A 132,491-nucleotide genomic window follows, 5' to 3' on the forward strand; every position below is an offset into this window, starting at 1 on the left:
TTCTTGATTTACCAAAATGCAGGGTTTTAGTAAGTAAAATTTTCAGGGATCATTTTCTTTGTTAAAAGTTCTCCCCCTCAATTCAGGGCCAGGCAGCATTTTTGAAAGAAAGGCTCTATTTAAACCCTTTGAACGCAGTGATAGAAACATTGCGAGAGGAGTGTCACTCACACTGGTGGCAACGCTGCTGGCAGCTCCACTTGGAGAACTCAAAGCCTGGATGCTTTTCCAACACCTTGTGGTTATTGCCGAGAAGTTTCTGCTTAGTGCAATGGCTGAAGTTTCTTCATGATGACTTTTTTCCCAGGGATGGTGATTATGTATTTGCTGAGCTTGAGGCATGAACTGCTTGCATGCTGGTTTCCAAATCCCTTCCCATCGTAACCACCTGCCATGCCACAAGAAGCGGTCTCTCCATCTCTTCCGAGACATGTGGAGCCTCTCGCAGCTTTATTTGTCGTCTAGCCAGGGCAGGGGTCTCCATCCCTGCTGAGACACCTGTTGAAGTAGAAAGTTTAATTTAAGACTTGACTTGTCCTTTCCCTGGAAGCCATTAATTAATTAGCCCTGTCTTTGGGCGGGAGGCAGAAGCAGAGGTGGTGGGTGCTGCTGCTCTTCTGGGCATGGGAGGCACGTGGGTAGGCAGCGATTGCTCCTATTTGAGGTGTGCATGGGGCAAGCAACACTGCTGCAGCAGGAGAAGTCTTTGGAGAGGGCTTTTCTATGGCCGAGGTTGGTGTCAGAGGTAGATCTAACCCAGGTTTCTTCTGTGACTGCAGAGAAGTTGCTCAAGGAGATATTGTGGAGAAGTGGGGAGGCGAGGCATTCTCCATCCTCAGACAGTGAGCCCAGGCCAAAAAAGCTGCTTTGCATTGCCACGTTGTCTCCCCATTCCTCCCTGGATTTTGAAGACCTTATGCATGATATATTGCAGGGGCTAATCATGCAGAACTTCCCAAACACTGGTTTTTGTTTGGTTGGTTTGGTTTTTTAGGGGAAAATGATGATTGTACACAATTAGAATACACATGTTTATGTGATACCAGCTCTTCCCTTCCCAGGAACCTTTTAAAGCAAACATTACCACTATTTTCACTGCCTTTTTTCCCTGTCCAGCTGTGGATCGGCATTTCGGGGCGAATCCAGCGCTACTCTATAACATGAGCAGTGTAGTTACTCTGCAACACCATGCATTTTGCTTTAAACTTTCTTTTTCCCCTGCATCTCCTCCACCTGTTGGCAAGGTTAAACCAGGGTGTCCGATAAGGTCCATGTGCATGGTGATAACTCAGGGACACCCCAGTCACGCTGTGGCTTTTGCAACGCCCTAAGTGACTCCAGGCACTGTTAGGGGACAGTGAGAGCCATGCTGCTGCCAAGCCTGTGCCAGCAGCCGGGAAAGGTTAGCAGCGTGGTCCCCAGCCCTGGGGAGAGCAAATTTCCTGCCCTAAGCTGTGCATGATGCCTCGAAAACCCCTGTAGCCCCATAAGCAGGAGGGCAGGATGAGAAGCTTATGGAGAGAGAATGGAATAAATCCCAAGGGTATTAAAAATGGGAACTGGGGGTGTGTGAACCAAATCTCTCCCGAGAAGGCCAAATTCAGGCAGGGAACACAACGAGGTGATCTGCAAGGGGGTTTGCATGGGGTCAGCATTGCTTTTTCAGTTATTTACTAAAGGACTTGAAATCTGGCCATTCCCCCTTGCTCTTCCCCAAGCTCCAGTGCCATAGGCATTTTTTAGCCTGCTTCCTGAGGAAATGCAGCATTATATGTCTGACTGTTTGTCTGTCTACCTGTCAGTGCATCCCCAGCAATAATTGCGTCCCATGATTGATTTCAGCCAGGCTGCACCGAGTGACAGAGAGACAAAAAAATGCCAAGTCTGTAGAAATTTTGGGGCAGGGGCAGCTGGAAGGAGCGAGGGAGAGATGCCACGGGGTGAGCTGAACCCCATATTAGACACCAGAGAAGCCCCTCCCTGGCACAGATCGCTCTCCCCCTGGGGCTCATGGCTGCTCTCACCCCAAAATGTGGGCTTGTCTTGCCATCTACTGGTAAGAGCCTGTCAGAGGAGCAGGAGCAGGGGCAGAGGACAGCCAGGAGAAGGAGATTGGAAGGGCTGAGCCCTGCGCTGCTGCTGGCATCCCCACGGAGGACCAGCCTGATCAGGATGGAACCAAGCACAGCCTTACAAGTTAATTTCTTGCTTTCCAGAAGGCTTTTCTTCCTCCCGTGGTCTACTAATATCTGCTTAAACATGATCATCCTTGCGATAGCATCGTCCCTCTCCTAAACCGCCCTCAGGGATACCTCCCTGTTCGGTCCCCCAGGTTTGGCTCAAGGATGCTCGCTTCTCTGGCTTGTCTCTGCTGCTCTTCTCCTTGTTTCCCCTTCCTCAACCCAGATGTCCCAAGGATAAGCTGCAGGTGGCCTGGCCCACGGCATGGATTTTAATGGGTTAAGGGGCTGTAAAAGCTACCCTGGGAGAGAGCTCTGGCCAACGGGGCTTAGAGAAGCAAGAGGGCAAACCCCAATGCACTGGAAAGAGATGGACATGGGGGAAGCTCACTGCAGGGCTGGGGGAGAGATGTGTACCTGATATGCATGGCCGTGCTTGGCACGGTGCTGGCGGTGCTTTGATTTGGTTCAGAATGCTTACTATGGTTTTCTGGAAGATGCTTTGCTGAAGCACATTGCACCCAATTATTCCTTCAGAGATTTCTGTGGGTGAATCATCACCAAAACTGGATCTTGAGGGATGCCTGAGCCACTTGGTGGTTTTGTTCATGCCTGTGGCCCAGACCTGATGGGCGATAAGCAAGCCCAGTGCCTTCCCCACCAACTTTTGGGAGGATGTTTGGACCAGTAAAAGGTGTCAGGAGAGGGAGCCAGAGCCTCAGCTGAGAGCTGCCGGGAAGGGCTGCTCACCGCTATAGGGGCTTCCCAGACTACACAACCACCCTGCCTTTGGAGCTGGTCCCAGCCACGTTTGAGGATGCTCAGAGCAAGTCAGGTCCTTCAGGGCTCTGCTTTTTGGAGACACATCCTGGTGTAGTCATCACAAGGGACCAGTGCCCTGTGGGACAGCAGGTTTAAGCCCTGTGAGAGTTTTACCTTGAATTTTAATTGCATTGAGTGCTATGTGCCTTGGGTGGGATTTCTCATTGTCCCCTCTTCTGTGGTGTTAGGAACCTGAATTCAGCTGCTTCTAAATACTTTCTGCGTATTTGAACATGTTGGGTGTACACCTGTGTGTGTCAGCACACGGTGGTGTGTCCGTGGGGCCAGGCTGTGCGTGCACTGGTACATGCGTGTGGCCGTGGCGCTGGACATAGGTGTGCACTAACCTGGGCATGTTTGAGAGCTCATCCAGGTGGGCATGTGTGGTGCCTGCGTAAGACAGGCAGGAGATACTTTTAGGCTGTGTTTTCAGGGTGTGCTGACATCAAAATTGCTTGGATTTAGCTGTCTTAGCAAATGCAATCCCTCTGTTTTGCTGAAGATAAGACAGGGTGGGCATGTGTCCTTCCAAAAGCTGAGCTGATAAGAAATGTACCCAAGGATGGAGTGAATTCCCAATTTAGCCCCCTGAGCTGTTGTGTTAACTTCAGCTTCAGTCTTTCACCTTGCAGTTTTCCTTCTCCCTACTCTTTCTGAATTTAAGGCATGCTCAGGAAGATGTGACAGCCTCATCCCAATGTCTCAAGGATGTTTAGAGTGGAGCATTTCTACAAAAATGCACAGTGCTGTATGGATACCCTAACACCAACCTTACAAATAAAATCCTGCTCCAGCAAGCTCAAAACCTTACTCAGGGTAGAGAAAAGCACAGAGCTGAGTGTGGGACGAGGTGATAAATGAGACTTGTGTCTGTCTTGGGAGGGAGAGCCTAGCAGCAAGCTGGAGCCTGGTGGCTTGAAGCCTGGAGAGAAGCAGGATCCGACCATCTTCATTTGTTGGTGAAGCAGGAGAAAGGATGGGGAGCCTGAATTTGGTGTCTGCCCCTTGAAATGCACAGGTGATAATGCTGCATCCCATGTGTTCACCCATGGCTTTGCCACCCTGACCCCAGGGGCAGAGTGGTGTTGGGTGCTTCAGGGGCTGAGCAAGCACTGTCCTGCATCTCGTCTCCAGCTCAGTTTCAGAGCTTCCTGAATTATTGATGGCTCTGATGCATCAGTCTATAATTAGCTCCCCAGACCTTTTCCCCGTGGGCTGGAGCTGGGAACATATTTTCTTTCTCTTTCTGTGGTTTTGCTCTGACTTGAGTGGATTGGGGAGGGAAGAGGGGAGCAAGGCATAGCCAGGGAAACTTGGGGAACATCAAGGGAGGACCAGGATGGCTTCAAATGCATGGGGTGGTTTAACAGTGTGGCCACCCTCATTACAGTCCATCAGGGAAAGGGGCCTGAGGAGAGCCTGGTCTGTCTGAGGGGTCTTAAACCCAGCTTGTATGGGGTGGAGGCCATGCCAGGAGCCAGCAGAAAGTGAAGGGTCTTCTTCATGTCACCCTTTGGGGTCTCCTCAGCCACAGTGCTGGTGGGTCTACAGGTCAGGGGAGAAAAACACTGAGCCCTGTTTGCTAAAAGAAAGCCAGATTTCATCTCAAGGGGACAAAAGGCTGCATCTGTAAGTGCTTTGATATAGAAAACGATGGGTTAGAGGCACACTTAGGCAGCAAAGGCGGGTCTCCCACTAGCAGAGAGCAGTTCAGTATTAGAGTGGGTAAGAACTATTCATAGTCTAAAAATGGCTTCAGTGATTTCCAGGATGTCTGGGTGCATTAATGCTCATTCCTCGAAACTGTAAGTCCCAATCAAAACAGGAGCACAAATTCTCTATGGTTTTGAGGTCAGGGGCACTCATCCTCAAGTTTAACTCTATTTATTGCTTTCTGAAAAACAGGCAGTTTGAGCTACAGCAAATAGTGATACCTGCACACTGTCTCAGTTCCCCTGGCTTTAATTCAGGGGCTCTGTAGTTATGCTGGAGAAGTTTTGTTTATAAAAAGAGGCAGAGCCAGAGGCAGGACAGCCCTGCTGCTCTCCTCTGCTTTGCTCTCCCTTCTGAGCTATGGAGAGAACCCTTCACGTGAGTGCCACCGACCCAGTGCCCCGTGCCGTCAGCTGGGTGGGCAGGAGATGCGAGTCTGCATGGAGGGCAAGGGGACTCCCGCCGTGGGATGCAAACCAGAAGTAGGGGTGCTGTTAAACAATCCATGTGCAGCTCATGGCTGGCTTTATAGGGAGGGATTGCTGCAGTAGCTTGGCTTGGTAAGAAACCCTTTCCCAATCTGTAGTCCTCCTTCAAGGGACGTGCTGTTTCAACAGGACTCACATCCCAGGGAGATGCAGTAGGTCGAAGGGAGGCACAGCAAGGAACCGGCTCATTGACAGGGAGGAGGTGAGTTGTCTTCAACAACTTCAGCACCAAGACCTGGCTCAGGCCCTTAAAAACAGCAACAAACATGCTCCAGCAGGAAACTGCACCTACTTATAGCATATTTGCATAGTTTACGGCAGGGCCCAACCCATGTCTGTCCCTTGTACCCCTTCCAGGAGGCAGGCTGAGCACGGGGCGGATCGCCTTCCCCCCAGCATCACCGAGGCCCCATCCTGCCCCGGTCCCATGCCCTTGGACATCCCTTGTTCAGCACTGGGAGATTTCTCTGTCCCCACCACACAGCCTGCCTTGCTGCAAGTGCTTGCTTCAAGATGTACATTAAACATATATTTAAGCACATTCCCTAGAAAATTGTCCCTTTTTTGAGAATTCTGGCATAATTAAAGAGTTGACTTAGTTTCAGCTGCGTGGGAAGGGCAGTACCGGTGTGAGTATAAAGCTGCAAGCAGGCTCAGAGCTGTGTTTCTGTTCTGTACCCACTCACCCACTTGGCTGTGGGCATAGGTTTGGCCAGGAGGAGTCCCACTGACCCAAACAACCCCTGTATATGTGCATGTGGGGGTGGTGGACTAAAAAAAAAATGGGCTTTTTTGGAGAAAGGAGGATTTTCCAGAAGACACCACCAGCACTTTGATGGAGATGAAGAATCCTGCTACTGTCCTCTCTATGTTGTGGGCATCATCCTGGGCTGAAAAGACAAAGCTAAGGGATGGACTGGGGTCACTGGGAGTCCATGGGACGAAGCAGGGACAAAGGGGATCATTCAGTCTATGGCAGAGAAAACCTGGGGCAGGTGGGACACAAGGTGATGTACATGATCTCGGTGTGATATTTGATGAGACTGTCAGATAGATGCCACCAGCACTGATTTACATGTAGTTTCTCCTCCCACAGGGCAGGAAATGATCTGAACAACCTCTCAAGGCACTCTCCAGATCTATTAATCTGCGTTTCCTAAGGGAGCAGAGCTTGCTCCTGAGCTTGCTAACCAAAAGACCAACCTTCCCTTTCACCCAGCGATGTGAAAACCCAGAGATGAGTGGATAAGAGAGCAAAGGGGGAGGTTTAAGTTCAGGGCACAGGTCATGGGAGCCTGTTATAAGTAAACAGGACTCATTTAAAAGATGATATATGCTGCGCTAATATTGTTCCCAGTCTCCCACTCATCACTGCAAGCTAATTATACTTCCTGGAGCCATCAAACTTTCCTTTGCATCTTGTATGCACTGTGCAAGGAATGGACACGACCCAGTAGCTTGGGGCTGGCCCTTCTGTTTAGGTTTCTTTTAGCTTTTCTGCTGTAATTGTTCATGCAATTACACACTAATGAACTGTGTCCTGGCCTCTGAGGAACTCTGGGTTCCTGCCACGTTTCCTTGAAAGAACACGGGGTTAATATGAGGTGAAGTCCCATATAAATCTCATATACAGCTTTGCGCAAGTGGATGTGGGTTTAATTAGCTGCATTTGTGCCAGCAAACAGGGTCCCTGCGGGCTGGGAGATGGACCCAGTCACTGGACCGTGGCCATCTCCACTGGCTTTTCGTACTCACTCGCACGGTTTTGGCCCACTGCTTACAAAATGAAGGATTTCTACCTCATATCTGGAAGGGAAAGGGTTAGTGGTAGGATGGTGGAGAGACTGGGAACAGTGACTTCTTCCCCACTGTTTGTCTGTATGATCTCTGAGAGATGGCGGTCCTTCTGCCAGGGGTCCGTGTGCTCGCCAAGCCAGGACCTCATAGGATCATAGAATCAAAGAATAGTTTGGGTTGGAAGGGACCTTTAAAGGACAGCTAGTCCAACTGCCTTGCAATGAGCAGGGACAGCTTCAACTAGATCAGGAACTGATCTAGGACACGTCTTCTTGCAACGGAGAACAGCAATCCTCGCTCTTTGCTTTCTTTACCATTTAACTTGGTCAAAGTCTGAGGATTCTTGGTCCCACCTTTGCTGTGTGGTGTCATGGTGGGGAAAGTGTGTCCCTGAGCAGGTGAGTATCTGCTTCATGCCGGACTTAGGTCAAACTGGGATCGATGGGCCAAGCTGTCCCCCAAAATTAGTCCCTTTGAAAGGGGTGCCCTCTTCTGACCTTAACACCACCCCATAGCTCCTGAGAGGGGGCTTTCAAACACATCCTTGAGGACTGCAGGTCCTCAAGACCAGTTCAGAGGTCCCTTGGCTTTGGGTGGTAGGTGCTGTGAAGAGTCCCTTGGCCCTCACCCAGGGTTCAGGACAGCTGCTGGGATGTGTGTAGTCTTTAGGATGCTGCATGCATCCCTCAGCTTCAGTGGCATCCTACAAAAAGCTGAGTAGATGCCCAGCAAAGCAAGGGATGGCTGAATTAGGGATAACTCCTCCTCTGAGAGGAGTGGAAGGTGCTGCCAACTAATTTACCAAAGGACGAGCCCCAAGCCAGGGCTGGCCCCGAGGGTGCCCCTGCCCGCAGCAGGTTTCCTATGTGATGTTGGGGCTCAGCCCACCCTGCTGCTCTGCATCTCCTCGTGAAATGCCCGAGTGGCTCATACTGCAAACCCCATAGGTCTTTTTTTCCTCCTCCTTCTCAGTCTTGCCTGCATAATTGATCAGCGATGCTAATTCTGTCACCCCAAAACCGTCTCCAGGCAAAAAGTGAGCTGGGGGGCACTTAATAAATCTGCCACTGCTCTGATCCACAGCATCAATGATGTTTTGAAAACCATCTTGCTGTGTAGGAAGTAGGTTGCATGAGCTGAGCACAGATGGCTTAATTTCCACCTGAGCCCCCTTCACTCCTTCATGTTTCCAGTGCCAAAGACTCCTGAAAGCCCATAGGAAACACTTGATGCAAGGATTTTGGGGTGTCTGCATCTGAAAGGGATGCCCGGGGTTGCTTTGCTTGATGCTGGAGGCTGAGCAGCAGCCCTGACCCACATCACTGACTTTGCTGCAAGGTCTGACTGGAGGAGAGACAGTCTGCACCTATCTGAGTGCAGAGAGCATCCTTATTAAGTCACAGGGATTTAGCCATTAGTAGAGGACATTTTGGGGGTGTAAATATAATCCCAACCTCAGTTTAGCTCCAGTGCAAATGTCTATTTAGGGCAGAATATAGCCATATGGACATCAGGTATATGGAGGCATGGATGGGGTTGGTTTCCAGGAGCTGACCTGGGAGTCTCTGGAGTTGCATGCACTGACCCCACCACTCCCACCTCTTCTCCGGAGAAAGCTGGAGCCAAGCACAGTTGAGGCTAATTCAGATGTCTTGTGTGGGAAAAGTTACCCCTCTAAAGCCAAACCCCAAGCCCTCTTAATAAGAACAGACCAGACAAGGCACAAAGAGCTGGAGTCTGAATTGCACGAGTTCAGAGACCAAAGAGGCAAACATCTTTGTAGGGTTGGGACATACAAAACGAGGTGGGTCAGACATGCAGAACTGTTTTTTCAAACATCAGCCCTCATGGGTTAGGTGTATCTTCCTAACATCTCTGCTACCGTGTCCAGAAGCTGATGCCATTCAAGACTACCATGAGGATGAGGCAAACCTAAAATATCCTTCCCCAGGGTACTCTTTCAAATTCAGCTGTGCCTCAAGGTATTCCTGAATTTGTCTGGGGTTTCTGTTTGCTCATTTACCAACACTGAATTTCACTGTCACAAACTAATCTGGTCTCCCATCAACTTCACGTCAACTTTTAGCAGCAACAACATCTTGCAGCAAGGAGTTCCACAGTTCTGGTAACTGAATCTGTTTTTAAGCACTTTCCAAATTGAATTGAACCTGGGTGGAAAACAGGGTAACAGTCGGTCTCTGAGAAATACAGACACCTCCTCCAGCTTCTGGGCGCAGGCATTGGCTTCTGTCCCTTGAAAATGCTGATGCCTTTGAAGCAAATATGGGGACAACAGATCCTTTCATACCTCAGCAGAGAAAGGAGCAAGGCCACAAAACACCCAGATTTTCCACATTTCTGGGCCAGACAGGTGGAAAACAGGACTGCCAGCAAAGAAAAGACAGAAACGCAAACACCTTAGGTGAAGTGTTTCATGGTGCTCCAGCCAAATCTGAAATTCTTCCCCCTCAAGGTTTTAAAATTGCTCTTCCTGAGGCTGAAGATTGATGGGTTCATTCCTTCCTTTCCCAAGTGTCATTTCTCTTATTCTGACCTTATTCTAACAGCTCCAAGTGTTTAATGTCTGGGATATTTTCCAGATAGTTTAAAGACCAGCTTCAGGGCTGACTTGATAGTTTCCTGCTTTAGTATATGCTGCAGTTTGATGTCATACTGGATGCAGGTGACTTCTGGTCATCTTTCTCCTTAGACCAGCAGCTTTTCATGAGTCGATGTCGGTTTGCCCCTCCTCGGAGCCTAGCTTACCCTTTCCACACATAACACCTGCTTTGCTTTTTGAAAATTGCTCCAATATGCTGAATCTGAACAGCGCCCAAGAGATCCCCATTCCTACCTTTGAAGAGCCTCCTGCAAGGCTCTGCTGGGAAGTTTCTGGATGAGTGGTTCACATCTATTTCAGGTATTGGTGTCACCAACGTTCAAAAACTATCATCTGGAAAAGTTCATTTTAAAAAAAAAACCCACCAGATGTAGCCCCCAGGGTGAAACTTATTCCTGGCCTGGTGACTGGTAGTAGTTAGTTTATTAGTGCAGACCACAGCAGCAATTTAAAATCATGGAATAATTCAGGTTGGAAGGGACTTCTGGAGCTCATCTTGTCCTATGTCCTGCTCAGTGCAGGTCTAATTAAACCAGGTCACTCAGGGCCAGGTCCAGTTGAGTCTTGAATACCTCCAAGGATGAAGATCCCACAACCTCTCTGGGACACCAACAGGGAACTTGTTTCTACTCCTTTTCCAGAAGCTATTGCCCAGTAGCAAAGCCAATACAGTTTCCCATTGCAGGCTGGCATAGCAGCACCAACCTGCCTACCTGCCAGCTTGGGGCAGGGGTTGGCAGAGATGTGCACGTGTCCTCTGCTTTGGGAGGGGTTTTGCTAGTGGCATCCACACTGTGGCTGTTTCAGCTTAGCAACTTATCCTGGGTGGGTGGGCGTGATGTGAGATGATTGCCCCAGAGCTGTGAGCGTTATTTACACCATGCTCAGCATAAAAGAGATCGTCAAGCACCCACCCTGGGTCACTTCCCAGTCTTGCCAACACTGAACATGAAAACAACAACCTACTGTAACATCTGCCTTCCCTTTTTGGTCTAGGCACAGTGTTTGTGGCTTTAGCTGTAATCTTTGCATGGGGTACTGAGCAGGTAGCAATGTGCAGGGACTGAGTTATCAAAGCCCATGTGAGGTGCCATGCTTTGGTGTTTGGAGGCCAAGAAGGGCCTGGACATGCTGCATAAAGCTTTAGGAAGGATGAGAGCCTTTTTTCCCTTGTCTGACATAGTGTCCCTGGTCTAACATAGCTCTGTGGAGGCAGGCAGGGAGAGGTGATGAATGCGTGCAGCCCTGGTACACCTAGATTTGCACGGGGAAACTGTTTGCCATGACCTTCATAGGCCTGGGGTCTGGAAACTTGTGCCTTCCTTGGTCCAAACCACATGGAGGGCTCATCTGGCACTGTGACAGACTTCTGCAATCACTTCATCTCCCAGAGATGAGCCTGAGCTGCGTTAGGCACCATGACCTGGTGTGAGTCTGCCTGCAGGAACCACCATGGCCATGGCTGGAGCCATAGGTGCGAAGAGTGCCTTGAAGCTTAGCCAGATTTAGAAATCAGTTAAATGAATAATGAGTCTGCACAGGGGCACTGGAAAGATAAAACAGAGCCTTGCACTCACACCCATCCCAGTTTTGCTGTAGCTGCTCAGAGTGGTCCTGCGCTAGCTGGAAACGTGGCAGCAGAGCAGGACAGAGCACTGCCAGTCTCTGGGACATCTCACGTTGGAGTCAGACCCCAAGGTGCTTATATTCTCCAAGAAAAGGGAAATATCCCCTAGTGTTTAGCCAGCCAGGAACCCTGGGGCTGGACAACCTGGCCCAGAGCTCTCTCCCAAGAACAGAGATTTCCAAGGGCTATGGGAGAGGAAGGGGTGTGAGTCGCAAGTGTTGGATGGGAGCTACTGACCTCCAGCCAAAGGACACTTTCTGCTCTACCAGTCTGTTCCCTGTTTTTCCTTATTAATGCTACTTCCATGCTCGACAGTTGTGATTTGAATAATTTGGACTGATTAGTGTTTACATAGCAACATTTGGAGGAAATGAAACCACACTACAGCCAACTCAAGGCTCTGAAATGTTGTTTTGTTGGATTTCCTAAAGAAAGGGGCTTACATGACCATGCAGATCTATGTCTCTTGCTTGTCTGCAAGGTTAGTTATCTTGAAATACGTGACAAATCACAGCCATGTCTGATCTAGGGGTACACGTCTCAATGATATTTGGTTCTTGCATGTTTTTAGTAAAACTGGTTGCTGGCTGGAGGACAGGAGATGCATTACTGTTGGAACTGAAGGGACGGCAGGGGTGGCAGTGCCTCAGACTGTTTTATATCCACTAGAGCAGAGACACAGCAGGCAAGCAGTGCCTCTGCCCTCTTGCTCAGCACCTGCATAGCTCCAACAAGGCCAAAACATGGTGTATCCACAGCCAGAGAGCTGAGGATGGTTAGGAGATGGGGGGATCGAGGAGAGAAAGGAGTGGAAGTATTGCACCTGGGAGATCAAGGGGACTTAGAAGCAGAAATGAGGGTTATGAGATTATCTGGGAGTCTTGTGCAAGTGGGTGAAAGAAGCCTAGGACCTGTGGGACACAAACCTGTTGTGAATGAATTCTTTGTTTTGCGCGTGATTTTTGCTTTACCTTTTACACTGCTTTTATTTCAACCCATCGGTTGTTTTCTCACTTTTACCCTTCTGATTCTCTCCCCCATCCCACTGAGGGGGAGCAAGCGAGCAGCTGTGTGGTGCTTAGTTGCCAGTTGGGGTTAAACCACAGCAGCTGTAAAGATTTGTCCATTGCATGGAGCTTCTTTGCCTTTTTTCCTGATCAAATACCATTTTTTCAAAGGTTGCTGAGGATGCAGAAACCTGTTTTAGTGAATCCTCTCCCTTTCTTCATCTCTGCAGGCAGAGAGGCCTTATCTGATCTTTTTCTGGGAATGGATGTCCTGCCCGCTTTCTTCAAAGGTCCTGGTGGGAACTGTGATCCTTGAAAAGCCAGGAAGGTTCCTCCTCCCCTGTCTACTTCAATTCCCATCTCTGCTTTTTACTCATCTCCTTGAGGCTCAGCAGTTTGCCTGAGCTGGCTCAGATGACCCCGGGAATGTCCTGGCACCTCCAAATTCCCTGGAGGAACAGTTGCAGGGGGATACCTGAATGCAGGGGTAGATCCGAACGACTTCAATGGAGCTTTCGAGTTCTCCCAGTTAGCAGTGGAGCTCTGAGTGCAGCAAAGCTGGTGGGACATGGGACGCCCCAGCACAGAGGGACGGGGACGGGACTAGCATGAAGCTTCAGGGATCCTTTCATATTTCGGTCCCTGTAGTATTTACCCCTCTCTTCCAAATCCAGCTTGCAACTCCCCCCACTAACATTCACCCAATGGGGCCATTTCCCACCACCTTCCTTCTCCCGTAAGCCCCAAGCAACCAGGAGAAGAAGGAGAAGATTGAACAGAAACTGAAATAATCAAATCCCAAAGCCCTTCTCCAAAGCTAATCTTTTATCTGAGGAAGGGAGCAACTCCCGAGCCCCTTTGAATGCCTGCCGGGAGTTTGAGCCGAGTACTGATATTATTCAGGAGATGCTCTGATCTCCAGCAGCGAGCTGAGAGTAAAAGCCTAGGAGAACTAAAGCAACCTTCCTGTACTTATTTATTTGACACTGTGTGCATGGGCATGTTTGTTTGTATGTATAGGGATTTCTAAATGAACACAGGCTTGTATTTCCTTGCTGGTTGGTTTTGTTTTGTTTTGTTTTTTCCCTGAAAAGGCTAAAATGCACCCCTCTAATTTAGGTAGATCTGAGTGTTGGCAGTGACCACACGCACCCCAGGTGCTTTCTCAGTGTCTCTGTGGATGGTTGAGAAGAGCCTGGCTCTGGCTGGGTGTCCTTGTGCTCTCTAAATGCGGGAGGAGCTGACATTTCTGCCTTTTTGTTTCCTGCCAGCACATGATACTGCCAAGGAAATGTGAATGCATCCCCTCCTGGCTGCAAGAATTAATAACCAGTCTACTGAGACAAATGACCACCAGCCTCTCCGTGTTCACGGCTCAGCAAACACCGACGCTTATCTCTCGGGTTCTCCCAGCTCTGCTCTGCACGTGACGCAGATAGAGATGGAGAGCTGCTCCCGGGGGAAAATTATGTCCCCCCGAGACTCCAGTTTCCTCTGTTTTCTAAGGTCTCTATCCCTGCAGGACTTCTGGGCTCTGTGATGCACGTCTCTGCCTTCCCCCATCTGCCACCCTGCTTCCCAGCCAGGCCGTGGGCTCCCTCAGGATGTGTTTGCACAGCCCTTTGGGTGGAGGAGCATCAGTCCCAAGAGGAACTGTGAGGATCCGTGTGGTACAAGCAGGTGTGGACATAGGAAACATCTCCAGGAGTCACAGCATGGTCCCTTGAGCCCACGCTGGCCAAAGAGATGCTTTTTAGGGAGAGCTCGTGAACCCAGCACCTCTCCATGGACCAGTCCTCAAGTGCTTGCTCAGCATCCTCATCCCCAGGGTTAGGGACACTAGGGAGGATATCCCAGCCTAGTCTTTAACATCCACCTATGGCCCTGCTGCCCACAACTATTTCTCGCTCTTTTCCCAGCATCCTTATACTTTCTGATGCCTATTGTGCCAAGAGCTAATTTGTATTACCTGTTTTAATTCCTGATTTGATTTAATGCCTGTTTTGATTCCCTAATTGTTTCATCACTTGCTCCCTAGGACTTGGTGAAAAGTGGGTCTGCAGTTATCATATCCACCTCCTTCATGGCCACTTGATATGGCCAGGGGTGCCTCGGGACAGAAGACAAGTCCAGACGCTGGTTTGTTCACTGGGATGTACGTAGTTAGTCTCAAGCATGTCCTTTGCTGGATAAATACACTCATGGAAAAGCGCCTGAGAAACATTTGTGGGAATGTGACATCTCTGAGGTTCACTGCTCTGTCAAATCTGGCAGGGACCAGGAGGTTCAATAGTTGTTTGGAAGGAAGAGGGGGTGGATGACAGAGGGATACACAATCAGCGTCATTCATAAGTGTTGTAGGAAAAAAAACCACTCCAAAACCAGCTTGTGCATCAACAATTAGAACTGATACCAAGAGAAGGAAGATCAGGATGAACAGGGAAATTTTACAAGGCATAATTGATCAGATCCACCAAATAAATCACAGCTTTGCCTCTCAGGAAGCCAGAGAAGCAGAGAGGCAGAAAATGAGGCTGAGCCTCTCTCTCTCTCCCCACACCCAACATGCAAATCCATCCTGAGCAATTTCTGGAGCAGCAGAAGGTCAGTAATTGATTTGGAGACCTGAGTTTCTCACTACATCACGATGCAGATGTGCTTCCCAGCCCGGCTGGTGGCCGCACAGCTCCCACTGCAGCAAATGAGCTCAGAATATGAATAGAGAGGGGAAGGGGAAGGAATACACTCATCCCCTGGCAAGCAAGCAACGGGGAGACAAAAAAAACCCCTTCCACGCTGAATTAACCCAGTTTTGTCTCAAGTTGCAACCCCCTCCCTGCCTTCCTTTGCTCCCCAGAGCAAAAAGCCTGGTCAAGGTTGCCTTGCTGGGGTAAAATGAAGCTGGAGGAGGAGGAGGGGATTTGCCCGAAGTTATTTTTTGCTTGAGCTGCTTGCTTTGGAAATGATGCTGCAGTTTCAATAGCCAGAGCGGCTCTGGTCCCCCCCACATCTCATCCCGCCAGCTCAGGCACCTTTTGGGAAGGACTGAGGGTGCGATGAACCTCATACCAGGGCTGAAACCATGATGGTGTAGTGGGGAGTGGCTGCTCTTGGCTGTGTTGTCTGAGCACTGGCCCAGGCATGTGCAACAGGGACATCTCCCAGCCTGGACCCGAGCATAAGCCTTCAGGAGCCCTCAAAAACCTCCTGACTCCTGTGCTACTGCATCCTTCCCTGTGGAGCCCAGGGGGTATGGAGATTCAAGGAGAAGATAAGAGAAATCTACGGAGGGTTGGTCTATATCTGTAGCAACTGAACAGAGTCTTGCTCAGGAAGACCTTACACTGATGGCAGAAGATTAAAAGCAGGGCCCAGGACGAAGCTGCACCCTCAAAATGAGATCCTGAGGAGGGCAGGGTGCCTTCATCCTTTCCCAATGAAATTCTGTGCCCACTTGGCTCTTGCTGTGACAAGGATAGCCACTGCCATTGCCAGGACTGATGGGCCAGTAAAGACTCTTGGGGTGATGACACCTATCCTTCAGGACCTGGATGGAGAACCATGGCTTTGTGCAGGGGATCTTGCAGATCCAAACCAGTTACACCTCTGGTTTATGGGCTTTGGTACCTGAACAGCACAACCTCGCAGTATAAAGAAGCTGCCCGCAGAAGTGACTGTGCTGGGAGCTTTTGCTGTGGTTTTGAAAAGTTCAGAGGTCCTCTAAGCTCAGGTTTGTAGGTCTTAAGCCCAACACGCATGCTTACCACCTCTGGATTTTGCAGCAGTGGAGTTGAATGAGTATCTCAAGAGTCACTATGAAAAACCCAAGAAAAAAAGGAAGGTGGTGCCCAGAAGAGTATGAGTGCACTTGTGGGTGCAGCCCCAGCTTGGCAGACCTCCTGAGGCAGTGGTGAACCAGCTCCATCCAGAAAGGGACATACCATCAAAAAGGCAGCTGGGGCTCCATTCCTTGTCATCCTTGAGGAGCAGTACAAAGATCAGCTCCTGCCTGCTGCAGATTTGAAGTTTGCTGGTATATAGTGCCACAAAACCCACAGCAGTCAAGAGGATGGATACCCTTGGGTACAGCCAGTGCAGGATGAGCACTAACAACTGAGCAGAGAAATATCTGGGATCATGACTAAACACTAAAGCAGGACCAGCACAGTTTTTATTTATTTCCTCTTTAATTACATCCTCTGTTTTAATGAGATCTACAGTGATACAGAGGACAGATGGGCTGGGTGAGCTGAGACCATTTTCTTCACCCCCCCCTCCCCCCTTTATTTCTATGAAGACATGCTACAAGGAAAGGCAAATATTTGACTGTTTGGGATGCGGAGGAAGGAGAAACCGAAATGTGAGCCAGTGAGCAGCTCCTCAATCAAGCAGGGCTTTCTGCAGCACCAACACTATCCTCCGTCTATTGTAGGGGCTGGAGTAGGAGTTTCTGGCAGCCAGCTGGAAAGCAAGACTGAATGAAGAACATCTGCATCCTTTTCAAGCATGTGCCCTTATCTCAGTCCCACAGCTGAGGGTATTTCAGAGAAAAAAGGGTGTTGGAAGGGATGCTGGGAAGGGATTGGAGCTGGAGTGATGCAAGGAATGGGCTTGGGACACTGGTATAGAGGAGGAGACAGGGATTTGGGAATGAAATGTGCCATGAGGATCCACCCTCTGACAATGGCTCTCATTCAGGGATGTGCTACTTTGGTACCAAAGAGATACAGTTCACCTCCTGTCCCCAAGGACAGCCAACAGCTCTTCTCCACCCTCCAACCTGCCTGCGCTGGTGAGGGCTACTGGGAGCAGCGGGGTTGTCCCCTGTCCCTGTGCATCCGCTGCGGTCACCGGAGGACCACGCAGTCAGGGACAAGGTGGCTGGAGGTCACAGACACGTTTGGCCCATCTGACAGCCCACACGGTGACACGTCCCCAGGGCTGGTTTGCCACCCCACCCCAGAGCATCGGCATGTTCATTCCTGGAGGCTGGCTCTGCCCCTCATGGCTCTTCAAGGAAACATCCTGAAAATGAAGATTAAAATGAGTGTTGCAGTGAGCCACGTGCACAGTACCAGCCCTGCACACCCACGCACGTTGTGCTCACACAGGTGCACAACAAGACGCACACGCACGTTTGCACGCTGATGGGCTCACATACCCAAATGCACGCACACGTACAGTGGTACACATGCACATGCATGTAAATGTTGTGCACGTGCTTTGTGGTCTACACTTATCATATGTAAACAGTTTTCACACATACGCTGCTGTGTTCAACACGCACACAGTGATACACATATGTGCACAAGCATTGTTGTACATACACACTGTTTATTATCACTTTATTATGTTTTGAACACATTACCTGTATACACACACACACACAAAGCTTATGTTACACACAGGAGCGTGTTCAGCATTGCCTTTGGGCACACGCACACCTGCGGTACACAGACGTGTGCCAACGCACACGTGCACAGCAGCACACACACACCCGTCCAAACACGGTGGCACACGCAGACACATCCACTGTGGTTCACGTTGTGGTGTACACGCACACACTCCTGCCCAGCAGATACATCACGCTCCTGGAAGCTGATCCCCAGCCAGAGATCTCTTTACATGTCTGAGGCCAATTAATGGGTTTTGGCAGCCATGTTAATAAATTATAATCCCTTTATAACAGTGCATGGAGCCCTCAAAACCCCAAGGTCTTTGACACGTGATTGCCTTTCTGAATGCTTGATGCCAGCTCCGACTCCTCATACTTCACTGCAAGTATCCTCGCCCGGGTTGGCGAGGGCAGCCGTGCTCTCAGGGAAGCCAGCGTCCCATTTGGCTTTACTAGGGTGGCTCTCCTGACGCTCTCAAAACCAGGGCTTAATAAAAAACAATCACTCAGAGGTAAACAATGATATCCTGCACACGTCAAGGTGAGAAATGTGCTCGTGAACATATACCCTGGGACTTGGAGACAGATGAAATCTAAGGAGGGACTTTTCATGTAGGGAGGAGTGTTAATGTCTGCATTGCAGGGGAACAGGAGGGCTTTGGTGGTGTGTCTGGGGTCTGCAGATGTCCTGCAGCTCACACGGGCACCCGAAAATCCTGACGCCACTATCTGCTCCTGTGAATCTCCCCTTCCCATCACCCCCGCCGCAAATGCAGCATGATCCGGAGCACATGGGCAGCCCTGCAGGAGAGCATGGCTGGGTCCGAGCTGCAGCCAGGAGCACAGCAGCATGCCACGGAACAGGCGTCCCTGGTGCAGGGACATTGCCTCCTTATTTCCCAAAATACCTTGTACCAGCAAATTTTGGCCCTTCAGTCTGGCATAGCCACCGGACAGATGGTCACAGGAGACAGCTCAGGTATGAAGGCAGCTCCTCCATGCTCAAAACCCTTCCTTTTCCCTCTGCTGCCGAGCAAGGAAGGGGCTGATTAGCACAAAAATCCATGGCAACCCGGCCGGCAGCCTTGGAGCCAGCTTCTCACTCCCTCCCCTCCTCAGCACGCCTTTGTCTGCCACTGGCACATCCCTCAAGCCCTCACTTTTTGCTCTGCTCCTGGATTTCAGAGGGAGCAGCTTTGCTCTTCTCTTCCCCTCTGGGCAGTGCCGGCTGGGGACAGAAGATACAGGTTTCCCCCTCCTCTAAAAGACTTACCTGTAAGAGACACCTCTGCTCCTTTCCCTACACTGCCAGCATTATAAAACCCACCGTCGATGTGCACAGACACTCGCTGGGAGCAAGCTGGCATAGGCGAGCAAGGGCTGGTGTGCATGCAAGTCTGCAAAAACAAGCCAGCAAAACTCCTAGGGAATCTCTCTAAGAAGCCAGGTAAGGGCTTATGCTATGGGAATTCAAGGCTTGTTCTGGAGCTGGGTAAATAACCTGGACTGTCACCCCCAGGCTGATGATTTCCACCTGCAAACAGCCCAGTGGAAAAAAAATCAGGCTGTGACTGCAAAAAACCTTCTCAACAGCAACCTGGCAATTACAAATCAGGGTGTTCCCCTGAGTAAAAGACCCTACAATAACACACAGGTGTGGTCTCCTTTGAGGTTAAGGGCACTCCTGCATCAGTGAAGCAGCGTGTTTTCCCCTCTGGGACCCACGGAGGGGAGCAATAAGAGCCCGTGTTCAGCTTGCTGCTTGTGGGCAACCCTGCTAAAACAAGCCTGAAGTCCGTGACTCGCGTGCAAGGCTAGAGGTCCGCAAGCGCAGCCTGCTGAGGACAAACCAGTAGGAACAGGGGAATTTGCCACCTCTCCAAGCAAAAATGGGCCAGAGGCAATCCCCAAAAGCCCCTCTCTGAAATCTCTCTCACTGAGCCCACTCCAGATATGAAAACCATTTCCCCTTTTTTAAGAGCAGCCCTTGAATCCACCCATCTCCTTCTCCACTCAGAGAGCTTCCCCCAGGGAAACAGCCTCCTCTGCAATGCCTGAAAACCCTCCAGGTACCTGGACATGATGAATTGAATCTTTGCATCCCAGGAGGAGCATTGGCACTGTGCCTGACTTTCCCCCTGCCTCCTTAGCAATCACCCTGGGAGACTGGGGTGCGCTCCCAAGGAATCCTGTGCTGGCAAGAGCCCCCCAAAGCCTGGCCAAGCAGCCCAACATCCCTCTGGCTGGTGCCAGTAAGTGATGGCAGACAACCAGAGCATCAGGAGCACCGTCCTCTCTTCATCGCTTCTCCTGGAGACTTCACGTTCACGACCTGCCCTGCGGGAAGGCACGGAAAAGGGGCGACTCGCTGCAGCGTGGGATGGGGCAGGGCATTTCTCGAGCACCTCAGGAGGAGCTCAGACGCCTGGCGCGATGCACTCCTCGTCTCGGTATGCGAGCGGTCTTGCTGAAGCCGGTAATGCCGCTTCCACTTCAAGATAAGCATGTGCTTGCAGCCCGGGCTGGCTGGAGCCCAGCACCGGCACAAAGAGGGCTTTGTACGAGCGGGATGCACAAGGAGATGGGGCAGAGCTGCTCTCCGAGGAAACTGGAGGCCCGCAGACAAAATGAGTCCCCAGGGGGGAAGCGAAAAGGGGACCTTTCTTTCTTTGCTTTTCGCGGAGACGGAGGAGAGCTGCGCGTCGTAATTAATAAGCCGCAGGTGATCAAACCCCTGCAGCCGCTGAGCAGTGAAAGGAAAACAAAGAGGCGCGGGGGGAGCGGGGAGGCAGAAGTAAACGCTCTCTGCGGGGCACTGCTGGAAAGAAAGGCGAGCTAAGCTCAGAGGGGTGGGAGGCTGAGCCACGATGGCATCTCTCAGATCTGCCGGGCTTGAACTCATCAAAAACCTTATTTCCTATGGGCTGTGATGCTGACAGCCAGGCTTGAGAGGATAGACTCTCCCCCCGGTTAGAGCAAGGGGAGAGGAAGGCAGCGTGATATCAGGGGAAAAGCATGCCCCTGTGCTCTTTAAAGGACTTGGGAAGGCTGGGCTGGTTTTCTGGCCAAGCTGAGGAAACACAGGCTGGTCCAGTGCTTGGGGGGGGGGACATCTGCAAATCCCACTTGCCACCAGCATCGGCTGAAGCATTTTGCAGCTGAACCTTTAGCGAATGCGAGACCTTGGATTCAGGCTCTGTAACTACATCTACGCTAGTAAGTAAAACAGGTCAGGAACTACCCTCTGGTCCCAAGAACCAAGTGACATGATATAGATGATGTCGTTTGTATGATGACATCCATACCTGTAGCTAAACAGCCTTCCTCCCCCAGCAGGGCAGATATATCCGACTGCTGCTGGAGACCAGCCCATGCTACCACCAGTTCCCAGGTGTGGTTTGGGAAAGCGCTGCCGGTACGTGCCAGGGAGCACGGGGCTGGTTGTGGGGCTCGCCCTTGGCTGTGTTTTCTTTGCTAGATAGACACAACGTGTAGCTCCACTAGCAGCACAAGCTGGTGCTGAGGAGTTGAGGGCTCCTGTCCCTGTCCCCTCCTTCCTACCCCTCTCCTGTGTGTTGGCACACAAGTTTGTGCGGCCGTGTGGGGAGCTGGAGCGACGAACCCATCTAGGTTTTAACTAATGTGGCTAAATCATGCAAAAAAACCCAAGGCATAAAGTCAATCCAGGGTACCCTGCCACGCTTGGATCGTCTTATGGGAGAGAAGGCAATAAGGATGGAGAGCGGTTAGCAAGCAGGTAGGCTGGCATCTGGAAGGGATCCAGGCCAGTTCCAGAGAGAGCAGGACTGGCCCTGTTTCTAACCCAGTTTTCTAGTAAAGAAAAACTTGCACCATCAGGGTCTGTAGTCTGTCTTTGACTACCACCCTTGCCTTCCTTTCACTAACTTTTAAGCTCATCAGCTGTCCTTCATCAACACATGTCCATGTCCATCAATGTGCTTGACCTGCTGCTAATAAATGTGCAGGAGCAGAGGACAATTGCGGTCAGGGGTGGCAGCTTGGTCTGTCATAGCTGTGAGATGACTGGGCTTGCGTCTGAAGAAAGGCTTGAGAAGACAAGCTGTAGACTGAGGACTCTGCACCTCAGGAGAGTTGACTTCAGCTTCTTTGGGGAACTGGGAGGTTGCTATGAGGGGAGAAGGTGTCCAAGACAGCTGGCTGATTTTTTTTAAAGAAAAGTTATTCAGAGCTTGGGAACAAACCCTGCCTTTGCACATGAAAATCAGGAATTTCAGCACAAAGCCTGCTTCGCTAATTAAGACACTTCTTAGTGAACTGCGCTGCTAAAAGGGAGCATACAAGAAATGGAAATAAGGAGAGAAAATGAAAGAAGAGTGCAAATGCATTGCTGGGGTACTTAGGGATAAAAGCACAAGGGCTAAACACCAGCTGGAGCAAAGACCGGCCAGGGATGCTAAGAGTAACAAAAAGGGGTTTGCAAGTATTTTAACGGCGTACTTCAGGGAGAATACGGGTGGATTGTTGGATGGGGGGATAGCCTAACAATGGATGGTTATTGAAAAGGTTGAATGCCTTTTTTGCTTCAGTTTATATAGGTCAGACTTGCTCCAAGCTTCTGCACATAACAACAGCATTTGGGAAGGAGAACAGCCAGCAGTGGGGGAAGAAAAAGGTTAGGGACTATTTAGTGAAATTAAATGTGTTTACAGCCACGAGACTGGATGATATTCACCCTAGCGCTCTGAAAGAGCTCTCCAACGTGATTGTGAGGCTGCTGCCTGTCATCTACAAAAAAACCCCACGGTGTCTGGCTTCTGCCCAGCCATCAGGTGTCTCCAAGCATTATACACATCTTAAGAAAGGGAAAAAGGAGGATGTGGAGAGCTATAGAGGTCAGCCTCACCTTGGGCCCTAGAAAGATCATGGAGCACGTCCTCTGGGAATTGATTTCTGGGTATATGAAGCGCAAGAAGACAGGGACCCAGGGACTCCAAGCTACAGGGCACGGTTCTATGGAGGCTGGTGTACAAATCATCCATCTTCACCAGCAACCAGGACCCATTCTCTGAGCTAAGGCCAAGTGACCAATCTGGACAAGTCCATATTATTAACTACAAACCAGAGTAACCACAGCCAAACTACACCTTAGGAATGGTCCCTGATGCGTGCAAGCTCCCAGATCTTGCCTGGGGATTGTGCGTGTGGCTACATGCCAAAGCCACTGAAGCTTTGGCTGCAGTTGGCAGCATGGGAAGGGGGACAGGGCAGTCTAACAAGCTGCTGGTTTCACAGGATGAGTTTAACAGCATTAAGAACTTGATCCCTCTGATTTGGTTAGAAGCCTTGCAACAGGCTTCCAATTTTAATTCACCTGCAGGGTAGGGTTTTGTCTAAAAGCCCAGTCCCAGCAGCTTCCAGGGTGGCAAAGGACGTGCTGAGCATGCCAAGGTGTTCACATCTGAAAGTCCAGAAGGTCCTCGGCTGTATCTCAGACTGAGCAGCCGCAGCATGGGGCATCCCACATCTCATTTTCCACCTTATAATCAGAGGATAATTGTTTTAACTACCTTCCTGGGGGGGTAGGAAGGAGCTGACCTTTGCAGATCTCCACAGAGCACTATTAGCAGCGGTCCTGCTTCCCGTTGAGTTGTCTCCTTAGCTACCCAGGCTGCCAAGCTAAAGCGGTTGGGGGAAACTCCCTCTGCCTCCCTGAGCAACCCCCATCCTAAAGAAATCCCCTTGTAGAACATGGCATTTTTTGAGCAGCTCCTTCCTACCCCCCATTGTTCCCTGAGAGGAGAGACAATGATCTAAGAATGCAAAGCTCCTGAAACCCCTCCAGAAAGCTGAAAATTACGAGCAGCCTGTTCCAACTGGCAGAGGGAAATTGTCAGTGGAACAAAAACATTGTGTAATAACCCCCATCCTCCTCCTCCTCCCCCTCCGAGAGGCAGGCTGGGGTGACGGCGGGGAGGGGGGGACAAGACAGCCCCCAGGGAGAGGGGGTGTCGGGGAAGGGACAGCAGTGAAGCACTGGGCATCTTCCACCTCCATCTCGGGGCTTGGGCATGGCAGACCTCTCGCAGCGGCTGACCCAGAGTGTTTTGAAGCACACTGAGATGCTGAAGGCAACCGTGACCAGGATGGTTTGGCTGCCCCAAGGATCAGACCCCAGGGACTCTGCACCATCTGCCTTTTGCAAGGATAGGGCCAGTCCAGGTCTCGGCTGCTCTGAGTGATGGGTGCGTGGAGCTGGTCTCTTGGTCCTTCTTCATAAAGTAGATAGAAAGGATGAGAGATGAAAGCCTGAAATCAAGAGTTTGCCCCCAAATCTGATCATCGCTTATCTTAAAATCCACATCCAACTGTTGCAGTTTGGGGTTCAGCTTCACATGAGTGAATGCGGTCATCGGAGGCTCAGGGGTGTCCCCTGGTCAGACGGGGGAGGGAGGTGCCGGTGTTATTCAGCTTTCCAGATTTCCCACGTAGCACAGAGACTGGTGAGGATTTCAGGAGCCGTTTGCACATCTTTTGGTGCAGCTCCTCCTTTGGGCTGCTGCATGGCTCCTCTGGACACTGGCTGGGCTATAAGCAATGACCAAGGGGTGATTTCTCCCCTTGGTTTTGGGATGCCTTGCTCCCTTGCGCATGTTTCCTCAGACATGGCACTTGGTTGTAAAACGTGCAGCGAGGGAAGCGAGTCTGAGTCTGGTTTCAGTGTGTAGCCTGCCACCTCCTCCTTGCAACCCTTTTTTTTCTTCCCCCCCCTTCTGTCTTCCTTGATCTAAAATAAAACCCACTTAGCAGACAGCGTCAGTCTGTGAAAAAAAACCACAAGGTGCTGGCAATACTCCAGCTGGGGTTTTTTTTCCATATATGTGTATATATATATATATATAAAAGAGGTTAGACTGTGATAGCTGAAATACTGTGTAGCAGAGGCAATCTGAAAATTCAGTCTTTAAGTCCTTAAACATGTCATTCCCTGACTTTCCTGGTGTAAGTGGGACCTATCAAGGCATTTCTGTGACGATATCTCTATTGAATTTCATTAAGGGTTATATGGAGGCAATTGTGGGAGATGTCAAAATACAAATCACTCACTGATTATATGATAGCACTTCCCAGTGCCAAAGGAGTGAGGAATGAGACACTCTCCTAGGAACAATAACCCTTTTTGTTGTTGCTGCATTGGGGCTGTGACAGACGAGCAAGGTCTTGTCCATTAGTACATTGTGGTGGACCACGCCAGGGAGCATGGCCAGCTGACCGTAAGTTAAAATATGTAAAATTGTTTTGTGCTTCCTCTTAATTGACCCAAAGGAAGTCAGAAATGAAGCTGGGCTAATTCGTTTTTAACTGTTTTCTTCATGCTGAAAAATATAGAGAGCTTTGGGTTGACTAAAACTTCAGGGATTGGGTCTAGGTGGATGAATGGGTGATACCCACTGAAAAAGAGAAAGTGGGAAAGTTTCATTAAGGCTATTTCAGGGAAAATATTTTGACTGTACATTACAAAACAATGTTTGAATGAAAATGAGGTGTTAATGGTTTCAGTTTTAATTTAAGATTTTTAGAACTGTTTTAAGTAAAAGCAAAATGTAACCAATTAAAATGCTAGACTGACGCCCCCCATCCAAAATTTGCATTGAGCTTTTTGGGGCAAGAAAAAATAATCTGAAATTTGGTCTTCCAGTTAGCCTGGAGAAATCCATGGTCTTCCACTCTGGCCATCTAAATTAAAAATGCAGTTAATTATTCACATGGAGTAGTCTCAAACTTGCTCTTTGATTTCAGCAAGCAACATGTCTCACTGCTGGGTGGCTGTGGACAACCCTTGAATCAACATCCAGTAGATCCCTGCTTCAAATAGATGGAGCAGCAGCCACTGGTGCTCCAGGTGGAGATACCATGGCCTTGATTCAGTGGTCCACACATGTGGTCACACTGAAGGGTATTTTCAGGATGGACCTCAGAAACATCAACCTTGATTGCCACCAGCCTTTCTCTGCAGGCATCGTAGGTCATCTAGGAAAGGGGACATGGCTCTAAGCCACTCGTACGAGGAGAGGAACCGGTACTCGATAGCATGAATCATCTCATTGCAGACAGCTGAGACCTGGAAGCTCCTTTCTGGGAATTTTGTGGTGGGAGCAGTGACCTGTACTCATGTTTCTCAAGGCCCACCCAACCTTTGGATGACTCGTTTTTTTTTTTAAAACAAAGTTCAGCAGTAATCAGACATACTTCTATTTATTTTTCTTCCTTAGCCTGATATATTTTTAAGTGCCTGGACCCACTTTTGACTCAGTGGCTGACTAACAAAACAGCACCTAACATAAAAGAGTGGGGATTTTTTCTTTTTTTTGGCCTTCTTCCCTGCACGCTTTTGTCCAAATACGTAATAAGTGCTCCCACCTTAAGTTCTTCCTATCTCCTCCAGACTGCAAGGTGGAGCAATTGCTGATGGAGCCGTAGGGGTGTCCCAGTGATGTTCGCGGATAGAAAAACCTGAGTGGAAACCTTGCACACCTGTAAACCTTGAACACACCAGACTGGTGCTTCCCCGACCGCTCTCCAGACAGACCTGGAGCCACTGAACACAGTGAGAGACCAGAGGCAGAAATCAATACAGACATAATTTTGTAATTAAAAAATTGTGCATTTCAACGAACAGCTGGCAGTTATAACCATCCCCCATTCCACTTAATGCAGAAAATACATGTCTGGAACCCAGACGTCTGATATTTCTAATGTCACATATAATGACCTCCTAAGACTGTGCTTGTACTAACCTCCTGCATTTGGCTACCAGACAAGAGCCCAAAGGCAGGTCCACCCTACAGTCAGCTCTAGTTGATCCTAGAGAGAAGCAGTCCCCCTCTTCCAAGGCATTATTTTCACTGAAAAGTCATCATTGCTATCTTTTGATCAAAAATGCCTCTGAAAATCAACATGTGGGACATGAATTGATATTTTTTTATTATTAAAAAAGTAAATAGAATTTTGATGAGGTGGTTTTTTTCTTTTTCAGGATGTCCATGGGGAAATAAGGCCATTTCTCTACTAGTAAACTAAATGGCATCATGGCTGGTTGTCTTGTCCAGAGGCCAACTGACAGTCTGGCCACAACCCAATTAAACCTTCAGTGCCTGGGCAGCACAAGATTCAGCACCCAGGCATGGCACTGATTAACTTACTGGTATAGACAGAGCTCCAGTGCCCAAAATACCTCCTTCCTTAGCAGAAAGAAATGATACTCAGTGAGCTTTGAAGTGGAGGGGGAGGCATCACCGAGGGGTTACGTGCTATGGGAGATAGAGGACTGAACTCAGCTCCAGAGTCCCCTGCCAGTCCCCAGCCCCATGTGGCTATGAACCCCTTCGTGATGTTAATCTGTTCCTCCCATGGACACCTGTGGAGGCAGACGAATTATTTGTCTTCTCTGCATGGACCTAAGCTCCCTGTGGAAACCCCAAGTCTTGAAGCCTCATCGCATCTTCCCAGGCACGGCAGAGTCTCATCAGATTCTGGTTCATGTCACGTTTGGGAACAAAGACATGGGTCCACCACTCAACCTCCTGAGAGAGGCATCCTGCGGGCTCACATGCACACACACAACAACTTATGCACACACACAGAGCTTACAGACACAGTCAGGTACAGGCACATCAACACAGCCACACAGCTTTCAGCTCAGCGCTGGCTTGCATCTTCTGCTCGTCACCAGGGCTTGGGCTGGTGCTGCGTGGACACAGTCACGTTCCTTCAGCTGCAGAGCTCTCCGCTCAGGCACGTGGCAGAGAGCAGAGCTGGGCTGGGGCAATGGGCTGAGAGCTTGTACCACTCTGACGTGGTCAGGAGCAGTGTCGGCACAGGAGGGAGAGCCTAGAGGCACCCACGCTCCCTCTAGACTTGGGTGTCAGGTGTCCCAAGATTGCCACGGCTAGACTTCTTGAGTCCCTGCCCTTGCTGGGCTAGACCACGGGTGTCTCTGCCGTACAGGCACGTGTGCAGCTGTGTGCACTGAAAGGCAAGAAAATACAGCATCCATCTTACATACTGCCAAGCAGGGAGGGAATCCCATGTGTTTGCTGCAGGTCCGAAGCTCATCACAGCATAATTTCTCCCTTTAATTTTATAGCCACACTTTATGTTCATTACACAAAAGTCCCTCTTCTCCTCTTGAAGTTCGTTTCTCTGATGGATGTGTGTTGCTACAGAGGATCCAGGATTTGCTGGTGCTGCTGTTGGGGGAATGTCAGCCTGGGGTGATTTCTCTGATAGGAGATGTCTTGGGTGTAAGTTACCTCCTTTGCCTTACTGCTTGCAGGGGTAACCACACGGTGTCTTGTGGCCACTGCTGACAACAAGAACAGAAACACGTATTGCTCTGGGTATAATTTCTAGGGCACACGGGCAACTTCTGGCTGGCTGGAGTCCCTATATAAATGTACCCATGATCTGTCCATAATCTATACCACAGGCAAAATTAAGCTAGAGTACACTTGACTCAATGGAGCAAGTCAACAAACACATCTTCTCACCACTTCTTGGGGCTGTATACCATTTAACCCATGGTCCCTCACCTGCTGGGAGGGCTCCTTTCCACTGGAAATCAGCTTCCCACCTGAAATAGCCCCATGGACCTGTGCTTGCGCCAGCAGAGGCTGAGGATTGATGCCCAAGGAGACATCCATGGAGGAGAGTGACTTATTTTCTGAAGAGACGGCTCTAGCCTGGTAGGAGGTAAAGGGGAAGGGAAAAGGGATTTTGCTTTGCTTTGTGGCTGATCTTTGCCCCCCCTCCTTTGATTTCTGAGTACAACAACCACACTGGAGCTGCGTCCTCTTAGTTACTGTGGGGGGAAGAGAAGGAGAAGGGACTTTGCAAAGGAGCAAGCTAAGTGCACGTGGTGGGTTCAGATGCTCTCCACGCTTCCTCCATGCAGGTCTTGTCTTCTCAACGAGCATCTCCGGGCCATCTCAGTGCCCAGCTCTGCTGCTCTACCCTGCCACCAAGACCAGCTGTGGGTTCCGTTTGCTCCTGTTCCCTCTGCTCCTCTTTGGCCTCTTTTTGCCCAGCCATCAGGCGGAGAGAGCCCTGGCGTTGCCCAGTCCTCTCTCTTTCTCCCCCATCCTTCCCTCTTCTTCCCCCCTTCAACACAGCGAGAACCGGCGGGAGTTGATGTTCATCTTGGTGACCCCGATGAGCTTGAGCGGCGTGGAGAGGCTGAAGGAGCTCACGAGGGGGAAGTCACAGAAGAGGTCGGAGAGCTCGTCCCTCTCCTCCAGCTCGTACGTGGCGTCGTTGAGCATGCGCTGGTGCAGGTGGCAGGTCTGCTCGATCTTCAGCTTGTTGATGTCGCTGCGAAGGCGCATGAGCTGCCTCGCCAGCTGCTGGTCCTGCAGGCGCATTTCTGCCTGAAACACAAGATGGAGGGTGGGGAGGGAAGAAGGTATTGGCAAGGGCACAGCAAATTTCCTCATTGTGCCGCTCCCTGCTAGAGGCTGCACCAAATCATTGGAAATGTAACTCATCTAGAGATGCTACACCATTGCAAAGAACTGGGAGGGACAGGGGTCTTCCAAGCCAGCAATGCATCCCAGTCAAATACTGGTTTAGGACGGTGAATTTTTAGCATTCAGGAAGTTTGAGCCTGCTCAGGTTTCCAAGAGCACCTGGAAACTGGAATTAAAGCCAGCCATGCCAAGGCTGTTGGCTTGGGTATCCGTCAGTGCAGGCTTCAGAGCCTCCATTTCAACCTTAAGCAAAGCCCGAATTAATTTTGCTCATAAGGGAGCAGCCACAGTGAGAAGGAGCAATTAGAGGGGGAAAGGACCAATTAAAAGAACCCCAGGGAACCAATCCCCAACTACTTGGCCTGGGTTTCCAGCCTGCATAAATCAGAGCTGGTTCACGACAGCCAGGAACGTGGTCCTCCACATCCCCCGTGGCTTATCTCGCTGATTTGAAGTGGCTCGCAGGATGGGACCTCCACGGTTTCCCACAAGAGAGAGAACAACTATCCTGCAGGCTAATAAGCTAAGTGTTTCGGAGGGTTTTTTTTCCTCCCCTGGCACCTAACTTTGGAAGGTGGAAGATTCAGAAGTGATGAAAGAAAAGAGCTGCTTTTTTTTTTTTTTTTAATTCCAACTCATAATTAAGCAGAGAATTTATTGCCACAGGATATTGGGGGTGATGAAGGAAGGAGGTGAACACTTGGTGCAATAATCAGCCTTTGTCTGGGGAACAGAAGCAGGCAGAGCTAGAACAGCGGATGCCAAGAAGACAATCCCCACGTCTCACCCCAAATCCCTCCTCGCAGAAAAGCAACAAACCACAAAAGCCGCAAAGAGAGCGGTGGGAGAGAAGCTGAACAGCTCTTAGCAAACTTTGTGGCTTAAATCTCTCTGTAAGTGCTGGAAACAAGGAGGGAGCAAAACTGGCTGGAAAAGAGTCCTACATCTGCCCCGATGAGATGTCCTGCATCTTTCCCTGGTATTGCCTCCATCGCAGGACGTGAACTGGCAGTGGAAAGAGCCCCTTGGCACCAAGGCTCCTGATTTTGTTTTCTTTGGGTTTTTTTTTTTCCCCTCCCAATGTGTCCCAGGTATGTCCTGTCCTCACCAGCTTCTCAGTGCATGAGACGATGCCCTGAGCTCATCTCCAGCTGCACTGTGGAGCTGTCCTGACCCCATCCTTTACCTCACTCCTTTCATTTGCATCACTAGTTTCTTGGCTCCCTGTGGTTTGCACAAGCTCAGAAACAGACCCAGACTACATCTGTAGCAATACATTAAATAGTGCAGTACAACAAAGTCTCTCCACTTGATTGCAAGCAAGGTCCTGGCATCCTTTGAGCTGTGGCCAGCTCTCACAGTCCTAAGCAATTCCCTGCAGGCACTCTTCAGGTGTTAACACAGAGGGATTCATCCTCAGTAGGCATTTGGGATACAGCCACCTTGTCTGGATTTTAACAGCATGGACATGGCCAAACCATACCAGTTTGCCTACACGCCTGAAAATGAGCTGTTTAGTTTACAAGTACAGACGTAGCTCTGGGGATGGGGGATAAATTTATTCCTGATCTAGTGGCTTGTACATGAAACTGCAGAAGGGAAGGAAGGAGGGAAATTTCCCCTAGGGAGGGTCCGCAGGTGGCACTTGTATTTCTACGTGGGATCTTTCTAATGCCTGACTCATGGGCTGCTGCAACAAGGCTGTCAACCAGAGCAGTCTCGGGGCTGCTCTAGCTTGTGGCATAATCCCTCCTCCTCCAGGCAATACCTCCAAAGACACTGGGATCCCCCCTTGCAGCATTGCCAGTCTCACAGCAAGATGAAGCAGCCACTTCAGGAGGTGGAAGGGCTTGGAGGGAAGCCTGGCTCTGCTCCAGCTGTTTTCTGTGGCTGTCGGGAAGCCCTTTGCAATGCTGTGCTCAGAGCCTAAGCCAAGAGCTGACATGAGTATAATGAAAGTTAATCCAAGCCAAGCAAGGCTTTTCACACTCCTGCACCATGGAGGTACCCTGGAGGACCTTGCCTGGTGCTCTCAGCCAGCAGTTGGACTCCAGCTTGGTTGCCTGGAGAGGATTAAGTCACCTTGGTACAAATCTCAGAGTGAATCTCTCTCTCTCTCTTGTGAAATCTCTCGAATTGTTGGCAGGGTTGTGGCCATTTGCCTTCTTCAAAAAAACACTATTTCCTTTCAGACCTCATAGCCTATGCCCCCAGCAGAGTAATGCCACTCGGCAGGTTTTTCTTCTCCTGTGTGAGTTGCAATGAAAAAAAATTCATTCTGTCGATATTTTTCCCTGTTTCACAATGAATGCTGCAACTCAACATTTTATCAGGAAGGCAATCGTGGGCGTTATTGAACTGACCCTTGGTCGCTCTTTCTTGTCAGTTTATCAAGCTACATAAGAAATGTCAACAAATACTTTCATTAAATGCTTTGAGGAATGTGGAATAAAAAAAAAAGCCACCACCAAAAAGGGTTTAAAAATTAATTACGAGGCCATTGTGGAAAGGGATGTGAGTTGGAGATTGCTATCTTTCCCTCGCAAGCCAGCTTTCCACTTTTTGACCGGTTCTTACTTTCCTTGTCTTTTGAGGAAGCTGTCTTGATTTCATGCAAGCTGGAAGACAAAGCTCTCCAGGGTATGTCCTTCAGGTGCTCAATCTCCAGTCCCCCTTCCTTACCCCCATCGGACCTTCTGACCCTGGTGTTTGCCGAACCGGCCTCTTCCACAGCCACGTGGCCTGTAGGGTGGGGGCTACGTGGCATGGGACAAAACCACCACCCATCTACGTTGATCACCTAGGCTGTAACACCATCTTAGACACAGCCCTGCCTGGCTGTGCTCTGGGGCTGACCAGGGAAGCAAGGGTGACCTGTCAGATGTGCACCATCAGCCAAGGCTTTCCCAGGGGGATAAAACCCTCTTCTGTCCTCCAGGAAAGAAAGGTAGATGGGTGAGGGACAAAGCCTGGCAATGGTTGAGTAAAGGAGGATGCGCACAATTAGGAGATGGCATAAGGGATGAGGGCTGTCACTGCTTGTGCCCCTTGGGAGCCTGCCTTCTCTTCCCGAGGGCTTGGGAGCTCCTTGCATGGTGACAGGTCCCGTGAAGGTAGGTCCACGGGGTGACAACTGGGCAGGGGGAAGAGCATGAAAGGCCCCACTGTGGGCAGGAAGGGTGGGCTGCTCTGCAGGGCATAGCCTCTCTCACTCTTCCCACTCATCACTGGGACTTGGCTTGAGATGCAAACACCCTGTCCTCCCTCCATGGACTTGTCCCATTAAACCCTGCTTTGTTCAAAACCACTCAGAATATTAGCAGAATTTGGGTCAGAACCCAGAAATCCTCATTCTCCTTCCCTTTCCCCGAGGCTCCTCATGAGTACTAGAAACGTTCAATCCGTCCCACGCTGAGGACCAAACCATTGCTAGAAATGATGAGTGATCTCTTTTTAAAAGGAGCACTGTCGGGTCAGCAGAGCTCCACAAAGCTTCCTGGAAAGAAATAATGGGATTACAGGGGCCACATCATGGGAAGCTGTGGGTTTTGGTTTACACAGTTCACCCACAGGGCCAGCCACCACAAAGTAACTCAATGCACCAGTTCATCCCACACACTGTGCAATGTCCTGGACAAACCCATGGGGAGCACCCAGCAGAAGCCGTGCATTTTGCTTCCTTTGAGTCTCACGTGCCGAATGCAGTAAGACCCTTAGGTATGTCTTGCTCACACAAACCACTTTTTAACACACTTTGCCTCTTTCTGTGTGCCCAGCTCCAGCAGGCAAAGAGCTGCCTTTCATCTGCATGTTTGGAGCATGCTGTTGGAATGGACAGGCTGCTGGTTTGAATTTCCTTGGGTGGGAGGGGGAACAAAACTCAGGTCCTTCCTGGCAGATGAACTACTGCAACGGCTAGACTGAATCACAAAGCTGGACCACAGAATTTTATGAACACAGGAAGGATTTTCTGTTTGGATTGAGCCTCAGAGTCTCTCAGGGATGTTTAATATGGGGAGGGAGAGAAAGCTTTGGATGCATCCTTGGCTGTTGTCCAGTCTAGGTGGCTTAGCCCGAATAACTAGAAGTAGCTGAGAGGGTAGCCCAGACTTGTCTTCAAGTTTGCCTTAACCATATGGTCACAGACAGGAAGACCAATAACGTTCCCATTGCCAGCGGTCCATCTTCTCCCTGCATTGCTATGGGGGGATGTATCAGCAGGGAGCACCTCATGGCAGGGAGGTGTGGAGCTCCTTAGACCTCTTCCCAAAAGAGAAGTGTCCCATGGACAGAGTGCCAGTCTGTGGTCCATGAAGCTCAGGGTGATGGTCTGTGGAGGAGCAGCTGCTCCCATGGGGCTAGTCCTTTTTATTTCCAAAGGATCAAAAGAAACTTAAATCCAAACTGATGCTTTCCTAACTGAGTGCAGCCGCTTGGATTCAAGCACGGAGAAGCACAGGCCAGTTATTAGACCCTTGCCAAACACTTCAGAGAAGTCAGTTAAGTCTGTGTTTTGGTTTGAGGCTTCATCTTCAAAGGTGCTCAGATGCCACCCTGCCATGGATAATTTTAGATGCTCACACCCTTGTGGTGCAACCCGCAGCCCCAAACGAGGTATCTCATCTCCTGCAGTGCCTGGGAGTTACACACCACCGAAGTTTGGGATAACTTTGCCAGCTGACACATGCAAAGCCTGATGTAGGTCCCAAATCTCATCCTTCTTCAGTGTTGACTCCCTCAGAATTAATCTTCATATTACCTTTCCTGAGGGAGGTAGTTACATCTGGTTTTTGTTAACTTAAGGGGTGCTAAAATGCTTTCAGGATTGGGAACGGCGTACCTAGGACCACTGCCAGAGGAAAAGCTTGGCAGCTTAGGATCTGAGTGAGGTGAACAGAGGGACATCTCAGTGGGCTTACACATGGGCTTACACAGAAGAAGAGCATGTAATTTCTCAGAGCTGTAGTTACACATCTGCTATGCTCATAAATCCACAACCATCCCATGAAACTCCCTCTCTCTCCAAAACAGGGTGGCTGCACCCAAACTGACCCTTGGGGATGGTCCTGTTCTGTGATAACTCCTAAACTGTGCTCCGGTTCTAGCAATTTAACAGTAGAGATGACCCCACTCTGGTGACTTGCCCACGTCCTTTCACTGCTTTAAATACAAATAAAGACAAATCCTTCCTGGACCTGCTACGTAGCAGAGGGCTCCCAATGCAGGCCAGTCTCCATCACCATATCCATGCTCTAGACTCCTTCTCCTCCTCTTCACTTCCCAACAACCACAGAGCAATCTGCAACGAGGCTCATGTCAACACTGTTTTGGTGCCGCATCGTTTAAGTTCACTTAAGTACTTGTTCAGCCAATATCAGTATCCCAAACGGAGTTAATAGCAGTTAATATTTAATAATAAATGTCTGACCAACAGGACATAGGTGTTTTACGATTTCCCAGGAGAGCGCATCAGACATTTTTGTCCCTTTTCAAGAGTTTTTCCTGCATTCTGGCTCACACACCTTAGATTTTAGTGCCAAACACTAGTGAATTTGAGATGGAAAATGTATTTTCCTACTGGGACAAAGTCAGAACTGTCCTGAGATGTCCCAGTTCTAAGATGTCTTTGTTCTTTAACCACATTTAAGAGGAAGAGGACTTTGAGGGCTTAATTTTACAACTTGTAAAACCTGACGAGTTTCAAAAACAAAGAGGAAAGCACAGTCTGATCCTTGGGTCTGTCACCATACCCTGGCTGGTAATGGCTTTAGTTTCAGCATTGATGAAGAACAGTCACACTTGACAGCACAAAGGCAAACACGAGGGCAAAGAAGAGGCAGGAGGAGTTGGGGAGCAAAGTGCTCCAGCCCCGGGGCAGTTCAGCACATGCTGAGTGCTGCAATTTGCTCGTGCACCTACGCAGAGCCTCTCGGCACAAAAACAAGAGCAGGAGTTTTCAAGTCTGAATAAATCACCTTCTTGGGGCCAGATTCTCAGCAGGTCCCAGCTGACGCGGCTGGCTGGAGCTCAGTGGGCATATGTCAGTCCTATAAATGAGGGCCAGGACTTGATGTACGGAATCAGGTCCTGGGACAGGTCACGTGGGGTGAAAAACCAAGAACAGCAGATGCACAGTAAGACCTTGGGTTTGTCCTTCACTTCGGAACATGAGGAGCCTGAACCTGGCTGGACCTGAAGCAGAGCAGACTCTGGAGACACAGAGGCAAATTTCTTGCAGCATTAGATGACCCCTTTTGTGTGAACTGGGAGTAATGCTTCAGATTTTACAGGTAACTTTAATTTTAAAGCTAGGCATTCCTGTACTATTACTTGACCAAAAAACTAACCCATGCCACGGCCCGTTCTGTAGCACCATGGCCAAGGAAAAGTTTGGGCATACACATACTACTAAATTCATTTTGCTGCGTCTACTGGTTTTGGCTGGGATAGAGTTAATTCCAAAACTGGGTGGTCCCGTACAAATTGCCTGTTGGGAACAGTCCCCAGCATGTGCAAACTCCTGAAGCTTTAACTGTTTGGCAGGGTGCTAATTGGTACGAGCCAAAACCATGCTGGGGCCATGCTATTGAAATAACCCAGCCTAAACACAGTGGTAGCTGTGAAGAGGGTTGCACAGTGTGGGTGATGGAGCTGCCCACCCTGCATCGTCGTGTTTCATTCAGTAAGGACCCGGGCTGGTGTACTTCTTTCCTGGATAGAAAACTCCCCATACAGCAGTTTTTGCCCTTTTGTTGGATAGATGAATCCTACATACTCTAAATTGACTTCTCATGAAGGTCTGTGGAGAGTAGGGGAGAATTCATCCTGCAGCAGAGGACAGCGTGGTGGAGGCAGATTTCACCCTAATTATGACTAATGGATCATTTTTGGATGATCTTCAGAAAGTTGCCTGGGATACTCAAAACTTGCCTGGGGCAAGGCTGGGTTGAGTGGTGTTCACACATCTGTGGTCTCCTACATTAAATCAGACCAGAAGGATTAATTGCCCAAGGTGTGGGGTGCTGGTGTCCTGCCTGGTTGCCCCAAGCAGGGTGTTGTCTGAGGGATGCTGCCCTTTCTGGCCTTGGCTCCTGCCTTAAATAAATAAACTTAGACATAACCATATCCTGCTATGAAGCCTTCCTGATTGCTTTACTATCACAACATGGAGATAAACAAGGAAAAATCTTGGCTGTGTTGGGATATGTGGAAGCTTGTTCATTTATTTGAAAAGAAACTGGGTTTCACCCTTGAAATGTAATGTGAAATGCATCTTTTTGTTCCAGCATCCTGTGATGTGATGGCCTCTCTGTGTTCTCACTGTTTGCTGGCAGCTCTTACCCAACAATAGTGCCTCCAACATAGCTATTTAGCTGTGTGGTCAGTCAAATACATGCTCTCTCTTTTGGGGAAATTGTTCTAAATTACATGAGTCACGTCCAGATCCAGCAAAGACTGGTATAATTAAGAGGCAGGAAAATGGAAAGTGAGGAACGATTAGGGTTTGCTTTGCCCTTTTTCTTCTTTAATTTAAACTTCTAGTTTTCATCAGACGGTGGTTTATATACCACACCCCAGTCTAAACGGTAGAATCGGACTCCAAGACAATTTATACTTCCATCATGGGCAGAAACTGAAAGAACAAACCAAATCTTTTAAAATGTGGGGCTCTGAGAAGGAAAATCTGCTTCTTACTGTCTTTGGGCATCTTGAGATTTGGGGTTTACATCAAGTGCACTGTGAATTTAAGATTGCATCACAGATGTAAGTACAGACCAAGATTCAGGCTTCAGATCTGGAGCTGAGATTCTCCAGAGCACTGAGTGATTTTAGGAGATCAGCTCAAAGCTCTTCCTAATAGTCCTGGATTCCTGAAAGCACTGCACTCGCCTTCTGAAAGCCATGGTCCTGAGAAACAGCTCAACCACCAAAACTGACATCCAGAACGACCCCTGTAAATAACTTCTCTAGAGATCAATCTAGCTGGGTGTACACAGGAAGAGCAACAAAAAGTTGACAAACAAATATTATCTGAAGCAAAAGTTGCAGAGAATTTTTAAAAGCTATTAGTCCTAGTTGTGCACAAGAAGCTTTCCTCAAAGACTTTCAGTGCTTATCAAAAGCAAAGCATTTGCACAGGAACATTTTCACAAGTGCCTCTGAACTGCAAGTGATGCCCCAGCCCCCTGGGACGCTGTTGCAAATATTGCTGCAGTCAATATATTGCAAATACAGTTGCAAATGCTGGTGGGACTCATAGGCAAACTTCCAATTAGGCAACAGAAACAAAGCCACGTGACATGAGTTGATTCCAGTCATGTGGGCCAAATAATAAGAATTTTAATTCCAGTGAGGAGAAGGGAAGGATCACTGGGAAGTGTGGTCTTGGTGTCTGCTTGCTCCTACACTTGTAAAGAGCACCGGGGCCCATTCTCCATCCCTGAAAACAGCTGCTCTGATCTGGTCATGTCCGCCCTATTGACCTCGTGTGGCCTCCAGAAAAGATGTGCTGCATCCACGCTTCCTCCTGGGAATTATCCCTAGGCTGTGCTGACTCCTGAGCTGGGTTGAGAGCTGCTTGGGTCAGCACTAGTTGGCCCAGGCCAAATTTGTACCAAAGACCATGATAGCAACACAAGATATAAAAGATGAGCTTCCAGCACCCATGCCGTGTCTCTGTGTATTTTCCTAGCATAGGTGTGACGTTTTTGTCTTCCTCTCTGCGAAACTACTAGTTCATAACTACCAGAAATAAACATATGTGTAAGATAGGGCCCAAGGTTGGGGTAGGAGGATGACAGAAATGTGGACCAGCTTCTAATGAGGCAGGAGCCAACAGACGATGAACCTGTAAGAGCTGGATGAGAAGGGGCTCTGAGATGAGGTTCTGGCATCATGCGTGCAACAGAAAAAGGAATATTATTCATTAGATATTACATGGTCAGAACAAGGGATTTCCACAACAGTTGGAAACAAAAGGAAGCACTTCATCTCGCCGTGCAGAAATTACTTGGGGGAAGCAGGTTAGCACAAGACCTTATAGAGAGTTATGAGTTTAAAAAAAAAAAAAAAGAAAGAAAACGGGAATTAAGCAAACACTCGGAGGTTAGATCTACTAATGACTGTTAAACGCAGCGGTCAGCATGCAATCTCCTGCTGAGGGAGTTCCTAAACCACCAATAGCCACAAGCTGCAAGGGCAGATCCAGAGGATGGATCTAGTCATGCTTCCTTCCTACAGCCCTGACGAAGCGTCTCTTCCCCATCCCCACCAGAGACGGGCTATTGCACTAGCACTGCCCGTGTATTCATGGTGTATTCATACCTGCTGTATTCATCTGAGTGTTGAGATATAATTAGAGAAGCAGGGGAGGGAGCAAACTGCTAAAAAGTCCTAACCAGTGCAAGCTACCATATTTCCCCAGCCTGCTGGATGCCAGCAGGGATGCTGAGATGGACCCAGCTCCTTCTCTGAGGTTATGGGTGCTCTGACATTTGCCTTTTCCCTTCCCTGGGCTGTTCCTGCTCCCACCAGCCATAGAAAAAGCAATGATTGATTGTTGCCTTTTCACCTGGGGCTGAAGGCAGATGTGAACAAGGAGTCGCTTGTTTCCTCATTCTTTTTTTTTTTTCCCCTCTTGAAAAAGTGTGCTATCTAACAGGGACAGGAAACCACTTACCAGTTCTTTCCTGAGCCACGTCAAAGCTTCGTCGATGCTCTCAAAGCCACCTATTCTCCCTGAGGTAAGAGTCACCTTGTCCTGGGCAGGGCTCCCATTGAGATGCATCTGCACCTTCCTCAAGGGGACAGTGTCCCCCAGGGACTTTTTGGCCTCGGTCGCCTCCTCCTCTCCCGACGGCTGGGGGCTCTTCCATGCCTGCTCCTCCAGCTTCGCCTTCCACTCCAAGTAGGACGGGCGCCTGGTCTCCAGTCTCAGCTTCTCCGTCAATGCCTTAAGGCTCCTTAGGTGGTCATCAGGAGGAGCAGCACTTCCAGAGCCAGTATCTGCGCTGTCCGGAGCCTCCTCTATTTGGATTTTGGGTAGAGACATCCTCTCTGGGAGTCAGACAGCATAGGGCTGTGCTGCAAAGGGCCAGCGATGGAGGTAGGAAACCCTCAGGGCTGGACCAGCTCCTGCGGCGCGACAAACGCAGCCCCTCGGAGGACAACCACAGCGGTGGTGGCTTCTGCTCAAGCACCGTGCCGGCCCTGGATGAACACCTAGAAGAAAAGCAGAGGCTTGGTTTCCAGTTTGAGAAGGAAAAGGGTGCGAGGAGGGAGAGACTGCTCTTGCTGCAGCAGAGGGAGCAAGGGCTTTGGGAGAGGCACAGTGCCAAGGTACTCCTGGGGAGTGTTACCTCACCTCAGCTATCTGACTGCTTTTGGGGCAGGAACAGACAGGCTCTGGCTTTTAGGGAAGCTCTTGTTACCTACATCTCCAGTCTTAACTCAAGGGGCCATAAAAGGGTTGCCAAAGAGGCCGGGATGTGTTCACAGACCCCTCTGGAGCTGTATCACATAACCCGACGTCCTCTGGAGACAGCAGTGGCTGTTGCTGGGGGTCGGGGTGTCTATGCGTGCCATTTTTCTGATTTCCTGGCTGGCAAACCTACGTCTTTCCACTTGGGCAAAACAGGACCAGGTGAAGTAAGACAACCCAAACTTCTCCCAAGAGTTTGAGCCAAAAGGAGAGCTGGGAAAAGTGGCTTTTTTTTTTTTTATCTTTTTTCCAGTTTTACAGATTTGTGGTTAGGTCTAGGTTTGCCAAAGATGCCAGTCTGCAGCCATAAGATTCAGGTCCCTCCTGTCCACCAGGCTGAGGGCAGGAGCGTGGTCCCCAGCCAAGTGTGGGAGTAACTGGGATGCTGGCATGGTTTGGGTTCAGATGCTTGTGCTGAGGGAGACTCAGACTTGTGGTTTCCATCATTGGCCATGTCCAGTCTGCCCACTGGGATTGGTCCCAATGGTCCCCTTGAAAACACGCTGGTGGAGGACTAGCACAGAGAAGCCAGGAGCTTCCTCCCAGCTTCTCCTCCTGCTACCGCATGGGGACTCGGGGAAGCCGTGCCCAAAGCTGGTTTACCAAACCATGGGACCTGGAGGGACAGAGGACTCAACTCCGCAAGAGTTAAGCTCAGGCAGCTTCTGCATTCATTTGCTGGTAGGATCAGATAAGAGACTTTCTCAAGGTCGTATGCTCATCTATGGCTGAGCTAGGAAGAGATTCGGAACTCTCGTCTACTCGTCCAACACAAAACAAAATATTTTTTGCCTGCCTGGTAACATGCCCAGAAAGGCTGGCCAGGACGTATGCAGCTTTCTATCTAGATGCACTAAACCACAGCAATATGAGTTACTCAGCCATTCTTTTCCCTGCTATTTGCTCCCACAAAGACGTGTGTGACTCTGAAATCCAGACCATAATTATGCCTCTCCAACCTTTTCAGTAAGAAGATTCAATTTAAAATAAACACCAACAGAGAGCAAGATTTATCCCACAATTGTGTGCAGGCACATGAGCTGAACAAGGAGTTGATAATATACACACAGACAGTCTGGGGGTGGAGAATTAGTCATGTTGCGGTCTTGTTCCTGCTCCTATTTATGTTAATGAGAGTTTTACAGTGAGCCGGAGCAAACACAGATACTATAGCAGGTTGAAGCCAGCAGCTCTCATGCCTGCAGCAGCAACAATTTTCCTTATTCTCCTGAAAAATAACTCATATGGAGGGGAAAGCAGAGGGCTGCCCTGTCACAGAGTCAGGTCCTGCACCAGCTCTTGCACGGGTGCTCTGCAGAGCTGAGGGCATGTCAATGAATTTCACATACCTCCAGCTCCAGCCTACCAAAATCAATAAAGGCAAACACCTAATGACTTTAAAGACCTCACCTCTGAGCTTTTTTTCTGTCCATCGAGATGGAGATTGCTAGGGGTGACCAAAACCAGCAGCCCAATACAGTCTGCTGCAGCTCCACACTGGGCTACTGGATTTGGTAACCCCTAGCAAAGATAATATTTTTATTGTAAGGCTGACTTTTCTGAATGCCACAGCTACAAAGCAGAGCCCCCGCAAACTCTTTTGTCTTGTGTCTCCAGCATGTGTAAAATCCTCAGGGTGGAAAAGGCCTTTGCTATTTGAGCCCTGGGTACGCTCAGTTAACATTTACAGCACTGGACCATGAAAACAGGACAGCAGTTTGGAGCATCCCCTTTGTCATGACCCCGCTGCAATCTCCGCCTCCCTGTCACTGCCTCCCAGCAGCTTTGGAGGGATTAGATTTTTCTGCCCTGAAAGCGGCACCGATCCAACCCATCCTTCACCTCCTCCCAGGTGCAACACGAAACCTCTCATTCACTCTGTAGGGACACCCCCTAAAATAAGCAGTCAGTTCCCCAGCCTGTCCAAACTCAAAAATGACAGAAAGGAGCCACCTCTAATTTCCTATCAATATCTTGGACTTGGGTCAAAGATCTGCTGTAGAAAATGAGATGTGAAATTGGTAAGCGTGTGAAAAATGTCTGTGTGCGAGGCTGTAATACAAACCTGTTTGCTGCCTGAGAGCTACCTAATTCCCAGGAATAAGCCTGGCCTCTGGCTCAAATCAACAGACATCTCCCAGTCTCCCTGCCCCAGGCTCAGTTTCCCCCTAGGCTGGCCCGTGCAAAAGAATTTAAGTGACTAACCCTTGATCTGTCTTCATTATCACACTTGCCAGGGTAAGGGCATTCATGCTGTGCCTAATTAGGGGTAACAGGAGTTCAGCACCAAAATAGGGTGAGGGGCTGCTCCCACCTCTACTAGGACCTTTTGCTCAGGGGTTTCTCCCTTCCCTTGCATGACTCCTATCAGTCCTGAAGGCACAGGACACATCATGTCACTGAGACAACAAAAACCCCTTTAATTTCTTTCTTGGGTTAGGTTTCCATCAGAGAAGTCAGCTTAACTGACCTACCCTGCAAACTGTAATGCAAAGGGATTAGCAGAAGCACACGACCAGGATGGAGAAACAACTACACTGTCAAACTGGACTGGGTGTGAAGTCCTACCACGCCAAGACTCACGGAGATGGCATGCTCTGAGGCTTGGCTTTTGCATGGTTGCATGTCGGCAATGCAAATCCTGCTCTCTCCCACACAGAGACATACCTTGTGAAGCTCATGGGTTGTCCTATGCTCTAAGAAAGCAGGTCCAGCGGCACAATCTGCCACCACAACTTCCCACTGCAGCCATTCCTCCAGCCCTGAAGCAGATGCAGAAGACCTGTCCCCATCACACACCCTCGGATGTCCCTGCCCATGCATTAGAGCGGGGGATCAGGAGAACCACGTGAAAATCCCCTGAAAAAACAGGTGTGATGCGGTAAGGAGGCAAGGCGAGCTGTACAGGGGTGTGAGAAAAGCTTCTCTTTATCGTTGCTGATGACAGATAACAACACAACTCAGATTCTGTTCATGGTTAAAAGGGAGATTGCACAAAATGATGCTAGGCACAGCCTTTTACCCTATGGGAGTTTTACATGCCTTAGAAGTTTTATACGTCTCTACGTTCCCCATCAGCTCTCTGTGCCCTGGTCAGCTTTGAATATGAGGCATTCATGAAGCAGCATTGCTTGGTGAGTGCTGGGCCAGGGCAGCACAGGTACAGCCTGTTAAATTCAGGGCTGTAAATAAGGGCACGCGGTGCTTTGGAAGGTCACATGCTGGGAAGCAAGAGGTCTAGGAGAACAAAGAAAAAAAAAGAAGGGAAAAACACTCAGGATAGAAATGGGAGGGAAAAAGCAGAATAAATAAAACAATCAGCCAAGGCAGAGGTGTGGGGAGGAAATTATCCTTCTCCCTTCATTATTGCGGATAGACTTCAGCTTACTGTAATACCATTTTTTATTGCAGAGGAGCAGCAGTGATTGTAAGAGTTTATATTACTCTGCTCATCTAATCTCTGAGAATTAAAAAAAGCCTCAGTATGAGACAAAGCCCAGGCTGAGGGAAGCCCTTTTGCAGGATGAAGGAGTGCCCAGAGACCCCATGGATGACTCTTCTGGCATGGTTTAAACAAGGAAGAGGTAACGATTTGGCTTGTCAATAACCTTCAAAAAGCTCTTCAGCCCTTTTTATGCCTCAGTTTCCCTCTCACTGAGTAGGCAGCTCATACAACTGGCCTTCAGGAAAAAAGCTCTGAGGATCTTCAGAGATTCACCTCTGGTATCTTCAGATCTCCCCATCTCATCCAGGTCCCCACGCTCTGGCTATAATCAGTGCAGGGACACCCTCTATGATCCACAGAGTTTTGGGATTCGGATCCCCTGACTGTTTGCAAGGCATTTGCTCCAAGGGTTTGCATAAGTGTCACCCTGTGGACCATGCAAACACTCCTTGACCCTACAAAAGAAAACCCTGGAGTAAATTGCACCTGCTAACATCATCATCTGCAGGTCCCAGTGGGTCCTGAGCCTGAAACGGCAGGCTGAAGAAATACTGAGGTGGAGCAAGTGGTGGGGGAATGGTGCCCAGTGTGCATACCCCGTGCAGGGAGAGCTGTCTTTGCTTTCCTTCTTGGCACAGCAAAAAGACAGGGATGGGGTGGGGATGGCTGACCCCCCTGGGGGTCTGCAGCAGGTTGGCAGTGGGGCAGCGAGGAGGAGATGCTTGTGCAAGGGGGTTGTCATAGCAATGGAGTAAGGGAGGACTCCGGCTGCTGGACTGGTGGTGGATGGAGGCTCCAGAGCATCCTCTGAGCAGCTGAGACCCTGAGCAGCGGGTGAGGGAAGGAGAGACCTATCTGCATCAACACTGTATCTCCCTGGAGATGGTGGTTCCTTTTCAGGGAGACTGCACATGAATCACTCCCTTCCCCATGCCAAAATGACCTCACTGAGGAGGGCAGTTGCTGTGCTGTGGGGGTTTTGGTGAGCTTGGGCTCTTCCTCACCCTGGGGTCCCCTGGCACAGCCCCCCAAGCAGCACAGCTGCAGAATGCTGCTCCGCACCAGGTATGGTGACGGAGAGCAAATCGCTCCCCCAGCTGTCCCACCGGCTCAGAGGAGAGCAAATCTCCCTGGGTTATATTATGCAGCATTTGGCCACCCTATCCCTTTCTGTAGCACCTGAAATCTGCTCCTGTAGAAAACTGATCTGCTTCCCATATGCCTTTCTCGCCTGTCCCAAAGTGACCTTCAGCCTCCCTACTCCTAGAAAGAGAAGACTCCAGCAGCCCAAAGATCTGCCTGATCCTGAAGCCAGGACTCCCTCTGGGGCAGAGGTCCCTGCTGAAATTGGTGCTGCCAGGATCAGATGCTCTCTGCCTGCTCAGAACGGTTGGGGCGGGATGGAAGAGGGTCTGCCCATGCAAGGCTGGAGGGGGCATGGCAGAGCCCTCAGTTAGTGCCCACGGAGACCTCCTGGCCACACTCATGTGGGCTGTGAGCTTGTCCCTTCTTCCAGGGGCAAGATGATGACACTGAAGTGACCAAGCTGAGCATCACAAGCACGGGCGCAGGTCCATATCTGGTGACTCTATCTTCAGGCCTCCTTGCAGGGCTGCTCATGTTGGCTGCGTCCCTTCACACACACACAGACCTGACCTCTAGCCTAATACATGACAAAAGCCCACGGAGGAGACCAAGTTATTGTCCCCGGGGTTGATCCAGAATGCAGCGCCCTTGCAGGTTTGGAGAGGTGGTCACAGAGCCGCCCCACGCAGTGGTCTGAGATATGGGTACAGCACCCAGCTTAATGGGATCCTGAGTGCACCTGGATATTCCTGTCCATTTACTGCTACGAACAAACCCCCAGAAGACCTCCCAGACAGCTTGGATTCTCACGGCAGCAGCAGAGAAGCAGCCCCTCCTGCTGCTTCAGCCCTTTCGATATGGACATGGCATTCACAGATACATGGGGGAAAGGGGGAAGAAGTGAGGCTTTCCATTCACATATGACTTGGAGCAGGATGAGAATTCTCCCTGGCACGTCCTTCTGCCCAAATGACCTCCAGAAAGATCCCTAAACACTGCAATGAAGGGACGAGGGGAGAGCAGTGGGGGGCTGCAGAAAAGCCACCAGCCTGACAAGAAGAACTGAACAGAAGTGCAGAGATGAGGGGGGACCAGTTAACACTCCCTGCCCTAAGGTGCTTCCCCCGGCTGATCTCCAGCATCACTAGCAGAGTCAGAACCTGCTTCAATAAAATACATCTGTACCTTCCTGCCTAGCTATATCTTATCCCTCCTGCATCCCCTGCACAAAATCAAGCAGGCTCCTTGCGAGGAAGCAGGACTGAGATTGCTGCCTGCTTCAGATGGACCCTAGCAGCTCCATTTTCAGACCAGCTCAACTCCTCTTGATCAGCAGATTTCCAGCGGCTCTGTGGAAATCCTGCATGAAGATGGGCATTGCCAGATATTTGGCATTCCTGCAAACCAGTCTTCCGGTGAGTGGGAAGTATGTGCAAACTGGGAAGCTGGACGGGGTCAGTGTTCTCAACCCACAGCCAAAACCAGGTATTATTACTCTTAGAGGGAAAGCGATTAAGCAGCAGTAGCAAAGGCAAGGTTACATGCTCTTGGTGAATACACCCCCTCTACCTTAGTCATCTCCCGGTAAGGTCTGTTGAGGTGAAGGCAGCCATGGATTATGGGCAAGGGTTGCTTCTCCATTCACTGCCCCAGGGTCCTAGCAGGTTTTGGGACCTAATCTTGGAGGTGGCATGCCTAACCTGTCCCCAGAGATGCCCCCAAAGGACCTGTGGCTTGGCAGAACCAGTTCCTTCCCTTGTTTTCCCTGCTGCCACCCCAAGCACTGCTGCGTTTCAGCAAGGAAAGAGCAGACGGAGCAGGCAGGGACCTCCGTGCCCGTGCAACCAGGGTAATGAGAAGGGCTGGGTCTCCTTGGGAATGGGCCAGGTCAGGCTGAGAAATGCTCACTTCCCAGGAGACTAGCACAGGGACTTATTTTTCCCTAAATGCAGCATGGAAGGCAGAAGGGTGTGTTTTCAGAAAAAAAACCCCCTCTTTCTGGCTTTGCTGGGCTTCATTCTGCCCAGCACTGAGCTCACCCTCTGCAGAGACAAGCACGAGGGCCAGCTCCCGTTCGGGATTCCAAGGCTCCAAGTTAAAGTGATCGTGGGAGCGGGGTCAGCCCCCCAGGGATCCCCTAATCCTCTTTACATGCTCCCGTCCCATCCAATTACCCGCCTTGGCAGCTGCCCGAGCAATGATCATACAACCTCTGTACTCAGACCTGCCTTCTCCCAGTGCTGAGCTGCACTTTGTTATTTAATATTAATTAAGGCGAGCTGGTTGTGAACAGACCCCCACTCCCTTCCCCCAGAAAGGATACGTTACTCTGAGGCTGCTTATTAATTTTTTTTTTTTTCTGCAGTGTCTCTGCTACATTTTGCAAACACCTAATGGCTGCGGAGCTATTGCAAGCCCAGAGCTTGGGAGATGCCAGATCCCTCCCATTCTGTTTTATTTTTTTGTGTCGTACCGATCCCCCCATGAAGAGGTACCACTGCAATGGGCATTCAAAAGCAGAAGAGACCTGAGATGCAAATAACAGCGACAGCCCCAGCATGCTGAAATGATGGCTGGCAGAGAAAAAAACCCACAGCAGCCAAAACCAGGCTTGTTCCCACTGAAAAGTGGGGAGTCCTTAGGATACAGGGGATGAGCAGACAAAGCCAAAGGAATCAGCTGGACACAGCTCCTCACTGGAAACAAGGCACCTGGTTTTCCCCCATTTTACTCCCCCTCCACTGAGGTCGCTGATGTAGAAAAGCTCCGAAGAGCAGAGCAGGACCGAATAATACAGGGAGCATCACAGGAAAACAGGGAGTGGTCTCCTTAGCCCCGCGCGGGTGCCCGTTGTGGGAAAGGTGTCAGTCTGCACGGACGGGAGAGGGTGCAGGCTGGACGATTCGGGTGGTGGGGGTGCAGGGGTGTGCGTCGCACTGGGATACACTGGTTGGGGTTGCACAAACGTTTGTGCTGGGAGGGGTGTGGGCTGACGGTATTATTTTAGCAATTAGCTGTTATAAAGAGCTCTGAAGAAGTTCTGGGTGATTTTATTTTTTTTTTTTCCCCCTCAGTGTTAACGTGAGCTGCAAGGGCCAGAGCTGAGCAGGTGGAAACCTGCTCTGCTCAGCACACAGTGCCTGCTTCAAAAATCAAAGGTAGCTACGCCCTGCGAAGCCACCACGCTTTATCCCATTATGTCTGCACCGCACAAACCGACAAACCTTTCCAGGGCTCTTGCAAATCTCGGGGAGGGGGCAGAGGGAGCAACAGGTGATTGTCCCGAAACCTGGCCAGACTCTTCCCTGTTACACCTCATCCAGTGCAGAAAAATCCCCCTGAAGGTGGTGAGTACCCCCCCCCTGCTCCCAGCAAAATCCACAAACCTCATCGTAAAGGAGGACTCAAACCCTGCCCTGATTTCCAGCCCGTCCCAATCAACAAGGAGCCACCGTGCCGGCCATCTCCAGGGGATTTTGGCAAGGCAGAAGATTGTGGGTGGGGGGGGTTGAACACAACGCAAGCCCCCAGCTCTACCACGTCGTAGCCGGCACACCAGACCCCAGTGCTGAACTTCATGGTGCGTGGGGTCCCCATTGCCCCCACCCTGATGCTTCCCAGGGACCTGCTCCTTGCTGCTACCCCTTTCCATGGGGCTAGAAAAGCCGGGGGTCCCCTCTAGCACCGGGAATCTCTCAGATAGCTCCCGTCCTGGGTGCAGTGGTGTGTCCCCACGGTGGTTGTTCTCCCTGCCAGCCCCAGCACGGCCAAGCCAATGCGAGCAACAAACTTACCGGGGACCAAGTCAGAGGGAAGATTGCACGGACATCTTGGCTCCCTCCTTCCACCTCGGGTCTCCAACTTGGTATTTGCAGAGCAGTGTCACCAATGCCTTCAGGAGACTGTCTCATCCTCTCTTGTCTCGCTTCAGAAATCTCTGTGTGTGGGTTTTTTTTTTTTTTTATTTAAGGCACTTTTTTTTTTTTTCCAGTGGTTGCGTCAGGCCTGTTGCCTGGAGACAGGCGAGCTATTCCAGTTTGAGCTTTTCAGTCCAGATTTCCTCTCTCTCTTTCATTCATACCACCAAGCCCTGAACCTACCTCCCACCAAGCAATAACCCTAGAGAGACCTGAAAGGGAGGAGCTGCACAGCCTGGGTCCTAAACATCCTCCGACTCCAGCACCCAAACGAGGGAGGAGGGGGAACGATGCCCTCGGCGTGGGTAACAGGGATGAAGGGGTGCTGTCGAGGGCAGCGACCCAAAAGGCTTGCAGGAGATGCCCGGAGAGCTGGTGTACTCCCAAAGGAGCCTGTGGCTCTTCCCGACACGAACCAGGCTGGTGTCCCCGTAGCTGTTCCCGTTGCATGCCATGGAGAGCTATGAGCCCTTCTCCAAGGAGCCTGGCATCCTCTGGCACTCGGGAGAGCGTTGGGATAATTTTTTCCAGATGCCACGGCTTGCCCAGGGGTCAGGGGAGTTTTGCAAGGCTGCATCAGCATCTCCGGGAAGCCCTGGGGTGGGTATCTCCGGGCACTGTGGCTAGTACTTTCTTGCTGGCACCATCCATCCCTGGACAGAAACCAGCTCAGAAACCAGCTCAGAAACCAGCCTTTGCCTGTCTTTTGTACTGGGAAAGCGCCCGTTGCTCCCACGTCACCCCAGTGGGGCTGGAAACCATTTTAACTGCTTCCAAGGAGGGACTGATAGAGGCATGTGCCCCAGCTGCTGGCTGACTCGGGGACAGAAGCAAAGGCAGGGGACAGAGAAGGTTTCGTGTTCCTTCACCAGGAGCTGAAGGTTAACCCCTCGAAGCCTGGGGACAGCTCTCAAAAGCATCCCTCACCTCTGCCCCCACGTGAAGCTATTGCACATCTGGTGTCTCAGGACCACTGGCCGTGTTTGCGAACCTGGTGGTGCAAAGGGTTAAGTGTTGGTATCGACACCTAACCATCCAGGCCCCTTCCCACATTCAGCTTTTGTGAGAGAAACCCCCTCACAGCCTCCTTTTTTTTTTTTTTTACCCTTCCCTTCTGCCTAAACTCTCCCTCCTCTCCCCCACGGGCATCAGGGAGAGATTTACAGCCCTTTCCCGAGTCCAGCATCACAACAACAGCCTTACAAACCTCATCACAGGGCTGGGATTTCCCACCACCCTTCCAATGCCAGCCAGACCGGGGGTGCCTCAGACTCCCCCAGTAATTTGGAGGCTGTGTCTGTACAGCACCGAGCGCAGGGGGAGCGGGCGCCCTGCAAGATGCAGCAACGCAGACTGCCAAGAGTGGAGAACAGCGTTTGCACATTTCTGATGCAAATGCAATTTTTAAATTTTTTTCTTTTTTTTTTTGCTTTGCCAGCACCCTTTTTTGTCAGATTTCAGATGTGCATATGCAAACTCAGTCTGGTGATAAGCTCTCGCTGTGCTGAAGGCAGGCACCCGACGGCTTGCACCCGCCCTCCCTGCGGCTGCTGCTGACGGAGAGGGACCAGGAAGATGGAAGAGCTGTTGCCTTCACGCTAAAACCATCTGACACAGACCTACAGCTGCATTTTAGCTCTTAGCAGCAAACGGGTCATTCAACATTTCCTGCAACATCTCATCAAAACAAAAACTGGGTCCGTGCCAATGAACCAGACAGAATCAGGGAACGGGCATGGGCACAAGACCCTGGTGAAATACAGTCCCTGGTCTGGTTTTTGACGTGGGACAAACAATCCCAGGATATGGCTCAGGAATAAGCAAGACCAGGGCCCCTTCCCGACAGACAGCTTGGATGCAGCCACCCAGATTCGATAGCCAAAAGCGTTTAATTGCACGGACGTAGCCAGACAGGGTCAGTTGGCCTCAGGGCCAGAGACCAGGTCTAGCACGCGTTCGTTTACTAGCAGAAGTGTCGCTACTGAGGCTGGACATCCATCTCATCGCAGTAGCAGACCACACACTGCCACCAGCTCCCTCTTCTGTAAATGTTTATTTTTAATTTAGTTGTGTAATGGATTTCAAATGAGCTGCCATAAGACATCAGTGAAAGGCTGGAGCGAGGTCCCTCTGAAGTCTCTTCATGGGTTTTGAATGTTTTTGGGCCCGAATCAAAAGATGTGTGGTGGGGAGCTGCTGAAGAGCAGTGACGCTCCCAGTGCCGAGGCTCTAACCCCAACCACCTGCAGCAGGTACCTGAGATTAGATGTGATGAGTCAAAATAAACCTGTGCAACACTAACACTGTCCATACCTATGGCTTAGATTTTTTTCTTTTGCTCAGATGAAGCGATGCCTGCTGCACTCAGAGATGCAGAACCTGCCAGTTCCTGGAATTACGTCCCACAGCATCCCTGGGCACAGCACCTTTTCCAGAGGACACCTGAATCCTTGGCAACACTTGGATCCAAGACTGGGTCCCTGCTGAGATGTGGTTTTGCAAAGCCCAAGCTGCCTGCTGTAGTGGTAATAGCCTCCAGACTTTCTTTGGAACCCAGATCTCCTGTGCTGATATGAGCACCACAAACGCTATAAGGTAGATGTGTGCTATAGCCAGCTAAATCTCATCTGGACCTCCTGAGCTGCCTCTGTATTACCAGAAACAGGCAGAAATGACCATTCCCCTACCATAACAGCAGAGGTTTGACACAGCTCAGATTTGAACCAGCTGCTTCTTGCCCTGGCTCCTAGCTTTGGGGAATTTCTCCTTGTAGGCATCTTGCCAACAGAGCATGGAAGAGCTGGACCTCCCAGCAGGGGAGTGTGGCCATTCTGTGGGACCATGTGCCGGGAACACCTTGCAGGAGCACTGATGGTTGCTTCTCAGCTGGTCACCCAAGAAATGCACTTCCCCTAAAGCAAAGTCCCTGGGGCTCAGCCTGCCCAGGCTGGGATGGGGCGAGGAGGCTGTGGTGCCCTCAACCATCACCATCCTATCCTTGCCAGGTGCAGCCTCCACTCCCTGCACAGGGACTTGTACCAGAAAAGTCCTCTGACATCATCGGAGGGCCACCCCCAGGTGAACCAGTGAACCTGGAAATGTGGCAGAGGCACCTACAGAGGGCAGCAGGTCTCCAGCTAATCCTGTCTCCATGTCACCCCAAAGGAACCCATGCAAGCACAGAAGACCTGCAGAGGGTTGTGGTCACCTGGCTGCTCATCTCCGTGAGATGATCCCTCCATCACTGAAGGACCTGGGACTGGCCTTTTTCAGTATTGCTCTGTTCTTTAGTTTGGGTCAGCTTGTTTAAGACGTGTCTTTTCCCAGCTGGGTTGGCACGAGGTTTCTGAGCAACACAGAGGAAATAGCCCACTGCAAGGACAAGCCCTCTGAATCCGTGTGTTTGGCCCTGTTCTGCTTCTGGATGATGCTGAGCATCCACCCTTCACCCTGCCAAAATGATGTGCATGCTGGGACTGAGGAATTGCCTTTCCCATGGAAAGGGTTGTCCACCCCTGCCTTCAGGCACAGCCTGGAGTGTAATGTAGATTAATTGTCAGTTACGGGGACATGGCACGGGGAGGAATTGGGCTCCTGGGTATCTGCAATAATGTGGCAGAGAGTGCTGGGGCTGTTTCAGCATAAAACAGGTTCAAGCAAGAGGGAAGTTGGTTTTTGGACCATATATCCTGCGTGGAGGTGGAGGTAGAGTAGTGATGTAGGGATGCAGGGGAACAACAGTGGTATGTGAAGTGCTTCAAGAACAAGGCAAAGGGCTGTAAACATTTCACTGCTATTTAGAATAGTTCTTAACCTTGAGTGTCCTCATTCAAATACCGTCCCTGTGAGCCATTAGGTTTCTTTCTCAATATTTTCAGAGGTTGGTATTTTGTTTTCCTTTGAATTTCCAAACCAATTGTATTGTTGGCCTGTCCAGCAACCCTCCCTCTGAATGACTTGTAAACTTTCTGGTGAATCGTGCCTGAGTTTGGTAAGGGAGGAGATGTTTCAAAGATGCAAAGAGGTGGCCTAGCAGAGGAGTGAGGAGCCCATATCCACTAGAGGAAAAGCTTCACGGTGAGTACCATCAGGGTGTTAAACACCAAAGCATCAACAGGAAATCAGATTTCATAAGTTTCACCATCATGGAACACTGTGATGGTTTTTGCATTGCGTGTTGCCTCGGGGTATCAGCAATATTTTCTCTATGGGTTTCTCCCAGGTGGGTCAACATCAAAGACAAAACGAAAGGACAGTTGTGCCTGAAGTCTTACTGAAATCATGGTGGGAATTTTCAGCCCACCTGTTTTTCATAGGTAGAAAAAATCAGTTTGGTAACTCCAGAACTAACTTTGCAAGCGTGTATATTGAGTTAACAGATTATTCCTCCCTCCAACTCCAAAAAAGTTCCCAAGCCCTGAAGAACTAGAAATAATTTCCAAAGAAAATCAAAACCTTTTCCAAAGGTTTGAAGGGGCTCATTTGTAATTACTTTCCTTTGATAAACCTTCTAATCCAACTCATTGCAGCAACCCATAGAAGCAAAAAGCATTTAAAATCTCAGGCCTGATATGTAGTTTTCCATCTCTCTACTTTGCTGGAAAAAGGACTTGAGTTCCACTTTCACCCCAAATATTTGTTGTAAATTATTTTCTAGAACTGCTAGTGAACCAAAAATTCCCCTTCCAGTCTTACCTGGTTACCCAGTAAGGCATCTTCACTGAAAAGCACAAGAGCAGAAGGATCTTGTGTGGACACCATGTCCTCAAACTTCAGTTAAAAAATTCTGTGATTACCCTGAACCTATTTCCTTGGCTTCCTGAGCCAAGGAAGGGAAAGGTAAGGAAAGCCCACCTCAGATACCTGCTTTAAGTTGGGATGAATGAATGATGAAGAGACAAGCTGCAGCATCCCTGTCCTTGTCACCCCCCTCGGTGCCAGAGTCACTTTCTGCTCACTCATATGGCAAGACCTGGGTGAAATTTCCTGGATTTGTAACTGATTGTCAGAAAACACAGTTTCACTTCAACACTTGGTGGTTTGACAAACTGAATCTGGACAATAGCTTCAGGTCAGGGCAAAAAATGAGACCAATAATTGTTTTTGACTTTTTTTCGGCCCAGCAGTTTGATTTTTCATGTTCCTGGTCCAAACTGACCCCTTTTGGGGGCATTCAAATGAAAACAACAAGTGAATTGTTGTTGCTTGTTAGATTCTTCTGCTTTGCTTTTTTTTTAAGCCTAGTGAATGAACCATAAAACCAAACTTTTGCAACACTCCCCATGACCACTACTGCAGAGAGATCCATACTTTGGAGGTTTCTCCATCCTCCAGACAGCCATCAGCAGGAGGCTGTTATCTCAGCCAACGATGCTACTTGACACTGCAGGACCAAGACCCAAGAGTCAACCTTCCCTTACATAAAATTGTCACCCCTCATCTCAAAAAAGAGTTGATAAGCAGCCCGTTGCTCAACCAGCCTCAGGCAGGATCCCTGTTGTCCTGTTTGATGAAGCTTTGGCTGGCTTGTCTTTCTGCTTGTCTCGACGTGGTGGAGGCTCTATCCAAAATCCAGCAGGATCAGTAGGTGACACACATCAGCTTCCTGGCCTTCAGGGGGGTTGGTGGGTCTGCAACCCTGCTGATGAGGGTGGAAAGGAGAACGACGGAGCTTCACAGCATTGCGTGGTTGGAAACAAAGCTGTCCCCAAAGACCCTTGAGGATAGCAGGCACCGAAGGACCCCAGCACGGCGAGATCGGAGCTGATCCCTGCCCACAACAGCTCCAGGTGGGCACTGGGTGCTTAGCCCCAGCAAAGCTTTTTGCAATACAGCAAGTAGCTAACTGCGCAAAATAGAGGGAAGGCAGATCTTACAAGATCTTACATACAAGCGATAAAGAGATATTAGGATGTGCTGTCAGCTGTGTCCCGTACCTCTCTTCCCCCCTCCCCCGTGCCCTAAATGACATCAGCTGTCTTGTACTCGCTGCCGAAAGGCGGCCAGCTCGGAGGAGGAAGAACACGACCACTCTCTTCAGATGAGATTTTAAGCAGAAACAGAACCTCAAATGGAAAGTGAGTAAGATTAAAGCACTGTAACCTAGATGATTACAAAAGGGGAAACTGTTCAGACTAGAACCTGATTGGAGATAAACTCTCCCAAAGGTTAAGCGCATGCAATAAATATCTCCACCCCAGCTATTGGCCCAGACTGCGCTTAGCTGTGAATGGACCAATCTAGAAAACTCAAGAACCCATCTTTCTCCTCCCATTTGCAGACCAGTTTTACACTCTGTGGCTCCAGGACATGACTTCCAACTCACGCCAGCCTGAATGAGGGTGATGCGGGGCATCGTTTGTAGCGGGACGGTACTTTTTATAGCCCGCTGAGCCTTTGCGGGTAACGGTTCTTCTAAGGTAGACACCGTTCTAACATTAGCGCTAAATGAGCAGTGTGGTTATACTACCAGCCTTTAATTGCTATAAGCGTAACAAACCAGTTCGATTTGTCATTCAGCTGTTGTCGACAGGAAACCACTAACAGCAGTCAACTGACAACGCCAAGAAAAATTAGGGTTTCTCTTTCAACGTGTTCTAAGGATTAAAACTTATCAAGGTGAGCTGATGTTCTTAAGTACGCATCCTGCAAGGGATTTTTTAACTCTGGTGGACAACTAGGATCGACTGGGATATGATTTAATCTGAACAAAGGAATCACCAGGTAAGTGCAAACGATTTTCCAGCAGTTTTGCTTCATTCCTGATGGCCGCTTATTGCTTGGAGCTCCACTGGATACGTCCCCTTAGAGCATTTAAAGATTTGGCCCATCTCTAGTTATAGTCTATGGACCAGTGGTAATTAAGCCCTTAAAGATTTGGAGTGGGATGTTCAAGGGAATGGGCCATACTGCTGCCGCGGATCGGGGCAGGGTGCATCTCTTTCTTTCCTTCTGGCAGTGTCTCAGTGCTGAAATCGGGGAACTCTCTGAGGTGAGACTGGTGGTATAAGTCAGGACGTGACCCAGTGGGTTCTCTCTTGGGCACAAATCAACCTCTTTCTCTTAAAAAAAAATAAAAGTGGATGAAAGCCCTTTAAATAGCAAGGGGTGAATGAGTTTCTTTCAGCTGAATTCCTTGGAGAGGGGAGAGAGGGGAGAAAGTGAAATCAGGGACCCAATTCTGAATTTAAGGGGAAGTGGAAGTTTGAAGGCTCAGGCTCCAACTCAGCAACCTTTACTGATTTGAACCCATGGATGCTGCGTACGGTGCAGAGAAGGGTTGAGGCTTTAATTCCCCTTCTGTCAAGAGCCACACTTGGGGCTGAGGATCTTTGCTTACTTTGCCCCACAGATGGGTTGGTTGGTCTCCTTGGAGGTAATATTTTGTTTTCACCAGCTCCTCCATTCAAGCTGCTAAAACCAGTGGCAAGTTAACGGTGGTTGTGGACAAAGCTTCTGGCAAACTGAAGATCTCCAACGGAGTTATAGGAAGGTTGGACTTATTGCTTCTCCCCCTAGTCACTTCCCATCCCCACACATGTAGAGCCTATACTAAGTCCGTAACTTTCTTGGTTAAAATTTAGGCCAGATTCAAATTTCCGCAGCGCTCTAACTTGGAGCATGGATATCTCAGAACCCACCTTATTTGCTGTGCCAATTCTGGGAGGGAAAAGCAGTTGTAACATCTTGGGTATTTGCATCTCAGACCTCCTCAGGTATTTACTTGGGGCTTTGTGGGCAGTGATGCCTGGCGAGGCAATGCTCTTCAAGGTGCTTCAGTTACCCCACTTGTGAAATGGGGGCATTTCTTGCCTTTCTTGCGGGGCTGCTGTGGTATTTAATTGATTACAGATCTTTAAGAGTGCAAAATCAGGACAAGGTATGTACACTGTCAGCAGTGAGGATTCCTGCTGCACACAGAGCAAGCACATGTGGTCCTTGCTTTGGTACGTGCTGGAGAAGAGAAGGTAGATGGAATTTAAGAAGAAAAAAGGACAGCTGCAGGGCAGCAAAGGCACCCTCATTAATATGCTCCATTAGTCATTCTGTCAAGGTTTAAGTAATTTTTATCAGAAGATTTGAAGGCTGCAGAGCTTGTGATTTCTTGCCCACATTTTGTTTTTTCTCCCAGAGCTCCTGCAGTGTTATCATTATACTGATGCACAAAAATCTGTGGAAAAAAATCTTCTGGCCCATTCTTGTTTTGTTCTGCCAAAATAGGGCTACCGCTGGACCTTGAAGGTTATGACGTACAAGGCTGAATTTTCTGATAGAGGAGGAAAGATGCAAGACATACTTAAGTGAAAATTTTGCAAAGGTGCTACTGATTTTTCTTTATCTGCTTTTCTAATGACTTTCCATGTTCTGCTTTATCAGCATGGGGTGTTCTGGCATGCATTTATACCCTGGGCTCTCAGCTGAGATGCTGTGCTCCCCAGCCTCTGTTAAATAAGCCCACAATGTCCCAGGCTGAGCATCCCACTTCTGCACAATTTGGGCTGTGTGTCTATTTGAGACAAAGATATCGGTATCAGCTCTTTTATTTCTGCTTTGTGACTTTCCTCTTGACTGACCTTTCAGCCTTTAATTCTCAGTGGCACCTTTATGGGCACATTAGAATCTAAAAAGGTCTTGAGGCCGTATTTAGGTGCAGACAAGGCTTTTTTTCATCTCGGTCAGGTGTGGAAACAGGTCACCATGGATTTCACAGGGGTCACGGCACTGTGATGAGCAGAGTAGGAACACTTGGGCACACTATTACTTCATCATTATTTGTCTTCCTTCCTTCCCCTCATTCTTTCCATTCTCTCTATGTTAAAAAGGGAGTTTCCTCGCTGCTCTTCCACGGTTGAAGAGACCCTGGAGGCAACCAAGCGTTGACTCCATGTGGGTGAGCTCCCCTGTAGTCAATCGTTTCCTGCAGGCCCATAGGGTTCAATCACGGGCAAGAATTTAGCAAGATGCCTGGGGCTAAACCCTGCGGGAGCCCCAAAGTTTCCATTCACGGCTTCATTTTATGCGGTGCAAGTCAGCTTTCTCGTTAGGTCAGCACCACATTGCAAGATTAGAAGTAGCTGAGGGGCTTAAAAAAGGATGCAATTCCCCCTTGGCAGAGGTCTTGGCAACAGATTACAGCCTCAGGGGCCTGCTGCTCGTTGTGGAAGAAGTGGCTGCACCGCTGGACATCACTGTGAAACTCAAAAGAAAGTACATCCCTGTACAAAACAGGATATACAGGGTCATGGTTATTGCTTAAAAATAAATGCTAAGGCGCAACATACGCAATACGAACGTAAACCAGACCTCCAGTATTTCATGCTGGACAAGCCATGTGCTTCTCACAGGTCAGCCTGTTTTCCATATCAGGGTTAAATCCATGTGAATTCATTTCACTGGCCAGCCAAAAATATCCCCCCAAAAAACAAAACTCAAAACACAGCAGCTCCTTGTGTTGAAATAAAAAATAGGTTTCTAATTATAATTTTTTCCAAGAAAATGTTGCAACTGAGCCGGAGAACAATGTTTCTGTGGTTTCACGGAGCAATTTTGCCTTTGTTAATGTTGGTCAGTTTTAATTCGGAAAACATTGTGGGCTTGCCTATTCAAACTTCCAAACCCAATTATAAATTCCCAAAGGAGAGGGACACAGTTGAGCAAAGGTGTGGAAAGTGGTGATCAATGAGGAATTTTTGCAAGAAGGAATGTTGCTTCATTTGCTGGAGCCACTGTGAAGAAGGAGGGAATAAACTTCTTGTCCACCATGGGCAGGACAGGCAGGTGTAGGTCTTTCAGTGAAGGAAGTCGGTACTGATCGTTAGGAAGTCATTTTAAGGCTATGGGAATTGGAGGGCTGGGATAGACTGATGGGAAGCAGTGGGAATTTCCAGCATTGAAAGCTTTGAAACGCAAGTTAGGTAGTCTCTCAAATTCAATGTAGGTCCACCAGATTAATAACCTTCTAGGGGCCAGTCCTACATTTCTGCCATCCTGCGAAATATATGTGACTTCTGAAATGAAATGTGCTTTTCAAAATCTCTCTCCCGCATTTCCCCCTCTTTGTTTATTTACATATTTACAAAATTATTCTCCAAATTTGACCAAATCTCACCAATCATTTCTGCTCCTCTGGAAACTGTGAAATGTGTTACTGATCAAAAAGCAGCATGCAGGACCCCTCGGGTCCTGTGTGTCAGGCACGTAGGAGACAGAGCTGAAATAGAAAACACATGGTTTACAAATGAATCCTTTTCTACCTAATGAGGGGAGAAGAGTGAAAAATTATTCAGTTGTCCGGGAAGTCTGGTCTGCCTTACTCATGGCTGAATATGCAATACTTTCAGTGGGTGAAGGTTGGTTGAAAATACTTTGTGCCATCTGCTTAAGGGTCCTTATGGCCACGAGGCAAAAGAGGTGATTGGACCCGTGCCCACCTCCCCGGGGTCCCAATTTACTACATTATGGTGTGTCCTTGTACACAGAAGTTCACAGCCTCCCCTTTTCTCAGATCTCTGTGCTTCCCCGGGTTACGGTGGCTAGTGGTGAAGGACCGCCAGGTCACACAAGGTGTCCTCATAAGCAGGTACCCGTCTTCTCCATGAAACCCTGGGGTGGGAAAGAAAAACCTTCACAAAATGCCACGGGCAGAGGAGCTGCGGGATTTCTTTCAGTCCAGCCACTTGCCTGCCCAACACCTGAGCCATGATGGTATCCACTTTTATGTGAATAGCTGCTGATGGTGAATGGCTTGGAACCATGAAAATTTGGGGCAGAACATCTCAAAATATGTGTACGGGAGGACGATGCTTGAGAAGTGGGCTTTGAATAGAGGTTAAATTTGATCTATAGAAAAATCAAGGCGTCACCTGCAATACGTGATGGAGGGAGGGAGAACTAAGGTCATACTAAGCAAATGAAGAAATTGATATAAAATCTTTAACTTGACTTTTATCTCAAGAGTTTTCCCTAGCTGTCTCTTATGTATTTGGGCTTCACCATTTTAAAAGCACAGGAAGAAGACTGCAGCTGCTCGAGACATTAATATAGCAAACTTGCAAGGAGAATTATTCTTTTTCCAGTGAAAGATGCCAATATGCATGGTGGTTTTGTGACAGAACCTTTTCAGGGGTGGCGATTTCCAATGGAATGCTTTTTTTTCCTGGAAATTTTGGTGGAGAAGTGGGAAAAAACGTTCTGTATAAAAGTCACTGGGTGGGCTGCCAATGAATAACAACTGTGCACAGAAGGGAATCGTGAATCTGAGACTCTGCACAAGACAGGTCTTAGCCAGGAGGGAAAAAATCCTAGTTGTTTAAATGCAGTCCTGCTTGGACATCAACCTGTCCTGCTGATGCTAGTGAGAGTATGGACACTGGCAAAGCAAGAAACTTGAGGAAATAAGATTTCTTCTGGCTCTGATGCAATAGAATTAGACCAGATCAAAGATGATGTAACCGGAGAGTGGATGAGCCCCATCCCTTCTGTGCCATAAAAAATGACTTCTGCAATAGACCTGGCTGCAAGGTTTGGCCTTGTTTTGCCACATTTCTATCTCCTTCAAGCACCATAGGGAAGTTCAAGTGTTCTTTTAATTCTGAAAGTCAAGCTCATCTTCTAGTTTTGAATAAGGGATTAAAAAATGGTGGTTTGGTTTTTTTTTTCTTTACTAGCATCAAAAGGGAAATAATATTGAGGCAGGATCTTGGCTGCTGCAAGCAGCCAAGAATAGGCATGGCGTGAGCAGTGTAGAGGAAGCCTGGCAGGGAGGACTGGTGTGGGTAGGAAAGAAGAATCAGCACCATCATGTCCAGCATAGGAAGGCTCTTGGGACCAAGGACCAAATGCTCCTCCAGCAAGGTTTTGTGAGGGCTGATCCTGCCTCGGGGCAGAGGGCTGTGCTAGATGCTTCTCCAGTGACTGTTTTTTGCAAGCGGTTGTACTGATTCTGGACAGTGGAAATTCACATTTCCATGAGGTCACCAGAAAGGTATCTGTTTTAAAATGTTTGCATTTCATCTCATTAGTTCTCTTATTTATATGTGAGAAGAAGAAAAAGAAAAAAAGTCACTTTCTCCCTCCAAAATGGCTTTTCCTAACTGGGGCCAGACAAAACCTCTTTGTGGTCTCTACTAGCAGAATATCCCTCAGTTACCATTAGCCAAAGCCACTGCTGCATTTTCATCCCAGTCCCTTGAGGTGGCCCTGCAACGCCCACGGGATTCAACAATAAATAACAATAGTGAAACAAGAGGGAACCCATCACCACCCTGCACTCGGGGTGGTCTGGTACCTGGGGCTACACAAGGTGCCTATGTCTGAGTGTCATCCCAAACACAGTGACGTGTTTAGGATAGTAAATCAGGGGAAAAGGGACAGCCTGTCTCTTGGAAAGCAGAGACCCAAAAAGCAGGCGGTGCAACCTGAGCAATTAGGCTAGGCTTTCCTAAACACAGTCCAGGAGCTAGCACGGAATGGAGACTACAAGGGGTTTGGATGCAGCCACCTAATTTTGAAGGGTGGGAGAACGAGCCCCGATATCGCCTATTTTACTAGCCGAAATGCTGCCTCAGAGAGCTCAGAAAGTCTAAGCGCTCAAAATGGAGGCTGGTGGGTTGGTTATAATGCGTCAGCATCTTCCAGAAGCAACAGCACATTGCATTAAATAAGCTTTTAATCTGCTAGAGGAATGGAAACAGGGAGGTTCAGATGGTAAATTAGGTTACTCGTTCTTAACAGGGAAGAGAAAAACATGGCCAGACCATGAAAACAACATCTGGAGGGAATAAGCTACCCAGCTTTCACAGCAGCAGTATAGGGAAGCAGTCCTGGGGGCCAGCTGGAAGAGGAGAGGTGCCTTCGTCCCTCTCGGTGGTTTCCAATCAAAGCCTTCAGATCACCTCTGCAGCAGACACCTTAACAGGAACACTTTTGGTTCAATGTAAACTAGATAAAACGCAGTGGGAGCAGGCGCCGCTGCAGAAGGAGGCTATGCAGCGGGCCACTAGTGTAGGTGTCTGGCTGTGGGATCATTCTGGTGGGCTGTGGGTCGTCTGGAAGGAGGCTGCCGCATTTTCTGGTCCCTCGCTGCATCCTGTGGAGCGGTGGGTCCTAGAGGTCTTTCTTACAGGCAAGCCTAAGAGCCCACAGGCATTTACCCTATGGGCTGGACCTCTGGTCTCCATGCATGTCTTATAGAGAACTGTAAAAAGTAGCAGAGACAAGCCAGCCTTGGGATTGCACGCTCGTGTAGAGGCCTGCGAAGATACTGGAGAACATCTGGGGACTGACCCAGACAGACGCTACTCATCTGGGTGAGATTACAGCCTGTGCTTTCGGGTCGGGGAAGCGGAGGCAGATGGAGCCCATCTGGAGTGACCCAGAAGCTGCATATGAGAGACTTTCTCTCTTTTTAGTGCCCTTTTTCACATGCTTTCTCAGTGGTCTCCCTCCAGCTGCTTTCAAAGGACATCCCTGGGCTGTTGCTTCATGATTTCTGAGTAAGCAAATTGCAGAAGGGCACTCTCTGCCTGGGCTTCTTGACTCCCGGTCTCACCTCATGGCCATGAGATGCCCAGCCTGGAGGAGGCACAAGGATGAAGGGATGTGCCCCAGGTGACATGCAGGGGCACAGCCAGGATACCTTAGGTACAAAAACACCTCCCTGGGATGCAATAGGCAGACCACACCATATCTATTTTTTATTTTCACTTCTTGCTTCTGAGCTGCTTGAACCGTGGCCGTCACTGGAAGGGTCTTTGCAGCAGCTCAGCTGCAGCTGCTGGGTTTCCCCACTGTCAGCATCGGGAGCGTGTCTCAAATCAGAAGCAGGTTTCTGTCTGGAGCTGCTGCGCTATCGCCCTATTTCCCAAGATGACTTGGCAGCCACTAGCTTATTTCTAAGCCTTTGCTGGACCTCATGGTACCTCCTCCTTCCTACCTCAGCAGTGGATGACAAGCAGCTTTCTAAAAAAGCAACTTCCCTTTTCATAGGAATAGGAAGTGAAGCTCGCTTAGCAAAAAGAGCTTCTTTGCTCTCTCCATCAAAGGATGAGCCCCTGCCCTAAAGCTCAAGGTACTCCAGCTAACCCTGAAGCTGTCCTCTCCTTCCCCAGCCCCAACCCGACCGCCTCCATCTCTCTCCCCTGACCTTAGCCAAAGGAGAATCGAGCAGGCAAAATGCAAGCTGGCAAGGGCGAAGTTTGACGAATCTGCAAGGGCTTCCTCATTTCTGTATCTCCTTGGTATGCAAACTGCAGGTCTGACTCTGCAGCACACCTGGCTGAGGGGTGATGGGGTGGGTGTCTGTCCTGGCTGTCTTCAGAGTCACCCTGCGCTGACCCTCTAGGGTAAGAGGCATGGCGTGACCCTTGAGCACTCGCAGACCCCTGCTTATGGCCCAGACAGCCTTGCAGCCCTCCATGAGGTTTTCTTCCTTTGTCAGGAGCACAAAGCACTTGCAGAGCCAAGGCTGATTTCCATGCCATGCATCCCATGGGGGTTTACTGGGAAGGGCACTTCATAGCCCCACGAGCAGTGCCGGGGCATCAGGCATCCTGGAGCCGCTGCTCCCATCTCACACGGCATCATGTCCTCAACCAGCCTCATCTTGTCCTTGGGTCTCATGGCTGGTAAAGGTCCTCTCCCTTGACCTCAGCTTAGATCTGCTCTGCGAAGCCTTTCCTCCTGTAAACAACATCACCAGCATGTGGGTGACCTTTAGGTTGTGCATCACACTCTGAGGATGTCGGCTTGTGTTTGTCCTTCTCAGTGACAGCAGCTGAAGTGCAAACTATGTGAGGTCACTCCAACCTCGAGTTGGCTGAGACCAAGAGTCTCTTCCCTCCCGCTGCCCCATATAACACAATAATGACGTCATGCAGTTACCCACAGAGTTTTACGCAGTGGTGCTTGGGGGCCTCATCTCTGCAACAGCTTAAGAAAATATGTTAAAAACACCCCGGAGAAGCCAGCTCTTTACGCACCTTACAGGAAGCCTCAGGAGTCTGTAGAAACAAAACTTGTGTGTTATACAAAATTTGTCTCCTAAGACAGAGGCGTTTCAGTCTCCCTATAGAACATGCTGAGGAAGAATGAGAAAGTCACTTCCTCAGAGTCACCCACAAGTCCCTGTCCAGGTCGTCGCTCGTTACACCATGCTGCTACAGTTGAGTAGGTTCATAGAGGGTTGGGGCTCACTGGAACACGATGCATTTCATCTGCAAAAAGGTCTTTTTTAATCACAGAAAGGAACTATCATCGCAAAGCCAGTTTGTTCAGCTGTTTCCTAAAATTTGGTGGTTTGCATAGTGGAAACACAATCCATTCACAGTCATTATAGCTGTTTTTAATGACAGCTGGTAATAGCCTGTGGGTTTTGCTGGGTTTTGTGTCTAGATTCTCTTTGGGTTTCTTGCCTTCCTCGCTGCTATTTTCATTGGCCAGGTTGTCTGGGAAGTGCAACTCCCACCCCCTCCCGGATGATCATTTTTATATTCAAAATAGAGCAAGGAATCCTTGGGGGGGAGAAAAGAGTCAGTTCTGACACAAAGACCTGATTAAAAAAAGAAAGCCCATTAAAAGCATTTGCAAAATCAGGCTGCTCCTGCAATCTGGGGGGGTAACATTCAAAGCGGCTGGTCTCATGGACGTGGTGGGAGCCAGAGGTCTCTAACAGAGAAATTCTGCAAGGGTCCCCAGCCCCATGGAGCATCTGTCATGGGTCGGACCAGTGGTTCGTCCGTCCTCGGATCGTGTCTCCAGGAGCAGCTGCGTAGGAAGCAGGCAAGTAGGGAACAGCCCACCCCCATCCACATTCCCCTGAGGGTGGGGAGGAGCCCAGCAGGTTTTTCTCTATCCTCTTCTTCTCTCCCATCCCTCCTTCACGTGATGCCCCCCTTGCCCTGTTTCCCTTCCCCAAGATCTGTGGGGTAGAGAGATGACGGGGTCACTACCCAACGGCTGCTAAGATCCAGCCCCGAGGGATGGTTTCCAGGGATGCTGTTCCCTTGGCTTACCGCAAAAGGAGAGGAGGACAAATAAGTGCCAGGCGTGTGCACCCTGGTACTCCCATCCTTCCCTGTCCCCCCAGGGTCTGGCAGGGAAGAGAGGGTATATGTGTGGGGAGGCTGGCCGGAGCTGGACACAGCTGTGACGAGTAGGGGAAGTGCTCTGGCATCCAGTAGTTATTTCTGATATGCGGCTGGAGGTGTTCAGGTGGGGAATTGGAGATATCCATCTTTCCCTACAGCCCTTTGCCTCATCTGAGGATGGTGGGAGGGAGCATCGTTCCCTCTGAGACCCGACCCAAGGAGGAGGTCTCTGACAGCAGCGAGTGCCTGAGCACCAGCCTGCCACCAGCTTCATTGCTCCCCTCGGGACATGGCTAACGGGTCCTACAAAATGCTGTCCTCTTGCTAGGAAAAGGCAGCCTCTGGGATGCAGGGCCTCCAGGAAGAGCCTTTTCCGGGGCAAAAATGTGGGTGGCCACACACAGAGGTGTGGAGGAACACCCTATCCATCTCCTTACATTCCCAGGTCTCTGAGGGCCAGAATGTCCCCACATCCCTACAGATCACCGTGATGTGCCCTCAAAGTGCTGTGAAACAGAGCATCGGGGGTTCTGGCCAAGCAAGCGTGGCCTGTGCGCAATTCCATAAGACTTAAATGTCAGATAGGGGTGGCCTGCAGAGAGGATTTCTCCCTGCTGTGCTCCAACTTACCTATAGCCCACAAGTCTGGCCCATACCCACATTGGGCAGCAGATAGATTTGAGTTGAAATTTGGGTTGAAATTCCAGCCACTGCAGAAATTGCCGTTGAGCAATGCGGTTTTGTGATAAAAACCTCTCGCACCTGAAGAACCCCAGAGATGCTCCAGGTACCCAAGGAGATGTGCCTGCTTCTCCTGGCCCCATCCTCCTCCTTCCCCCCGCCGGTGCCTCCCACCTCCCTGTGCTGCAGGACCTCAGGTCCTGCAGAACCATCCCCAGCAGACGTCCCACCTGGCTGCTGCAAGGCCTGGGGTGAGCTCATGAGGAAAGCATGTTTAAGGGAGGTGGGATAAGCAGTCTGCCCTCCTGGTTTTCCCCCCTCTGGGACCTCAAATCCTGGCTCTGCTTCCTGGCCCACAGCCTCTTGCAGCTCAGCCGAGCATCTGCCAGGTTCCAGCAGGGCGCAATGCTCAATGTAAGCAGCCATTTTTCCTCCAGACAGATGTTTTGATTAGCAAATGACCATTCTGGCAACAGGTGGTAGTTTTCTACTTCTGGAGAGAGCAAGAAGCTTTTATAATCTTTTTTTTTTTTTCCCCCCCTGTCAAAAAACTTTTTACATCTGCTTAAACTCAGGGTCCTGGAAATCTGTGTGCTCCCACTCCCCAGCCTCACACAGAGCCTTCTCCCATGGGGTGTCCCAGCTCTCCAGAAAGGCCTGAAACAGCCGGATTTTCTTCTTGGTTCTTTTGCTTGGGCCACGTTGACCTGCAAAGCATGGCCTAAGCAAGCCGGTAGATTCAGGGCAGACTTAAGTTGCAATAGAAATGGCAAGCTGGCTAGGATTGCAGCAAGAGACACCAAAATAAGCCAACGGGCTTCAATCTCATTTCTGCAATGTGTTCCCCTCACTGAGGGGTAAATTGCAGGAGCACAGAGCTCCTGGATTTGGCTGCCCTGGGCTGGCAAGGGACAGACATTGCCAAGACCAGTTTGACCACACTGGCTGTGCTCGAGACTGGAACCTGCAGTAGCACACCACCAACATTAGCACCTCACCAGCATTAGCTGGAGAGCCTGGCTGCTCCTGGGGGTTGCCCTTCATGCTCCCTCAAAAACCTTTTACACGGGTCAGAGTGTTTGAAAGAGGCCTCAGTGCAAGCACAAGTACAACTTGGTGTATTTATCCAACAAGGACGAGGACTGGATGGGATCTGAACATTGCCAGTAGGGTATTCCCAGTTCTCCAGCAAGGATGCAGCATGCAAGCCAGACAACTGCTTCGCTCCCCAACAAAAACCATGATGCTTCTTGCTCCAGGCTCTCCAGCTCTTCACGGGGACTTTCTGCATTGCTGTAATTCCTCCTTACACAGCCTGGTCCTGCTGAGCAGCAGTTTTTGGCCAAGAAAATCCCCCTGATGTTAGCTGGAGACCCAGCACTGTGTGTATCATCACTTGCAGGGAGTGGTCTTCAGCAAGACTTTGGCTACTATGTCCTAGAGGACGGTGGCCATAGCCTCCATCTTGTGCCTCTGAGAAACACCTTCTACATGGTCAGTGCTCTTTATAGCACAGCATACTTTTTTGTACCTCTCTTCTAACCACCTCCTAGCAACAAAGCCACTAATAATTAAAAAAAAAAAAGATAAAAAGAACTTGACCAAAACCCAGCAAAAGTAGAAAACAGTCACAGTAGTAAACACTTCGGTAGCAAATCTTCATTCAAGTAGCTGATCTCACCAAGATCTTCAGTAATTCTCTTCTTTTGTGTCTTGCAAAGCAATCTAAGGGTCTCAGGTCGGGAAATGCAATGAAGAGCTATTTTATTGAGGGAAAGGAAAGCTTCTGGAGAATTTAATGCATCTGGGTTGTGCCTAGAACTAGTGGAATTTTTTTTTTTTTCTGCTGAACTTCTTTTGTCCTCGCTGATGCAAAAATGCAAATCTGGAATAATTAAATTATTGTATCCAAAGTGAGTTGATTTCATCAATTCTTTATGGTAGGAGGAGGACTTGCAAAGAGAAATTCAGCATTTCAAACCCTTCATAATTGGACATATCTGCATTTTCAAAGTATTTTTTGTAGGGGTTTTAATGCCATTTCCTTTTAAAATGTGTTTTCTTAAAAAAGACATTCTGAAGTTTTAAAATGAAGGGAAATATCTAATCTTAGTGAACTATGAAAAACACTTTGTTGGACCCACCTTAGAATCTGAACGGAAAGGGGGGTAATTTTGTGATTTCACTGGGCTTGGGGGCTTTTTGGAGCTGCCCTCACAGTGAAACACTGTTGGCTTGCTTAGGTCTTAACCTATTTTTCCATGGCACAGTTTCATGGGGGTGAGGTAAATGATGAGCCGAGACTTCTGCTTTTCTGCTAGATTCTGTCTTGGTTTTTTCCCCGCAGCCGCCCATGCAATCCCAAGGCTGTTTGTCTGTGTCATCCACATCCCTGTTGCAGAAGGCATTGCTGCACTCACATCAGAAACAACTTTTGAGCTCTCTTGCTCTGGTAGCGGAAACCAGGCAACCGCAGTAGATGGTGTGCCCATGGTGCAGGGCTGCTTACCGTAAAGATGAGATGGGCAATAAGCCCATGCTTGCAGTGCCTGGCTTAGCCCAGGTACCTCCATCCTACCTTCTGATCTGCTGCAACAAAAGGAGTAAGTGCATCCAGCAGGTCCAATTCGCCACTATCCTGTTTGCTTTAGCTCACCCTGAGCACTCAAAACAGGCCAAACACCGGTGCAAGGCAGGTCTCCAAACCCTGTGGTTAGCAAAGGCTTGTGTCCATCTCTACTGGACCTCGGTCCCTCTGGAGTTCCAGGTTCAGCTTGATGGGTTGCACCTGTAGGGTATGTTCTCCAATCCTCTTTGAAGATGGGGGAACGATAGGACGTTTAGTCACATCCTTTCCTCTCCACCGTAAAGATGTCATCCAAATGTCAGCAAAAACACTGCTGAAGCAGGGCCTTGTGGTGGGATCTTCAGAAGACCTCCCCTTGGCCCATTGGTGCTGGAACATCTGTACCTTCATCCAGCTCTCGCTAGCCAAAATATCGCCTCAGCTGCCCCTCTGAAGGTTACTAAAATTACCTTCTGTTGTCCTACAACATGGGACACGCAGCATGTTTCAGATGTCCTATGCAAGCATCCAGTGTGCCCGTGACCTGCGTGTCTGTCCCACACAAGTTCAGAGCTGGATGCTACACAGAGCTCACCATCCTCGCGTCTCCTGACTTCTTCAGCAAAGGCTTGCTTGACTATCACAGGAAGACTTCTGCGTCAAATGTTTTTACTCAAAACTTATCAGCAGCTAAGCTGGACTATTTTTTGCTAAAACTTTTCAAGCGTATGGAAAAATTTTGCGTTGTCTTAAAATTTTTTTGTTCAGTTTTGGTTTCTGGTTGCTTTGAAAAGAACTTGTTTTATAAATCTTCTTTTTCTGAACTTCAGTAAAGTTGAGGAAACAAGTCTCCCCGCTCTCAGTTATTAAAAATAAACAAACATTTTTCGATGTGAAAAACTGGAAATTCACAAAAGGAAATTTTCATGCTTTTCTGAGTTACTGTTTTCTCCCCAGTGCTCTTCTACTGGGAAAAACCCAAAACAACAACAAAAAAGGACTGGGAGAACTATCCATTACTTTTCTCAAAATATTTTTGTGAAGCTAATTTAAAAAAAAACATTAATCAGAAGCAGAAACACTGTGGAACAATGTACATTCAACTCAGCCACCTTTTTTTTTGGGGAAAAAAAAAAATTACTTTTTAAAAAATGAAAACTCCACCAGCTGTGGGCTGTGAGCTCACCAGCAGCTCTCCGCATCTGACAACATTTTTCTGCGGTGCTATTTTGGGATTTTGTATAGCACCTGCTGGCATGAAGGATGGTCACGTAGGCTGCAGAGGCGACCTGGAGAGTGCCAAGGGTGGATTTCATAGAGACTGTGAATATCTAGAGCAATGCTAACATCTTGCGGGCGTGGGTGGCGATGAGTGACCTTTGTGGGAGACTTTTCGCCGGTTCCGTTTCCCACCCGTGCTGGGACATGCTGTTCACTTCTCTGTGCTGCTTTGCACGGATGTGTCTGACACATGCGTGCGGGGAGAAAGCTCAATTTGTGCAAACATGCAGAGAAGTGTTTCCAGTCCCAGCGTGGTGCAGAAGGGGTTGCAATGCCCCCATGGACACAGGAGCATCGTGGGGAGATGCACAGGTTAAAGCATGGTCGCTGCTCCCCATAAACCCTGTCAGAGGAGTTGGGATGGCCACAAGCCCCTGATGGGACTTGCTGAGGTGGATGTTCCTCCATGCCCTTTCCCACTCTGCCCCACCAGTGCCATCACTGAGAGCAACTTGAAACCTCAAAACGTGCATCCATCATCCTGCAGATGGCCTGTCAATCCTCTTGTAAGATCATCCTGGTGACATGACTGGCGGTTGAAGCATATTGCTGACTCATGCTATATTTCATGTCCCCTAACTCTGTAGAAAAGACAGCAATTGCTACGTCTGTATCTCTCATTCAGGGGCAGACCCTATCAAAGACCATGAGATGCTCCAGTGATATAGTAACAAGGACCATAGATAGATGTCCAATGCATAGATAGATTCTGTGGTTTTCATGGTTGGTAATGAGTGGTACCTAAAACTTGTCATCATCCAGCCTTGACTGAAAACGATGCCTTCCAGTTCTCTGGGCAAAAAGGGAACTCCAGCTACTCTCACTTACTGTCCTGGCAAATAACACCATTCCGAATCAGAAATTCTGGCACACAGTTATCTAATTTGCAAGTTGAAGAGCGGGTAAAGCTTACTTAGTAAATCATGTGCCATTGCATGACAACCGGATCTTCTAAGTGAAGCAAACCCTGGTTACAACCTGAAGGGAGGCTGCCAAATTAAAATTAACTTGCTGCAGGAAATGCTGTAGCTGATTCAGTGGGCAAAACTTCCCCTCCAACTGTGTTGTCAGTGCCCAGAGCAGTGCTGAGACCTGGGTACAGATGGATGGGCCATCTGTAAACTCGGGTCAAAGAAAAGCTCAGAGAAGTTTGGATGCTGAAAACCTTTTGACTGGGGGGGGAAATGTGTGTTGGTGATCCTGAAATATTCCACTAATTCCTTCCATTTTGCTCACTTTATCAGTGAAAATAAAAATGAGGCAGAAGGGAGAAGATATTTAAAAAAAATATAACACCTTAAAGTATTGGGATGGCTCTGTTAGAAACCTCATTTCAGAGTCCTAGTTTTTTGAAATATTAGATACGTGCTAGAAAGCAAAAGAAGTTGCTTTTGCTAGAATTTTGTGTTCTCGCAAGTACGGTTTTCTGGAAGCTTTTTTGAACACATATGTTGGAGTCTGACTATCGTGACACAGTGCCAGACTGACATTTGGGGGGACTGACTAACCACATTGGTCTCTGGACCTCCAGTCCCCGATCCTCCACATTCATTGCAGACGTTGAGGTAGTTTGGCAAGAATAGGAGCCAACGTGTCTTTGCTCAGCTACAAGTATTTGGGCTTTGGGTTTGTCCTGGTTAAACCACGACAGGGTTGTTTTGTGTTTGGACATGTAGCCCACACCTTTTAACGCCTTTTTTTCAAAGCAAAGGGGCTGGGGCAGACTTTGGCGCTGGACGGTGTAGATACCTTATATATTTGTGGCAACAGCACTTCTGTAATGCTGCCTTCAACTGCTCCCTACTTTTTCAGGGGGCTGAGCAGGCTGAGTTTGCTATGGTCTGGCTATCTTGGCTACCCAGACCCAGTATTATGCTAGAATTATTGACCAGAGCTGAAATTATATTTCTGAGCTTCAAGTTAAACAAGCCCTCCAGCACAAGTGTGGAAACTCTTGTGTGGACCAGAGGAAAGTCCATGGAGAGGGTTTGATTCATTTGCGTCTGGTGATCCTTGAGGTGTCCAGGAGGTCTGAGACACACACATGGGGTTGGGAAACATAATCCACCATGTATGGGAGACCCACACCTTGTAAGAACCCAGGGCACATCAAAAGCTACCAGGGCATTGCACATGGGCAACTGAGTCAAGCCCTAGGCTCACACTTTACAGGCAGGATGGATGCAAGCTACACCATATTTGACTCCCTAAGCTTCTTGCAGTCCTCCAAAGCGTTGCATGAAGTCCCATGCCTTCGTGGACAAGCTGAGCGTGTGTCCGTCCTGCTTAAGCACGAGGATCGGTGGGACTGGTACCATGCAGACAGCTACCACATCTGTGTACTGCTTTTGCTGCGTGGGAGGGACGTGACCTACAGAAAGCACTGAGTGGTATGAGTACGTCTCGTTCTTGGCCCGGGGACTATGTGACCCTCTTGAAGCCCTGGTACACCTGAACAGCTCAGCACAGGGATATTCCCCAGGATCTCCGGCACCTCCTCTTTGACCCTCCAGCAGTGCATGCATGCGGCATCACCTGGCTCTGGAGCAAGTCTGCTTAATGCCAGCTGGGGATCTCTGCATCGGAGAGACTCCAAAGCAGTCATTTGTGCCCATTTTTTTCTGGTGACTTATAGTGTCTGTCTGAGCCTCATCTGCAAAGTGTGAAACACCAGAGTTGTGTGGGAACAGAAACTATGCGGTTCACAAGGTTCAAGGTAGTAGGAGGACTGTAGATGGGATGGACTCTTCTCTCCATTGTCCCATTGCCCTGTATTCTCATCTTCTCCAACTTGTCCTTCATGAATGAGAAGATTGTTTTATCCCTCAGTGTCTGCCCCTTTCCCCAGGAGCAGTCTCATTAAAAAGTAATTTCTGGTCTTCCTTCTAGGATGGGGTTGCTCGGAAGCAAAAATCAGCTGACATCCAATGAGAAACACACTTCTGGAAGCAACCCAAAAACCAAGAGTAAAACTCCTCCCGCCCCACCCAAGGTAAGCCTGCAGGTTTGCGTCCTGTCGGGATCCTCCACAGCTCAGTTAGTGTCTGGAGTGATGCAGGCAATACCTGTGTGTGCCAGCAGGAACTTGAGTATTTCTATTTCCTAAAATTTGGTCACCAATTGGGAAATGTTGTTCAAAGGGCAGAAAACAAATGTTTATGCCTGGCTTCCCCCCATGAGCTTCTTAATACGGGGTGAACTGTTCAATCAATGCTTCCTTGCTCTGTGTTTTTTCTCTGTCAAAAAGGATGCCGTTTTCTCTCTGGGGATATGTTATGGCTGTGAATTGTCGGAGTGGGCTAGGGATAGTGGTGCTCTGAAAGGCTATGTTGCGTTGAGCCTGGCACAATTATTTGCGTGGGCTGGACTGGAGAGCAGGGCAGGAGACAGGGAGAGAAGGCGCAGAGGCCACTGCCCTCTGTGCCCTGCATGGCTTGGACACAAGTCCTCCGAGCTGATCCCCATATCTTTTAGACAGGTTGGTGCCCTCAGCAGTCTGCAACCCAAGCTGATGTTGCTGACTTGCAAACATCAAAAAGATGGGTCAGATTCAGACTAAGATTCAAAGCTGCAAACCGCAATGGAAACTTAGCCATCAGGGAGGACAACGGGTTCACTAAAGAGGGTCTACGGCTAATCTGTGTTGGGGTGGGCTGAGAATCAGGAATGCTGAGCATTTACTGCTCCCTTTGAATTTATATGGCCTCTGCTTGCATGGGCATGGATCAGTAAGACACTGGGTCAGGATTTAGGACACCTCAAATGACAAACGTCTTGCTTAAACTTTGGAAATCACTTTATCTATCTGTTGCTGTAGAGAGGACATGAAGTTGTTTTCTTTTTCTTGTCCTTGTCAGCACTGCATCCAGCAGCCAACACAAGAGAAACTCTAGGTGAAACTGTCATGTGAAAATCATCTCGGGTCTTGAGCTCTGAGAGAGGGGAGGAATTGCCTGTCATTGCTTTTGATGATGGGTGGAGATGTTTTTCACTCCTTTAGTTTCATTTCTGAGTTCTCCCATGGTTATGAAGTCTGGTTTTCATGATAGCAGATGTCAGATTGACCAAGAAGATGTTCTTTTCCTAAATTTCCTTCTCTCCAGCTCCCCAGTTGGATGGGGTTAAACCACGACAGAAGTCCGCATTTCTTTCACTTAAATTAGAAAGAGCAGTGGGTAAGCAGCTCTCCCACCCCACAGTGCCGCTAAGTAGGAGTCAAAGGGTAGCACAGACAGAAAATGCTAGATGTTTTTAATTCAGCGTCTGTAGTTCACTCCTTTTGAGCGTGTATAAAAATAACTGGCAGCGGTCAAACACCCACTAGAGTCACTAGGTACTGTACCTTGGACTGATCACAGGACTGGTGTCTGAAGTTGGGTAGAGGCCAACAGAGCCCACTGGGCCATTTCTGCAATATTAAACTCTCAGCCCACAGAACAAGGTGGTTGCATCCCAGCCGCTCATTAGGAGTGGTCTATGGCCAATTGGCCACTCTCAGGGTCTGGGCCAAACCAAACTAGGGACCATGTCAACATTTTAAAAGTGTGCCTAGATGTGTTGCAGTACCTTGCTGCTGTTTAATTTGCTAATATAGTTACTGCCTCCGTTTTTTTAACGTATCCCTGAGCAAAGGGTATTCCATAAGCCTTGGAACAATTATGGCAAAGAGCATCCTCAGTTTTCTGCTTCAAATAATATTGCAATTGCAATTTCTCAATGGGACCATTCATGTCTCATCCCCCATTGATCTGAAATCTGGCATCAGAGAACAAGAGTTAGACAGACCAGGGTTTAAATGTGGGTAGCAGATTTATGCTTTTATTCAGAGGGGAGCCAAGGATTATTCAAGCTGACAGTTAAGACAGCTATGAACACATCACGGCAAAATGTGCTAAAGCCATCACGACACATATGGAGCCAGATGCAGGGTCTGTTGACTGACTACAGTGGGCTCCGGATCAGACTCCCACTCATCTATGAAGCCAAGGGCAGGTCTTTCTGCAAACATAGCAAAATAATAAATGTCTTATTTTTTCTTTCTATTTCTATCAAAGGGCAGACAATTTATCAACTTCCCTCATCTAAACCAAGCCTCTGTACAAGGTAAGATTCTTAGCTCATTTGCTGTTTTCTTTGTCTTCCCATGGGGTTTTGCAAGGTGGTGGTCCCCCAACAGAAGGTCTTGAGAACAAGCCATCACGTCACAGGCGTGCAGTTTCTGCGTCTTTAGCATTGCCAGGCAGGGAGTTTATCAGTGTGTTCTGGAAGATTCAGTTTACGTCACTAACTGTTTGTAGCTGCCAGTTTCCCCTGCTCATCAAAGAAATTAAGAGGGAAAAGCAGTCCTTCTTCATTGGTTGAGCAAAGTGAGATCTCAGACATCAACTGCATGAGATTTCTCTGTCTGCTGTCCTGTCTGCAGCGTGACAACTTGTGTATACTCTATCCAGTTAGCTGAAAATTTCAGAGGAAATAGGAGGCATCAGAGAGCCCAGAGACATTACAAAGAGAATGGGAAGAAAGAAAAGAGTATAAAATAAGGATACACAGAGCCCCTGCTTGGAGACTGTTGGCTTCATCCACCTCTGCAACTACCTGCGGGTCACAGATGGTGTTTGGTAGGTGATTGCGTTTTAGCAGGGAGCCCTCTGCTACCTCTGCCCAGCCTCCGACAGCAACTTGTATATATTTCTGTCAAAGAAGTTTTGCAGATTAAGAACAGAGAGAGAGAGAGCATTAGAAGGGGGCAAACAATAGAGGCAGCTTGGAAGAAAGCAGTTAGCAACACACAAAAGTTCCTCACGTGGGTGAAAGTGTAGGATTAGGGGAGACAGGGCATGAGGAAAGAAAAAAGTGGAATGACAAATAAATAGCATGGGTTGAATGGCAGACCTAGGTCTTGCGGTCTTATGGGTGATGATGGAGGGTTTCTGCCATGTGGCAAAAAGAGGGAATCCTGCAACGTCAAAATGTTCTTCAAAACTGACATTTGTTATGGAGACCCAATTTGTGGGAGGTGTAGCTCTTCAACTATGTGAATCGGGGTGTATTTCTGTGGAAGTACCATTTTTCCAGAAACCATGCTTTATTTTGCAAAATTGCTTTCATGGCACATTTCCAAGCGGCCGTGCTCTCCTACCGCCACAACTGAGCAGACATTGCCAGTTTTTCATGGGGTTTTTATCAACCTTCTCACTCTGGTGAGAAGCACAACAGAAGTTATCTTCAGGGAGGCGGCTTTTACTTCTGCTTCATGCCAGAAGGCAGAAGTGGAAAGATGCTAACAAATTCATTAAGTACCATGTTAGCCATTTTCAGCTCTCAAAACTATTTTGGTTTTTTAGGTTCATTTCCAGTTTTGGAGGAATATTCACACTGATGGTCTGGGGAACTTCTTATTTTTCTCTACCAGTGCCTGAGTTTCCAGAAATGATGCTATGTCTGACTCTGCCCTGTGTGGCAAAACGGGCTGATAGGAACCATACAAGTTATTTGAGATATCTGAGATATTCTCATGAAAGAAGGCAATTCAAGTGATTTGATAAAGAAAGCACAAAATCCAGGCAATTTGATCATATAAAAAAATCAAAGTGCTGAATTACATCCTGTGGGAGCACTTCAAATTCAGTCAGGCAAAATTATTGACTATGGAAGTGTGGCATGTAATATAAAATCAAGACTCCTTTTCCTTTGTTTTTTTTTTTTTTTGCATTTTTTTGCATTCCTTGCATTTTGATTTATTTTTTTTTCTGATCTCAGTGTTGTGCAACTTGTTTCACAGTTTCAAGCTTTCACACCACTGTCTCAGAAATTATTTATTTATTTATTGTTAACAAAACCCTAATTCCTCCTGTCGTTATTTATCTTACTGGAAGTAACACTAAGGCAGGCAAGGAGTGCCTAACTGGATTCAACTGCAGTGTTGGCAGCATTGTCAATCCGGTTTTCATTTGGGGTGGGTTCTTCCATCGTGTGAGTCTCTCATTCATTTTAACATGGCTCCCTAAGCACTCAAGATGTCTTTAAGGTCAGTTCTAGATCTCTCTGGAGTCAAAATTTACCTTTAATTCTGCACCTGTAAAGCCTCCAGCACAGCAAAGTCCTGGTCCACGATGGTGGTCCCCAAACACAACAGTTCCATTACTATAGCTGCTGCTATTCGCTTGCATTGGATAGATAAGACGTAGCAGAAAGGTAGAATAACCCCTGCCCTTGCCCTGCCAGCTGCTCACAGCTGGATTTAAGTACTACTGATAGAGAGAGCTGGTCATTTTGGGTGCTTGTCTTCAGGCATTATAATAACCTACGGCTGCACAAAGAATTGGTCTCGCTGCAAGGTCGGTTCTTCTGATTGAGGAACTGCAACTGCTTCCACCTCTTCTTTTGCTTTTGGTTAACCATAATATGAATAGGACTGATTTTCAGGGGGTGGGACCTTAGTGTGCTCTGGAAATTGAGGTCTTCTGAGGCATCTCAAGATTAGCATCAAAGCTCTTAGTCGTTTTTACTGCTTTTCCTTTAATATGTATTTGAGTTTGAAAGGAATGCTGTCAGAAATGTGATTTTGAGCTTAACTGGGAAAAAAAGGGTTTGTTTCTGCTGAAAAGGCTGACTTTTCAATGAGAGATTAAAATTTCTCATCAAAAATGGGCATTGCCAATCAAAAGCAAGAGGGGGAAGGAAGGTGAGAGGGAATTGCCCCAAATGTTCAGATTTCCTAATAAAAATGTTATGAGTTTAGGTCTGACATGATTTTATGAGGAAAGCAGAAATTATCTGCAAAAACATTCACCATGTCAAAACACATGGCAGAAAGGTATTTGACAGAAAGCACTCTTGCAGTGCAAGCCCAGATGTCCCAGGAGACATCTCCCGTGCTGTCATCACACCTGGGCTTGCTGACCGCCTGCGAGATGGTCATCTGCATCTACAGATGCATCCTGCATCTCCACCAGCAGGATCTAACGGTGTTCCTCTTGGTGATAGCAGCAGTGAGGCCAGTGTGCCACCAGCAGCTGTGTGTTTTGAAGGCATCCTTTTCTAGCACATATTTACCTTCGTGAACCAGCCCGTGCTGCGCTGAAACGGAAAGCTGGACCCATTTTCAGCAGCAGTAACTCATAGCTCAGTGCACCCAGCCAGCCAACACGCGGGTTGTGAGTTGTCATTTACCCCACGACCATCCTAGCATGGCTCTAAACCAATTGATGGTCCTCTGGGGGACCCTGGCACCGTCTTGGCCTGGCTCCATAGCCGTGAGATGGTTGCAAAGACCCTCCATTCATGATGGAGCAGCGGTGGGAAGACTGGTTGAATCATTTCTATTAAGCCATCAAACTGGCACTCAGCCTATGCAAACCGAGCTGGTATCTAACTTTCCTGACAGCAACTCTGAGCCAAGATGTATTTGGCTCACAATCAAAGTCTCCAGGCTGCTAGCATTATCTGTAAAGCAGTCACTCCTAGCAGCCCCGACGGCTTCTCTGCTGTAGAGTCACTCATGACCTAACTTGATCAAATAGGCCAAGAAAGTATTATCGACGCTGTTTCTCAGTGGGTTGACAGACTCAGAGACAGGAAGAGTCACTTTCATCATGAGACGGCAAGTCTGGCTGGCTTGAGCAGAGAGAGCTTTTCTTCTGGCTCACTTAAGTGTGCAGTGTTTCTCAACACGTATTTTGAGAAGGGGATAAGAGGCGTTCGTAATATTTTTTCAGCATATAAAACCTTTTTGTCCTTGCTATATTTGCTCCTTTTCTTTCTCCCTCTCTCCTTTTTGTTTTCGGGTTTGTTTATTTGTACTTATGTCAGTTGCTTCAAGATCAAAACTACATTTTTCGTTTTATTTTCTGGAATACACAGCCACTCTGTGCTTGAAGATGTTTACACATTAGCTTCTATTTTTTAAAGCAAAAGTGTGACCACTGCATTATTTTATTTTCAAGAGGAGCAGGACTGTGCATGTGGATGAGCACATTCATTGCGGACACCTTGCAGAAGGCATGTGCCCAGAAACCTTTCATGTCAGATAATCTGGGTGATAACAACTTTCTCGAGGAGACAGCAAGAGTTTGGGTGCATTGCTAATGCCAAACACTTTGAGATCCCTCAAGGGAAAGCCCCCAACTGTGCAAACTATTTTAAGACTTCAAAGCATTCTCCCTTGTGACTGATCATCCTTTTCCCCATATGTAAGAGAGAGTGAGGCTCTGCTGAAACCTCTCATGGATCTCTAAGTTCCTCCTCACAAGCCTGAAGGGAACTGCTCAGGGCTTCAGCTTAAAAAGCTACATTTCTTCCCACACTGACCCCTTCTCCTCCCTCCTCTCCAATAAATCGCCAGCAGAGCAGCAGCCAGGCCTTGCACAGACACAAACCCCAAGTTGCCCCAGAGACGTGTTATCTTGTGATGACAAAGGGCCAGTCTGGCTCTCTTGCTGGTGGCATTATTTGAAAAGGTCACACAGAGACTGCGGCTTGACAGTCTGTTTTGAAAAATGCTAATAATAGACCATCCATTGCTCTCGGTGCATTAATTAGGATGTGTACAAGCTAAAACCTTTCTGCAGCAAATGTTCTACTTTTTTTCTTTTTCTTTTTCTTTTTCTTTTTCTTTTTCTTTTTCTTTTTCTTTTTCTTTTTCTTTTTCTTTTTCTTTTCCTTTTCCTTTTCCTTTTCCTTTTCCTTTTCCTTTTTCTTTTTTTCCTTTTTTTCCTTTTCCTTTTCTCTTTCTTTTTTCTTCCTCATTATTGTGTTTTAGTTTGATTTTTGTGTTCGTGTGCATGTGCTGATCCTCTTTATAAAGTTTGATCTGCCCCAAAATAGCTGTTTATTTCTGCTTCAGTAGTTGCGAGCCTGCAGAGCACATGTGAACGGTTGCACAACCTCTCCAAGAGCAGCACTGGTACAACCCAGGCATGCAGAGGTAGCGATTCAGCTCCAGCCCACAGAGATCTGCCCCCGGGTGGGTTAGCAGCCTCGCAGCACATGTACCAGGCAGCAGCTTTGCCACGCACAGCACAGCTCGTGCCAAAATTTTAGGCTTGACCAACACGGCTGGAGTAAAAGCAACGTGGTAGGATAGGGAATGGGGATGCAGACTTGCTCCACAGCCTCTGTCCAGGTGGGTTACAAGCGAAATGGGAGACAGAGAGCACCGGTTTTGTGGTCTGGAGCATCTAAGATGCATCAGGGCCAGGGAGAGGGAAGGGGATCCTGGAGCATTCACCACCCCAGTGGGAATTGCAGCTGAGCGGAGCAGCGAGGCACTATGGAGGTGCTGGGTTGCAAGCAGCAGCGTGACTTAAACGTGGTGGCACGTCTGCAAGGAATAGCGTGTAAAAGGGATGACAAGATACAAGCTGAGTCGAGAGCATCTGGAGGGAGAGTTAAATCCTAGCAACGGGCTCAAATAACGGAAACTGAGACAACTTTATACCTTTTTCAATCAAGAAAGCCTCATCTTTTTGAGTCAAATCCCACCCTGGGAAATGTTGCTACAGCAGTTTTCATTTACCGCCGTGTAAAACTCAGGCCAAACACTGGCAGGTTATTTATGACCCTTTTTATTCCACACAAACCCTTTTTTCTGGTTGACACACTGGGTTTTGTAGATAGGGGGGCCTGGAGTGTTTTAAAAACACATACACAGGAAACACTTTGGTCAATCAGTGTTAGTCCCTGAGCAGAGGTCATGGTTGGCAGGAAAACTGGGTTGGTGGAAAATTTGGGTTTTGAGGGATGAGGGGGAGACAGCCCCTGTCTGCGGGGGGGTGGGGGGGTGAAATGCCCTGCCATACGCCCGGGTGTGCATCACTCCCCCAGCAGGGAACAAGCTGGATTCAATGGTGCTGCTTCTTCTTTCAGATAACTTGGTTGTGATTGCACTGTACGATTTTCCTGCCGCAAGTGACCGTGATCTGCAGCTGGTCAAGGGGGAGAAACTCCAAGTTCTCTCCAAGTAAGTGACCTGCAGCCAGAGGGAGGGTCAAAGATGAGCATGGTGAGGCTGGGAAAGGGGGGACCCTGGAGTCAGACACCAATTTGCAGCTCACCAGAGCTGAGCCTGTGTCTTAGCTTTGCTCCAGAGTGTGACTATGGGTACCCCTCTTCTCTCTGCAAGGTGGGGAAGGTGACACTTCCATGGATTACAGGTACTTTGGGGTTGGGTAGCGTCCCTCCCTGGCTACTACTGGGACCTTCTTCACTGCCGGTGTGCGTGGGCGCAGGAGTAGCATAAATAACAACAATAACCTAGCTCCTCTTTCGTATTTTGTGCTGATCATGCTTTTGCAAAGGATGTGGGTTGGGCGTAGTCAAAGGAAAGGACAGAATCGAGCCAGAGAGGTGTGTGGTTTCATTTCACCTTCTTCTCAAACTCATGAGAGAAAAGTCCGTAACAGGGCAGAGTTGGGCTTGCGTCCCCAAGTCATTTGGCCTTGTAAGGCTGCTCCACCCTTGACCTCTCTATGAGGTGGCCTCCAGAGGTGACATTCCTCACCCAGATGCCATGGGCTGGGACCCGTGGCGCAGGGGAGACTGCTGGGTGGGGATGGCTTTTGGTCATGCCTGGGTGGCTGAGTCAGTGGTGGGAGAGCAAGGCAGTGTCTGGCAGACGAAGGAAGGAGCAGAAAGGAGGAGGTCCAATGTCCCTATGCAAAGGGCAAAATAAACCCACGGTGACCCCGATTTCTGTCCTCTCACTTGGGGCGCGGAGCAGAGGTTTTGGTCTGTGGTCACTCTGCGCTTCCTCTGCATTCATGGAAAGAGATTGTCACCTCCAGAAGTCCCTGAGAGACCAACAGCCTTCAGCCTGGTGGTGGTACTAGGAAATTGAGAAGGACCTTCAGAGTTGATTAAGGAGTGCTGATCTATTTGCAGTGCTCAAAAAACCCCAGAAACCATGCCGTACCTGCACCTTTAGTTTGTCATGAAACCTCCTCTGAGCACTCACGCTTTCTCTTCTGCTTGCTTTGCAGCGAGGGTGACTGGTGGCTGGCAAAATCCCTCAGCAGCGGGAGGAAAGGCTACATCCCCAGTAACTTCGTTGCACAAGTAGACAGTTTGGAAGAGGAAAAGTAAGTGTGTAGGCTTATGAATGGTGAACACTGATGCAGTGCCCTGTCTCTCGACAAGCTACGGGGAAAAGCTTTACTTGCCAGCAGGAAGATGTCACTGCTGGGCTGGATGGCAAGAGGTCTTTCATCATCCCCAGCGATGCCGCCCAGGAGTTCAGAAGTTTTAAGCACCGTGTGGGTGCAGAGCAGGGAGGATGAGGTTGCTACAGGGAAAGTGGGCAAAGACTCCCGTCCCATTGATTGCACTCACCGTGGAAGACAAGGATTTTGGGGGAAAGAACATAAAGGTTATGGTAAATTAGCAGTGCCAGGGACCATCCTCTGGGCCCGCTGGGCCAGTCCACCCACACGCATAGCGTTAAACTTCCTCAGCCTCCAAGACAGTGTCCATATGCAAACTGGGACTGGGGATCACTCGGGAAGGGTGCACTGATCCAGGTCTTGGATGTGCCAGGGACCACGCCAACAATTTAACAGGGCAGACGACTGAGTGCCAGTGCCCAGATCCACAGCCTGGTGCTGTTTATTTCATTAGCCCAGCTGCAGTCTTCATGTTTGGCTCCCTGCAAAGAAGATGGTAAGAAAGACTGGAGCCAAAAGGGTTTATTATGCCTATAATACAAGCAGCAGAAGAAATTGTTTCCATGACTTATTCTCCTCCATGGCATTCAGCTATAAATGATCAGCCCCGCTTGCAATCTCCTCTTGGAGGGACACAACCATCATTGAATCCAGCAAATATTTAACAGTGCACAGAAATGTGGTTGAGACATAAATGCTCTTTGTATCCAAAAGGTACATTTAAACGGCTATGGGCACTCTACGCTCAGCCTCCAGCCCATGTATCTGCTTTATACACAGCCTGCCTGGGTACTGCTCAGGGCTCACTCACTTGCCAGGTGAGCCATGGGTCCCTGCGTGCCTCAGAGGCTGTGCTCTGGCTGAGCTTGCACTTCTCTCGTGTACGGAGTACTGCACATACCATCTACTCTCCGCTCTGGCTAAATTGCTAAGCTGTGAAACAAGCCCAAAGTGACTGAAATCTGGTGTTAATCTACTGAAAACAGTCTATTACTGCCACTTTCCAGCAGATAAAAAACTATTTGCTGATAAAAATAACCCTCAGTTTCAGAGTGTAATGGTAAAAAAAAAAAATTAACTAACTGGAAAGAATCTTATTTTTTTAGAGCTTTTCCTTTTCAAGCAACAATTTTGCCTTTTCTGTCTCCCAGGTGGTATTTTAAAACTCTGAGCAGAAAAGATGCTGAACGGCTGCTGTTGTCTTCTGGTAACAAAGTCGGCTCTTTCCTTGTCCGAGAGAGTGAAACCAGCAAAGGTAAGATACACAGAACAAGGGTAACTCCTCGTTATTGCCACGGCTTGGAAAACCCTTCAGACCTGAGCTGCAAAGTTCAGCTGTGTCAGTGTTTCTTGGACCTGGCTGGGCAAAATAGCACTTGCTAGGCTCAGCAGGGCTGTAGAAGTGAGCTGGGAATTTGGAGGGCAAAGATTCGCTCATGGTGCTACTTGTATGTGTAGTTCAGGCTGTGGTAAGGGTGACTCTTGTCACGGTAGTTCGTGGCAGAGATGCAGGAACACAGATAAGCAGAAAAGACTTTCCAAAACAACGTGTAGGGGTTTTCTTTTCCTTTTCTCCCCAAGGAAATGTTACTTTGTTGACAAATGGAGACACTTCTACTCACTCTTGAAGAAACATATCTCCTGCTCACAGCAGAAACTCGCAGAATTTTGGAAAAAATCTTTTGGTGGAACATTTTCCCAGAGGAAACATGTTTTTCCTGATAGTCTGTAGCAGGGGGAATTGATGTAAACGAGGACTTTTGGAAGGAGACTGATGAGCAGGAAAGGTTGACTGCATCCATTTTACTCCCCTATGAACATATCTATCTGGCTTTTGAAGACATGACCCAATGAGGATGGAAAGGGCACAGCATTGTGGTCACTTCTCTCGGGCAGTGGATATAGTTATTAACTATAATACTTAACCATGTAGTTGCAACTTCTTTGTTTTGTGCTGTTAAGTTGACAGTCTGGAAGTTAGCTTAGGTTGTCCCACGGGATGTCATGTTGTTTCTTCACTACTTTTCTCTCCTTGCATCCTCTGGATCAGCAAGTGTGTTTACAGCATGGAGGAAATGATGCTTTATGGTGGTCCCATGAATCAGCTCCTTACAGTAGTTCAGGAAAGTACTTTAGTCTTGCTGTGCTTTCGTTTCTTTCCTGTGAAATGGACGTAGGAGTCTTTCCTTGCCACATGGGAAAAGGTGGTTTGTGTCTTCCTAATAGATCACTAGAGACTTGGAACATCCACCCATGGGACCTTCTTTTCCTTGACTTGCTTCCCAAATGCTTCTACAAGGCCCTGGCCAAACAGTAAGAGTGGGAACAGATAGACTGATCCTCCATTTTACAACTAATTCTTGCCTACTGTAGCTTCTTCTCCCTTTCTTGTCTCTGTTTTCCCCCATTCACGTGGAAGGTCTCCAAGGCAGCATCTGTCCCTTCCTCCGTGGCTACATCATTACCAGTAAATTAAATAGTGCCAGAGCCTGGATGTGACAGCTGGGTCATCCACGCAGTCTCTGCGCAGGTTTTACCCTGGCATCAAGCAGGCACCATTCCCAATAGTTAATTTGAGTGCAGTCACCCGGTTTCGGAAGCTGAGAGAGTTTCATGGTGTGGATGTGACCCCAGGATGAGGAAGCAGGTTCTGGCATGGTGTAGTTTACTCACAGAAGTAGTCTGAGCCCTGGCTGAGTTGCAGACCTGACTATTTCAGCCACCTCCACCACCAGGATTTGACAAATAGAGTAAAACTGGAGCACCGGACTTGAACTGGTGTGATATCTAGTCTGCTAAGTGGGGCAACAAGATGCTCGTCTTCCTGTAGCACTCTCCCTCAGCCATCAGGCAGGGGTGCTGTGTCAGCATTATAGCACCCTACTTTGACTTTCCCCCCTGCCCCGTGCCTGGGCTCGCCTCCACATGCCCCTGCTAGGCTGATGCCAGGTAGGAGGGCTGCTTTCCATGAAGTTTTGCAGTTTTCAGAATTTTTAGGGAACATTCAGGTCAGGAAACATTGAAGAGACTTGTTTCTAAGCATTTCGCTTTACAAGTCTCTTGTTCTGCTTGTATATTGGTTTCCCTACTACCTTTGTGGCACCTTTGAGATGATCAGGCTTGGACTAGTCACTACATGCTGCTCTTCCATTTATCCCCTTCCCACTCTCCCCTTTTTTTGCTGGGATATTTCGGTAGCTGGCATGACTGTGCATTGCTCCCAGGAAGGGTCGGGAGCAACACACGTGCTGGGCAGACACTCGTGCGTTGTATCTGAAGGACTGGGAAGGAGTGAGGCTCTCTGTCCACACATGATCCTAGTCTTTGTGGCATCTCCAGATGGTACACATGGATGGGATCAGACCTTTCCCTACAATTGTCCCTTACTTCTGCTAGCCATGAGCTGCAAACACAGGGTGAAACAATTCCCTGCAATTCTCTGGAGGGTGGGTGGGTCTAGGTCACACAGGGCTTGGACAGAGGTGGTGGAGTCCTGAGATTCAAGGAGACATAACCAGGCTAGACCAAAGCTTTAATGCCCTGTCTCTGCTGTCTAGAAACAAACTTAGCTGGAGGTGTGTGATATTCTGCATTAGCAGATGTGGCGTGTTCCACTCCATGAAAGTCCCATTTAGTCTCAAATGGTGAGAGATCAGCTTCTGCACTGAAATGCGAGTCTCACCTGTGCCTTTTCTGATATTTAGTTTTCTGTCTTAAAATATGGCTGCTATTCCTTCAAGCACCTCATCGTCTGAATCATCCTAAGCGATCAGCTTCTACCTGAATATCCTTAGACTATCTGAATGGCCATGGTGACATCATTTGATCTGTCTTAACCACAGCTTCCTCCTCTCTAAAGACAAAGGGAAAAGAGAAATCCCCTCATCTCCAAATGTGCCGTGAAGCTGAATTTGCTAATTTAAAGGACCCCGTGACCCATCATGAGATGTCCAGAGCAATGTCATGGAATTAATCCTGCCCTTCAAACCCCATAGGTTCTTCCTGTTTTCCTCCTCCATGACATATATTTTCATTCACTTTGTACATCATCAGCAACATTTGACCTTTAGGGCCAAGCACTGAGTCAAGCTAAGGATAGTAGCCCCCGTAGCTGCATGCACCGGAGGGTGGTTATCTCATTTTGGGTCGTCTCAGCCACAGTGGGACGCATTCTACACCCTGCCTAAGAGCAGCACCGATTCACAGCTCATCCTAAGCAGAGTCTCATTTCACTCATGGTTAAAGACACAGAAACCCTGCAAACCTGGGGGCTTCGCTTTCAGCCAACATTGTGGAAAGGCCGTGAAAGGCAGATTCAACATCCCAGGAAGACGCGTCCTTGTCAAGACAGTGTGGGAAGCAGTCCAGCAGTACAATCATCGGCGGAGAGCTAGCCTTGCTGAAGCTGCTGGAAATAAACAAATCTTCCCCGAAGTAATAATCATTCTGAAACCTGCAGGAACTCAGTCACACAGCTATGCCGAGTCACGAACTCCTGGCTCGCAGCAAGACTGCTGCGCCTGTGCTCCCAGCAGGAGGGACCTCGCAGAGCTCAGCCGCCTTATCCAGCTGAGCTCCCGGGTTTCCCATCGGGAAGGAGTTAAGAGCCTGATGAGACCTGTAGGAACAGGAGATGCCACATGTGATGGGACTCAGCCTGAGATGCAGGCGTCAAAATGTAGATATCGCACGTGGCAGTTGCCTGAGCTCCCACTGCAGCCAATGGGGCTTGATTCGGTTGCCAAAACCTGGATGTCCTAAACTCACCTCCAGGTGCTCCACCAGAAGCTATGGTTTTGCACCATACCTGCCAAGCCCATGTAGATGTCCCAGAGCATCTCAAGTGGTACCAGACACCCATGTTTAGGTGACTGAAACAGCCCCAAGTATGATGTGAAGTTGAATCCCACCCTTCATGCCTTCTGTTGCTCTTTCCCGTACAAAACTTGCCACCCTTCGAACAGAAAGGACCTGAGAGCCCTTGTAGGATGGTCTGGGGATCCCAGACCCAGAACAGGAGGGTCTGACACCCCGAGCTGCCCAGGGCAAGATTTGGTTGTGCTCACATTGCTCTGAACTGGTGTCGAGTGCAAGTGTGGACCTCTGTGTGCCAGCCCAGCTCTGTGCCGGGATGTGATGCAGGACTGTAGGACAGGTGAATGTCCCTTGTGGCTGAGGAGCAAGAACTCCTTTCAGCCATCCTGGCTATCATTGGGGGAGATTAGGAGTCCTGCCATCTGTCTGGCTCCACTTAACATTTTTCATTTGCTGCTGTCACTGAGAGAAGAGAGAATTCAAGCTTTTCAGCCCTAGTGCTTTGCCTTTACGCTGCAGCTCCCAAGGGAACAGTAACCAGCCACGGCAAATGACAGGGAAAGCTCTACCACAAGCACTCCAGCAAACTAAAATCTGACTTGGGGTGAAATACCATCATTAGCTCTAATGGCAGGATAAGTATTAAGACGGGTAGTAGGCAGCTGATACATTGGCCTGGAGGTTGCCCGGAGCCCCTGTCACCACTGCATGCTGAGCATCACTGGTTTGAAAGATGCAGGGGGGTTTAAAGGGTCAGCGGGGTCTGGAGAGGAGGTCCTGCAGGAGAGCAGGCATTTTGGGTGCAACCACACTAACAAACAGGTCAGCTCTCCTCTTCTCTGCTGACTCTCGGCCCCCAGGAACCCACTTGCACACATGGCAGTCATTAATTCCTGCGCTCCCTTCTGCAACAGTCTGTCGTCAGTACAGCTGGGTTCACACCATGTTTGGCTCTTCCCTTTAGCCGGCCTTGCGTTGTAAAAATCCCACACGTACCCTAAGCCACGTTCCAGGCGTGCAAAGCACCCTCTTGGACTTGTGCCGTATGAGCCCAACTCTGATGGGCTGCAGCCTGGCCTGCACATTATTTCAATCACTTTGAAATTAAAACAACATCATCATCCTCAACAACAACAACAACAACAACAACAATATTATTATTATTATTATCATCATCATCATCATCATTATTATAATTATTATCATTATTATTCACAATTTAGGGCCACATAGGTACCACAGAGGAGCCAGAGGAGGTCTGGGGCCAAGTGCTAGGGAGTGTAAATGTGGCTGATCAACTCTAGCAGGATTTGTGCTGAGCACCATGGACACAAGCCCTAGCAACACCTCCCTGCACCCACCACAAACCAAAGATCACTCCCTGGGAAAGTCACCCTTAGCTGTGTAGTGGTCTTTGGTCACTGAGACATGGACAGCAAAAATGAGGCATTCTTTTCCCTTCCCTTAAGTTTTTTGTTGCCCCATTCAAGATGCTTCAGGGCTGTTTCTCAGATGTTCACCTGCAGGACTGAAAGAGCCAAAAGGGCTTCTCAGTCTGTCCTCTGCCTGACACTCATGGTGAAGGAAAGAGTTTCAGAAGACCACTGTCTGTTGAGAAGGAGCCCACCATGTTCACACTGTGTGCTTACAATCTTGAGGTTTGCTGGCTCTGCATTTAAACCAGCAGGTCTTCCATGAACATTATGCCACCGTATCTCATAGTCTAGTCTCTGCAGAAAGGGAGTCCCCCTGAAACTACTGCTAGCACTCAGAAAAATGTTAGACTCTCCCAAATTCTGCTTGTAAAGATTTATAATCACTGCAACAGAGCAAATATCCACAGAGGTGGTTTTCTTCTGTTACTTTTTAAAAACGCAAATGGTTTCCAGCCACAGTGTAGGGAACTGCTGGTGCTGCTATGGAGAAACACCAGCCGGTGAGTGTTATGTTAGTAAACTTTCCCCTCGCACACAGAATTAGGGTTTCAGAGTCACTGCGGAAGGCCCCACTTCTGCTTATGATCCTACATGACAGATACATACTTTTTAACACATTTAGCCTTGCCTTTTCAAACATTAAAAAAGGCAGCCTATCAACCCGGGTGACGTATTAGACTTTTAACAGCCCAGCAGGCTTGTAACAACTTATTCCGGAAATATGATCCAGACAAAGGGAAAAAAAACATTTCTAAGCTGCATTGAAATTTACACTGACATAGGCTGGAAGTTGCTGCTCTGTAGCAACATCTAGTGATGGGTTTGTGCTCAAAAAAACAACCCTATGGTTTAGATTATAATCATAGAATAAACTCCTTATAAGGAGAGAAGAGCAGGTTGGAGTGGTAGATCATTGAGTAGCACCCTTGAGGTCAAAAGGCACGTGAATCTAGATGTGAATCTCTAGATATGGTTTAGCAACAGTCACGAGTTTGTGGCTGAACAAGGCAATTCTCCTGAATCCCCCTTCTATCCCTCCTTCTGTACCTCCCAGCTGAACCACTGACCTTGGCACAAGGGTTATAGGGAATAACAGGGACACGGGGACCTTGGATAATGCTGAGAAGGGACAGGTATCGCTTGACCTTATCTATCCCACTAACGGAAATTCTGAAATTGTGCTGGCAGGGTGGTTCAGCTCCTTTTCAGTCCTGTGTTTCTACAGACTGGTGAGACTGCAGTCACTTGTTTCATCCAGATGAGATGATGGGGTAGACAGAGCTCAGATGGGAGTTATGGAGCTGTAGCAAGACCATCGTGACCTAAGGACCGTCTGATTGCTGTGCTGGAGATGTGTTATTGATTGCCAAATTGCTTCCTCGGGGCTGTTGGCCATGGCACAGGCAAGTCTTACTCAACAAAGCCTCGACAGGCCCAGTTAAGCTCTGATGAACCTTTATCCTCTCCACATGCCTTGGAGAGAGGGAAGTTTGTAGTTTTGCAGCCTGGTGGGACTTGCCGTGAGAAGACATCAGCAAGGGCTGGGAGAGGTGTCTGCAGCTGTAGGCAGCCAAGGAAAGAGGAGGCAGCTGGTCCCTGAGTAGGGTGCTGCTTGTCCTCACGGTTCCTTCTTCTGCTCATTCTCCAGGTGCCTATTCCTTGTCCGTGAGAGACAGCGACTCTGCTCATGGGGACATCATCAAACACTACAGGATCCGCTCCTTAGACGGCGGGGGGTGTTACATCTCCCCCAGGATGACTTTCTCCAGCCTGCCAGAGCTAATCCATCATTACAGCCGTAAGTTGTTTGCCTTCCCTAATGGGTTTGTCTCCTAGCAGAAGGTGGGCATGTGGACAGAGGGAGGACAGGTTTACTAGCCACCACCACCACTCCATCCACTCTCATGAGCTAGGTGTGCTCCTACAAACAGAACTTGGGCATCCATGTCTTGTTTTTCATCCTGGGGCATTGTGAGGGTGAGCTCTGCCCACAGCCCTATAATCAGGGAGCGTCTCCCATCAGAAAAGGAAAGAGATGAATGCTGAAGGGATATGCCAGAGGGATGCTTGGGAAGCAGGCTTTGGACTAGCTGGGCAGGAGAATTTTCTCCTCTATGGCTCCCTTTGAGCTTTTTTCTTTCATTGAGTCCATTCTGGGTGCCTTGATCTCTGTGGCTGAAACATTTGTGTGGTTGTGGAGGTTTTCCATGGGTTGACTTTTTCCCGGCATGTGTAGATGGAGGAGGAGGTTAGCTCTGCCATCCCATTGAACTGTCCTGTGCTTCATCCTCATACAGAGAAAGGAGATGGCCTGTGCCAGCGACTCACAGCTCCCTGCATATCCCTGGCTCCCCAGAGACCCTGGGCACAGGACGAATGGGAGATCCCACGGGAGTCTCTGAAGCTCGTGAAGAAACTTGGCAGTGGGCAGTTTGGGGAAGTGTGGATGGGTAAGTATAATTCCCACCATTCCAGGAAAGAAATACATAAACAGAGGAGACAGAAAGCCCTCTTTCCCTAAGACAAGACTAGTCTGGGCAGTGGGATCCTAAAGTATGAACACATATTTATGGGTACACACACAGCAGTAGATGCCATATTCCTGGGAAGGAGCAGACAAGTTGTGTTTGCACAGATCAGTGGTTGAGCATGGGTTTCACAGGCTAGATACACGCGATGGGTGTCGAAGTAACTATATACTCACCTTCTGAAACATGCTCTCATTCTTCCTGGGAATCCTGGGCATGGTTGTAGGATGCTAATTTACACACAGCAGGGTACCTGGGTGACACTTTCCCACTTTTTCTGCTTCCCTGCTCCACTTTATAACCCAGATCTGAATCCCTCATGCCTTCCTGCCCACTGCTAATCGGTGGGAGAGGAAGTGGGGTGAGCTCAGCTTCCTTTGCTGTCCTCTTTGTGGTTGCTTGTTGCCTTGGCAATTGAGATTGTGGACAGGACCAGACTGAGTCGACATCCTGACTGCAAAGTCCTGGCTTTTTTGATGGCATTTGGATTATTTGAGAACCCAGCTGGTGGGAGGCCCCAGGGGTTTCACCTAGAAACACTCTTGCAGGGCTTGGAGGACTCAGTGAGGATGGGCTCATTGCACGGGTGTCCACCATCTAGGGCAGAGATGATCCCTAATGAAGACACATGGATTGACAGTTGTGCCATGTCTCTCCCTTCTCCTCTCATACCTGCTAGTTGCTCAGAGCCCTCTGGCACTGAGATATACCACGCATTTCTTTCTGAGAGATTGAAAGCTGTTGCTGTGGTTTTCTGCTCCCTGATCCACAGGCTCTTCTGCTCCTTATTGCATGGCCTCATAGAGCCCATAGAGGCCAAAATTCCTCAATGTATCATAATCTCTCTACAGGCTACTACAAGAACAACATCAAGGTGGCTGTGAAGACCATGAAGGAGGGCAGCATGGATCCTGATGCCTTCTTGGCAGAAGCAAACTTGATGAAGAGGCTCCAGCATAACAAACTCGTCCGGCTATATGCAGTAGTCACGAAGCAGCCGATCTACATTGTGACAGAGTACATGGCCAACGGTAAAGAACCTCATGGAGCTTTTTTGTTTGGTTTCTGCAAAATCAGGTCAATGAGCTGGCTGGTACTCCCATGCATAATGGGGGTGGAGAGGAGGGCATTGTACCAAATCTGAAAGCAGAAGGACTAAGTGATGCAGAAGTTTGTTTCTAGTACTGGAAAGGACTTTATGGGCGATGAAATCCTGCCTCTTGTGGCCTCATATTTCAAAAGCTACTTCACAAGATGGGGATGCTCCATTTGAAAAGTATTTAAAATTCTCATCTCCACTGTTCCTGCTGGAAGTTTTTTTCAGATTTTTACTCCCCTCATGGTGAAATTGTCCTTTCTTTTGCCCCTCTTGTCTATAAGGCTTTGAGTGATGAATGCCCAGCAGTTTGCAAAAGGTCTGTGCAAAATAGAAAGCAGAAATGGACTGTGTTTGGGAACTTACCTAACGGAAGATGGTCCAGCAGACACCCATTGGGGTTTCTCGGATTTTCTCTAGGATGCAGGAAAATTTGTTGCATATATACCAAGAAGCACCAGGGAAAGGAAATGTTTAGACTTATTCAGAAGAGTTACAGCAGTCTCTCTCTTTTGCAGGGTGTTTGCTGGATTACTTGAAGACAGAAGAAGGAAGCCAACTGAATCTCCCAAAACTCATTGATATGTCAGCTCAGGTTAGTGAACAGCCTCTGGGAAACAGACTCAAGGCCATGATTTGTTATTGCCTCAGTGAAATTCCTGCGAGTCTGAAGTCTGTCAGAGAGTCGCTTTCATGGAGAAAAACAGCACCTCCTGGTGTGCTCTCTTAGGGTTTCTCTCTCAGCCCTCTCGTGTTGATGTGCATGTCAGCTCAGCAATGCTCTGCTGTCCTTAGGACTGCCTCTGGGGAACTTAGTGCAGTGCTGGAGAAATGGAGTTTGTTTTTTGGGTTTGGGGTTTGCTTTGTTTTTCTGGCTTGCTGAGCAGGAAATAAGTTTGTTTCTCTTTTTTTCAAAAGGAAGAAAAAGCTCAACAAAGAAACTTGCACTGTAGAGACAGGCTGGCTTTCAGCAGTTCTTCCCTTCTGATGATTAGGCATAAAGGATGTTCTAACCCTCAAATCTGGGAATATTGCCTCTTATGAGAACAAACTTTTACCTTTGTAGGGTTGTTTCCCTCTAAGCATCCCCAGTCTGTAACTGTTAATAGTTGCAGCTGCATCATGACATTTTAGTCCAGAAGTGCATCTAAACTCAAACAGGTCAAAGTTAGGGAAACCGCAACCAGAGTGGCAGCATCTTGGCAACAAGTTGTACCTGAAGGATGACATTGGCAAAGTCACTCCAGCTTGGTCCTAGCCAGCTGTTGACAGAGTTTGGCTTGCCCAGAGCAGAGTTAGGCCAATTTTAGAAATATTGTAAAAAAAAAAACCATGAAGCATCAATGTCATGGCTGAATACAACTGTTTTGATGTGCAGGTCTGGGATTTACCTGTAAGATCACTCGGCCTTTCTGGGTCAAAGTGAGCCTGAGCAAACAACATGTAAAGGCTGGCCACTTGGTTCCAGCTATCATACAGAGTTATTTTATAATGTATTAAAAACTGGAGAATCTTAATATTTGTTATATGATAACAAAAGATTTTCCTTCCTGCTTTAACCAGGATGAAAATATTTAAACACTTTAAAGCAGTGTCCCCATCTGTCATTTCTATTTTCCTCTGCACCCCTGTGAAGGGTGCAAAGCAACATGTTTCAGTGCCTTCTCTCTTCACTACTGATAAATCTTCACATCTGCAGCTTTATCTTTGCTGTCTGTGGGAGGTTATGGGGCCAACTGCAGCCTCCCTGTTTAGTATCTTTCCCTTAATTTCTTCTTCCTTCCTTCCCTCCTTCTCTCTTTACCTCCTCACTTCCCTCCCTTCCCTTCTCTTGAAAGTTATAGCCTCTTGTTTGTTTTAAATTCCTGATGATAAGCAGAATGGTCCAAATTCATCTGAGCCCTTGGGTTTGGTGAGAGCATTACTGCAGAAACTGGCTTGATGCATTTCTATGCAAGAGGAAAGTGCCGTAGCCAGAGCAATCTGCACTCAGCTATAGTCACGGGGGTGACCCAGAGCAAAGCTGTTGGCCAACATTATACACAGCTTTGAGGCAGGGACAGCAGAAGCTATGAATACTCATGCATTTATTTAACACAACATTATAACTTGCATTGAGCACATGGAATAACGAAGCATTTCCAGGCAGGTGTGTGGAAGTATCTAGGGAGAAGTCAGTGATCTTGTCTGTCCCAGGCATGAGAGTGATACAGTTCTGACAAGACTCTGGCTGCAGGAACCCCTGGGAGAAACCCAACCCAGGGCTACCTCCTGCACCCAAATCTCCTCTCCGAGTTCAGGGTTGAAGCCTTGAATGTGATCGTGTGGCGTGGCCTGAGCTGGCCAGAAACCTGTCCACTACAATGGTCAAATAGTGCTCACAGTGGGCATCACCACTAGGGTTGAACAATTGCACTTAGACCTCACCTCTCCATGGACACCTGGACACGCTCACCCACCCTGCACATCCCTCTCGCATCCCTCCACGCTCTTTGCAGCATCCTGCACCGTGCACAGCTTCCAGGACCAGGGTAGCTGCACACAGACCAAACCCCCGCACCCCGACAATGTAACGACCCAGAGAATCCACCGACAGCACGTGGGGAAGGAAGGATTTTGCCCATCCGTCAAAGCATGGGCATCAGTCAGAAGGACAGCTTTCATCGTTCCCCCTCCCACCCCGGCACCACCTCCCCAGGGCAGGGATTCAAACACTCACTGGGTAGCTCCGGGAGGAGGAGGAGGAAAAGGGCTGTCTCTTGAGCTATTTTGCAATCGGTTCATCTGCGGTGTCAGGATGACATCACGACCCAACAGGCACCCAACCCTCTGGAGTGCAATTTTGGATCCAATAGCATCCGTCAGAGTTAAAATTAGAAATCTCTGGGCTGATGCTCTTGATCCTGTGGTCAGTCTCGAGGGTACATGCTCGAAAGCACACTGGGCTGGAACGGGCCCATCGCCGGGTACTATCTCATTAACATCAGGACAGGAAATTACATCAATTCTTCCATTTTCCACTGCAGCAAACAGCACTTGCACTGAAGGGGTGTTGACACAGGTTAGAAATGCAGCACTGGAAAGTATGTGTTAGTATCCTGTTTAAAACCACATGTAAGTCGAGATGCTGATGCGAATCTGTATGGAGTGGAAAATTGCTCTGCCCTCACCCACAGGCGCATAAAAGCTTTAATAGGTACTAACCATTAGTAGCAGGGGTTGCATGCATCCATTCACCCTCCTGATAAATGCCTAATCTGAGACTCGACTGATAGAGCAACTTCACAATCTCTTTTTCCTGTATCTCCCAGCAATAAAAGATTGCGGCCATCATTTATAGAGGCTTGTCACACACCAGGGCTGCTCCCTGCTCCAAGGAGCTAAACATTGCAAGATGATCTTGGGAGCAAGAACCTCCCAAAATAAAGTTTGGACATGGATGAAGAAGGCAGTGCTTGCCCAGGGTAAGGGATTTGTCCAGGGCCATACTCCCTATCCCAGTCATATTTCTATGGATATCTGGGTCTTCTTCTCTAATGCATCCTATAAGTATCAGAGGGGAGAACTGTATTGTGTCCTGGGTCCTAGTCTGCATCCAGCACCGGGAAAGAAAACATCAGTCTCAGTTTTTTTGTGGAGGGATCTCCAGAGGTCTCCTCCCCATCCCAAAGCAGATCAGTGAGGGAGAACAGAGGAGGTTGCTGAAAAACATCTAGTTGTCCTCCTAGATCTAGACTTTGCTACTGTGACTGAGGGACGGATGAGTTCTTTGAGGGTTTTTACTTTTTTTAATTCACATATTTAATCTGGAGTGTTTGTGATTAAAATCCCAACTGGAGAGGATGGTCTTGTGGCAGAAACTGGGAATCCAGTGATGTGGTTTCAGATTTGCTTCAACGTGCTGCGTCTCGCTGCAGACGCAACTCATGACTGTAACTTCTGAGCAAAACAGAGAGTGATACTTCTGTTCTGCTTGACTTGTCTGCTTAAAGCTTTTGGTGGCCGAGTGTATGCTGGTAGAGCTGAACATATGCACAAATACATGGGCAATATCTATTTATGTATGTATCTATCTATCTATCTGTCTGTTGATCTGTCTGTCTGTCCGTCCATCTGTCCATGGAGCATGTATGCATGTCCACGCACGTGGAGGCATGTGAGCAACCTATACGCATGCTGTGCTTTTGTTAGGGTGGGTAAGATGCAGCCAAGCTGACCTGTTGTCATGGGGAGGTGACTGATGAAGACGAACTCTTCCTCCTCTCCTAGGTGGCAGAGGGAATGGCGTACATCGAGCGCATGAACTCCATCCACCGTGACTTGAGAGCTGCCAACATCCTCGTCTCGGAGACGCTCTGCTGCAAAATTGCTGATTTTGGCCTGGCCAGGATCATCGAGAACGAATACTTGGCACAAGAAGGTGGGTGTCGTTCCCAGCATTGCCTCACCAACACATTTGCCTTATCTCTAATCCTCCCGCCGTGCAGACGTGCCAAAATACGGGGCGTCCGAGGGTTTGGGCTGGGACCAGGCACAGGACACCGCTGCCGATGGCACGAGACCAGAGTCCCCACCGCTGCCGTTGTCAGCACCCAGGCAGCAGGCAGAGCAAGCAAGAGAACCGAATATCGCGTCCCAGGAGAGGCAGCAGCTCTTGGGGACAACAGAGAGCAAGTGAGGTTTGCAGAGGGAAATGGGAAAAAAGTCTTTTGGCACTGTTTGGGAGAGTCCTGCTGAATCTCAGGATGTGTTGCTGGAGAAATTTGAACCCTGCTAATGAAACCTGCTGCCTGTGCCTACGTGTTCACACCGAGTCGGTCCAAAGGGAAGGAAATAGCAGTGTAACTCAGTCATCGCACCGCACAGGGGAGCAGGAGCCACGAATCTGGACCTAACGGCAGTTTCCAGATGTCCCAGGCAAACCGAGCCCAGACCAGATCAGGTCCTTTCCATAGCAGAGGGACAACTTACAAAACATGGGAGAGGGTTTGCAGCTTGGCAGGTGTTTCTCACGGGAACAGAGTACCTTGAGCATCTAAACCAAAACAAACAAACAAACAAGGCATACAAACCCCAATATTTCCCATGTTAATGTTCAATCTCCTTATTCCACCTGCAAAGCCAAGCCCCTTGCTGGGATTGAGTATCTGAACTGGGGGTGGACGGGAGAGCATGGCCATGAGAGGTGACAACTGGTTTGGCTGGTACAGAGTTCTGTCTACAGCCATTTGATGTCAGAGACAAGTCAAATTCCTCTGGCAGCAGCTTTTTCTCTGTGCTTTCTCTGTACTGACCTCTGACTCTGAGGTCAGTTATGAGATCATGTCATTCAGATTGCAGAGAGACTTTATAGAGCAGCAGGGAAACAAGCAGAAATGATTGAAATAAAACAATTAAGTCCGGCGTAAGTGGCACTTACCAGAAAATTTTCAAATTTTGGAAATCTGTCCCCTTCCGGAGTTGGCATAAAGCTAAAATCCCCTATAAGAAATACTCTGTGGAAAGGAAATTGAATAGATTTTTTTTTTTCTTATAAGATAGGAAACTTTTCTTTCAGTTTGCTGTCCCAGAGTACTTTATGATACAAATTATACCCTTTTCAACATGCAAAACTATTTCAAAGCACCAAAAGCTCGCAAATGTAATTTGTGAAATGTCATGAAGGGGTACTGTGAGATTGCTGCAATTTTTTAAGGCAGTTTTTATCCTAAAGAGAAGTTTTGGTGAAAATCAGTATAATTCTGTCAACATACCCAAAGGAGATACATTTCTGGTGGAAAACAGTTCCTATCAGCATTTTTCCAGCTAGCTTTAACCTGAAATAACAACTGCCCCTCTATCTACTTTGAACAATTTTCACTTCATAGGTTGCATTTCCGAGCCTCGTCAGTCTACTTGTCAGAGTATGATGTGCAAGAACAAAGGCACTTATTTCACACACTGCATTTGGGCTTTCAGTCCTGAAAGGATATATGCAAATAAAAATGTGGTTTCCTCTGCAGTCTTTAACATATTCGGTTCCTACTTGTCAAGGGGTTTGGGGGTGGATTTTTTGGCCTTAGCTAAATTGAAATTGCAATATTATGGTCATTGTTGTCTGCAGTGTGCAAAACAAAAACTTGATGGAAAAAATTAAATGGGACTTCTTTTGCTTTTAGTATACACACGCAGCTTTAAGAACTGGAGAATTTATATTTGCTGTATCATTTACGCACTTTTGCTAAAAACAGCCCCCTTCCAGTGCGTGATTTTATACAGAATAAAATCCTACTGTTGTCCTCTAACAAAGCTACTCGAGGCATTGGCTTTGAATAGCACAGACACATAGTTTGGGCTACAGAAATCCATGACAGGCTGCTACCTGAAGAGCGATGGGTCTCTCACGAGAGCTGCTTGATGCCCAAGGGCTGCGGCGGGGACTGCTCGCTCCCGGCATCCCGCCCTTGGCATGCACGGCACTGGTCGGCCATCCGTGCTACCAATCCTGGCTCCATTCCTGAGATCCCAGTGCTTAACACACAAGAGATGCAAAGGTGTTATAAGATCGCAGATTCCTCTAACTTCATTGGTAAAATAGTTTACCTAGAGTTTTTTAATATGCATATTAGCAGTTACCTAAGGCATTAAGTTTTTCCATTCTTCATTTTTTTTAATATATTCTTTCATTTCATTTTTCATTCATTCTCTGTCTATCAGTATCTGTGGATGATTATAAGCATATACCTGTGAAAAAGTCTTTTAAGATGAAATAGCCTGGATTGCATTAGAAAAAGGACCAAGAAAGGCAAACAGATGCCAGGTAGAAATGACCTTTTAATAAAAGCAGGAGATGGGCAGCAATTACCTTCCTCTGGCCTTACCTCCGTAACTCCACAGTTCATTCAGTAAGTCCCATCGCAGCCCCCTGATGCAGTCAGCAGCCGCAGGACCCAGGGCTCCGTTTTGGGGAACTACTCACCCATGTCTGTGGGAGCAGAGGGAGATGCTGTACCTCCACATGCTATTTCCCTTTGTTTTCTCCGGGCAGGTGCCAAATTCCCGATCAAATGGACGGCACCGGAGGCTATTAACTTTGGAGTTTTCACCATCAAATCTGACGTGTGGTCTTTCGGGATCCTCCTGACAGAAATCATAACCTACGGCAGGATCCCTTATCCAGGTACAGCTCACTGCAAATACGGGATGACCATGCATCGCCTTCATCTAGTGCTGCTTTACTCTTGGAGGCATATATCCAAGTGCCCACACAACCCTGTATCTTCATGCTGGGTTTCCTTTCCTAGGCTCCCACAAGCCTCAGTTCTACCTGTGCTAGGCAAAACCTATAGAGGGAAGTCAGGGAGGGGACAGAGGGATGGAGCGGGGAGCGCAGCCCTGAAGAAGGGATGGTTCCCAGATATGGCCCAGCATCACGGTCCCTCATGCCCCTCCAGCTCTGCCTCGGTGTGAGCTACTGGGAGCACTGAGTTTCACCCCCCAGGGTGCTGAGTAACTCCTGTTGGGCTGTGTTTTTCTCCAGGGATGACCAACCCCGAGGTGATTCGCAACCTGGAGCGGGGCTACCGCATGCCCTGTCCGGACATGTGCCCCGGCGAACTCTACAATATCATCCTGAAATGTTGGCGAAACAAGCCTGAGGAGCGCCCGACCTTCGAGTACCTGCAGTCAGTCCTTGAGGACTTTTACACCGCCACGGAGAAGCAGTACGAGCCGGAGCCTCAGCAGTAAGCCACCGTCCCACCAGCACCTGGGGATAGATCTGGAGGAAAGCCACCACCCGGCGATGGCCTTTCCCTTTCTCCTGTGTGCCACCACGATGCATCTGGAGACGGGGAACAAGGAGGGACACGAGGGAGGTGGATCCTGCCAGCTCCGTGGATGTCATGGAGACTAAAGCGGTGGCTGAGAGCTGGCACAGCTCCTTCCTCATCCGCCTTGGAGGTCTGTACCCACTTTGCAGACACTGCCTCTGCCATGAAGGACAGCAAGCTCCTTCGTGACCCACCTGGACACATGAAAGTCCCTCAGCCCTGCAACTGCAGCCCTGGGAAGAAGGCCACGGCCAGGGTGGTGGTACGGGGGGGTGCACAATCTCTCCCCTCCTTCTGATGGCACTGCCAGCAATACTACAACCCCCTTCACGCCACGGGCAGGGGTGGCAACGTGTCCTATCTGCACCTCCTTGAGCCACACCAGGTCCCCAAGCTCTGGAGCAATCTCTCCAGGTGGTGCCACCCCTCTGCCCCGAGTCAATAATAAAGAACTGGATAAAACCATTTCCCATTTCTTTATTCGGGCGTCAGGGCGAGAACGGGCCCCTGTGCTTCCCATGCCCACCCCTAACCCATGGAGGAGAAGGGAAGAGGCCATGGGGCTCCCCGGGCAGGGAGGGGTGATGCTGGGGGGGTTCCCCGGGGAGGGAAGGGGGGATGCCCGGGGTGCACCCCACCGACGGCCGGGACAGGCGGTCCTGGAGCCTGGAAAGATGTTCGTGGTGTGGCCACGAGATGTCCCTCCTTCCCCGCAAATCTGGTGGCTCCTGCCACCCAGCTGGTGGGGGGGGGAATTAAAAATATATATATTAAAATACCTCAAAAAAAAACCCAAAAAACCCTCCCTGCTTTGCTTAGTTCTTCACTGCACAAGCTCCCTGAAGCAGCATCGGTGCATCATGCAAGCCACACACAGCAGGTCCCGCTCCATGCCCAGCACCAGGAGGGTTCAGATGCCATTTCCCTGCTCTCTGGTGCACCTCTGACCCACAGCTCCGGTGGGAATGTCCACATTAGGCTGCAGGGTGGTCTCCGGTCAGCAGTTGCACTGGATTGGGGACTGGAGGATGAAGAAAGAAGGCACAGATGGGGCACTCCAAAGGGGTTTTAGGACCACAGGAGTGAGCACCAGGCTGGGACCCAGGGGGGCTAGCCTTCAGGTTATGATGCTGAGCAGCATCTCTCTGAGTTACTTGATCTGCTGATTTCTACCCCATGAACCAGATTTTGAGTCCTTCTGCAGAGGGTTCTTCTCATAGTGTAACAAGGATGCTACGAGAAAGAAACAGCAGAGGTGACCCCTGTGTGCCAGAAAAAAATACCTGACCATCACCAACATGTGACACAGAGTTACCTGTGCATGCCACTGCTGCAAGAGAGCCTAGAAGGAAAAAGGAGTGTGAAAATTCATAACAAATCTGTAGGGACAACTGGGCTTTCAGCAGCTACATTCAGTCCAAGGCCTTGATCTTCAGTGCCATAATATCCCTGTCCATCACCTGTGATGAGACAAAATCCCCCAGCATGATGCCAGCATCACTTCCCAGGTGTTCCTGATGGGACAACATTGCTTGTCAACATGAACAGCACTTTGCCTGGCTTCAACCAGTGTTTATCCCTCCTTTGCAGATTGACAACTGGGAGAAAGAGCACACAGGGACTGGTTTAGCATTCACAGGAGGCCAAAGTCTCTGGAGATGGCTGGTTTGCACAGCTTGGAAATGTCATTCCCTGCATCCTGAGGAGGGAAGGAGACTTTAATAGCAGTAAACAAGTGTCCCAGACACAGGAGGAATGGAACGGGATGAGATGATCCAACCTCAGAAATCTTAGATCTAGTGGAAACACCCTAGGGTGTCCAAGATGTTTTCCCAGGGCTGGTGGATAGGCGTCTATGGGAGACCTGCACCCCTCTAGGATTGCAGCTGGAGCTGGATGGGAAACCTCAGGGTGTGGAAAAGGATCAGACACTTGTGTCCAGGAGGTGGGATTTCACCCCCACAAAGTGTCCAAACCTGAAGGTGAATCAACCCCTGGTGTCTCAGAGCTCTTTTCTTATTCCACCCGTAACATACTTGAACTGCAACTGCTTTCTACAGCAGACCCATGGGCAGCTTCACTCCTTGTGGAAGAAGATGAAATCTCCACCCAAGCATTTCTGTGAGCCATCAGAAGTCATCCTCCAGTTCAGCATGAACAGCTGGGGAGCAGGGCTTGTGGGCACGGTTACACAGACCTCTTCATCGAATCATCAGCAAACCTCATCCACCCATCTCCATCTTCACAGCCCGGTTCCTGGGCCCCATGAACCCAGTGCTGGTAGGTCCTAGTGCTAATTTAAGAGGTATCAGGCTTGGTCCACTTGTTTCTGGGTTCCAAGGGACAAGTTATATGTGCTATAACTATACAAAGCCCATTTTAAACAAGAAGTCGTTTATTCAATAATTATGCTGGAGTTGAAGAAACAGTCTTTCCCCCTACTTGAACTCCAGCCTGGTCTTTCACATATACCAGGAACTTCATACAGGACTAGCAGATTTCTATTGAGATGACGTTCTGCAAATAAATAAAGATGAAGGATATTTGACTCCTCTGCTGTAAATATTTTATTGAACTGAAAACTGTGGATCATTTGTGCTGGAAGAAACCAGGAAGAAAAGTTACAGGGTGTCTGTTAAGCACTTGTGCATTGCATTATCACCCAAGGCCAAAAAGTCAGGTATTGTAGCTCAATTTAGAAAGGAAATGGATATTTTTATACCAATAGCAACACATGGCTGAGCCCAGGGTGAACATAACAAAGAGACTGTAAGCTGTGCTTCCTCTGCACTGGACACCATAGCCTTTTTTGTTCATGCTACACAAACATTTGTTGAATTTTGTTCCCTGCCATGCCTGTCATAAACGGATGGGGTAAACACTCACCTGGCTCCACAGTCACTTGTGCTTCCACCATGAAGCCATTACAGAAGCCACCAGCAACTCTTCCTTTGCTTAGGGGAGTGGGGCTGGGGGCTGTGCCACCAACTCGAGTCTCTCCAGGGGATGGAGGAAGACTATGAGCTCCATGAGCAGCCATGGTTTTACGCAACAGCCACCAAAACCACGGGGAAATGGACCCCACAGCTCCACCACCACAGAGGTCATTCAGCTGGAGAGAAAAAGACCCGCACTCCAGTCTGCACCCTGGACATGTACATCAGGGACTTCAGTCAAAAACCCAGGTGAGAAGTGGGATGCGCTCGCCTGTGTCCTCTAGCCCAGGAGGCAACTGTACTCCAGGGGACCAGGATGTCTCCAATGGCCCCAGCAAGCTCTGCAAGAGGCCTTCATCCCCATACCTACCTGGCAGCATAAGAGGTGTCTCTTCACCATGGGTGAGCTCCAGCCAGAGGCTCACAGGTGAGTCTCAAAGCAAGAGAAAGGTGGCAAAAGTGATCCAGGCTCTCAAATTCAGTTTGTGATTCTTGAGTGATCTGCAGCAGGGACCCTATCATTCGCACAAACAGCTCAGGTTACGAGGACCCTGTGAGGCTACCCAAGAAGAGCATGTTGTTTATTTTGTGCAGGCATCGGGCTGTGCAAGGTGTTTTACAAGAAGCAGTTCCTGCCATAGACAGAGGATGAACTCTCTGAGTGGCCCAGGCAAGGATTAAAAGGGATACCTTATCATATGTATCTTGCATAACAAGCAAGATAGTCCTTTCATTTCTTCCCCAGGTGCCAGGTGGTCTTTCCAAAGACCACTGGAATAGTCTTTCCAATTCTCGTACAGAAAGACCCAGACCTCCATTATCAGTCTTTGCTACTGCTTTCCCATGCAGCCTTGGTCCTGTCACTTTATCCCCATCCTCTGTCTGAAATTTCATCTGTGCAGGTAACATCTGGTCCTCTGTTGGTGTTGAGTTCCTCTGCATTAACACCCTGTTTGCAAGTGGTTTGAGGCTCTGGAGGGAAGGTTTCTGTGGTATTTCTCAGTTCTCCACCTTGCAGCTGCAGAAATATCCCCATTGCTGCAGTGCAAAACCTTCTCCAGGCAATAGCTGTGCACTGTGACATCTTAGCAAAGCAGAAAGTGCATGTGGGAAGTTGGAGCCAGGGCCAGGGGGTGAGACAGGCATGGAAAAATCAGCAGATGCTCAGAGGAGAGAGGTGGGAGCAAGAGGGAGAAAAGAAAAACCAGTGAGAGGGCAGGGCTGCGGGGAGCAGCAGCACTGGGGAGATCAGGAGGCTTCTATGATGTCTAGTACGGTGTGAGCTCCAGCTGAGGATTTTTCCATAACCCGAGTATTCATAGCAATGTGGATTTTCTTGTGTCTAATAAAAGATTAAGCATAGCATACACTATAGGCTTTCCTGAATGTCTTTAGGAAGCTGGGTTAAAATCAGAGCACAAGAAGATTAGCTGAGATGGAAAAGAAAAGCAGGGAGAAGGAGGGAGCACATGGCCTTACCCATGGGATAAAGACCTAGGGCTCCTCAGGTAAGGCTCCTTTACCCTCTTCTTTCTCCCCACGCTACATTAACACCCTGATCTGCCTGACTCTGGCTCACACTGCAACCCTGTGTGTGCAGGACTCAGCCAAGGCAGGGATAGAGAAGAAAAGTCCAGTACATTTCCAGATCTCTGGCTAATGGGGGAGCTGGTAGCCTTTTTGGGAAGGAGGTTGCCCAGCAGAGAGAGGTCTGCATGTACTTTAACAAGCTGCATCTTGTCCCTGGAGCTGTAGGGTGGGCTTGGTCAGCTAGTGTAAAGCAAAAGCAAAGCAGCAAAGTATCAAAATCATGTTCTGGGAAATGAGCTTTTTTCAATGCCATCCCATGCTAGGCTCTTGTTTGGTCCTGAGCAGAACAGCATTGGCAGGCACAGCCTCACCAACAGTGTACGCTGGCATGTGCCAGGAGCTCAGGACCTCTCCCAGGGTGATAAAGTGAGGATCCAAGTGTCCCCACTCACTCCGTGCAGGACAGGGTGCCTGGAGCTTGCCATGCTGCCACCGAAAAGCGAGGCAGGGCCCCCAGGGAAGGGAGGTGGTGAGGAGCCCTCACCTGGCTCTGTTTTACCTCCACCTACACACAGCAGAGCAAATATCCCCTGGCAAATACTGCAGAGCAAACAAGGGCATCAATGTCCTGCCAGCCTGAACCCTGGTCTCCGAGCTGCTCCACCAAAGGGAACAATGATCACTTTTTGTGCCAGGAGGGCCCCCTCCCTGGCCAGGCAGCTAGCTAGCCTAGTGCTTCCAGCCAAGGGAGACTTCATCCGGCTTGCTTCTCCAAGAAGAAGTCTTGCTTCAGCTCATTCCCAAGGGCTGGTGAAGCTCCAGGTTGGGTCTGAAAAGTGTGGGCGGCCATCCCTGAGCACCCCCTAACCAAAGGAGAGGTTTGGCCATGTGTCACAGCCAGGCTCTATGGGTAGCAAAGAGCAGAGATGCATTACTGATGTGGAGCAGAGACAGAGTGCCCAGCAAATCTGCCCAAGGAAAGACCTCTCCATCCCCACCGGCCACTCAGTGCAACATCCCATCTCTGCCAGCAGCCAGGAAAACCCTCCATGAATAATGAGGCCCAAGGGGGGCATTTTCTTCATACACTCAGGGCCCATGGCTGCTCCAGAGAGGTTTGTGGGATGTGTCAAAGACGCTCCCTTCAGTCCTTCTGGGTTGCAGGCGGGAGGGCTGGAGGTGTTTCTGGATGGTTGCCCATCCCTCAGTGATTTGTGTCAGGAGTCACCACACCATCCCTGGCTCGGAAAGTCTCTAAATTGCTGATTTCCTTGTTCTGCTCTCCCAGGGCTTTTGCTGCACCTTTCCCCTGTTCTGCCCATGGCATCTGCAATTGCCCACCACTGGAGACAGGCTGTGACCTGCCATGGGTGCTCCTTTTCTAGGCTACTTCAGGACCTCCTTTCTCCAGAGTTTCCTTCCCTGCCAATCTGTTCAAGGTCACTCCCAGTTAAAATTAGCAGCTTATTCAGCATCGGAGAGAAGGGACAGCCAACTTCTCTGGGCCTCTCACGATCCTGGGAGCTGGCATCAGGGGACCCACCTCCGACTCCCCTTGGAGGCGAGGGAGCTGTGCTTGCCATCCTCACGGTCATAAGCAAAGGACTTGCAGGCAGATCACCCTCTCTGCCTTAAATCTGAGCTCCAGATCTGTGCTAGTAAAGCAGGAGGAAAGAGCATCTCCCTGGAGCCTCCAGTTCCCACCACCATCCTCTGAATGCCAGATGTCACCCTTATTGTACCCAAGCCAGACGTTTTACTGGCCATAATTGTGATAGCAAGAGAGTTCCCCCAGCCTTTCAAATCTATATTTAACTCGTCCTCACCTGATCCCTCTTCCTGACCTTCTTATCTTTCTTTCTTTTTTTTCCAGGGCAGGCTGAAGCCACAGGGTGGAGATAGCAGAAAGGCAGCTGTGGCAGGGTGATGGGAGTTTTGCTGTGGTCAGTCCCCTGCTCTGGGTTGGGGATGCTCAGGGGGGCGATGTCTGGTTCACCAGGAAAGGGCACAGATGGTAAAGGGAATCAGGACCTCAATCCCAGCTTGGTGCATAGCCTGGGAAAGCATCCCTTGCCCCATGCAGCAGTAACACTCACGTAGCTTCTCCCTTTGTAACATATGCACCAAAATTTGGTCCCAAGGAGAAAGAGCGTCCTTATTCCCCTGATGTACCAGTCAGGCCATCTCCTCTAGGCTGAACCCAACCATGAACTCAAACATTGGTGCATGAGCCACTGGGAGCCAATGTGGGCAACAGAGTGATGGCAGAAAAAAGGGAAATCCCATGCATCTCACTAGGAGGAGCAAATGAACGTGACAGTGTTACCTTTGCACCGGGCAGCTGCGAATGAAATTTCCTGTGATGGCACTGCTTGAGAGAGGATATTCTTCAAAAATAAAGGTGTTTCCAATATTAGAAAGAAGCCAAGAGAAACTGCTGTAACATCCAAGCCTTTCCTTATCACTAAATGCCACCTGAAATATCTGGACAAACCCAAGTTTTTCACAGTGAAAATATGCTCCCTTGAATTGAACCTGTCAGGCAGACTCTTGGGATCGACAAACAACCGCAGAAGAGGGGTAGGAGAGATTCACACCACAGAAGATAGGGGTTTGCTGGGGTTCCTGGGGCAAAACCTGGATATTTGGAATGCTAAATGCCCAGCCTAGTGGTTAGTGCCTTAAAGAACAGCTATTGGAGTGAAACTCCTGTGCTACAAATCTCCCACACAAAGGGGAAGAGCTGGAAAGGATGAGGTTAAGAGAAGCTGCCCTGGACTAGCAAAGCATCATCTGGGTCTAGAAAGCAGGGCCTTGAGGACATGGTTCCTCTGAACCCTTGTCTTTCTGGCAGCACTTCTGAGCCCCATATCACCAGGCTTCTGGCCACCCAGTGAGGGAGGAAAGTCTCTCTTGCTTTAGCCCCGATTCCCTGGCCAGAAGGGTGAAGATTGCAGAGGGATATGTTCCTGTGAGCTTCAAGGAAATGGGCAGCTGAGGAGAAGAGAGAGCCCATGGATGTCCTTTCTGAGGGAAAGTCTGTAGCATGAACACAGTCCTTATTACAGGAGCTGAAAGAGATGTTATGAATACCCCAGATGCAGAAAAAGCTTCAGATTGGAGGATGCATCTTATTAGACAACAAATAATCCAACTGCAGGGACCCCCCACATTGAGAATACAGCTCATTCACCCACATTTCCCAAAACACCCCATTTGGATGGAAAACTTACTGGGTCTCAGGTGGACGGTCAAAACATTTCTAAAATCTCAGAAATACTGAGACAATGGGGAAAAAAACCATCTCCAAATCTTCTTTCTGTACCTTGAACCACCATGTGCCCCTGTGGCGTGCCTACAGCAAGATCCCTTACAAAGCTTTGGAGAGCAACAGTTTTATTTCAGTCTCTGGTCCCGTCTTGCAGCTTTCATTCTGGCTTTTCTTTCCCAAAGATGCCACTCTTTTGAGGAAATTCTTCATAGTGAGGTGCAAAACGGCGGTACCTGGAAGCAAGTCACGGTGCTGAGTCCTTTTGGCAGCCAAGCCTGGACAATGTGGGCCTCAGGACAGGGTACCTTGCTTAGCTCTCGTGTTGATACTCAACTCAGGTATTAACAATATGCCTTTCTTTTGGCCTCATGAGGGCCTGAAACATTATTTCTTCTGGGTTTAGACATTGTGGTGGTCACCACTTCTTCATCAAGGGTCAGCAGGCAGTAACAGGAAGGTGGGGTGCAATTACCAGCTCGTAGTGAAGTCTTTGAAGGATGAAAACAATAACTGTGATAAGGAGGGTCACACTCTGAGGAAGGTTCAGCGCACGTGGGTGTGGGGCTGTTCATGTGGACCCACTTGACCTGCAATAGGAGCTATAACCATATTGGTGTCTGGGAATGAGGACATCTGGTTTGGACCTACCTATTTTGCTAGCATTTGTTGCTCACATACCTGCATCCCTCTGTGCATGACATTAACAGAGACTGCAGTCAGTTTTCTGAGTTTTCCTGAAATTTGAGTGCCTGCTGGGGAGCTCTGAGCAAATAGCAGAGGAACAACTCCAGAGCAGGAATTTCAGTGTATTTCTAAGTGGAGAGCAGCATGTAGGAACCCAGCCCAGAGCTGAGCTCACGTGTTTTCTTTGGGAAGAAACCCTTGCAAGAAAGATGTGGCCTGGCCTCCAGGTTCCCCTCTGCTAAGGACTAGCAATGTGATGTGAGCAACAACAGACCTTCTTCCCAGTGAGCCCTACATATACGGTGTGCTTCTCTCCCTTGCCCCCCAAGCTAGGCATCCCGACCAGGCCCCCATCTCACCCATAGGGATATATTAGGAAGGGTAAAGATTGGAGCTATATGGGACAGTGCCCATTGCTAAGAGGATATCCCCCTTGCAAAGCAGAAAGGCAGAACACAGAGAACCTCCAAGCCATAGGGATAAGCCTTCACTGGGGCATGTGCTCTTGCAAGCAGAGGGATGTTCAGCTGCTCTGAACAGGTAAATGTGAGAGCCTTTACCTCATGTTTTCTTATCCAGATTAAATCTTCAGAACACCTGGCCCGTCCCACCCAGGAAGTCAGAAATTAATATCACAACAAGCCCTGAAATTGGACCCTGACCTACAGCAAGGGTATGCTCTGACTTTCCTTCTCTACCAGCACCTTGCCTTTGCCATCTTCATCTAACGACCTTTGCCTTTGCCATCTTCAACCAAGGACCTCGAGAGACTTCCTTCTGCAGGACAAACACTGCCAGGGCTGTTCTGGCTGTTGTTGACTCTCCAGTACCTTAAACTTTTGAGCCCACTCATCATGGGTGTGCTGGTAAACAAAAAAAGTACCTGGCCTGTCCTCTGATCCTGAGGCCAGCTGGCCTGGTCTGGCCACATCCACACTACTAAACTCTCTCAGCCTCCAGAACAGGGTGGACACATCCAAGATATGTTTTGGGAACGGTACCTGGTGTGTCCTGTCTCCAGTCTGATGCCTAGGGATTGTTTGGGTCTATGGTAGTTGAGCTGGGCCAAGCTGATGCTGGGAGCATGTTAACAATTTAGCAGTGCAGATGATCAAATTCCTGGCTGCGTTGAATTTACTAGTACAGATATATCCACTAAGCACATTTTTGCCTGAAATCACCAGCACTGGTTTTCATCAGGTGGACAGAGCCACCTCACTCCATGGGCCAACACCACAGAGGAGGTTAATCAGCCTAACTGGATAGACTGGGAAAAAGCACCTCTGCCATCTATAGACTGGCAGTTATTTATCCCGGGTGTTTAGATGCTCATATAGGTTCCCAGTCTTGGATCTATATGGGCCAGGAGCCCCCTGTGTAGACTGTATCTCTAGATCTCCTCTCCTTGAGCTGTGCAAGATCTCCCCACAGCTCACATCGCACTGTAGGTGGTCCTCCAGCCCCACCGCATGGTCGCTTCCCTCTGATAACTTCGAGGTCTTAAAGGTCAACCCAAGGGCAGCGGGTGGACATGTATCAACCAGCTCCGACATGCTGCACTCCAGGAGTAGCTGTGTTTAGACCCAGAAACTCTCTGATCTTCAATAACCTGGCAGCAGCTTGTAAACAGTGGGCTTGACGTGATAGCATCCTCAGTGAGCAATTTACACCCTTCCCCCCGATTCCCCTACCATCTTCTCACTCCCACAGTATTGGGAGCCTGAGGGAGAGGCATGCTCGGAGCCAAAATTGCTAAGAGAGGCTGAGCTTGTGGCTGGGTGTCAGCTACAGTGGGCTGGGGAGTCGGGGAAGGCTGAAGGGGTGGGAGCATTAACGTGTGTCTGTGCTCTACATGCACAGCTTTGTGTGCGTGGCACTTACAGGTGCTTCTAAACCATCGTCTTGGTTTCTTTCTTATGTTTTTGGTCTAAAAAGAGTGGGACAGTAGAAGACTGTAAAGCCTTCAGCATGTACCTATAACATCCTAGCCCCAAGGTGTGACCTGCAAATCTAAAGATATTTGTTGGAATAAAAGCAACACCCACCAGGCTGGTGGTCTGAACACGCCTCCTGTTTCCCAGCCTCAGCTCCTTGTACACAGGTAAGGAAGGTCTGAGCCCTGGGGGTAGGCTGTATTTTATTCAGAGGGTTTCTCACAGCCTTGTCCCCCTTGGATTCAAAAGGACAGGGTATCGGGATGGTTCACCGCAGGGGAAATGCCCAACCAATGTCCCCTCTGAAGCAGGGGGAGATCACAAAGATGGACGAAGGGAAAGGGGACCAGCATGTTGCTCTGTCTCACACTAAAACATGGAAAAAACCCTTTGAACCTCCATCTCCAAATTGTCCATCCTGCTTAGTTTGGCACAGGTCTGGCATGGCCTGGCTAGCACTGACCCAGATGAGTCCCAGGTGTGGTTTGGGGGTTATCATGGGCCAGGGACCATTCCCACTAGTAATTTTGAATGTGGCCATCCTTTTCTGAAGGTGAAAAGAGCTTAATAGGATGGATCCGATCCATGCTGGTCTGCTTGCCTGCGGGACCAGAGATTCCTTTCACCTGGGAAGAAACCGAAGTATGAAGGCAGGAGAAATCAAAGGGCTCCCCAGCCAAGTCCCCCCCTTTCCTTTTCCCCTGGCAAAGCAGCAAGGTGAAGGCCACAGGACAGAGCCCAGCTTTGCCAGCTATTTCCAACAGTCTGCCATGGAATCCCTGCCAGCAGCCCCGCTCCTCCTCCTCCTCCTTCTCCTCCTCCTCCTTGTCTTGCTTGGAGTAGGACCGCAAAACAAGCCGACCGTATCCCAACTCACTCCGGAGCCGTTCCCTGGCGCTCAAGGTAACAGGCAACGCACATCTGCTCCCTGGCCCCCCTGCCCACCCCTCGCCTCCCCACGGGAATGTCCTGTACCCGGCCTCAGGAGCGTCACGGCGGGGGAGCTGCCTGCGTCAGGATCTCCTGCCGCGGAGACCTTGACTTCTGCCTGGGAACGGGAAGGACAGACAAGGGCTGCGTTTGCAGGCAAGCGTGCAGTAACGGGGCTTGGGTGCAGGGTGCTCTGGTCTTCTCCGAGCTGCTGGCTTCAGGGTGATGCTTCACTGAGGAGGGGAGCAATTGGATCGAAGGAAGGTGCCAGATACCCTCAGCAGGAGGATGAGCAGCTCCCATGGGATATTTCTTCTAGACCCTATTTACCTCCTCCCCTCAGACATAATGTTGTATCCCTTACAAAGCCCTGGTGTATTATTTAAGGTCTTGCTGTTATAAAATTGGATTTTCTTTCTATCCATATAAACATCTGCTCTGTTTTCATGTGGATTGTAAACCCACTGTGACTTGGGCCCCTGTGACATCTTGTGGAAAGGATTTCCCCTGGTCCACAGGCCCCATCACCTGTTAGTGCTAATGGCCTGGACTTGAATGAGGACAAGGAAACATTAAGGCCCTGCAATGCCTGGAGATCAGATGCAGAAGAGCACTTGAACCTGCGCACACCATGCACAGGACAATGTCTCAGCCTTTGCTGCAGTCCAGCCAGCCCACCCTTCACCGGTATTGATGGGGAGGGCAGGGAAAGGAGGCTTTTCCATCCTAAAGAGAAAAATGGTTCTTAGCCCGAGAAGAGCCTCTCCTTCCATGGTCATCCACCAACCACAGCCAGCCCAGAGGAATTCAGGTCACCTCCTCATGCCTCTTCTCCTTCAGCGTTTTCTCTGGGATGCAACATCTGCCAGGTCTTGAGGGCTCAGCAAGGTGGAGTCACCTCCTTCCTCCTCCTCACGTGAAAAGGAGCCTTAGAGCTGCTGGAAGCTCAGCCATGCACGATCAGGGCAGCCTCTTTGACCCATGTCCTTGAGAAAAAAACTCGAGGCACCAGGAAGCACCGCGATGTCTCAGAGATAAGGCAGGACCTTGGTGGTCACTAAGACACATCAGAGCCCCAAAAACCATCTCACCGCCCTGTGGCTTTCCAGGCAGTGTTGTTTCCACCTAAGCCCTATGCCCTGCGCTCCTCAACGCCGGTCTTCAGGTAGCTCCCACCTTACCAAGCTCCCCTCAGCCTTTCCTCAGAGGCACTATGGAGAAGATTTTAGAGGATTTGAGAGTCCCCTATAACCATCTACAGCAGCCCCAGCACAGTGAAGCCCCCAGGTACACTGCAACTAAGCAGTCAGTCCTCTAAGGCTCTTAACACAACACTCAATCCACACTCAGCAAGGAAACAACAACATTTTGGTGAAATGCAACGTCTGATCTGCCCAGCAATGTTTCTTGCTGTTTGCTCGCACCTCCTCCCGTTGTTTCAGGGGATGTCTACATATCTGTCGAGCTTGTGAGCTGCCTTTTCTCAGCACAAGTCAAGAGCAAGAGAGGTTGGCCGCCACGCTGCTGAACGGATATGGGTAGGCAAGAAACTGTTTGGCAGGGAGAGTTGACATTAACTGCTCGGGCTATTTAAAAAGGGTGATTTAATCAGCTGAAGTATTTCTGCCCAGCTCTGTGCACGGTACATTTGGCACTTTGCTGGAATCAGACCAGGGTCTTTTATCAAGAGGAGTGAAGAAGGGAAGGAAAGGGCAAAGCAGATGCAGGTGCAGATGAAAAAAAAAGAGGGCTTCCAAGGCTCTTCCATAAAGAAAAGCAAGGAAGAGAAAACAGAGTTAAAAATAATATCATGGCATGTTCTGGGCAGAGATACCAGCGTCCTAGGAAAAATATACACATTTCTTTTTTGCCAAGAGGGAAATAAAAGGGAGGATGAGGGAGGATGCTGAGGCTGTTCTTTGATTTGAAAATGAAGCAAGGCCAAAGAGCAGAGCTAGTTACTGGGATTTTTCAGCAGAATCTGCATTATATAGCTAAAGCAAGCTGAGCTTGAAACCTACCAAGCACAGAAATTTGCTCCTAGGGAGAAGGGGCAGATCCGCTAACATTGGGTGGTGTGCTACCAAATGCTGCTCAAATAGTACTGTAAAGAAATCTGCAAGTCCTTGGACAGGGGTAAATGGAGCTACTATGAACTCTGCTTTTTGCTTTCCGTGGTCATTGCTTCAGGCCCTTCTGCTGTTGAAAACAGTCGTCACCATGTAAATATGATGGGCCAATGTCATCCAAGAATTAAGTACTAACTCTCTGTCATTTGAGAGGGAGTTAGGTACAGGCATTCCTTTAAGAAGCTAACCATGAAGGCTTGTCTGGGAAGACTTTTGCACCATTTTAACTTTATCTCTTCAAAACAGCTCTGGGTTTTGTCTCAGCTGGCTGAAATTTTTCATGACAATCATTAATTCACTGAAAAATACAGGTTTTGGCAGATCAAGTTTCTCTACAAGTTCAGGCCAAACTGGCAAGCTGTTTCAGCCAAAAAAAAAAAAAAATGGAGAAAACTTTGAAGCAGTTTGCCCTGAGTTTCAAAATGAAATTTCTTGTCTTTTCTTTCTTGTGCAATGGTTTTGCCTTGAAATGAAGCTATGATCCCCTTATTCAACTTCTTGTGAGACTGAGTAATAAAACAAGAGAAAATTCAATATTTGGTATCATTTCATTTGCCTGAAAAGAATGATCTGAATTCTTTGTGGGAGGAGGAAGGGATTTGTCCCCCAAACCAGAAGTCCATTCCCTTCTCACCATTACAGCATCCAGTCTACCTAGATGGGGATGCCAGGACACAATACTAGGAAACAGGCACTGCAAAACAGCAAATATCAGCTAAGCGGCAACTTAAACCTCTGAACAAAACAGGCTGAGTAAAGGAGAGTCCAGTTGTGCCAGTATAAATCGCAGCTAGTCTGGGAGTCCTGCCAGCACAGTTTTTTTCTAGGCAGGGACCACAGCTCTTCACCTCCAGCTTCAGGAGATGTCGTATGGACAGTCACCACTAAAGCAGATAAATCTCCACCAGGAGATATAGTTATATAGAAATGAAGGAGCTTATACTACCATAGCTTGTTTCTTTGAGTGCTTCTGTTATCCTCTCCTTCAGTCTCCTGCCTGCCACCAGGTCCCCTCTGCCTCCGAGACCTGCAGGAGTAATATATGACATCCCTGAAGTCTGGTTTTCTGGTCTTTTCAACCCAAAGCAAAGCTGTTTTCATAAAAATGTTGGCCCTGAGGTGCAGGAGTGTGGTGTAATCACATAGCATGTGGCCCACCAAGTCCTTGAGGGCACCAGGGATACTTTGGGGTCCCACACATTTGCTTCAGAGAAGACCATGATATGGCCATAAAGAGAGGAAGGCACTGATCACAGCTCTCAGGGTAACCTGGTCTTTGTCAGCCAGAAAGACCCCGCATCATTTTTGCCTCCAGCTGGGGACATGAGCTCCATCATGCCAAAGGGCACCGCTGGCAGTTGGGACCACAGAGCCGAGACACCGAGTTTGGCAGTCTCCACGACACAGTACTTTGAGAAAATCACCCGTGTCATCCTAACCTGGCTCCATTCCTTGTCCCCACTGCCTCCATGGGGAGCCTATTTCCACCCCTGATGGTGAAAACACTTATTTCCATTTCTTTCCTACCGTAAACATACGAAGAATCATTGCAATCAGGACAGGTAAAGCTGCAGCCCCATATCCCACAGCCATATAGACAACAGCAAACTCCTGTGCATTCCTCTCTCCCGTGGTTGCATTGACCCCTTTTTCACAGCGCTACTACCCAAAGACCCCTCTTTGGGAGAAGGACTCCTTTTTCTGGTGCCTTTCCTAGACTGAATTTGTTCATCATGGCTTTGTAAACAAGAAGTGCGTGCACAGACTGAGTAACACAGCTTGCAGAAGATGAAGGTCTCTGAAAATTTGTGAGAAACAAGCAGAACAGGCCTGCAAAGTTATTTCTGGTTTGGCCCAAAATAGGAAGTAAAGAATGTGGTTGCACCACAATTAAAGACAGCCTTCTAACATCCCTTGCATGGGACCAGTAACTAGTATTTCTTTCCCTAGTGAATTTGATTATTCAGCTCAGTTCACTGATAAAATATCAGCTTCCACTGTAAAATCTGAAGGTGGGAAGTGCTGAGCCACTAGTGTCTGCAGAAACTACTGCTTGTCTTTTGAGAAAACCTGCACACCCTGAGGTCCTGAATAGCTCCAGAGATTAGAAAAAAGGGCAGTAGAGGAGCTCCCGTAGGGAATTGTCAGTTTTTTCAACTTACGATAGCTGTACTGAAAACCCTTGCAGCAGCTCTCTGGTACATAAATGTTGATTCTGGTCCATTCTCAAGCATCCCTTGATGATGAGACGCAAAAACTGCCACACCAACTCACAGTGCTATAGGCATTTTCTGAGTGCTCCTCCAAAAGACAGTCAGACAGACCGGCTGGTTGCATGCACTGGCTTCAGGGACAGCACTTCATCAAATGTCTCTGCACATCTTCTCCCCTTCCCAGACAAATGAGATGACCAGGATGTGACTCTCAGCATTAGGTCCAAAGGATTCCCCAAAACTCTAAACACCTGTACTGAGGCATCTGAATTCATCCCAATACAGTCAGTGGAGCAATTCAGCTGGATGCAGGTGCCTGCTTTAGCATGAGCTGAATCCCTCCAGGCTCTGCTGACTGCCTGGATGACATCTCCAGTGACTGCAATAGGAAGGCACATCAAACAGCCATCATGAGCAAAGGGGAGATGAAAAACTGCTTTGTTGCAATATTTTTCAATGCAAAGGCAATAAATGATTAAACCTTACCCTTAGTCTGGAGTCTGATCCGGAGGAGGTGTTGAAATGTGTAGGAGGAGGCCCAGTGTCTTAAGATTTGGAAGGCTCCTTGTAGCGCTGGGTTTCTCCTGGAGGACATGGAAAATCCCTGCAGCTGCTGGAAGCTGCCACGTTCATGACACCGTTGGGGCACAGAGCAGCCGAGTGACTCGTGACAACACAGGGACTAAAAGCCAAGCTTCCCATGGTGGACATTAATTCCAGAATCACAGCCCACTCTGCTCCCTTTTCTCCTTGTGTTCAGAGCAAAGGTAGAAATCACACCACCACGTATCTCCCAGCTCATTCCCCCAAGCCCTGCCACAGGCAGCTCCTCACAACACCTAACTTGCTTCAGCAGTTCCTAAACCCTGTAGTTTGAGAAGAAACTAAAACTATCCCATCACTTCCCCCGTTACAGTTTCAGCTAAGTCACAATGATCGCATTCTTTGTAATTGGACCACACAGCTTCTGGGGTATTTTAAGGAAGGCAGCAGCTTCTGGGGGATGCTGAAAGCATCATTTGTCCAGCATGGTCTCCAGCATGACCTGCCAGGTCCTGCTGCCTTCACCATGCATGTGTTTATCAGGAGAAGGAGTTGTCCCATAGCTCAGGATGCAGTTCAGTGACAGTTTCTCTGATGAAAAAGCTGGTTTAGGAGAGTCAAAGAACAGTATACAGAAACAGAGGGGAAGTGAAGACTCTCATTCTATTGCCTTGAGTGCAGACCTTTTTCTTTTTCTTTTTCCTTTTCCTTTTCCTTTTCCTTTTCCTTTTCCTTTTCCTTTTCCTTTTCCTTTTTTTTTCTCTTTCTCTTTTCCTTTTTTTTTTTTTCTCTTTCTCTTTTTTGTTAGTCCTAATCATTCCAATGACCTGGCACAGCACCAGAAATTTTGTCATCAGAGTCACTGCAGGTTTGGCAGCCTGGGGCACAGACCTGGGGGATATCACTAGGGCCAGACACGCTTAAACTGGCTTCACATCCACAGAGAGTAAAACTTGGATTTGGACCCTTGGTGTCTGGATGGGTTTGCTCACAAACATCTGTAAAATGCTGCTGACGTTGACCAGAAGAACACTTTGAAGAACATCTCCACTTCCATTTCTTTCTCTTCTTTAAATGTGGTTGCACAGACAAATCCACCCCTTTGGACTGACAGCTCCAGGTAGTCACAGAATAGCTTTTGTTCGAGTTGCCCGTGCGATCCAGGTGGCACACCTGCAGTTCATTCACAAATGAAATGCAAAGTCAGTTTGTCTCAGATGTCCTGAGATATCCTGGGCTGGAGCAGAGGCAACCTGGGAGCACACAGGGAAAGCCAGGCTCTGTGGCACCTTCCCATGTGCCATACCTCAAGTCCCTGAAGAAGCTATCAGATTAGCATGAAGACCATGAGGTTTTAAAAATATTGCTGAGTTTCAAGCATCTTTTCCCCTCCTAGAGAATTTCACTTTTTCTCCACAAAGCTGAGGACTAACAACTTTTGAAGCTGAAAATGTGGGCTCCTCAGCTTGTGCTGCAATTGAGGGTCTTCCCAGAAAGGCTGAACCAACGGTGGATTTGCAGCAAATCTGTGATGGGCAACATCACTTCAGGGCAGCTGCTGGGGAGGAAGAGCCCAAGCAATTGGGTCTGTGACCATGTCTCTAGCAGGAGCCAGACCCTCATCCCTTTTGTGGTGTCTTCGCCTCTTGTTCCTTCCACCCAGCAAGCTCCATTTCTAGTTGTCACAGGTGCTTTTGGAGTATTTCTTTGTTTGGATGGGTTTGTTTCCAGGAGGGTTAAAGGGACAATCAGCTCCTGTTTTGTTCTTGAGGAATAACGTTCATTGCAATCAACCCTCGGTCACAAGACACAGGAAGAGCAGTGAACGCTGGGGTAAGTGAACAAAATAATGATGTTAAAAATGCAGAGGGATTGCCAGGAAACACTGGAAGGATATCTGAAACGCAGCAGGGGAAATGAGATGGAAGCAAGGTCTAATTTAGGGATGAACTATCCAATTTGCATTTATTATCCCCCTCCCCCTCTTGCCTTCCCTTTGGCCATTTTTAGATCCAGAACCTTTTTTTGGGTTCTCAGATATTCAGATTTGTTTTCGTATTTACTCCAGCCACCCACAGGAAAATGATCCTGCATGTTTTACTGTCTGGCCAGAAACCAGAGGTGAATGAAATCTGCACAATAGAAATGCACACAGCTTCACCTAGAAGCCCCCACCATCTGGCTTGTTCAAAAAGATGGTAGCAGCCCCATTGCTTCCAAATCCATGTCTGGGGGCTTCCTCCAGCTGGGGGAAAGCTGACTTTCTTGTGGCATTTCAGATCTTCTCCATGGATCAAATTTCCAAAGGCAGGGGAGCTGCAAAACACACAGTTGAGCACCAAAAATATTTTTCAAGTTGTTCTTGTAGGTTAGGTTTTGCTAGTCAGTATTTGCACAAGAAGTGCAAATCACAGAAGACCATAGGGAGAGGGAGTCTGTGTCTATAAATCAGAGTGCAGTCTCAATTCCCACCATCTTAATGCATTGATGTAAATGCACAGACAGCAGCAGAGTCCACCTGTGCAGGGGAGCACCCTAAAAATGAAATGCACAGCCAGACTTCCTTCCCCTTTGTTACCTTCATGGTCTACGAGTCACTTATTTTTTTTATATAGAGTTGGCCAACTTCAGCAAGAAGGCTGGAGAGGAGGTCGTGGCTCCTTCCTGGAAAACAGATTATTTCAGTCTCGATTTCCTGAGAGGGGCTATGAACTGAAATCTCTTCTTCTCTCCCAAACAGCCCAGCCATGGGGCTCTCCTGCACCTTTTCTGCAGTGTCACAGAGAGGGTATCCACTCTGGGACAGTATTTGGGAACATGGTCGGGATGGGGATGAAAACCCTTATCACTAGGAACTGCCTCAGTAGTCTTTCAAGAGGCAATTTGTCCATTTGCAGCCCAAACATGAAGGCTTTACCGTTTTCAGCCATTCCTTCTGGTGATAACAAAACAATTTCTACTGAAAAAAAAGACCCAAAAAAAGCATTAAGAGGAAAACTGAATTATCAGTCTTGCATCCCCTTTTCCCTTCCAAAAAAATTTCAAGTGTATAATTTCTGACTGTTGCCACTGCAATGCCATGGGCAGAGTGAATGGAAGCAGCTGAGACTGGCCAACTCAGTGCACGCAGGGCCAGGATTTGCAGCTGGGAATAACCACTGGGCACCGGGTCCCCTTCACATTGCTCTCAGATCCTCGATCACTCATCAGCAGGCCCAGAAAAGAAATGCAAGTCACTGCAAAGAGTCTCACTGATTTGGGGGCAGGGGATGGGGCAAAATCAGTGTTTCTCATAAATCCGGACATCATGTATATCACTTTAATTGATGTAAAACTTTCAGCCTGACATGCTTTATAAACCCTGGGCAGCTTTGATCTCCTTGTCTTTGCCTATAAATGCAAGGATTACAAAAACATTCCAAAAAACGGCACCAAAAAATGTCTTTCACCGAGGTACTTTGCTCCAGCAGATAAGGCTAATAAGCAAAGAAACCCCAGGTATTAGGAAACAAGGCTTTTCAGGAACATACTCCAGGGTGGAGAGAGGGGGGCCGAAGCGTCTGAAGGATATTGATGCTTATGCTCCCCCTGTCATTATTTCACGATATTGTTTATATCCCCGGGATGTGGATAAAGGTAGCTGTCACTTCTGGCACCGCTCTCCCCGCCGGGAGATTACAGCGAACTGTGGCTGACACTGCCCAACGTTGCGTTGACTGACAGCCCCCCGCGGCATGGTTACTGTCAGAGCCCTCGGAGGGCTGGGGGTGCCCAGGTCTGCGAGGGACGGGGAAGGGGAAGGGAGTTTCCAGAGAGCAGTGGGCTCCTCTTGGCCCCCAGCGCATCCCCATGGGGGAGGAGGCAGCTCCTCTCCGTGCAGGGCTCAACGGTTCTAGTAGAGTTGAGGGAAGGTGTTTTACGGGCCGTTTTGTGGGTACGGGATTCAAGTCCCAAATGTTGGGGTCCTTCTCCAGTGTTCCAGTGCCCTGCTCCCAGGGGATGCTCAGGGATGTAGGCAGGATGGGGTCCTACAATGCGTCCACCAACCAGGGCAAGGGGAGTCTCTTTGCACGGGGAGAAGAGATGGAAACAGAGAAGGTAGATGTGAAAACAGAGCAAGGGAGGCTTTAAGGCTTGGCACCCCAAGTCAGAACTCAGTTGTGGATTAAGACTAATAAATTTCTCCAGGCCAGTGTCTCCCTGCGAGCTGGATGTCTAAATTCCCTTTATATTCCCTTTATTCCCCATGGTACCCCTAGACAAAAATTCAGCTGGCCAAACAGAGGCACTGAGGATGTCTGAAAGCGCCTGAGATGTCAACACAGGGTTAGAAGATACGGCACAAGACTCAGACCCATCTGAATGGCAGCAGGATCTCCGGTTGTGCCTAAAATGACCTTGGACACCCATGTGGCAACCAAATCCCACCCCAATATTAACTGGAGCTGCCACAGTTCCTTGTTGCACTCAGCAGCAGAGACCTAAGCTTGGCCAGCTGAATGACTGACCTGTAGACACCGAAATGTGGGTGTCTTACATCTGCAGACAAACAGCCTTCCCCAGTCTCCTTTCACAATGGGAACCACTCTTCCCAGTCTCTGGGAAGCTGGGAAATGTCCGAGCCATTGGGGAGCTCTGTGGAGTTACGGCATTACCTTTGAAGTTAGCTATGGAGTTATCTCCTTGGTGCTGGGAAGGTCTCAGCTGGAGTGCTGGGCCCCCTCCTGGGCCCTGGACTTCAAGGGAAAAAGGGGTCAGACTGGGGACAGCCACCAAAAAATGTAAAGAGAATGACTAAAGGAGTAGAAACGACAGATTAAGGAGGAAGCACTGAAATTGGTTAGTCTGCAGAGTCACTTGAGGAGTGACATTCCTTCATGAAAGGTAAAAGAAGGGAGGGAGGAAGGGAGTGAAAGGACTTTTAATGGCAAGGACAGGGAAGCCTTGGAAGGAGAAACTGCCTGGGAAACTCAGCATCCTTCAGAACAGCCTCTGACAAGGATAAGTAGGTAGGTACAGGTGACTCTGCCTTGAGGCAGGAGGATGGGCAAGATGCTCTCAAGGAGCCCCTTCCAATCCCACAGTGCTTTGACCCTTGTCAGCCAGGGCTGTGGCAGCTGCCAGACGATGTGACTTGCCCCAGGCATCCCAGCACTTTTGGGGTGGAGCAGGGAACAAGACCCATCTCTGCGGGCGCCCACACCAGCGTCTGGCTGCAAGGCCACCCTCTGTATCTGCCTGCATCTGTCAAACAAGCTGATTAAGACATCTGAGAAAAGCAAAACTCAGGGGCTGGGGCTGTCTTTTGATGGCATTACTTGGGTCACACTGGGTGAACTCTAACAGGCTTTGTCGATGAAAATGGGGGGCGGAATTTTCACCCCCGGCAAACACAGCCCTGGCTGTACTATTCCAGGCTTTGCCATATTTCTCCAGGACATTTCCCCCTTTCTCACTTTGTAGGCTTTTATTTACACAAACAAAACCCCTGCAAACTAGATTTTGCACTCTCCTTTCCTTAACAGAGGAACGCAACTAAACTGCCCACATGATGGGTTTTGATAGGAACATGGGTTTCAAAAAAAAAGAATCAGGCATTTATATGAATTAAAAGACGTTGTTAATTAAGATGATTTAAGATGGCAGACTGTCTAGAAGGGATGTTAACTCTCCTGCTTTGGGGTTGAAAGCAAGCTCCAGTTTTTACAAGTCCAGATAAGTCTTCTTTGAGAAATGGGAATGTGGCTCCTAAATCAATTAGGCCTGCCAACTCTACAAAGGGAAGTTTATAACTGAGCACAGAATTAACCCTAGACCTTGCAAACTGTATGTCAAGCTGCTGAGCACTGCCTCTCGCCTCTTTGCCTACTAGAGTCGCATGGCCCAAAGAGAGAAATTACTTTGCAGTAATGCTGTCAGAGACCAAAGCAAATCTGATGCTCCCAGACATGTGGAGGGCACAGGCCTTGACCTGTGACTGTAACCATCTGCAAACGAAGGATCCACCCATCGGAGCATGAGAGGAAACCAAAGTGCAGCATCACTGGTTTTCTGCCGACTGCCTCTTTGCTGGACCTGAGCTGTCTGTGTGAAGAGCCCTGGCAAACTCCAGAGTTGTTCTAAGACCCACCAGCACAGTCCTGAACTCAGCTCTATACATATCATCTGTCCTCATGAAAGATAGAGTTGGGACCCTCCAAGGAAGCATGTTGGACCACTTTGCCAGACATCATAACCACAAAGACTGACGAAGGACACACACGGTGCAGTTCATGCCTGAACGATCTTGTAAATATGACTTTGAGTTTGTTTTAAAGCATTTGGTGATCTCTTTTCTAGAACAAATGGGTCACTCAACAGCCACTTGTGGCATGGAAACACAAATCATGGCTTGCCAGTCAATCTGGCCTCAAGCCTGACTTTGGAGCCACTTCTTTGCAGCTGTGTACACAAAACCTGGTTAAGTAGGACCAGACATCCAGAGCCCAAGTCATCCGCTTTGATTCAGTTGCCCATGAGTAGGCAACAAGTGACATTTTAGATGCCCTCAGCCTCCAGCTGCTCTTCAAGACCTGCACAGGTCTCCCACAGATCCATTGTCATATCTGTGTGACACCAGATAGATGTCAAAGTCTCAGAAAAAAGATATCTTGGGGTTGGAACTAGATGATCTTTAAGGTCCCTTCCAACCCAAACCATTCTATGATTCTATGATAAACCCTAGAGCATCTCAGAGGATACTACATGTGTGCAGCCAAATGGATGCATCCCTTCAAGCTAATGACCTCTAGGCTCCCTTTCCAGTCACTGCAGACCCTTGCAGACAAGCAGACATGAATCATTTGACCTCTTTGAGATGCCTGCCTTAGGCCGAGATGAACTGTGCCTCAGAAGTGCCTGTCTCTCTTCGCTAACTACAAAGTGAGCTCGGGGTGATTAGCTCAGCTCTGGATGTTTACATCGCATATGGCCAAATTTGACCAGAAGACTCTCACCCTTGGGCCTTTGCTATTCTGCATGTCCCTGTGTCCCTTCCAAGGCTGCGTTTCTAATAGAAAAAGAAAAAAGAAAGACGAAGAGGCCCTCCTACTCTGTCTCTGCTTACATCGTCCTTACACTAAATGGAGAGGATCCTAATAGGATATTTAGAGGAGGTTAACTCTTCAGAAGCCTCCGTCTCTGCCCTACATCCTGGACGCCTGCCAGAGCAAAGCCAAGGATAACAAACCAGCTTTCGTTCAAGTATTCTGAGCCAATTAAAAAAGACAAATTAGTTTGGCCTTATCTTTCCCTCCTCCTCCCCCTTCCCACCCGAGAGACAAGAGGGGATTCACGGAGGAATGTTTCTCCTCTGTGATGGCTCTGCCTCGCTGAACTCTTCAAGGTCTATGATGGATGAAAGCTCTCTCTTCCATTATGCTTCCGACAGCCCTCTGGGTCCTAATGGGACGGGGGGCAGGGACAGCAGTGGGGGGACCGGAATGGCAAGGTAGGGAGAAAGCTTTACGCGGGGAATGAAGGCAACGGAGCTAATGGACATCTCTTCCCCATCCAAGCTCAGCCTGAGGATCTCTGCAACCTTGCAAGCCCCAGTGCGAGATAAACAAGAACTACCCTGCGCTATCTGTGCTTTTCTTTTGTTGTTCTTTTTTCCCCTACATTTTTTGACATACAGTTGCTGCGTTTTCCACGTGCTGCGAGCAGAAACTCTGGCATTGCCTGCGTATGCCAGGAGGGAAAAAAAAAAATTGCCAGGAAAGGCTTTTGGGAAGAACTATCTGTTTCAGTTATGGGCTTTTTAAAGATATCATGTGCTGGTTTGACCTCTGCCATGGTCTGAGCTCATCTGCGTGAAAAGCAGGGCAAAAACATCTGAGCAGCCGCAATGAGTCAGAGCAGAGTTCTATCTGCTTACGTGCTCTTTCCCAACCCTGGCCACTAGCAAATGTTTATGTAAAGGGTTTAAGAAGCAGGGCAAGAGGAGTGATACATCAACAGGCTCAGCTGTGCTGTGGCTGCATGCTCACTGCACCCAGAGGGGTTCAGATGGGGCACCCCAAAAGACTGGGTGCTCCACTTGAACCTCATCTGGGTGAAGCAGCATCCCTGTGTTGGGACCACAAAGACATTCCCTGTGCAGATTTAGGATGGCTTAGGTTGGCACTAGTCGGTTGGGGCCAAAACTGTGCTAATGATATAGACAATCAAGTTCCAGTATCTGTGCTTGGCACTTGTTTAATTTATTAGTAGAGCTGTGTGTCCTGTGATGGAAAAGATCACCTCATTCCCAAGATTAGACACCCACTTGTTCTTGTTATTCGTGATAACACTGAGCTCTTTTCATCCCACTTTTGCACTGTCTTTATTTCGCAGCTGGGGAGATGCATGATGAGACGTTGCAAGGAGGGGCATTTAAATCCCATCTCACTTCCCAAACTAACACTCTACCCAGTGGGTAACTAAATATGTCTCACTCAGCTAACTAGTTGCCTGGGGAAAGCAGGGACAGGAGCCAACACATGCTGCGGAAGTACTCTGTCCCCATTCCATGGACCTTGGGCTGAAGAAAGCCAAAACATCCAAGCAATTTGGGACAACAAGACTCCTTGGTTTCCATCCAGTCTCAGTCTCCCAGATTCTTTAGGGATTTTGCAGTATCCTGCTTCTGTGAGCGTAAGAGAAACACTCCAGGATGTCTTCACAGTAAGACTGTGTCTTTACAGAAGGAGCAAGACAGACTTTATAGAAAGTTCCTGGGGAAGTCTCCAGTGCCCGTTGTGAAACATCTGTTGGGAAGGAGTTGCATGCACTTGACTTTCTGCTAATGCTGTCCAATAGTTGGAAATGTGGAGAAACCGCAGCGGACCAGGAGGTATGGGGACAGCAAGATGATGGGCTCTCAGAGACAGAGAAAGGATGAAAATACAAAACAAGTCAGAGGTCCATAGAGAGAAGATGATGCTCATTTGCACTTTGTTAGTTCCGTGTAATTTGGGATCAGAGTTGAGTTTGAAAGGCTGGCGGGGGGCGAGTGGTGTGTGGTGTTCTCCCTTCTTCCTATTTAATCAGCCTGACCAGTCACTGCTGTTGACTACCAGGATGCCAGGGAGGCCCAGATTTCGCACAGCACAAGCATTTCTCAGACAACAGCAGTGTAAGACTCCTCCTACCTCATCCCACCGCTTGCCTCTTCCCCACCACCACCACTGCTTTGGAAGGAGATCATCACAGGGAGGTTAGCTCCCGAACTGCCCTGCAGGCAAGAGTGGTTGGGGTGGTATGGACACTCCTTGGGCAAAACCGACACTAAGGAAAAGGGCTCATGAATTATCTAGGAAGCGGTAGCCACGTAGAGATCCTGGAGACAAGACATGTGCACAACTGGAGGAAGCACACACTATATCCTCCATAATGTCAATTTTTTAAGGTCCTGGTCTCTGCATAGTGTCTGCAGCAGCAGGGGATTCGCAGAGGCACAGGCCAATGCCGGGCACAGCCTTCGCAGGGCAGAGCTGTGACTATACCCCATGGGCAAGGTGCCAGGAGGGTTTTCTAGGAACCACTCAAAGGACCTGCGGGGCTTGAGGTCAATGCCGCAGCACTTTCACGTCAGTCCCGGGGACAGAGAGTGTAAAAGACTATCAGAGGCTCAGGAGCAGTCCCTTGGAGGGGCTCTGGCTGGGCTATAAAAGGAGCTGGTCTCTGCTAAATTCCACAGGGAGGGAACATGCTGTAATTACGCTGGTGCTGTCTCAATCGACAGTGGCACAAACCAGAACCTTCCAGTTCTGTGGTGGAGAACAACAGCTGAAAAAATGTCTTGTGCCCTTGAAAAAAAGAACATGCAAATTAAAGTTTAGTCTGAAGTTCCACTCCTCTGCAAGCTCAGCCCTGGCCTTGGAAAGGGGGTGTGCATGTGGGCTGCTGGGAGAGAGAAACAGTGGGAGAAAAAGCAGGAAAGGGAGACATGGAGGGGGAGATGCGAAAAAGAGAAAAGAAAGATTTAGGATAAACATATCCCAGCTGATAAGCAATCAAGGTCAAGACAGGAGGGGCTGGAAAACCTGCTCAGAAGGAATGAATGGAGGGGCTTTCTTTTCTTCAGCCATGCAATGAGAGTCGTCAGGGCCTGTCTATATGCAAGAGCCTATAGCTCCTCCCTGCCATGACGGAGGCTGTGTACACAGGGCATGAAATACTTAGATGCCCCCCAGGGTTGGGAGCCCACCTCCATCTCATATGGATTTCCAAAGGGTCTGGGTCACCACCAGTTCTGAGGGTGTCAGAGAAACTTAGCAAGAAGACAGCACAGTATTTCCATTAGCATCTTGTTACAGAAACTATGTGCTGGGAGCCAGGTATTTGTGAGAATACAGGGTAATCTCCATGGATCAAAGGGTCATGGAGAGAAGGAGGATTTGGTAAAGAGAACCTGAATGCAACAAGCTAGGATTGATGGAGGCCAACCACAAGGCAACAGATCAACAGGAGCAGAAGACGATGTGCATTGTAGATCAGAAGCTGACCATGAGTCAGCTCGTGCAAAGGAGGTTAACTCCATACTGGGAAGTATAACTGGTGCATAACCTGGGATACAGGAGGTCCAGGTTGCTCAGTGCTGGAGCGCAGGGTCCAGCTTGGGGCATCACACGACGATATGGGAGTGGGTGGAGGGAATGCAGAAGACGGTAATGGGGGTGAGCAGGGGAGTGGAAAACACAGACGATGAGGAGCAGTTGAAGGACATGGAGTGTTCAGTTCAAAGATAAGACATAGGGTAAATGTGATATCTAGCTCATTTGCCTGTCTAGGGAGAGAGTAGAGAGGAAGAACAGTGTCTCCATCACCAGTGGTTTACAAGAACAGGCTGCACAAGGAGGAAAGGTTATGGAGGTCTAATCCAGCCACGGGAGGAGTGTTTGGACTGGCTGAGTTTTTCAAGGCCCCTACCTGTTACAATATCCTTCAGTCTTATTCTCTTTTTATTCCTCTGTTGCTGAAGATTTGCTCAAGATTTGCTCCAGTTGCCCTCCTGATGGCCACACCCTGCAGCCCACAGTCTAAATGGTGTTTTAGACCCTATTTAGCTGCTGGCAGCTCTCCCCAGTGAAGATCCATCAAAAGCTGGCAGGCAGAGCTTGGGAAAAGCATTTTCCAAGCAACACATTTGGTGAAAGTCTGTCCTGCAAATCTTGCCTAGCAAGAAAACTGCACATTGGTAATGAAGCAGCTGGGACTGAAACATGCCTTTAAAGAAAAAAGAAAAAAAAAAGTAAAAAATTGAGAAGAACAGAATGAGTAATAAAGAAAGGACAAGTCCATTTTGAAGAGGTGAAGTACTAAATGACACAGCCTTCATGTTTGCTTGTGACCTGCAGACACAGCAGGACCAGTGTAATAACACCAGTATAAAAGTACAAGAAAACATTTCCTGGATTACTTCAAGTTTTCCTGGTGAAAATTCTCACTCTGGTTTCTCCATCACCTTGATTTGCTGAGCCGTTAACCTTACCTGGAGCAGAAGCTCCATGACCATGAATAAGCTCTTGTAAGCACTTACTGAACCGACCGAGAAGTAGGTGCCAGGTCTCCCTCAGCAGTCCTTCCAGGTTTGCCGAAGCAAATCCAGCTGGAATCTCCATCCATCAACTAAGTAACAAAGCAAAATCTGCCCACACCCTTTTCCTAAATCCCCCTTCACTTTTCATGAATCACAGCATTAAAGGCCCCTGTGGTCTCACCTCCCATATAGCTCAACCCATTATATTTCAGCACTGTAAGTATGATATTCAGATGTTGCTCCCACCCGTACCTCAACAGCTTGCACTTGGCTAAAATATTGCTTCCAGAAAGGCATCTGCTCTTAATTTAAATGTATCCAGGGATGAAGAACCTGGGCTGCCCATTGACTAATTACCCTCACCGGTAACTATAAGCCTGGGTGGTTTGGCTCTGCTTTGCAGCCATGGGAAGGCCATTTTTGCTAGATTAAAGAGATCTTTTGTATCAGGCATTTTTCTCCCCAAGCAATTCTTCTCCAGTCACCTCTCCATCTCCTTTCTGATAAGATGACCAAAACAAGTTTTCTGAGCCTGTCATGCTAAGGCTTTCTCTTCACATAACTTCTGTAGCCCTTATTTCCATGCCCTTTCTCATTTTTCAGTATCTTCTTTAAAGCAGCAGTGTGGCTTTCCCAATGTCTATCTCTGCCTTCACAGAGAGAAGACCTCTCTGGTTTAAGCTATGTGGCTGGTTAGAAATGACAGGAAAAGAGCCAGGAGGTTTTATAAAGGTAAAGAAATTAGGATGTTTTCATCTTTCCTTTTCAATATCTTCATTTGTTCCTTCCGGTTAACAGTGAAAAATCATAATAAAAATTTGAGTACAGAATCTATATTTGAGGAAACTCCTATATCTGTGGTGGGTGTGGCTTTTCACCTTTATTTTTTGAGAAGAGTGGGAAAATTTCACAAATGGGAACATTTCCTGCAGATTTTTTTCTTCCCACCTAGCTATACCAGTCAAGGAAATAGGGTCAGGAACACCCGTTGGCACTGGCCCACAGTCATCCACACCGTTGTTAGCAAAGTCTTTGCCATGGCCTTTGCCCTTGACCAACCAGCAGTTGAGCTTTGCTTCCCAAGAGCTAAGTTCTACCTGGAAGACGTGACCTGCGTGAGCAGGGATTGCCTGCCCGCAGCAGCATTGACCCTGGACTGCAGGGACCTCCAGCCCTTCCCCTGCCTCTGGTCCTCAAGAAAAGTTGGCTAATTAACAGAAAAGCCAAAGTGCAGCATTGCTGGGTAGTAGAGAGGTGAAGGAGAGGGAGATGTTGCTCAAATAGGGACTGGTGGACATGTTAGGTGAGCCACAATGCCTCACAAGCATGGTTATCTTTTCAGGCTCTCAATACAGGTACCTCGACCTGGTCCAAGGCAGACCAGGACCACACTGGCTTTAAAGCAATGCACACCCCAGAGAATATTGGAAGTGGGACCTGACATTGTTTTGGGACACAGCAAATGTGAAACGTCACCACCAGCCAAGGATTTCTGTGTTTCACAGGCAGAGCTTTGCACCATGCTGTTCTGCAGCTGAAACAAAACCCATAGAGTGCATAGAAGTGGGTGTCCCACCTCATCTCTCATCTCTAGTAATGCCAACGAAATGTAAAACAAAATCAGGGCAAGGGCAGAGCAATGCTTCCCCAACACCCTCTCCCAGCCTCTAGCAAGTTACATCCACATGACATCCTGAGCTGGATGAAGCTGATCTCATGCTTAATGGCTCTCAATAGACTGTTTTTCCTGACCCACTGTCCGGTTGCTTTTCTGAACCTGCATGAACCTCTAGCTGGGCTGGAGTTCAGCTTGACGGGTTTGATCCGGTGCCCTGGTGTCACGAGGCCAAGCTTCTTGCAGACGCTAAGTTTGAGGACGCGGTGGGGGCCAGAGGAGCCCTATCAGCCTTACCCGCCGCTGAACTCCTGCTGACACCGAAAGGAGCCGGCCAGACTCCCCGGAATGCTGAGCGCAGGGGAACTGCACAGGCCACGTCCCAAACAAACAGGAGGGAAAAGGCAGAAATTGGTCCATTTAAAAAATGAGAGGGGGAAGTAAAGGGCAAAGTGAGAAGGGAAATGTCTGATTCATTATGCGCTTGTTTTGCTTTTGTCTTCTCCAAGGAGGAAGAGGATGGAGCGCCATCGAAGACAGAGACAGAAGGATGTTTCCTGGCCTGGCCTGGGAGAGGATCAGATAATGGGCAGATAACAATAGAAATGATGACTGAGACGAAACCACAGCCACTCGCCCGGCAAGTGGGCGGCTGGCGGCTGAAGAGGAAGAGGCAAGAGCACAAACAGTTTTGCTGGCTGGTCCAGGTAGGACTTCTGTGAGATGAGACCCTCCAGGGCTGCTGCACCCCATTGCATGAGCGCTTCCACATTTTTATTTGGGGTCTGAGGACACAACAGCAAATTCAAACCATAAATGTGGCTGGGGATGGGCAGTAACCTTTTACCATGACTCTTTCTGCACGCCATGGTTCATGTTTTTACTCTTGCTTTCCCTTCATCAGCCGTTCAGACACTGCCACCTAAGCACTCTGTTTGAACCCAGGTCTGTCGAGTCCCCATCACAGTGGGATTTTCACTAATCTGATGGGTGCCCTCCTGTACAAAGGAGCAATAAATCAAACTAACTCTGAAAGTCTTCTCGGAAAGATTTTGGTTTCTCCATTGCAAGTAAAACACATCTCCAGAGGTCAACACGCAAACGTAGTCATCTGGGGTATGCAAACACAGATGCAAAAGTACTGGTAGGCAAATGCCAAAGTCCCTGGCTGAAGCCTGTTGGGTGTGGATGAAAAGTGCTGTTGTTCATGTCTGAATTAGCGGTAGACAGGACACACTACCACATACGAGGTAATTTCCAATACCAGACCTCAGTGGAAACTGCCGCAAGATGCATACGTACATAGCCCTCAGCTTCTCCTCTGGGGAAAGCATGTTGTGTGCGAGTACTCCTGCAGCTGGAGAACCATGTCCATCACACCCTAGACAATGGCCCAGAGGATGGTGCTCACACGTGTGCAGAGACTTTCCCTCGGTTAGTATTTGCAGTTCACTGTAAATTCTTCTTGTCTCAAGGATAAACTCTGAAGGGATGCAAGTGGGTCCTGAGTAGCTTTTTGGAGCTCCACAGACGACTCTTCTGTATCACAGAGAAGCCTTAAGTCTGACTCTAGCTATTAAATGGGATTTTAGGGGTCTGTAGCAAGATATGTGATTGCTTATCCTTCCACATCAAACAAGCCTGCTGAGATGACACCAGAGCTGCTGAGCCGCTGGAGCGATGGATGTGCAGCAGACACCTATCTAGAGCCACACAACACAGCCCCTCACCTGGGGTGAGTCACCCAGTAGTTGAACCCAAAGTCCAAAATCAATGCTGTCCTCTGCTCGGTCACACTGTGAACCAGGCACTAGTGAAACAGCCAAAGTATGAGTCATATCAGGTTCTTATTAATAACACATTAATTATTGTACAGCTTCTACAAATGGCTATACATACTTTATGAGGACGTCTCCTGGCTACAGCTTCTTTACCAGCCTACTGGACTTCAGTGAAGCAAAATAAGAAATGAGCAAGTTCATTATAAGCAGTGGAAACCCAAGCTGGCACATGTGTCTGCAAACATCTTCTGCTCCTACCTCCACGCACAGAGTCAGGCGGAAAGGATAAGCACGAAATCCCATCAAGGAAGGAGAAGAGAGCACCTGATGCGGTCCACCCCCTCACACCAGAGACTGCTCCAAGAGGGAGTTACAGTGGGCTTGAAAATACGGGTGCTGCCGACTTTGGCCCAAGGTTGGTCACGCAACAGGGCTACCATGTGGGCTGGGGTAGCTGAGTGAAATCAGGCCATAGCACTCAAGGCTGATGCTCAGGTATGGCTTGGGTTGATAACCCCATTGCTGCTCTTACTACTGCTGGATAGGCTAAATCTAACACGCTTAATCCTACCTGGCCATATACCTCATGCTGCTGTATTAACATAAATTCAATGTGCTGCTCTCTTCCCACGTAGCAGCTGAAGTGACTTTGTCCCTCTTGCTGTAATGGAGATGGGTCCTGAGGGTTTAAACCTCAGGAAGCAAAGCCTATGAGGCCACCTTGTCATGATATTACGTCACGCAGGTAGCTTTGTTTGTCCTTCCTGTTCAACCCCAGAAATTTTTTAAGCCATCGGCCACTTAAGTATGCTACGTTGCTGGCTGTTTTTTGAAAATAGATGTCTAGAAATGTGGAAAAAAAAAAACCAACTGGGGGAAAAGCCACAGTGGGAGCTCAACTAGTGTATCAGCCAGTGAAAAGCTGCCCAGGAAAGTGCTGTTAGGGATGACCTGCACTGCAGGACAAGTCTGGGCTCACTCTGCCACCAGCAGCTGGGCCAGTCCAGCTGCAGAAATCCAGGTCTACACCTTCTGGGGCTTGCAGAAGGAACCAGAGAGGACATTTATCCTGACAAGAGAGCACTTCTGTTAAAAACATTGCGGGGGCGGGGGGGGGGCGCAGAAATTATGTTCATTAAATTGCTGGCTGCAAATAGTCTGCTCAGCTCGGGCTGGTAGCCCCCCTCCACCACCCAGTTGGCCCTCCCTCCCCACTCCATGCAGGAGAAGGGCTCCTATCTCCTGAGAATCCCGATAAACCCTCCTCTCGCGCCCTCCCCCTCCCCCCGAAATAAAAGTGAGCTGTCTTAGTGCTAGGATGCAGAAACCACTTCCAAGCCAGCATTACATCAACATTGCAGCTGATAAAGGGATGCACAATGGAGTGTTAGACTAATAGAAAAACACAGCTCAGATAAGGCAGGCTCCTGATAGCCTGGGCTGATGTAAAATGCCATTGTCTCCCTTTCTGTCAGCTGAGTCACGGAGCGATAGGGAATTCCAGTGGCAACGGGCAAGTCAGGGGTCAGAAACTACAAACCCTGGGCAATGCAAATCCCCCCCGGTGTGGGCACCAGTGGGCAGACGGAGTTGGGGTGGGAGGACGTGGCTGGGGGCACAAGTGGTGGCAAATGCCCCAGGTTGCAAGGATGAGGAGCGAGGATGAAGGATAGAAAGGGTCCAGGCTGCAAGACTGCACCAGGCTCTGCATGCAAGGGTGTACCCAGAGCAGATCCCTCAGTACCACCAGTCCTGGCATGGGAACCATTGATTTTAGTGGCTTTTCCTTGCTGTATCACCTCCCTCCCACTACTTCATCCATCTCCTGTATTTTCCCCAGGTACTCTGAAGTCACAGAGGTTGGGAAGTCAGCTGGGGAACACAGGGAGGGGGGGATGCTGATGGCACTGCCCTGGGTAACTGCAGTCTCCCAAGTTCTTTTGGGTCAAGATCATCTCTTCCATGGGGCTTGAACAGCACCAGGCACAAGAGGGGCCAAATCTCATCCCAAGCTGCCATCTCACACTAGTCCAAATGATAAGGTGGGAGAGGCATAGAGAAGGATGCCATACCCGCACCCACCCAGGTGCCCGGAGCCAGAAGAGGATGTCTGTCTCCATCCCTCCTGTGAACGGGAACTCCCAAAGCCCGCCGAGGGCTGCGATTAGTCCCCCAGCCGGCGGGTGAGGGTGTTTTTCCCTCTATGGGCTCTGCTCTCATTTTCCTGTGCTGCCCTTTGATCTCCTCTCACACGGCCCCAGCCTGTGAGGCTGCCCCAAAGGAGGAACTCCAGATTACGTGACGGGGTTATGTCATTTTTCCAGCGGACATACTGGCCTGGCTTTCAGTTGAGAGGGCTTTTTTTAGTGCCAGCGCTGCAATCATTGGCCAGACAGGTCCTAGAGAAACCCTGCAGTGGGGATGCTGCAAAGACCTTGTGCCCCAGTGAAAATCTGGGCCAGTCAGATGGGACCCAGGACAGGCTCAGGAACCAGCCCTGGTCCTTCTCTCTGTGTTTGCTCACACTTCTGTGGCAATACAAGGGGATCAGAGCCTGCACAAGCCAGCTAGTGCAAGATCAGCCCTGGCTGAAGCCCCAGCGTAAAGGCAGAGCATGGGTTTTATGCTGGGGAATGGGTTCTGCCTCCTACCTAAGTACTTGGAGGTGGAGCAGAGCTACAAGGACATTGCATATTACAGGGGTAGAAAACATGAAACTCCAGTGATGGAGAATCAAATCTGGCTGCAAATCTTCGTAGGTTGCCCTTCTGTTTCATTGCAAGTGGAGAATTTCACTGAAAAGTAAACAAACAAAAAATTGTGTTTG

The 132,491-nt window shown here is 48.8% G+C and overlaps 2 protein-coding genes across 3 annotated transcripts; one reads left to right on the top strand and one right to left on the bottom strand.

Annotated features, from left to right (window-relative positions):
• Positions 1–26,256: 26,256 nt before the first annotated feature.
• FAM167A (family with sequence similarity 167 member A) lies at positions 26,257–48,125 on the bottom strand. The gene is made up of 3 exons (XM_052810316.1): positions 47,959–48,125; positions 38,833–39,374; positions 26,257–29,054 (listed from the first exon to the last, which is right to left on the bottom strand). The coding sequence occupies exons 2-3, from the start codon at positions 39,202–39,204 to the stop codon at positions 28,791–28,793; spliced, it is 636 nt and encodes a 211-aa protein (XP_052666276.1). The 5' UTR covers positions 39,205–39,374; positions 47,959–48,125; the 3' UTR covers positions 26,257–28,790.
• A 6,162-nt stretch (positions 48,126–54,287) lies between these two features.
• On the top strand, positions 54,288–98,985 carry BLK (BLK proto-oncogene, Src family tyrosine kinase). 2 transcript variants are annotated; one of them, XM_052810236.1, is made up of 13 exons: positions 54,288–54,804; positions 71,584–71,686; positions 73,749–73,797; positions 79,561–79,654; positions 80,673–80,771; positions 82,004–82,107; positions 88,752–88,901; positions 89,401–89,553; positions 90,483–90,662; positions 91,246–91,322; positions 94,997–95,147; positions 97,755–97,886; positions 98,247–98,985. In XM_052810236.1, the coding sequence occupies exons 2-13, from the start codon at positions 71,585–71,587 to the stop codon at positions 98,453–98,455; spliced, it is 1,500 nt and encodes a 499-aa protein (XP_052666196.1). In that variant the 5' UTR covers positions 54,288–54,804; position 71,584; the 3' UTR covers positions 98,456–98,985. The 2 variants fall into 2 exon arrangements, with proteins under 2 accessions (XP_052666196.1, XP_052666197.1); XM_052810237.1 differs by lacking the exon at positions 54,288–54,804 and adding an exon at positions 63,702–63,858.
• The last annotated feature ends 33,506 nt before the right edge of the window (positions 98,986–132,491 follow it).

Source organism: Harpia harpyja, chromosome 15 (assembly GCF_026419915.1).
Source record: "Harpia harpyja isolate bHarHar1 chromosome 15, bHarHar1 primary haplotype, whole genome shotgun sequence".
Lineage (NCBI taxonomy): Eukaryota > Metazoa > Chordata > Aves > Accipitriformes > Accipitridae > Harpia > Harpia harpyja.

Coding starts and splice junctions, on each gene's coding strand:
- FAM167A (XM_052810316.1), bottom strand. CDS start 39,204: ATGTCTCTACCCAAAATCCAAATAGAGGAGGCTCCGGACAGCGCAGAT. Junction 29,055..38,832: donor CGTGGCTCAGGAAAGAACTG/GTAAGTGGTTTC, acceptor CTTGTGTTTCAG/GCAGAAATGCGCCTGCAGGA.
- BLK (XM_052810237.1), top strand. CDS start 63,779: ATGGAGCATCTGTCATGGGTCGGACCAGTGGTTCGTCCGTCCTCGGAT. Junction 63,859..71,583: donor AGCAGCTGCGTAGGAAGCAG/GCAAGTAGGGAA, acceptor TCTTCCTTCTAG/GATGGGGTTGCTCGGAAGCA. Junction 89,554..90,482: donor GTTTGGGGAAGTGTGGATGG/GTAAGTATAATT, acceptor ATCTCTCTACAG/GCTACTACAAGAACAACATC.